Source organism: Magnolia sinica, chromosome 13 (genome assembly GCF_029962835.1).
Source record: "Magnolia sinica isolate HGM2019 chromosome 13, MsV1, whole genome shotgun sequence".
In the NCBI taxonomy this organism is placed as follows: Eukaryota; Viridiplantae; Streptophyta; class Magnoliopsida; order Magnoliales; family Magnoliaceae; genus Magnolia; species Magnolia sinica.
The window spans coordinates 44,450,196-44,573,887 of NC_080585.1; the positions used below are offsets into that span (position 1 = coordinate 44,450,196).

The window sequence follows — 123,692 nt, forward strand, 5'->3', positions numbered from 1 at the left end:
TTGGAGTTTGGGTGTGGTGTGATTCCATTCCCCATTCAATGGAGGTGTGAGGCTTCCATTTATCATCTTCATTCTTTTTTCATTTCTATCTGAAAGGGGTATTTTTTCAAAAACTTCATCTCTCTTCTTCCCTTCCTATCCAAAACCATCAAAATCATCTTTCTATTCAATTTTTCATCATCCAACTTCAACCTCAACTAAAATTAACCATTGAGAACCCCAAAACCCTAGCCAACCACCCACATGTGCAAGCCCTTGGGCTAATCGTATGGAAAATCGCTCAATCTTTTAATTTCCCATCGTCACGCCCCAAACCCGAAAATCGGATTCACAGGAATCCCGATCGCCGAATCCGATGTCGACAGCCTCCGTAGTACCCCATTCTCGGCTCCTAGTGTTCATATGCCAGATTCCAATCCCGGAATTCTACAAGGAGGATTTTTTTGTACAATTAACTCATAATAAGCATAACCACAAGATTAGCCAATTCACAAAGGCAACATCATCATCACATATCCACTAATATAATCATTTGAGTACAATGCTGAAAGGGAAATATATAAATTGAAAATCAAGTTCCAGAAGACTGTTATACACTCCAAGCTCAACACTGCTGCAACCTAACATCACCTGCATTCATCTATCGTGCATAAGCTTATAAAAAGCTTAGAAGGTGGTGTAAGTGTGTGTACAAGGTAAGTGTCAAGTATTCAATACAATGTCATAATCATATAATATCGAAAATACTGGTAACCCATAAATCGTATAATGTCGGAATAAGCAGAAATACTGACAAGATCATGAATTATCAGAGTAAATAGAAGTACTGAGAAGATCATAAATCATATGATAACAGAGTAAGTGAAAATACTGACAAGTCCATGAGTCATACAATATTAAAATACACAATACAAATCAACAATACAAATGAGGAATCATAGAGAGCCAAATATCAGATGCAGAGGATGCAACGCGATATACATTTCTGATGAGTAACACATAGCGTCAACCATACATAGACTATGTAAATGCAAAAACACAATAACCCAAATTGTAATATGCCGCGGATGTAATGTAACATGCTGTGCGAATGGAATGACCATGCTAGGGTGTGAAGTCGGGATGGTAGTATGTAGTATCGCAGGTTATGGGGTCCATCACAATGGACTTCTATCCAAACTAGTCTCATACCTAATTTGGATAGTCAGACTCAATGTGGTAAACTCCTGATCTCAGGTTAGTCGCGCGCCCCAACCGAAATCCTGGCCATTGTGAAGGTACACGTAACAAAGCGTTGCACACCACCAGCCCGAGTGGATAGTGAATGAATGAATGAATGAGTATGCAACTCCTGCTCAATAAGTCCACATATCAGTATAGTTCATCTCTGGGATCGTCACCGGGGTCTAGTACACTCTCCACCAGCTTGCCGCCCCATCAAGCGCACAACTGGGTAAGTGGAATAGACCTCACTATCCGCCTGGCTAGTAGTCAGCCAATATCTACTCGGCACGTCGATAGCGGACCCATTCACGAGCTGGTCAAACTCAACTTAGCTATGCCTACTCTCTCAGGTGGGTAAGGCCACACCCCCTCCCAACCGACTACGACACGGTGGGAAACACAGCCTCCTAGTATTCGGCACTCGGGCATTCATGTATCCACTCAGTCTCAACGTTGGGGCATCCTCTGGTACCAAGAGGGATTAAAAATTTTCACCCAGGGCCATCTATGGCAGCCCGATGCTAATAACATATTTCTGGTGTCCTATCTGGCCATCCACGATATGCCTGTGGAGGCTACGACCCTAATGTCGCTAGGGCGTATAGTAATTACAATGCAAGATGCATGAGTCATACAATCCAGTCATGCATCAATCCTACACATACTGTATGCTCATGTGAGATAACCTCCGTCTATCAGGGAGTCTCATAACAACCTGTTTAATGATATATGTAATGGTCAACCGCATCTCATATCAACCATGCAGATGATTCATATGGGCATGTATTATGATGCTATACTGTCACATACTCATAATCGGTATCGGTAACCAACATCGATAATCAACGTCAATAATCGGCCTCACAAAGGGCCTAAGGGAATGTCACAATGAGGACTTTCAACCATCATTGTCCATCAATGTGGATATTTAACCAACATTGCTCCCAATGAGTGGCCCATACAAGGGATTCATACACAACGTAACGGATCATACATACATCACATTGGACCTCAACCATGGGCCTTGAATACATCACAATAGGCCTCATCATATGGGTCAAAAATACATCACAATAGGCCTCGTCCATGGGCTTCAAATACACAATAGTTGGGCCCTACACATGGGTCTAATATACATAACAGGTGGGCCCTGCACACATGTCAAATGGGCCCCAATAGATGGACAGTGTGCCTGCTATACACTCATCAAGGTGGGCCACATAAGTGGACGGCATGAATGAAATACGTACAACATGGTGGGCCCCATCCGCTGCCAAAATAGACGGATGGTACGGATATAAACTACATGCATCATAATGTGGGGTCCACGTCCTAGCTGGACAGGAGGACATGGTTAAAACACATGCATCAAGGTGGGTCATACGTCCATCAGAATGGACAGACGATGTAGCTATAGAATACATGCAATCAAGGTGAGCCCGTCTTTAAATGATCTTGGAAAACTGGATGGACGGCATAGATGCAAAACAGGTGGGTGGCGTGGAATACACCACATAATTCAAGTGGGCCCCACGGAAATTGCTAACGTCAATACCTCAGCTATCAAGTTGGTGTGAGGTGCTCTAGCCAATCTGCATCTACCGTCCACAGATTGGACGGTGCGGATGCAATACATTAAATCAAGGTGGGCCTCAATGGACTGGCCACAAATACATCTAGATGGCTTCAATAATGGGCCTTTATATATCAAATGGGCCTGATCAAATGGGCCGATTCAATGGGTCGAATCAAATGAGCCCAAACCAGCCATATCATTCACCTATTGCTAGAGATCATTTAGAGCATTATTACAAAAAAGATGAATCGTAGTCAAAGGATCATCTGGACCATACTTCACTTAACAGTGGCGATATAATTCCCACTATTAGAAATTTAGAGGGCCCACCATGTCGTTCATTTCCCGTCCAGACTGTTCATGAGGTCATAAGGACCTGAACAGGGAGGAAAACAAATATTATATTGATTCAAAACTGCTACCCAAAGGGGTCCTCAATGGTAGATGTTCAAGTCCACTGTTTTATGTAGTGTGGTCCATTGATACTCGATTTGTCTCATTTTTCTTCTAACACAAGCTTAAGACGAGCTTGCAAAAAGGGTTGAACGGTTTGGATGCAACACATGCATCATGGTGGGTTCCATAAGGATGGACAGCATGGGTAAAGTACATATCCCATGGTGGGGCCACACTAAGGTATGGAGCACATACATCGGGTCCCACGTAGGGCCCACCATAACATTTATTTTCCACCCAATCTGTTGATAAGGGCACACGGAACCGAATAGAGGGGAAAAAAAAAATTTCGTATGGGTCCAAAACTCGGGTGAAATCCAAAGGATTTGAATGGCAGACGTTTAATTCTCACTATTTCTGATAGTGTGGGCCACCTGAGTACAACCTACAGCTGATTTTTGGAGGGGACTCACTGCCCTAAAGGGCCCATCAGATGCACGGTGTTAATGTTCAACTTACATCATGGTGGGGGCCTGAGATGGGGCCCACTTTCCAGCGTCATCCAAAGTAGCGGACGCTGCTTGCTGCAGCGTCCAGAGACGCTGATAGCAACAGCGTCAGTGTTGCATGTTTTTTTTTTTGAGGTTCTTCATAGGTGGGGCCCATATTAAGGGGATTCAGTCCGTCGGCTGGGTCCATGGGCTTAGGACGAGCCTAACAAGCCCAAAATTGGGTATGTTTTGGGCGTATAGAAACCTCAAGGTGAATTTTAACGGTCAAAACAACTATTTTCTGTGTTATGGCCCACCAGATAGTTGGATTGGCCTCATCTTTCGGCTCAACGCCTGAAATAAGTTAGGAAATAGGATGGACGGCTTGGATTATATTCACACCTCATGGTGGGGCCCGCATGAGCAGTCCACGATTCAATGTTAACCACCCACTGATGTCAGTTCACACCTCACTGTTACCCACACCCCTCGTCAGTTCACACATGGTGGAGCTACGTCCAGCGTCCTTGGACGCTGGACCCTTTAGATACCACACGGGCATCATGGTGGGTCCCACATGGTCGTGGTCCACCATGGGATTTATTATTTTAATATAATATAATATATTATATAATATTATATGTCATACATATATATGTATACGTGTGTATGTGTGTGTGAGGGTGAAGGGTTAGCTTGTTAGTATACACCCATGTCAGTACGCACACTCCATGTTAGCCACCCTTACTAGGGATCGTTACCAAGAACTCAAGTGTTGAAACGAGGTATCTCCACTCAGTCTGCAAGTTGAGCTATGTATCTGAGTGTCCAGTGGGTGAGATTACCATCGTCCCAACAGTGGACAATGTAGATCCTCACCAACAATATGGTGGGTCACACCTTCTGATGGATGGAGTAGGTATAACACATATTGGTGGGGTCCGCTCCAACATAATGAATATAGAGAAAAAGAGAGGGAGAGAGAAAGAGATCGGTGAGAAGGGGAGGGACCCTGCCACTATGGGCCCTCCCTAAATACAAAGCATACATCATGTGGGTCCCACAACAAGTGGGCCCTAAAAAAAATTTCAAGAACAACGGTAGATCACCCACCTCTAGGCCTTCTCCTTGGTCCCTCAGTCTTCTATGCACCTATGCTCAACATTTAATGGTGGATGATGGAGTCTTGATGGTGGGGATGAGAGATGAGGGGGTGGGCCACACTTGTTGATTTGGGAAAGCTTGGGAGGGCTTGGACGTTTGGAGCTTGAGAGAGTATTTTGAGAAATGAGAGAAAGAGAGAATATGATATTTTAAAAAGGGATGGGTGTTGTAAGGAAGGGAATGGGAATGTATGGTTGTGGTTGAAAATTGTAAAAAGAGGGATGGTTGGGGGAGAGAGAAAGTTGACTCATGAAAAAAAGAAGAGATGGGTTGTTGTACTTGGCGTAAGGCTTAATATTGATTGATGGGACATATCGTAGAGATTCTCTCGAAATTCACAATGCGCGGCGTTTCTTCAGAATGAACGCGGACCCACATTTCCTGGCCTGGGTATCTTTCTATTCAATTTTTCATCATCCAACTTCAACCTCAACTAAAATTAACCATTGAGAACCCCAAAACCCTAGCCAACCACCCACATGTGCAAGCCCTTGGGCTAATCGTATGGAAAATCGCTCAATCTTTTAATTTCCCATCAAAATCCCTTGATTTCCCATCCACAACCCTACCATAAACCCTAAATCCCCAATTTCCTATTTTTTTTTCTATTTCTAAATATACTAATTCCAAAATCCTCAATTCCTATGCACCCTAATTTTCCAATTTTCAAATTTTTCCCTTCCTAACCCTAATCATAAAACCTATAAATTTATCCCTTGAATGTGGAATGTTTCTATGCTAAATTGGAAGTTATATCCTTCCATCGAGACTAGTTTTAATTGACTTCTGCGATTTCTTAGCATACAGGTATGTGACTTAGGTTAAATCAGATTTTATTTCTCATTATTTACTCTTAATTACTTGGTGGGTTAATATCTTTTGTTAATTAAATTATATTATGAAAATTTTTATAATCTCCATGTTGCATGCTAGTATTAATCATGTATCCTGCATCAACCTTCCTATAAATGCTACTATAATGCTTCATTGAATTCACTAGACGTGGTCTTCCCACCACTCATCCCTATGGAAGAAGTATCTCCAAAGAAGCTGTAAGTTTTACCAAAAGAGCCCTTGTCTTTCTTGAACAACACAAGAATCTCATTCTAGCATGATACTTGACATCCGATTTGTATTAGAAACTAGTGACCGGCATTAGCTTTCTTTTTCTGGCACCAACTTTAGGTTGGAATCTCTTTCATCTCATACAAGTTTCTATTCCCACCTCAATTTTTTCACCAAATCTGGGTGAGAGTCCCTCCAATGTCACCATATTCGAGACTCATGCCCTTTCCTATCCCTAGGACCTCTAGATCTGTGCAAGAAAGGAAATGGATAGGCTACTCCTCCTGCCACCAGTAGAGGTGGGCACGAGACAACCCGATCCAGCTAACTCGACTCATCTGACTCGACCCGAACCGAATGGGTGAGTCAGTTCAAACCGAGTAAGCTTCGCTCAATCCGAACTCAAACCGAGTCGAGTTCAAATTACCCAGTAACTAGACCCGAAACTCGATCCGGTTAGATTCGACTCGATTCGAAACCCGACTCGACCCGACTCTCTAACCCTACCCTGACCCGATCCCAACCTCTCTCTCTCCCTCCCTCATCCTCCTTTTCCAAGCCCAGCAACCACCCACCACCATCACCCTCCTCCTCCTCCTCCTCTCTCTCCTCTCCACTCCCTCCCTCCCTCATCTCTCAATCCGACTCGGTGCCAACTCGACCCGACTAAGTACTTTTGACAGGGTCGAACTCGGTCCAGATTAGTCTACGCCAGACCGAACTCGGATCAAGTTAGGCATGTTGGACTCGGTATTGAGTCGGATCGAGTTCGATTCAGGCCCATTTCAAAATCGGATCGAGTCGAGTCAGCCCTAACTCGGTTCGACTCGAATCGTTGCCGGAGAAAATGATTTTTTTGTCTTTCTTAATAGAAAGGGGGAGAAAGCAATGTGAGTGAAAGCAACGACGGTGAAAATGAGGGGTAATTTCGTCCTCAAATTTGCTGTCAGTGCAAGGTCTAAGTTGGTAAGTTAAGTTTTTATGAAATCTACCCCGTCCATCCATTTTGAGAGCTCATTTTAGGACGTGTGACCAAAAATTAGGTGTATCAAACACTCAAGTACGCCACACTTGAGGAAATATTGGGTATTCAGTGTGAACCGTGGAAGCATTCTTATGACATAAAAGTTATGTATCAGGCTTTATTTTCAGTTTTTTCACTTCATCCCATTTGGAATGACCTTATAAACGGTTAGGATAGCATGTAAACATCGAGGTGGATTCCAGGAAGGTTTCAATGGTGAGAATTTTTTTCCCCAATTTTCCATCTCGTGTGACCCACTGGAGTTTTGTATCCACCTCGTTTTTGGTTGCATGTTCTAAATCAAGCTCTCAAAACAGATGGACGGGGTGGATTTCACACAAACATCTCTGTGGGCCCCACCCTGCATGTGCACCTTCTTAAAACATCTGTTGTTTTCAAAAGTTACCTTTGGCCCCCTATTACTACCCAATTTGGGGACGGGAATTTCCTGCCAAACCCTTTCGCTAGGTATTCAGTTTTTTACCATCGATCATTCCACATTTTACTGTAGACTGTGAAAACTAATAAAACAAACAACATTTTCATGATTAACTAATAAAATAAACAACATTTTCACGATTCTTTTCACGAATTTTCTTCTCCACGGTTTTATGATATGTGATGTTTTCCTTTCAAATTTTACTTTTTTAAATTCCACCAAATTAAATAGTCCCTTGTTAAGATGAAGCATCTCAACATGAGATTACAGAGGTAATTCCATTTTCTTTTCCCAACATCCAAACAAGCCTTTGGGAAGTGCATGGTTGCAAGTATACTTAAAGTTTATCTCAAAGAAAGAACAACTTTGGGCAAAATTTTGCACAATGCTACACAAATTAAATTAAAACATTCGTTCATGGGCCTCCTTAGATGAGTCATTAAGAAAAAAGATACAAATTGCGCCCTAACTATATGATTAGTAAATGGTACACATTCAATTTTTATTTGTTAAAATAATTAACTAGTTGAACCATTCAACCACTTTGGTTAGGGGGCTATAACCTATCTATATTGGTTAAATTTTACAGATTAGGATCTTAATTGGCTGATTGGTTCATATGTAATGGATCATTAAAATAAAAAATAATTAGTGGTTTCATAATGTCTCTTAAATTAGATGTGGCGATCACTCAATTTAATTTTGGGTTATGACGTATCCACAGTCTGTTCTACTATTTGGAGAGTTAAACTTGAGTTATATGAATATAAAGTGTAAAATTGCAGGTGCATGTGTGTGAATCATCGTAGTTCACACTCTCCAAAAGTCTTGGTACCCCGACAGACTACCACAACAAATGTGCATGCACATGAAAAATACACATGCGGCATTAATGTACCTCAGTAAATTAGCCAAATAATGGGACTCATCATAGATTGATTATATGACCCAAAGTCACATTAATTAGATCATCCTAACCTTTGATTAATGGACATTTATTTGATGGTTGACGAATTTTGTTTCAGCCACCCATTATATGTACACCAATTGTCCAGTGTATATTTTGGGAATGATCTATCTATAGGCCCATGATTTGGAGAGTTTTCTTTGGTCTACATGTATGCTACATGGATGGTTTATATATTAATGCATGTGGAGCATCGAAGCTTGTCACTTCACGTCTTCTCCCCATGAATCCTAAATATATAGTCTATTAAGGGATCTAAACCATTGCCAGGCACCAACATGGATTGGGATGCAGAAAGAATTATCCAATTTTGGAATTTTTTAATGCTTCCATTGAGGATGAACGGTTGCAATGATTTATTTAAGTTTTCTAATAACCATATCTTTGTAGAATATTATATCAAAGAGTAAAGATCTCCAATCTGTTAAAATTTTCATGCATTGCACAATCTACAGTGCAATCCACCAAATCAATGGTTAAAATAACCCAATAATGGACCTTGTAAAGTACAAAATCAATAGAGCGAGTAGCTGTTCTTATCAATTTATTTTGAGATGAAATAGAGTGCAATTTAAGGAATGCAAGCATTTTGCATCGATTAGACATTTTCATCTACTTGGAAGGAAAGAAAAAAAAGAAAAAGAAAAAAAGAGCACAACCTTTTCTTTTTTTTCCTCAAAAATTAAAATGAAGAGAAAATAATATACCTCCAAAGTCGTTATTTTAAATCACAAATTTGAAGGGAAAATGGTTTTCCTTTGTGGGATTGCAATCAAAGCAGTTGGTAGATACGCTCCCTTGCTTATAAAGCACCATAAGTAATGGAACTCGTAGTCACATTGGGATGCTTAGACCATCCTATCCATTAATCTAGACTATTCATTAGGTTCAAAGCAAATTTCGTGGACTACCATGAAAACATAATATTAACCATTTGATTAATTCCCACAAAAATGGATCGCTAAGGTCGTCTATACAAAAAAATATATATATCTAAGCAATAAGTGCATCTATTTATTCAATATAATCATGGATTGCATATCATTCAAAGGAATCACTTTTATGAGGTAATCATAGCCAGCCCGTCCGTGATTTGGAAAAAAGAATAGCTATATAGAAAATAAGTCATATCAAGGATGGATTGGATCATCCAATTAGTATGGTTTTTTCATGGTAGCCTATAAAATGTGTATTAAACTTAATGGATAGTTAACATCGATCAATTGAACCGTCTAAGTAAACTAATATAACTAGGAGTACTATAACTTATTATGCTCTAACTTATAATTCAAAGTACTCTAAGAGCCCGGAGCACTTTTATCAATTGGACAATTAAAATCAAACAACTAAGATTTTCATATTATCTCCATCCACTTTATGACACCCGTCTTGAACAGGGACATGGAGACTAAACTCTGCGGGGCACACCTTAATGTATGTGCCATTATTCACATCATCCACTTGTTTTTTTAGCTCAATTTAGGCATGGACCTGTGAATGCTTCAGAGCACGTGCTGAACTTTTTTCCTTTAATTAAGTAGATGGGGAGTGGTATTAAATCAGATGTGAAAATCACACAGTTTAGAGTTGCCAATGGCCAAATGAAGCTTAGAATATATGGCCTGTTAAAAATTGTAGAATCACTTAAATGTTGGAAGATCATGAGGTTTCCCAACTCAAGCAACTTTTGCAGCTAGTTTATGAGTGTAGATTTTGGCTAAGGGTCCCAATGATAGAAGAGTAAGAGATTAGGCACCCTCTTTTGTTCACATGATGAGCGATTTATACTTTATAATTTTATTTTTTAAAAATTTTTTATAGGAGTCAATAGAATTTTGGTGTTATTACATTTAACCATGCTTCACATAATTCATGAGGGCCAAATAAACAAAATAAATTTATCTAGAGTTTCACATAGCTAAGTAGCTCCAAGTAGGTAAATAAAATAAAATGCAGTAAATAAAATGAAATGCAATCCTTAACTTACTTTATTGAGTTTAAAATTCCGAGTAGCAAAATAAGATGCAAATGCAGTCCCAGCCTTACTTCACGGAGTTTAAACTCTAGACATGCAAATAAAGTAGAGAGAAATAAAAGGAAAAGAAAGTTGTAAAATAAAATAAAATAAGAGTTTGAGTTGGTATTGCAGATATATTGGAAATGTGTGCAATGAATGCAATTTGAGTTTAGTTGAGATGTGAGAAAGAAAATATGATACGAAACACTCTTATTCCACGCAAGGATAGTTTAATATCCCCAATCCAACCCTAATTCGAAGTTTAGTTATTTTTTTAGTGGGCTATCTCCTCTTTAATTAGTATTCTGAATAGGGCAACACCTCGGTGTATCAGGGATTTGCAAGGCACATTCAATCCTCATACTAACATTGGACCACTCTTTCTCTCTAATCCTCCTATTGTCCTTATGTGAATGACACCTATTGTGTGAGATTTATATACCTTCATTGTCAGTCCATGGTAGGTTGAGAGTAATGTCACATCCGCCCATTAATAAATTTTCCTTCCGCGCCGAGGCGATACCCAGACCAGGAGATGTGGGCCTGCGTTCAGTTCGAGAAAAACACCGCGCGTTGCAAAATCCAAGAGAACATCACATCAAATCCCTCTCATCAATCAATTACACATCACCTCACATGTCAAAGTACAACCCCATCCCCAAGCAACCCCAAAGTCAAACTCTCTCTTACACAAAGTACACCCACCACATCACTCACCCATCTCTCTCTTTCAATCTCTCTCTCTCCCTCATTTTCTCCAAGTAACGGTCCATGGCTTCCATGGGAGAGAAACTAGTGTGGCCCACCTTCCTACCTCCCATCTCCACCATCCAAGTCCGATCTCAACCATTGAAGTCCATCCATTTGAGCTATAGCCTACATTGGCGGCAGAATGAAGAAGAGATCTAACGGTGGGTGCCTCTCTCTCTCTCTAATTTTATGGCCCACCTCGATGTATGTTTCGCATCCACGCTGTCCACCCAACAGGGCCACCACCGTCCAGCAGCAGCAGTACTTGCTGCCCATCCTTGATCGCACCCTGGATGAAAAGAAAATACAAATATCAGCTTGGTCTTACAAGCTGGTGGGTCTCACAGGTTCGGACCCATCTTAACGTACGTGGTGTTCCCACACTGTCCATCCATATGTGAGTCCCAGCAGGTGTGCACCCCACCATGATGCATGGTTTCATCCAGCCGTCCATTGGCCAGGGACGGTGGAGCCCACGTGTTGGATGTAGGGTCCGTTAACCTCCCAGCAGCGCCTGCTGCTGGAGGGAAAACGGAAATATCAGCTTAATTCTAAAAGCGGGTGCGTCTCACTCGTGTGGGCCATACCTTGGTGTGTGCATCTGATCCGCACCGTCCACCCTTCTTCTCAGCTCATTTTAGGCGTTTAGCCGAAAAATGAAGCCAATCTGAATTTCTGACAGGCCATAATATAGAAAACAGTGGTTTTGGGTGATTTAAACTGATAAAGCCCACCGTGATGTTTCCATATACCGAAAATATTGCATAGTGGACTTGTTATACCTGTAACGAGCTGGGGAGACCAATAGCCGGTGTGGATCTTCTTGATGTGGGCCCCATCTAAGAAATAATACAAAAAAAAAATTGATAACTGACGCTGCTGCTGCCAGCGTCCAGAGGACGCTGCAGCCAGCAGCTTCCGCTGCTTAGTTTAGGCGCTGGGTCAGTGGCCCCCATCACAGGCCCCACCTTGAGGCGTGCTGAACATCAACACCGTTCATTTGATGGTTCCTTTTTAACTATGGGGATATCTCCAAAATCAGCCGTAAATGGAAACTCAGGTGGTCCACATGACCTAGCAGTAGGGGATTGAACGTCTACCATTGAAGCCCTTTTTGGGTCACATAAGTTTTGGATCTATATGGAATTTATTTATTTTTCTCTTAATTCAGGTCTTTATGACCTTATGAACTGATTGGATGGAAATTAAACCTCACGGTGGGCACCACGTGGGACCCACCTCTGTCTAGTGGATTGGCTGGTCCACCACGCACCAGCCAGATAGCTGTGTATTGACGTCAGTAGGTCTGTGGGACCCTGATTATGATGTGTATATCCCTCCGTCCATGGCAGATGGGACCCACCTTGATGTATGTTTTTTTTGTCCCCACACCGTTCATCTATTTTATATCCAGACCATCCGTCTGATGGTGGGTAGGCTAGCACACTTAGCTGGCTGAATGTGAAGACGTCAGCAAGTCCTGTAGGTCCCATGCATGATGTATGTGTTGTTAATATGCGCCGTCCAGTTGTTTCGACAGTGGTATCCTCACCGTCCATCTGGACACTGGACGATATCTAATATTATATATTGTATATAATATATACATGATATAATATAATATATATTAAATATTATAATTGGTGGGCTCTTCGTGGGACCCACCTTGATGTATGAAGTTTCCCACACTGTCCATCCACTCAGATGGGACGGGCAGGAGCTTTGAATACCCCCCTTATGTATGGGACCCACCTTGATGCAATTATTCTAAATATGCACCGTTCATCTGGACGGTGCCGTGCAGCACACACGAACCAGGTGTGTGGTTTTCATCCACGCCAACCATTCACATGGGACATCGTGATGTATTTGTCTTGTACCATCACTGTCCATCAGGGGCGATGGGCCAGCAGCAATGGCTGGTAGCTGCTATACACGTTAGCAGGGTCTGTGGGCCGCCACCATGAGGTACTGTTATATCCTAACCGTCCATTATCTGGACGTTGACGTCAGCAAGCTTCGTGGACCCCACTGTAATGTATGTTTCGTACCCCACCGTCCATCCTATTCCAACTCATGTGGGGCACACCCCACACGTACTGTACGTGTGGGATGGAATCCACCTTAATATATTTGTAGCCCCACTTGAGGCCCAATAGTGTAGCCCATTGATGCGGCCCATTTGATGTATATGAGGCCCATTGGTGCGGCCTGTTGATGCGGCCCATTTGATGTATAAGAGGCCCATTTGTCGCCATTGATGCGGCCCACTTGATGTATATAAGGCCCATTAGTGTGGCCCATTGATGAAGCCCACTTGATGCATGTAAGGCCCATGTGTAAGGCTCACCTATTATGGATTTGAGACCCATAGGCGGGGTCCATTGTGATGTATTCATGGCCCATGGGCAAGGCCCATTGTGATTTATTCGAGGCCCATGGTTGAGGCCCAATGCGAGGTATGTATGGCCGTTGCGTTGTGTGTGGATCCTTTGTATGGGCCACTCCTTGGGAACAATGTTGGTCGAGTGTCCACCTTGATAGGCAATGACGATTAGAGGTCCTCATTGTGACCTTCCCTTAGGCCTTGTTAGGTCATTCTCGTCGTGACCGATTGTCGATTTCGATTGACGTGACCGATTTACCGATTCTGATTGTCGTGGCCGATTGTCGATTTCGATTGACGTGACCGATTTATCGATTCCGATTGTCGATTTCGATTGACATGACCGATTTATCGATTCCGATTGTCATGGCTGATTGTCGATTTCGATTGACGTGACCGATTTACCGATTCCGATTGTCATGGCCGATTATCGATTTCGTTTGACGAGACCGATTTGCCGACACTGATTATCGATCGATCCCGATTATCGTGACCGATTTACCGATTCCGATTGTCATGGCTGATTGTCGATTTCGATTGAGGTGACTGATTTACCGATTCTGATTATCGTGGCCGATTGTCAATTTCGATTGACGTGACCGATTTACCGATTCCGATTGTCGTGACCGATTTATCGATTCCGATTGTCATAGCCGATTGTCGATTTTGAATGATGTGACTGATTTACCGATTCCGATTGTCGTGGCCGATTGTCGATTTCGATTGACGTGACCGATTTACCGATTCCGATTGTCGATTTCAATTGACGTGACTGATTTGCCGATTCTAATTATCGATCGATCCCGATTGTCGATTTCGATTGACGTGACCGATTTACCGATTCCGATTGTCGATTTCAATTGACGTGACTGATTTACCGATTCCGATTGTCATGGCTGATTGTCGATTTCGATTGACGGGACTGATTTGCCGACTCGGATTATCGATCGATCCCGATTGTCATGACCGACTTGCCGGTTCTGATTATCGATAGATCTCGACTGTCGTGACCGATTTACCAATTCCGATTGTCGTGGCCGATTGACGTGACCGATTTACCAATTCCGATTGTCGTGGCCGATTGTTGAGACCTATATGATTACATGCGACCCGCAGTTGAGGCCCATTGTGATGTATTCATGGCCCATGGGCAAGGCCCATTGTGATGTATTCATGGCCTATGGGCAAGGCCCATTGTGATATGTATTAGGCCCATAAGCTGGGTTCGCCTGTTGTGTATATGTGGCCCTCGAGTAAGGCCCATTGTGTTGTATATTAGGACTTTGTGCGAGGCCGTGGGCCCATTATATGTTTGGGTCTATGTGGCCATCCCTTGGGGGCTATGTTGGTTAAATGTCCACATTGTCGAGGCTGATTATTGATACCGATTATGAGTATGTGACAACATAGCATCATAATACATGCCCATACGCATCATCTGCATGCTTGTTATGAGATGTGATTGACCATTACATATGCCATAGGGCAGGTTGTTCATGGGGCTTCCTGATAGGCGGAGTTGCCCCACATGAGAGCACGGCATGCGTAGGATTGATGTATGATTGGACTGTGTGACTCATGCATCTCGCATTTATGTGACATGATAACCGTACGCCATAGCGACATCAGGGCTGTAGCCTCCACAGGTATTTTGTGGATGGCCAGACGGGACACCGGAAATTTGTTCTACATGGGGTGCTATAGATATCCCTGGGTGAAAGTCCCTAAACCCTCTTGGTTCCAGAGGTTGCTCCAACGTCTAGACCGAGTGGATGCATGAGCGCATGAGGGCCGTATACCGTTAGGCCGCGTCTCCCACTGTGTCGTGGTCGGTTGGAAGGGGGTGTGGCCTTACCTGCCCGAGAGGAGGGGGCAATGCTAGGCTGAGTCTGACCAGCTCGAGGAATGGGTCCGTTATCGACGAGTCGGGCCCGATATTGGCAGGCGGATAATGAGGTCTCTTCCACTCACCTTGTTGCGCGCGATGGGGCGGCAATCTGGTTTGGAGTGTAATAGACCCCGGTGATTTTTCACAGAGGAACTGTACTGATATGTGGACTTATTGAGTAGGAGTTGCATACTCATACATTCGTTTCATTCACTATCCACTCGGGCTGGTGGTGCGCAACTAATTGTTGTGTACCTTCGCATGGCCAGGATTTCGGTTAGGCGCGCGACTAACCTGAGATCAGGAGTTTACCACATTGAGTCTGACTATCCAAATTTAGGTATGGGACTGGTTTGGATAGAAGTTCTTTGTGATGGACCCCATAGCCTGCGATACTACGTACTATCATCCCGACTTCACACTCCAGCATGGTCATTCCATTCACACCGCATATTGCATTACATTCACGGCATATGGTATTTTGGGTTACCGTGTTCTGCATTTATATGGTTTAGATATGGCATCTGATATTTGACTCTATATTGTTCCTCATTTGTATAGTTGATCTGTATTGCGTATTTTGATATTGCTTGACTCATGGACTTGTCTGTATTTTTGCTTACTCTGATATCATATGATTCATGACCTTCTATCTATTTCGACATTGTATGATTATGACATTACGTCGAACACTTGGTACTTACCCTGTGTACACACTTACAGCACCCTCTAAGCTTTCTATAAGCCTATGCACGATAGATGCGTGCAGGTGATGTTAGGTTGCAGTAATGTTGAGCTTGGAGCGTGCAGCGGTCTTCTGGAGCTTAATTTTCAATTTATGTATTTTCCTTTCGACATTGTACTCAAATGATTATATTAGTGGATATGTGATGATGATGTTGCCTTTGTGAATTGGGTAATCTTGTAGTTATGCTTATTATGAGTTAAATGTACATTGAAAAATCCTCCTTATAGGATCCCAGGATCGGAATCTAGCGTATGGATGTTAGGAGCCGAGAATGGGGTACTACGGAGGCTGTCGGCACCGGATAGGGCAACACCTCGGTGTATCAGGGATTTGCAAGGCACATTCAATCCTCATACTAACATTGGACCACTCTTTCTCTCTAATCCTCCTATTGTCCTTATGTGAATGACACCTATTGTGTGAGATTTATATACCTTCATTGTCAGTCCATGGTAGGTTGAGAGTAATGTCACATCCGCCCATTAATAAATTTTCCTTCCATAATATTTAGATAGCAATTTTGTTAAGTAAAAGCAAGCCAACCAATCTGTCAACTTATCACAAGCCCCTTGGGGGGAATATACTCTGATACCACTGTTAGGAAGCGCGGAAGGTGAGCCCTCAAGATCTGACGGTCTACACGAAGTTTGGAACCCTCACAAAGCAGAAGAACGGTGCTTCAATGGCCCGCCTATCTACTACTGGAGCAGATGGAACTATTCACACCTCTGATCCTACGGTATATAGTGGCCCCGGATTGCGATCTATGGATCAGATCGTCCCAAGGACAAGCTAAGATGGACAGACTATAGCGCACACAGTATCTCTTATCATACTCTCGGTTTTTCATATATGATACCATTAACGAGAGAAGCTCATCCCTTTTATAGGAAAGGAAGAGAGTTTGGATGAGACCATATCATCCGGTCTTATCCCTATCTCCTATCATAAATCAAATTCAAAATTGAATTTGAAATATAACAGAAAAGGAGAAAGGCCGGAAGATGCATCACTAATGGGTGGGTCCCATAAGTTTAGGCATCTTCCGGCCTTTCTCCTTTTCTGTTATATTTCAAATTCAATTTTGAATTTGATTTATGATAGGAGATAGGGATAAGACCGGATGATATGGTCTCATCCAAACTCTCTTCCTTTCCTATAAAAGGGATGAGCTTCTCTCATTAATGGTATCATATACGAAAAACCGAGAGTATGATAAGAGATACTGTGTGCACTATAGTCTGTCCATCTTAGCTTGTCCTTGGGACGATCTGATCCATATATTCCAATCCGAGGCCACTATATACCGTAAGATCAGAGGTGTGAATAGATCCATCTGCTCCAGTAGTAGATAGGCGCGCCATTGAAGCATCAATCTTCTGCTTTGTAAAGGTTCCAAAAATCGTGTAGACCGCCAGATCTTGAGGGCTCACCTTCTGCGCTTCCCTACAGTGGTATCAGAGTCATGTGTACGGTAGATTAGATTTTAATTTTGTATACACGTATGCCATGTGCATGTAAGCCCGATTATGATGGACCAAGGTGATCACGTAGACCTTTATGATTCCATACACCTTATGTACACCAATAGTTGTTGTATTGAGCTACACCTCTTAAATAAAGCCATGCTCACCTACGCACCTACGCACGTGCGCACCTTTGCACACGTGTCATGGATGTCGAATCCGAACGATCCATAAGATGCGGAATCCCATGAAACCTCAGGGGGTGAATTTTCACCCTGATCTAAAATTATAGTGGGCCATAGCAAAAAGAAATTCAAATCAAGGGAAGAAACTGTTTGAATTTTTTGGCCCACCAAAGTTTTGGTTCGAAGTAAAAATTGGTACCAGGGGATTTCATGAGATTCTGCTTCATGTGGACCGTTCAAATTTTCTAGACTCTTAAGAAGTGATGAGTTCTCAAAAAGGTTCGTTTGTAGTATGTATGACCTGGTTCGCAGGTAAGCGTTCCGCCACTTAAATATAGCTGCAAGTGACGTCTCTCTCCATACTTATATTGAGATGTCACACACTCTATAGCTGCTATGCAGATGTACACGTCTGTACACATGTTGACTGCTGTGCAGATGTACACATTCTGCACACATCTTGGCTAATGTGCACATGTACATGTCAATACACATGTTGGCTGATGTGCGCATAAACGTCTGTATACATGTTGGCTGCTGTGCAGATGTACACATTCTGTACACATGTTGGCTAATGTGCACATGTACATGTCTATACACCTGTTGGATGATGCGCACATGTACACGTGTTGGTTATTCTGAAAGATAGCTTCTGATATATATATATAGATGCTATATATATATATATATATATATATATATATATATATATATATATATATATATATAACATGTGCACGTTGGCTGATGTCCTCATTCTGTACATGTGACAAGATAATGTACATAAGATGTTGTATTGTAATTCATGCATGTACATCTCACCACACTTACAGCTATTGTTGTTGTATTCATCTCACCACACATACAACTATTGTTGTTGTATTCAACTACATACGTCACCAGTATCAAATGTACGTTGAATTGCCTGATGTGCACTTGAATGGGCTGATGAGCACACGTGTTGGCTAATGTACACACGTGTGTTATATATAGCTAAAGTACACGTGTTGTACACGTGTTGGCTATCTGTACACATGTGTACATATCAATAGCAAATGTTGGTTAAACACATATTATTCTCTACAACATATCAGCAGCACATGTGCGTACCACTAATTGGCAATCCGTATTGTACTATAACACAGGTAGTAATATACATCAACCGTACATGTAGATCTGATCCGTGTATAACATAGATCTCTTCACTATATATGTGTTGAATCCAAACCATCCATCCATCTGATGAGCTTGGATTTATACTGGAGAAGTACAATAAACACTTAGTCAATGTGCTAGTGTATACGTGTTGGCGGATATGTGCTGATGTACAGGTGCAGCAACTATGTTTTAGTTTTGCCAATTCCACATGTGTAGATCTGTTGAAAAATGAGTGCACATATATGATGAATTCATGCTTAATCTACGAAACAATTGTGTGGCCCACATTCAGATATGTTGCAACCTGAATGTGATATCCGTTTTTTTCTAATTTGATCATATATATTTCTTATGAGATGATGGACACATATCAAGAATGTTGTTTCTTTTATTATATCTTCTTCATTGTTGATTTAAAGCTTATTAGTAATTGAAACGATCATCAACTATGATGATCAATGTTGATGAAAAGATCCATCATCAACAATGATCATTATCGGTAATGATCAGATCCATCACTAATGGTCATGATCTGAGGTGAAGATAGAACTCTCCTGATATCTTAGCACTTCATTATTTATTTATTTATTTATTTATTTTTCTGATGATGATGTTTATATATGAGAAAATTTTTGGCTTGATGTGTTTAGATCTAAGCTCCTTATATATTTTTTTCTCATTGGAAAATGCAAAACTTAGTGCTTAGTCACTCATTAAAACTATAGGTTGTGCATAACCTAAGTGGGAGTTTATTCTCCTTTACCAAATGATGCATGCAACCAATAATGGAAGGTTGCACGTTATACAAATTTATTATTATAAAAGTATTAAACCCATCTTAATTAGAGAACTTGATTATTCTACACCGCCCATTCGGGTATGTGGACTTTTAGATCATATTAAGATGCGTTTACTACTTTCATATATTGAAAATTTGTATAACATGTAGAAATGCTGATGATTAGTATCAATACCTTAGATCATAGCTAAGTAGTGATACTCATGCAATGTAGAGATGACTACCAAAGCGTTAATCGCTGAACAACTGAAAGGACAACATTTCGACGGCAACAACTACGAAGACTGGTCTCGCGTGATGCGATGCCTTCTGGACGAGGACGACATATCTCACACACTCGATGTAGTTCAAGAGGAACCCATCCTAGCTGAAAATGGGAATTTACAAGAACATAGGGTTGCGATAACCCACTATAATAAGTAGTGAAAATAAAATCGATCAGCTTGTAATGTCCTTCTTAGCACTATGCACAAAGAACTCATACCTACGTATGAAATGCATGAAACCGCTAAGGGAATCTGGGAAGCACTAGCAAATGCCTATGCGCAGAAGTCGGATGTGAGAGTTCGGGCAATGGAATTAGAATTTCAGGAGTATAGGATGCCAGTCGGCTGCCCTATCAAAGATCATATCCGTAAGATGAAGCATATGATAGGTGCCCTTAGGAATGTTGGGTGTAAATTGACTGAAAATTAAAAGATTATAGCCATGCACCGTTCCTTGCCTGAATCTTGGGCCCAAATCAAAAGAATTCTGAACCATACTGATTCTATCGCTACGTTCAGAGACTTTTGTGGCCACTTGGTACGTGAGGTTGAAATGAATGCAATTCAGCTAGGTTCGGCCAAGGCCTTTATAGCAAAGACCCATACGCGAAGAGCTAATAAGAAACGGTTCAAAGCTCGCAAGAAAGCAAAAAAGAATAACCAAGAACAGAAGTCCACAACACCTCTTCCAAATCTCAAGAAGGGGAATGGAAAGAAGAAGCAGAAAAAGACAAATATAGTCTGCTTTGTCAGTGAAAATTCTGGCCATTATGCTCGGTAGTGTGCCCATAAAAAGACAGCGCAACAAAGCACGTGACACAATCGTCGAGGACTCGAAAAATTTCGGCCTGTAGCCAAAGGAAGTTACAAGCTGTACATGGGCAATAACGCTGTTGAAGACGTACAAGGGATTGGTGTTCTCCATCTCCGTACGCGCATAGGCTAAACAATAATCCTTCGTGATACTCTTTTTGCACCGGGGATGCGTTGGAATTTAATTTCTGTTTCTAGGTTATTATTTGATGGTTTTGATATTCGATTTTCTGAGACAAGAGTTTCTTTGAGACTGAATAACCTCATCTTTGCATGGAAAAATTTAATTTCAGATTTATTTATTCTAGACGTAGATTGTGATAATGCCCCTCTTGCTTTATCTGCTATGTCGAATAAAAATGTAGTATCTGAATCTCAAAAATGGCACGCGAGGTTAGGTCACATCGGAAAGGATCGTATGACAAGACTAGTACGTTCTGGTCTGTTAGACTCCTTATCCAAAGTTGATTTGTCATTTTGTGAACATTGTGTGTCCGGGAAGACATCGAAGAAACCATTTCCCAAAGCGGCTAGGTCCAAGGGCACACTAGAGATAATCCATTCAGATATCTGTGGACCCTTTAATGTACATGCCAGAAACGGATGTCAATACTTTGTCACTTTCATTGACGATTACTCGCGCTATGGATATGTGTATCTCATCTCACACAAATCTGAGGCTTTTGATTGTTTTCTTAAATATAAAGTTGAGGTGGAAAATCAGCTTGAGAAAAAAATTAAAATCCTTCGATTTGATAGAGGTGGCGAGTATACATTTGAAACGTTTAAATCATATTGTGAAGACGTTGGAATTGTTCGGCAATACACAATGGCTTACACTCCACAACAAAACGGGGTTACAGAGAGAAGGAATAAGACACTATTGGACATGGTTAGATCGATGATGGCACAAGCCAATCTCTCTACTACATTCTGGGGAGACGCCAGTCGTCTACGTCCTTAATAGAGTCCCATCCAAAACCATTCCTAAGACTCTATATGAGATGTGGTCTGAGAGGACTCATTCTTTAGCCAACCTACGCCCTTGGGGATCTTTGGGATATGTTTTGCTACCTACTCAACATAGAGGTAAACTTGATAGTAAAACCATTGAATGCGTGTTCATTAGGTACCCTATGCATTCAAAGGGATACGTTCTAGTTTATGAGGACCATGGACGATGGATTGAGATAGAATCCCGAGACGTGACCTTCGTTGAAGATAGATACCCAAGCCGAATGAAGCAAAAGGTTCCAATAGAACTTTTTGAAATACCCGATGTATCTCAGGAGAGTGGGAGTTCTGCTCCTCAAGATGAAGATGCTCCTATAGTTCACCAGGACAGTGGGAGGACATCTCAGCAGGCTCCTGAGTTATGTCGAAGTGAAAGAGGATTGATTCCCCGAATACACTTCGATATTAAGGGGTAAACATTCTCTTGCATTGCGGTTGATGATGATGAACATGTTCGTATCAGGATGCATTATTATCTTCTAACTCGGCCGATTGGGTGAATGCTATGGACGAAGAAATTGCTTCCATGGAAAAGATTAAAGTCTGGGAACTCATTGATCTGCCTTCTAATCGCAAAGCGATAAGTAATAAATGAATACTAAAGATCAAAAGAATGGCAGATGGTACAGTGGACAAGTATAAAGCACGATTAGTTGCTAAAGGTTTTATACAAAAGAATGCATTGATTACGAGGAGACCTTTTCACCCGTTACAAAGTTCTCCTCAATCCGTATGATCTTGTCTATTATCGCAAATTTAAACTTAAGAGTTATATCAGATTGATGTAAAGACCGCATTCTTAAATGGTGACTTGGATGAAGAGATATACATGCAGCTCATGGGTTATGTGGACAAAAAATATCCAAAGAAAGTCTGCATGTTGTTTAAATCTATATATGGGCTGAAGCAATCTAAAAGACAGTGGTACATAAGGTTCTACTTAGCCATCTCTACTTTTGGATTCACGATGAGTGAAGAAGATCATTATGTATACATGAAACGGTTTGGAAGATCTTTTTTGATACTATCTCTATATGTAGACGATATTCTGTTAGCTGGTAATGACATGCAATTGTTGATATTGACTAAAGATTGACTATTCTCGAACTTTGAGATAAAGGAGCTCGGTGAAGCCAACTTTATTCTTGGGGTAAAAATCATCAGGGATCGCCCTAAGAAATTTTTAGGCTTGTCTCAAGCAACCTATGTACAAAAGATCTTAGAGCGGGTTCGGGATGAAAAATTCAAAAGTCATTGAAACCCCTATGGATAAAGCTACCAAGCTAGATAGGAAATTGTGTCCCCAGACTCGAAGCCGAGAAATTGGCTATGTCCTCGGTACCTTATGCAAGCGCAGTAGGAAGCTTAATGTATGCTATGCTTTGCACCAGACCGATATAGCTATGCAGTTGGCATAATCAGCCGTTATCAGAGTAACCTGGGACAGTCTCATTAGCAAGCCGTCAAACTTATATTCCGTTATCTTAGAAGAATAAAAGACCTAATGTTGTGTTATGAAGGCACGAGCCTCGAGTTCAAAGGATATTCTGATGCTGCTTGGGGTAATGACGCCGACAAGGGAAAGTCTACTTCGAGATATGTCTTCTTAATCGGAGGGGGAGCTATCTCATGGTCGAGTAAGAAACAGACATCTACAGTTCTTTCATCTATGGAGGCTGAATACATTGCATGTTGTGCTTCAGTTCAAGAGTGTGTATGGGTTCGCAGATTTCTATTTTCTATGCACAGTCTACCATGGATAGGGAATATTTGGTATCTTGGTGGGTTCGGGTGATCATATGATATTTGGCTAGCTTAGTTTGGGAATTAACCGATGTCATTGGTTGTTTTTAGAAGGTATTGAGAACCCTTTCGACTCATCCCGTATAGATTTTTTATTCTTCTTGTGCTAATAAAAATAACTTTTATCAAAGAGATGCATCGTAAAGGTTTCTAAAAAGTACAGATGATTGACCATGATTTGATTGTCGGGTCCTAGATCTACTGACCGGCCCATTGGTTGCTTTCCTAACATGCTGAGGCCCATACTCATTTAATCAATATGGATTTTCGACTATTCTCAAATTGCCCAAAAATGGTTTTATCAAAGTCTAGCTAAAGCTTGAAGAGTAGCTTATATTTGTTTTAGGTGGGGTGTTTATGGAATCCAAAATTGAAGCATATCTAAAGCTCACACCACTAAAAAATAGTGGGGATAATGACGTCTTTGATTGAAACCTTCCTAAGACCCACTATATTTTTTATTTGTCATACAACCTGCTCATAATGTTAGGCAAATATGGATGAAGGGAAAACACAAATATCAACTTAATGCAAAACTTTTGTGGCCCCCAAGAAGTTTTCAATGGTAGGCGTTTAATTACCACTATTTCATGTGGTGTGGTCCACTTGAGCTTTGTATATTGTTCAATTTGGTTAATGCCCTGAAATGAGCTAGAAAAACAAATGAATGGCATGGATAAAACACACATCACAATAGGCTCCACATAGTTAACTCATTATACAATCCATGCCCCTTGAGCAAACTTTGTTGTTCAAATTTGCCACACATACAAGATGACATATCACATTTGAAAATTCATCTAATTCTAAGCCATTTCCCCCCTATAATGGTAGCATAAGAGCCACCATGTCGGAACTTCTCACCACCATTTTGATGGCATGTACATTAGAGATATGGGCCACTCATCAAGTAGCCTACGTTGACAGCATGGATGCAGACTACCAAACAGATTAGTTGAGGCCATAGTAACATTTAAGTGTGTGAGTCCACAACAGCGAGGCCCACCTTGAGTATGTGTGGTATATCCAGCCAATCCATCGTTTGCTCTTGACTTGTTTTTAGTCACATGTGGTGTGTGCAGGCGTGCCAGAACCGATTGTGTGGCTCGATTCAAACCAAACAACTTTGACCCCAAACGCTGAAATAAGTAGAGATATGTCAAATGCGACCGTATATGACTGAGACATGATAAGATCGATTGCCTATTCAACAACTCGTACAAGATTGTTACAAGACGATCAAACGACTAGCGGAGGGTGGGGTTCTTAGTCCAAAGATGGGTTGCACTTTGCCTTCCGTACAGAAGAACTTTTGATATACTAAGCAATTGGAAACAATCACACAAAAAAAGGAATATGCACAATCGACTGCAGGGGAGACTGCAAGGAGCCTTGCTGAATGAAAACTGTTTGTATTGAAACGAAACTAGTCCAGCATGAGAGTGTGGACTTGGATTATAACTAAAGATGATCAATACTCCTAAAATAGAGCTAAAGCTATGATAAGGAAAGATAAATTATTTGGTTTGGTTGGTTGGCATGAGACAATTCATTATATTAATTTCCCCTTCTATTTATAAGCTTCCGTACTACACAAATACTCTGTATATTTTTCTGTTCACAATTGTTTAAGGCAACTTAATAGTTGTCACATCAGTCTTCCAAATCTTTTTGACTCTTTATATTTTTCTAACTGTTTATCTCGTCTTGACCGCTTTTTTGTCCCTTGAACTTTTTGATCGCGTCCCGTTATCAGATGACATGTACTATCTAGCTCAGCACCAACTGTACTTCAATAAAAAGTGCTTCAAATATCTTCTAAGTGTTGCCCAGCACACCAACAATGCAATGAGCCTAAATCCAATCTCAGGCCTCACCCACAAACAATAAACAGGAAGAAATATAAACTAGAAATAAATCATAACAAATTGTGGTGATTGACCTTTAAAACTTACCGTGGGCTGTAAAAGTTTTGATCAAGGTGATATTTCTCCTTCCGTTCATTCAAGTTTGTGTGACCTCATCAATAAGTTGGATGGCAAAAAAACATTAGGGTGGAACCTAAGAAGTTTCCAACTACGGGCCTTCAATGACCATTGTCTCTTGCGGTCCAATCCACTTGAGATTTGTGTCTACTTTATCCTTGGGATGATATCTTAAAATGAGGTGGTATTTGTAAGGTGCAGGTGTACAACACATACATCAAGGTGGGCCTAAGGGTTAAGGGCTCATCCATTGAGCGAAGCAGGCCCCAAGCTCACCCAAGTCGGTGCAGCCCCGGGCTACCTTTACATACATATTCTATATCCACTCCCGTGCATCTATTTTACTAGATCATTTTAGAACATTATTCTAAATATATGAAACAAATCTAAATCTCAAGTGAACCCATTCATAGGAAATAGTGGTGATTCACCATAAAAAATTTGTTGTGAGCTACAAATGTTTTGGATTAAGCTAATATTTGTTTTTTATTTTGTTTTTATTTTTTTACCCTTCATTCAAGTTTACATGAACTCATCATGAGTTGGAAGGCACATAAACATTGCCAAATATATTATGGTGGTCGTAGGAAGTTTCAAATGGTGGAATGTTCAATCACCACTACTTCCTAACATATGGTCCACATAAATTTGAATTGCTTTATTTTTGGGATAATGCATTAAAATGATCCATCAAAATGAGAGACTAATTGGATATAAAATGCATACATAATGATGGGTGGTAAGGGCCGCGCCATCTTAGGTTAGGCGGGGTCACATCTATGCTTATCTCAGCTACTACTGGCATGACTTAATTTATGAGATTTAATTGATGCCATGTGGTGCTGTGAGAGATGCTGGGGTCCACTATCAAACATGTTTTGCACGGCTCACTGTCTGCTCCCAGCCTGCTTGGATGAAAAGTTATTATTGGTATGTAGATCATCATCTACACTTGTAAAAGAAAAAATGGAACCGTACAAATTCAGTGTACGTGTGGCTCGCATGACGAGCGTACTATTATTTTTCCGTATATGGCTTCCTCACCGTACGCTCTACGTAATGAATGGCTAATATTAACCACACGTTATGCCATGTAATGGTGGGAACAGCGGAAACGGATTGCCTACTCCCCCTGCCACCAGCCAATGGCTGATGTTCGGTGGTCTGTGGGCTCCAGCGTGATGTATGTGTTTCATCCATGCCGTCCATCTATTTTTATAGATCATTTTATGTTCTTAGGCAAACAATGAGGTATATCCCAATCTCAAGTGGACCACATTACAGGAAACAGTGTTGAATGAACATCGACCGTTTAAAACTTCTTGGGGGTCATAAAAGTATTGGATTAAGCTGATCTTTGTTTTTTCCCTTCATCTGAGTCTTTATGACCCAATCAACAGATTGGATGTCAGACAAACAGTACAGTGGGCCTTAGGAGGATTTAAATGATGGATATCCAATCACTATTGTTTTCCTGTGGAGTGGTCCACCTAAGATTTATATCTCTCTTATTTTTATTATGAAGCGCTAAAATTATCTTTAAAAATGGATTAAACACATACAGAATGGTGGGGCCCACAGAACACCGAACACCAGCCACGGGGCTGGTGTCAGGGGGAGTAGCCAATCCGTTCCCGGGAACAGCCAACCGTGAGGCGGGTCCCTTATCCTATTCAGATTCAGAACCCTAACACCAATTACTTCAACAGCCCGAACCCTTCTCTTTTATATCGCGCGTGCACTTAACCTTATTTCTCTGTGGTCCATCAATCAAATGCGAGAATTTTCAAGAAAGCTTCCACCAACACTACATACGATGAGATAAACGGTCTGGATCACTGAAGCATGGCCCCACCAAATGTATGGAATCACGCGCGGCACTGAGATGTTCGTGTGACGAGGTGCAGGGGTATGACCCTATAATTCCTCTCTGTTCTTTGGTCGCTTCATGCGATCGTATTCTCCTTCTCATTCTCCGAAGTCTTTGCATTTTCTCTGCAACTGCAAGCATCGCCTGGAAAGAAGAATACGATGATTCGGCTCCTCTTTCTCGTAGCGCTTATACACCGAGTCTCGGTGTATGCCGTCTCTGGTTCCTGTGAACTCAGCGTCTTTCACGGCAGCTCGCTCTACAATTTCAGCTTGACTCGCCCTTCCCCAAAATACCCCCACGGCGTTCTCAGCGAAGACGGGTACCTTTTCCCCTTTTATTTCTCAGCATTTCTTTCATTTGGGGGTTTTTTTTTTTAATTTCCGATTTTCCCATTTTGGCGCGCAATGCTAAAATGCGCTTCCTTTTGTGGGCCCAAGAATGGTCGACCGTGTATGGTGATCCGAACCGTTCATTCATTAAGAACAGCCATGAAAAAGGAAGCGGTTTGGCTAGTGATAGTGCCTGTAGCCAGTGGCTACTGGCCGGTGCTCTGTGGGCCCCACCATGATGTATATGTTTTATCCACGCCGTCCATCCAATTTTCCAGATCATTTGATGGCATGAGCCCAAAAATGAGGTAAATCCAAATCTCAATGGACCACATCGCAGGAAACAGTGTTGATTGAACGCCCACCATTAAAAACTTCTTGGGGGCCACAAAAGTTTTGGATCAAGCTGAAATTTGTTTTTTCTCTTCATCCAGGTCTGTATGACCTAATCAATAGGTTGGATGTCAAATAAACATTACAGTGGGCCCTAGGAAGTTTTTAATGGTGGACATTCAATCGCTACTGTTTTCCTGTGGTGTGGATCTGCTTTACTTTTGGAATCAAGCCCTAAAATGATCTGGAAAAATGGATGGACGGCATGGATAAAACACATACATCATGGTGGGGCCCACAGAGCACCGACCAGTAGCCACCTGGCTACTGGCAGTGTCACCAGCCAAACCACATCCCATGAACAGGCCTCGAACTCGTAAATCATGATAATTGAACACTCGTAGCCATTTAAAGAATGGGGCACCAACCAAATCATTCAAATCTAGTCTTTGATTTCTCTGCAGCAATTTTTTGTTTGGTTGAGATTGTACAGTTGCTCAGATTTTCAGTCCATGGTTTGTTTATGGAGCTTTACAATGAATGAATGAATGATTCAGATTCTCATACAGATATGCTGCATTGTGGAATAGACTGATGGATTCACCAGCCAAATTTCAGCAAAAATAAATAAAATGAGGAGTCATCACCAGCTGACAAAGTTCGGATCTATGTAGGGTTAGAATCCATAGAGCCACATAATCCTAAGGTCATATTTGATGACTTTGATTGATGATTCCATCTAATGGTCAACTTCTGAAGATTCGAGTAAGGGCCTCAATTACAGAGAGGGAACGTTGAGGTACCCTCTCCAACCATAAGTGTCTATGATCTCTGCTTGGAAGAATTCTAAATTTTTAGGATTAGCACTTAAGCAAATATCCATAGAGATAAGTAAAATGATGCATGCAAGCAGGGAGGTGTACGAAGGGAGAAATGTACCAAGGAAATACATAAGAAAACCTCCATCTTGAAATGTTCTATAGTTTCCACAGATGGCCCTAATTAGAGATTTGGGGGAGGAAGGAAGAACCTCTACAATGTTCCTCACTGCATTGGCTAGTAGGCTATTCCTCATGGTTGATCCTTGCACCAATGCATATAAGAACATTCATGAAGCTCTTAAATCCTTGGGCCCTACTTTTTTCCTTTGAGGTTTTCCCTTCTCTCTCTCTCTCTAGAATGGGTTCCTATGAATGTTATCCTTTATAGAAATCTGAGGGAGAAAGGAAGAATATCACAATGTTCCCCACTGCATTGACTGATAGGCCATTCCTTGCGGTTGACCTTGCACCAGTGCATGAAAGGAGGATTCTTGGAGCTCTTAAATCCTCTTACCCTATTCTTCGAGGCTTCTAGGAGAGATTTCATAAGGGGATGGGTTCATTGACTCTTGCTTTGGTAGGTAACTTAGAATGGGTAGAGAGTCCCAATGTTTTAAATATCGACGATCTTGGCTGATATATCCCACTATATATCTTGTATTGCACTGTGCAATACGAAATGCACAGGTGGTGCCGATATATCCCGCATGTTCAATCCGGTGAGCATTTTTAATTTATGATCCTTTTTTTTTTTTTGGTTGAAATTATATTAAATCAGTGTCAAATGGTTACAAATCCATTTGTTCTTTATGTTTTGCATGAAAAATCGTGGAGTTGGATCTTTGATTTCGATATCCATTGGTTCTTCATGTTCTCCATTTTATTTTATTTTTTGAATTTTTCGTTCAACTAGCTATCAATTGAGACTAATTTCAAAGTATTTAAGAGTATTTCATGAAATGATCATCACATACACTCTAATTTCGAAATTTGAGTGTAGGTGCCCTGATTTGGGGTAAGTTGGGGAAATTTTAAAATTTCTCCAATTTCTCCAAATTTGCTTGCAATGTTGCACTCCAAACATGAAATCAAGCATGTATGAGGGTTGATCTACTTATTCGTTAAGTCCTTGCCTATTTTTGAAAAATAAAAATTATTTTTTAAATAAAAATTAATAAAAACTAGTGTATATATATATATTGAAATTTCTATTCAACCATCTGTCAATTGAGGCTAATTTCAAAGTATTTAGGAGTATTTGATGAAATGATTATCACGTACACTCTAAATTTTATGCATTCATTTTGAATATAGTTGCATTAGTTTAGTCAGACAACGCATATCTTAAGACCTTATAGAAAGAAAACCTATTATGTGCACTTCTTTTTTGAGATGTCATGATTTAAAAGTGTGTATTAGGGTCTTTTTTTTAAAAAAAATTATATATATATATATATATATATATATATATATATATATATATATATATATATATATTATAAAAACCTATCCTTGAAAGTTGCATTGAAAAATTCAACCATTTCCCCAACATTTCCCAATGTTTCCCAAAAAGTGCGATAAATTATCCGATACAAATAATATATCCCGTGCGATAACCGATATGTATATGTATACCAAGGATGCAATATGTAACGCGATGTCGATTTTTGAACACTGGAGAGTCCTAAGTGTGTGGGGAGACTAAAGATGTGGAGAAGCCAAGGGTGTGAGAAGTAGAGAGGCTATGGGTGCAGGGAGGAGGTCAAGGCCTAAGAGTGTATAGCGAGAAAGGGTGGATAGCCTAAGGTTGTAGAAGCTAAGGATGTAGAGAGAAGGGGTGGGGAACCTAGGGGGTAGAGAGTATTTGGTCAAGGGCCCTTTGGAATGAGATAGAGAACCTTATTTACAGATGCATGGGAGGGCTTTTTGGGGATAAAGTAGGGTTTTCTGGTTTTAAATGATTTATGGAAAAATGATGTTATAATGTCATTTTTAAGAAAAGAAATAGAGGAAAAGGGTGGTTGTCATCATCATCTAAGCCTTATACCAATTAATTGGGGTCAGCTATATGAATCTTGTTTCACCATTCCATTCTATGTCATATTGTGCGGATTCACGTTGGAAGTTATGACATAAGGGGTTGTTTGGCACCGTGGATTGGAGGGGATTGGAGGGGGTTTCAAATCCCCTAGTTGTATGGCAGCTTAAAGTAATCAGGGGTTCCAAATCCAGGGGGTTTCAAATCCCCTCTTTGAGGGGGTTTGCAATCCACAGTGAGAGCTTGGATTACACCTAAAATCATTTCAATAGTTGCAGGTGTAACATGTGCGTCACTATACTATCATTCTATTGGGCACATGGCCTACTAATGATGATCAGCACTGTCCAAACATTGTCCATGTAAATCAACAACATCCAAATATTGTCCATGTTAATCAACGATTAAAAATCGTTGGTTAGTCACTCAGACATGATCTTGTGCTTGCGGCCCATCCGAGACTTGGAATTTCATCATTTTCAGGCAAAGCATATATTTCAGCGGGCTTGTCACAACCATTGTGTCAAAAAATACATATCTCACTAATTAGAGATATTAAAGTTGATTTAGTAATTAAATTCAAACCCCTGTAAATATACCATGCATATGTACTTTTGGATTAAAGTTGATTCACACTCGAGTGTGCCAAACACATTGGGAGGATTGCAAATCCAGGGGGTTTCAAATCCTGGGGGTTTCGAATCCAGGGGGTTCCAAATCCACGCTCCCAAACAGGCCCTAAGTTGACGCCGCTTGTGACCTGATGCAACCTTCCTCCTTTATGGGTGTGGGACCGTCAATGAGATCACAAAGCTCCCATAGGTTGAATACAATCAGTAGCTATCTAATAGTTTATTACATAGTTTGATTATGATCAACGAGTGTGGTAGAAGATACCCTTTATAGGGTAGAAAATGTGTCATAATGATGTCATGAGTGGAGTGGGAACTGGATTCCTGTGCGCACTCAACACGGCTTATTGTTGACACATGGGGTGGCATGTGCAAGTCGACATGTGTGGGCGGGTGACATTGAATTCCTGCGTCTGCATTATTTTGGGAGAAATAGCATGAGGCTTTTTTTGTGGAAGAGTTTGGTATGTTGGTTAGGTTCTTGGGCTTGATTCTACTTTAAAAAATAAAAAAAATTCTGTGTATCGGCGAGATGACTTGTCCAAAACTGTACAATTCCTACTGCTTCTTGAGCTGGACGAGGTGCGCTCCAAAATCGGCTTTGAAAACCTTGCATGATGCACCTATTCAACAGTTTGGGTCTTTCATAGTTCGTTTTTTTTTTATTGGAGGTCTTGATTAGAGAGGTGTTTCTGACAGTCTATTGACAATCCTTATTCTATTTGAGGGAGCGTCTAGGGATATCTTTGTATGGGTTACCAACGAATTGGTTAAACCTAGGTAGTTTCTTTCCATTTTCAATGAGATTAGGGACAGTTTTGAGGTTAAAATTTTTGTTTCTTTGATATAAGCAGAAGCTACTATATTGTTAAATTCTATTGCTAGGGAGGGTGCAAGGCCCCTTAGGAGCCCTCTAGGATATGTGCTAGGGAATCTGCTTCCTTATTGCAATTTCTGTCTTATCCATCAAAAGAGGAGCACTTTGGCCTTGGTATACACCTTTAACCAGTGTGATGACCTAAACCACTGTATAAAGAAAATTATGCATTATCTGCCAATCTATCGTAACTTTGTACAAGGACTTAAGGGCAGAGATGTTGTAGTCATGATATCTATGATATTCTCTCTAAAAGATTAGTAGAGCATTTTAGAATTAGAAATGAATACAGTGGAGGGAACTTAGGAGTGGCACCAATAGTTGATAAGATGAGGGAAATTAGACCTAGATGGTTTGGTCATGTGTAACGGAGACCAAGAACCATGCCGGTTAGAAAGAGTGAGTTGGTCCAAGTTAAATGCTCCGAAAGGACAAGGGGAAGGTAAAGGACGTGGAAGAGGGTAGTAAGAAAAAGACATGATGACCTATGGTCTAACTGAAAGTCTGGCCCTTGATTGAGTGGAATGGCAGAATAGGATTCATGTGTGCCGATCCCAATTAATGGGTATAAGGCTTAGATGATGATGGTGGTGGTGGAGGTGCTGCTGCTGATGATTTTCTCTTGGTTCAATAAAACGTGGTTTGAAAATCTTAAAGTTAATAAAGTTCGTCTTTTCTTGGCTGTTGCAATGCATAATCTTTCTAAGACAGATTGCATACATATCTTCATTCAGTTTACAGACTTTGGAAAGATACAAGTCGTTTTGTAATGATTATATTAAAAATTTTAATGACTGCATGTGTATATCCTGAATTGCAGGTTTTACAAGGTATCAGTGAATGAGACTTTGCTCTGGTTTCAGGTTGGCTTCATCAGGTTGCTTTTTTCATCTTTGTTCTATTCAAGCACCGCATTTTTCTTTATCTCTGTCTGGATCAAATAATGGTTACTATCCCCACATGCATCCTCTCCACACAAACTTCACAAGCAACACAGTAATTGTGCGAACATCTAAACCTTATAAAATGTGGTTCCCGTCGTGGAGATGACCATATACAAATATAGGTTTGATCCCAATCATTAGCTAGGGTACCTCTATATGATTATGAAATGAAGTAAAGGTTTAGACGAGATTTTCATTGTTCACATTCAACACAAATGTGGCCTGGTTGATGTCTGGACCGACCTAATTTTTGTGTGATCTTCATCATCCTGGTGTGTTCACCTTTGGAGCTACTCATATTTTCCTCTTTCTTGCCAAGTTGGAACACATGCTGGATGTGGAGAGGGGTCTGTGGGAGGCTAACAATCATCCAAATAATGAATTGATGTTTAAAGCTTCGAAGTTTCGAAGATTGATTTATTGTTCTTTCGTATCAATGCAAGCAGCTTTGTGATCGGATGATATTCAACCATGATCCCCCTGGATGTTTTGATTGTCAGGTAGCTTCTTCTATCGATAATTCATAATATTATTGCCAATTTCCCATGTATTTTCCCATGAGCATTTGATTATTATTATTATTATTATTTTTTATTATAGTGTAATGCAGATAACTATATGTGAGGATTTTAGTTGGAGATATGGTAAGGATATTTGCATAAAGAGCATTTAGGATTTTCTTCAGGCCACATGTGCCAACGTGTCACATGGGTGTAAGATTTGGGCCATTCATCTTGTGGAGCCTGCATACCTTGGCTAAAAACTAGGCAATTCACTAATCAAGTGGGCCATATGTGTCTGAGAAAAACGAATGATTACATAGAATGACCAACTGTCCATATTCAATGCACCCTCACGGCTCACTTTGATGGTTGGACCAATTCAAATCTTGGGATAGGGCATGTCTACAATAGCCCACTCCTTGGTGATGTAGGAGAGGGCAGGCGCACAGCATATCTGAGGTTTGACCTTCTGTGACGAGGAATCTGAATCCAGCAAGTGGCTCTATAATGGACTGTTTGAAATCCTTTAAGATCGAGTGATCCAGGAGCTTCTAGGGCATCTATCAAACCCAATCTCAACAAGACAAAGAAAAGGGGAACCTTCTTCTTCTTTCTCTTTCTCTCTACTTAGAAGAGAAAATTAATTTTCATTTCAAAATTCCAAAAGCTCCTTGCAATCTCTCAAACATAGTATTTAGAGAACAATCCCAACTAACCTCTAACTAAAGGCTTCTTTCGTAGCTCGAGGGGTCTTCACCAGGGAGATCCATTGTCTCCTTTTCTATTTTTATTAGTAGGGGAGGCCTTTTCCAGAATGTTGAGCAAGGGCCAGGAGGTAGGAATTATTAACAGATTTAGAATAGAAGGGACTACGACTTCGATATCTCACATTCAGTTTGCGGATGACACGCTCTTGTTTTCTGAAGTAGATCATGAGAAAATTAGTAATTTGAGGACCATAATTAGATGCTTTGAAGCAGTCTCAGGCTTGAGAGTTAACATGGCTAAGACTAAAATGTTTGGGGTGAACATGGAGGTAGATCAGGTTCCAAAGTATGCCGATTTTTTTCAATGTGTGATGGGCCGTTTTCCAACTACTTTTGTGGGTCTTCCTTTGTGCATTGGTAAACCCCCAACAACTTTATGGGAGAAGGTGATTGAAAGAGTGGGTTCCTATCTAGCCAGATGGAAATGCAGATACTTATCCTTGGGGGGTAGGCTCACCCTTATCAAGGCAGTGCTTTCGAATCTTCCCCTATATTTTATGTCTTTATTCAAATGCCCAACGTCAATATTGGTAGCTCTTGAGAGACTTAGAAGGGATTTTTTATGGCACGGGAAAGAGGACAAGAAAAAGTTTCACTTGGTTAATTGGAAGGAAGTGTGCAAGCATACTAAAGAAGGAGGGGCTGGAGTAAGATCTCAAAAGCATGAATCGGGCTCTTTTAGGCAAGTGGACTTCAAGCTAGGGACCGAGAATTAGGGTGTCCCAAAACGGTCACGTATCGGCCGTAACGGCCGATACGTAACGGTAATGGTGGTACCCGTTACGCGATATGGGACCGTATCGGCCAAGTCCCTTTTTTGTACACGTAACGGCCGTTACGGGCGTAATGGCCGTTACTGAACCGTAACGGCTGTTACGGGCCTTGGAAAAAAAAAAAAGAAAAAAAATTAAAAAAACCTTACCTTTTTCCTTTCTTTTCCTCTTCTTCTTCTCTTTCTTCTTCTTCTTCTTCTTCTTCTTCTTCTTCTCGGCCTGCTACGGCCCTGCTGCGGCTGCGGCCTCCTCCTCCTCCTCCTTCTTCTCTCTCTCTCCCTCTCTCTCTCTCTCTCTCTCTCTCTCTCTCTCTCTCTGTTCTTTCCCTCTTTCCCTCTTTTTTCTTCTCTTCTTTCGCTCTTTTTTCTTTTCGGTTTCCCTCTCCCTCATTTTTTTTTTTTTTTTGCAAGTGTAAGCTGCTGTAGGTACGTGTCACGCTGAGACGAGCGCTGACACTCCTCGAGCTCCGAGTTGTACGAACGGTTCAGAGGAGATCAAAGTTTTATGGGCTCCACAGTGATGTATTTATTATATCTACACCGTTCATCTATTTTTAAATATTATTTTAGAGCATTACGTAAAAGATGAATGGTATCCAAATATCGTCTGGACCACACCAAAAATAGCAGCGGAGATGATGATTTTCACCGTTAAACAATTCGTAGGCCCACCGTAACATTTATTTTCCATCCAATCTATTCATAAGGTCAAAAAGACCTGAATGAAGAGGAAAAACAAATTTCACATTGATCTAAAAGTTCTGTGATCCCAAAAAAGTTTTCAATGGTAGACGTTCAATCCCCCACTGCTTTTTGCAGTGTGGTCTACTTGATAACTAGATCAATATTATTTTTCATGTCAAGCCTTAAGACGAAATCGTCAAATGAATGGACGGTTTAGATATAACACATTCATCATGGGTAGGGCCCAAAAAACTTTGACATGTGTGCTACACTTCACAATCCGAGTCCCGCCTAATTTGAGCCCTTAAAAAACTGTAAAAAAGACATATATTAACTTAAAATTTACCAATTAAATAATAAACTGCAATTGCTAACTCACAATGCCAAAATCAAATTATTTGAATAGTTTTAATTGTTATTTTGTGTACTCTTATTTTTTAAAATAGCGCCTTTTGATTTTTTTCATGATTCACTATCCAATAAATGTCCACTAATACATAAGTGGGATAATGACAATAAATTGCATGAATTTGAGGCTAATTTGGGGCATAGATTGGTCCTCTAAGTCAGCCCAAAATTGGCAACGCCATCTACCTGAATTTAATTTCATTTTTTTAAAGAACTACTGGGAGAAAGATATTAAATTGTTAAGTATATAAATTAGATATTTAGAAAATTAAATATATACATTTTGTAGTCAAATTCAGGTTACCTGGTTCAAAAATTAATCAGACAGTCCGATACAGCTTCTCACCAAAGAGTGGACCGTTACACCATCATAAACATGTTCCAATTTATAAATGAATGCATATTTGGAATGCTTAGAATATTCCAGATTTAATACATATTTTTTTATATTTTTTTGGCAATTTTTTTTTTTTTACGTCGTTACGGGCCGTTACGCCCCCGTATCGCCGTTACGACCCCGTATCCGTATCGGTTTTGGAGGTCACCGTTACGCCAACTGATACCAATACGGGACACCTTGCCGAGAATGGTACTCTTTGGAATAACATGATCAAAAGTAAATATGGTTGTTTAGAAGGGGGGTGGTGGACAAAAAATTCCTCCGCATACAAAGCCTCGAATCTTTGGAAAGGTATTCTAGAAAATAAGGTGAAGGTTCTTGAGGGAATGGGAATAGCAATTGGGAAAGGTGATTGCACTTTACTCTGGGAAGATATATGGGTAGGTAATGACACTCTTGTGGCAGCTTTCTCGCGAATTTACCCTCTAGCTCCAAATCAGTCTATTTCAGTGGATTCTTGTTATTCGATCCTTGGGGGAGCAGTCATTTGGAGTCCGGTGCGTAGAAGAAATCTCTGTGATCAAGAGGTCAAAGAATATGTCGCTTTGCTTAGTCGCATTCAGAACAACAATCCAGATCAGTCCATTGAAGACAGATTAGTGTGGCGTCTCGATAAAGAAGGGCAATTTTCAGTCAGGTCCATTGTTAAGAGTGCTCATCCGGTTGAAGAGGTCCCATCTCATTATGTTTGGAAATTTCAAGTGCCTCCAAAGATAGCTACCTTTGGGTGGTTGATTGCAAGGAATAAGGTTTTGACAGTGGACAATTTAAGAAAAAGAGGCATGTGTATCAATAATATCTGCTTATGTTGTATGGCGGATGAAGCATCTGTGGACCATTTGTTCGTGCTCTGTCCGTTCACATATCGTATTTGGTCCGAAATCCTGTCTCGTTTTCAAGTTCAATGGGTTTTCCCAGACTCGGTTTGTAGCTTGCTAAAAGCTTGGTAGGGAGTTACGTGTGGTAACCAAAAGACTAAACTCTGAAAAATTTCCATCTTAGCAGTTTGGTGGGCTGTGTGGGAAGAGGATACGGTTAAAAGGGATATTCGGTTTATAGTTGAATGGGCTTTTGCTATTGATAAGCTAAAGGGGTGTAATTTGCTTTTCTTAAGGTGCATTTGATCGGCTATCTCAGCTGATCAGGCCCTTGTCTTTGTAATCTCTTTTCTTCTATAAAATTTCTCATTATCTGTCAAAAAATAAAAAAAAACCTCCAACTAATTTTGGCGATTAGTGTGTTAATCACAACTACCCATTAACAAATTTTTTTTTTTTTTTTAAATATTTTAATTTTAATTGAAAGATAAACAACTAACTCTAACTACCTTATAACCTCCTAATTAACAACTAAGAAACACAAGGAAATGGCCAAAATAGCTCCACACAAGCTTAGAATTATAAAGAACCCTAAATCCCATCAAAATAGAGATGACTGGGTGGTCGTTCCTCCCTATCCCCGAGATAAGTGGGGCCCATGTGACTGCATCACTTGGCTGCCTATTAAAGGCTTTGTTATCTAATCTTGAGTATTTTTGTGCATGAGTCATCCATGGCGAGGCCCATAATTTTTTTATGAGAGAGAACCGAAATTTATTAAAAGCTCACCTAAAAGTGAGAAAAGAATATGACCCCGACCCTACATCTAAAATAGAGAGCAAAAATCAACATGATTAACTGCCTTCACATAAGAAGCCCAACCTAGGATGCTATATTTGACCTTACAAATAATTATCTCCACAGAGGATCCCCTATTTTGAAAGCAAAGGCTATTCAGGTCACCCTAAATAGCCCATAAAATAGCCATAATGGTCAATCTCCACAAAGCTCTCTAGGCTATTCTAACCCACCTCCATGCCAAGCCTAAACAAGATCAACAACATACCTTGGCATCACCCAAGTTACATGAAACATGGGGAAGAAAAGCTCCCACACCTGCTGTGAAAAAGCACAATGAATGAACAAATGATTAGTTGACTTCGCATCTCCCATACACATTAGACAAATGTTTGGAAGAACAAGGGATCTTCTTTGCAAATTATCAACAATTAGCACTCTCTTTTTGCCCACTAACCATGAAGGCCTCAACTCTAGGAGGGGTTCTTTAAGACCAAGGATGGAATGAAAAGTGAGAAGCAACATCCCGAGTTGGATCACATACCAAGCTAAAGAAAGATCGGACCGAAAAATGTCTTGACCTATGAATGTGCCACGCTATCGAATCCTTGGGCAAGGGCACAACATTCTTCAACCGGTCTAGCAAATTTGCCAACTCCTCTATTTCTTCATCCACCAAATTCCTGCGACATGGGGGAATCCACACCATGGATTCATCATGCACTGAATAACACTGATCCAGAAAAATGCTCCTATCCAGAGCAAGAGATCCTAGGGAAATCCTCTTGAAGTGAGATCCCTTAATATTGATGGTTTGAAGGAATTAATCATGGGCCTCACTTGCACAAACCAATAACTGGAATGGTGCTATGAAAACTATATACACGAAGAGATTAAGAAGAATGAAGAAGGAAAAAAAGGAGACAGGGCTGAACAACTTTTAGTAGTTTTCCTCTTCGTTTCCTCATTTCCCCATAATGGAAGAGGGAAAAAAGAATGATCCTCCAACATGTGCTATGTGTATGAATGATGCCGAGATGACAAACCATCTATTCATTCATTGTTTGTTTGTTGTAAGGTGTGGGAGGATCTCTTAGCGATCTTCAAATCAAATGGGTGATATCGAACTCCGTTGTAGACCTTCTGTGGGCTTGGCATGGTGGAGGCTTCGGGGAGGAAGGTGAGTGATATGGTGTGTCGAAGCCTGTGTTATGGAACATATGGGGGGAGCGGAATAGATAATGTTTTCAGAATAGGAGAGGATTAGTGGAGGTGGTGGAATGGGTAATTGGATTGCCGATAGTGGACGTTTGTAGTCTTAAGGCTTTGTTTGGGTTGTAAGTACTAGCATTGTATTCTTTGTACCATGGCTATTACTTTGGTGATTTCTTAATAAAAGTACAGTTAACCTTCAAAGAAAAAAGGAAGAGGAAGAAAAGACTTAGTGGACAACAACATTGCTTCCCTTTAGATTCCTTAACTTTTGACTTTGCTTCACCAGAAGGCATTCACCTTTGCAAATCCTTGTAAATAGGTGATGATTATTCATCGAGGTAATTCCAACAACATTCTCAATGCTGGTGTTGACAACATGCTTTTTGAACACTAAAATTGAGGAGTGTGAAAAAATGTGGGGACCATTGTGATGTTTGTGGCTTATCCACACCGTCCATCCATTATGGCAACTGATTTTAGGTTATGAGCCCAAAAATGAGGTAGATTCAAAGCTCAAGCAGACCACACCATAGGAGATAGTGGGAATTGAATGCCTACCGTTAAAAACGTTTCTGGGGCCCTAGAAGCTTTGGATCAAGCTGATATTTGTGTTTTCCCCTCATCCATGTCTATGTGACCTTTTTAACAGGTTAAATGACAAATAAACATCAATGTGGGCCCTAGGAAGTAGTCAACTTTCAATGGTGGATTAAGACCACTATTTCCTGTTGTGTGAGCCACTCGAGCTTTGTATCTGCCTCATTTTTGGGCTCATGTCCTAAAATTTTCTGATAAAATGGATGGACAACATGGATATGTCACATACATCATGGCGGGGCCCACAAATTTTAGTCAGCCCTTTTTGGACTGGTTTTCTAGGCAGAAATCCTCACCGACTTTTAAACATGCGTAAAGAGTAATAGTGAGCTATTTATTGGTATTTACAGAGGAAATGAAAAATCAAACAGCCCTAGAGGATAGGAGAAAACTTCCAACGTCAGCCTTCTGACTTAAACCGTGAATTAATGATTTATAGCTTGGATTATAATCAAGGAACTCTTTTGACTAAAGTAAAAGTCAACAAAGAATGCCATACTTTCACTTTCAAATTGAGTACCTCAACTGCCCAACCTATCCAACAACCAAAGGAGCTGAAATTAGGGGTGGAAATGGGCTGGGCTAGGGCCCAACTAGAGTTGGCCTTGGTCCAACCCTATCCCCTAAGCCCTGGCCTAGCTTAGCTCTACCCCTAATCGGACTAAAATTTCTTAACACTAGTCCTATCACTATACGTATGGGTTGGCCTTGTAAGGAAAAGAGTAACACAATAAAAAATTTGAAATTGTTTGAATCTAAGAAAGTTTTTGCAATATCCCCTTCATCAATGATGAATTTAATCGTTTCAATGGTTTTGATCAAAGATATGTGACCATGAATCAAAAAGTGCTTTTAAACTCTACTTGTGCGTTGAATGGGGCTCACAACTGTCTTCAAATCATCCATTCTTTTGTATAACAATGACCCACGTGATGATTGGATTGGCCTAATAGGCCAGGCCGTTCATCATTGGCCTTGGCCTAGCCTAGTGCAAACATTGGGCCTAGATTTCAAGCTTGGGCCAAGTTTATTTGTGGAGAGCGTAATTGATGCATGACACATGATTTAATGCTAGCATGCAACATGGAGATTATGAAAGAGTCCATAAAGTAATTCAATTAACAAAAGATGCTAACCCACCACATAATTAAGAGTAAACAATATGAACTAAAATATGATTTAACCCAAATTACATGCCCACATGTTAAGAAATCACATAAATCAATTAAAACTAGGCCCGATGGAAGGATAAAACTTCCAATTTAGCATAGTCACGTTCCACACTCGAGGGACTGACTTGTAGATTCTATGATTAGGGTTAGGAATGGGAAAATCTGAAATTTGGAAAATTATGGTTCATGGGAATTGGGGATTTTGGAATTAGGGTTTTTTAGAATTTGGGAAAAAGATGAAATTAGGGCTAATTTGGGTGAATTGGTTAAGGTGATTGATGGGTTTAGGTATTGGTAGAGGGGAATTAAGGTTTCAATGGTGATCCTAACTTCCTAATGTCAACACAAATATAAGCTATACAAGAAATAATGAAGCATGTAAATAATCTAAACAACTAAACTATTCCGTGGCCCATGGGGGTCCACGATCAAGATGTCCGATGATGATGATCCAACGGTCCAATCGTCGTGTCCATCAAACTCCTATATGTAGCCCACATGCATCTTCCCAGTGCGTGGTCTTCAAAGATGTACGAACATGCACGCGGGGTCTTCAATGTGGATATGAATGTGAATTGGGCTAAGTGGGCCCCATGTAATGGTCGTCTAGCCATAAGGAGATTGGCTCAGCCCTCCTCCTCTGGTATGATGCTCGGATGTCCTCATCAACAATTAATGGTGCTTCAGTAATAAGAGGCAGTTGGCGGCTAGTATTCTTGTGCGGCTTTGGGTGCTGTTTATGAATTAGGCTCCATAGTGTGCTCATGGGGGCCCAGGGGGTCTGGTTTTCTTGTTGTTTATGGGGTTTGGGGTTTTTCCAGCTGCTTTGTTTAGTTTCTTTTTGTAGTTTGTTTTGCTTTTGTATAGTTTGTTTCTTTTGGCTTTTACCTAATAAATTGCTTCATCTTTTAAAAAATAAAAATAAAAATATAAAAATGGTGGGAGACTGAATCAGATTGCTCCATTGGCATACGTGTGTTGGTACCTGGGTCCTCCAAGAGTGGGATTGTTTGGTTGGCTGGTTGCAAATTACTAGATTATGAGGATTGATAATAAAAAGAAACATGGCTATTATAAATTGATGCCTTTTATGTTGCAAAGATGCAACATCAACGAACCATCTATTCATCCATGCAAAGTGGTGTTTACCCTTTGGGGGTAGCGTTTTAAATATTGGTGATATTGGCCGATATATCCCACTATATATGTTGTATCCCACCTATGCGATACGATACGCGTAAGTAGTGGGATATATCCCACATGTTCGATCCGGTGAACATTTTTTATTTTCGATCCTTTTTTAAAATTTTTTTTTAAATTTCTTCTGTAAATCATGTTAAATCAGTGTCAAATTGTTACGAATCCATGATTTTTCATGTTTTGAATGAAAAATCGTGGATTGGGAGCTTCAATTCGAGATTTGGAGGACCGAGTAGCGAAAAATTGAAAAAATTCAAAATCAAACATGTATGTAACCTAATCTAGTGATTCTTCTTTTGCTTTTGAATGTATTGTTTGTGTTTCCACACGTTTTCTTACATTTAGAACTTACATGAATAGACTTTGAATATACTTGCATCAATTCAGTTAGACAACGCATAGATTAGGACCCCATACAAAGAAAACCTATTATGTGCACTTGTTTTTTGTAATGTTTTGATTTGTAAATGTGTATTGGTGTCTTTTTTAACAACCACTAAAATTTCATTGAAAAATTCGACCAATTTCCAATGTTTCCAACAACAACGATATATTACGTGATACAACCGATATATCCCATGCAATAACCGATACGTATCCGTATGCCAAGGGTGTGATATGTAACGCGATACCGATATTTCGAACACTGCCTACTAGCAATGTTCAAGTTGCAATGGGCCGAATCTTAATCGACCAATGATTTGTTCTTGGCATGGAAGGGGTCTTCCTTCAGAAAAAAAAGAAGATACTTTGGTGGTAGTCTCCTAGCTGGCCTTTGGACACTTTGGGAAGAGTGAAACAACAATGTTTAAGAACAAGATGGAATTCAAGAGCAATATTCCAAAGGGTAAAAGGATATACGGTATTTTGGCTATCGTGGGTTCCCTAGTTCAAGAGGTGTACCACGGAGGAAATAGTGGAATTGCCAATAGACACATCTTAGGATAAGTTACGTTCCTAAGGGCTAATTTCTCATCATCCCTTGGGTTTTTCTTTTGCTCTTGTACACTTTTACTAGCTATAATGTATCTTATCATTGCCGTTAAAAAAAAAAGGGAAAAAAGAAGAAGAAAACATCCTATCCGATTTTCACAAACAAGTGTCTAAGAATTAGAGGCTAGGAATGTTTGATGTTTAAAGATCTACATGGTGTATTACACCAGAATTAGTGCATTTGAAATTTGTCAAGCTCACACGTATGTACCAAAAATGAAATGGAAAGCATGTGTCTGAGGTCAGAAGGGAAAGTCGAATCATCCCGTAGAGGGAACCAACTGAAAATCTGCCGGAACTAAGCGTGTGCCACACCATAACATCTTTCTCCCCTTGAACTGGAAAGTAGAAGCGAAGCTTATCCAAAGCAGCTCAAACTCAGCGATCTCCTCTTCCAACATCTCTTCTACATGGGGGCAACCACACTTCCAAACTTCCAGATCTAGCAAAGCATTTGTCCACCGAAATATCCTTCTCAATCGCTAAGTTAGCTACCCTTGGAAAGGTGTCTCAAAGAATAAGACCCCCGTACCATGGGTCTTCCCAAAAATGGATCCGGGTGCCTTCACCTAGCACAAACGATATTCCTTGACCAACAATAGGAGCTACTGCCTCAACAGCCTTCCATAAGCTTCTGAATCCCAAGGGTGTGATGTTATACATGCATTGGTACCATTACGGCAAACACTGATCATATCTCAAAGATTGACATCTAAATTCCAAATCTAAAAAGGGAAATAACAATAACAAAAATGATTCTAAATCTTGAAAGGCCTTTCCAAACTAGATATTAATGACTTAACGACATATACGATCCTATTAAAGATGTCCCAAGACACAAATCTCCGAAAATAGAAAACTAGTAATGATTTACTGACACATGGTCCTATTGAATATCTCTCCCCAAAAACCTTTACCGAAGTCTCGGAAGAATCAAGCTATAACCACACATGGAATCTGTATCTCCTTAAAAAAATCTAAACACAACCCCATGTATGGTGCCCACTAAATGAGCCGTAGGACCTGGAAATTTTGGGTTTTTGTGACGCACATCTTCATGTCACGCTCTTTGTATTGTATCCCAAGGTATTCAAAATCGGTTACGTATTGGCCGTAACGGCCGATACATAATGGTAACGGTTGATACCATTACACGATAAATTTTTTGGGTTTGTAATGGCCATTACGGGGCCATAACAGCCGTTACGGTATCGTAACAACTGTTACAGGCCATAACCTTAAAGAAAATGGGAAAAATAAAAAAATATTGAAAAATCTATATACCTTTTTTTTTCTCTTTTCTTTTCTTTTTCTTCTTCTTTTTGGGCAGCTGCGATTGCGGCGGCAGTAGTTGCTGCTGCCCTTCTTATTCTTCTTTCTTCACGTTCCTCTCTCTCTCTCTCTCCCTCTTTTCAGTTCCCTCTCTTCTTTCTCTCTTTTCTTTTTAGTTTCCCCCTCTCTCGCTCTTCTTTTCATTTTCAGTCTTGGAAAAAACGAATGGACTGCATGGTTGTTTCACAACCACACACATAAATTGTTATTATTTTGATACTTTGCGGTGCATGCAGCGCAGTGCACTTGCATTGTTTTGTTACGTGGGGCCCACCTTGATTTATGTGTAGTATATCCATGTCATCCATTAATTTTTCAGTTTCATTTTAGGGCACGATGCTTGAAATGAAGGGATCCAAATCTCAATTGGACCACATAGTTCGGATTGAATGCCCACTGTTAAAAACTTCCTAGGGCCCACTATAATGTTTATTTTCCATCAAACTTGTTGATAAGGTCACATAGACCTTGACTTTGATGAAGGGAGAACACAAATAACAACTTGATCCAAAAAAAAAAAAATGTCTTAAGAAAATTTTAATGGTGGGAATTAAATCCTTATTTTGTGGTCCGCCTAAGATTTGGATCAGCCTCATTTTTTGGACCATGCCCTAAAATAAGTTGGCAAAAAGGATGGACCACATGGATATACAACAAATGCATTCAGGTGGGCCCCACTTTTAAAGGGATACTCACTAGTGGTCCACCGAAGATTTAGATCTACCTGAATTTTTGACCATGCCTTAAAATGAGTTGGCAAAACGGATTGACGGCATGGATATACAAATACATCGAGGTGCCCCGCCTGGCCCCCTAGTGGTCCACCTGATATATGGATTTACCTTATTTTTTTCCAATGCCCTTAAATGAGTTGCCAAAATGGATGGATGACATGGATATATAATACATAATTGAGTGGACCCCAGTACATGGCGCTAAAAATTTATACATGAGGTGTGCGCGCGTGTGTGTGTGTGTGTGTGTGTGTGTGTGTGTGTGTGTCAACTCAAAATTAACCAATTAAATTTTCAGACCATTGTTGCTAAGTCACAATCCCAAAATTAAATTGTTTGAACAAATTTCACCATTAGTTTGTAGACACTTGTTTTTTTTGAAATAGGACCATTTGATATTTTTCATTTTTCATTGTTCAATAAATGTCCACCAATCCATTAGTGGGATAAGTGCCAATAGATTGCATTAATTTGAGGCTAGTTTGGTGCATCAAATGGTCCCCAAATGAGCCCTGAATCGACAACACTATTTACCCCAATTTAATTTTAATTTTTTAAGAGATCTATGGGGGGAAATGATATCAAATTGTTAGGTATATGAATTACAAAACAGGATACAAAAGTCCCTAAACTCCATATATTGAAATGAAATGCATGTGAGTCATGAAGTATGCAATGCACTAGCACTATAAATAAAAGGAAAAGTTGAAAATATAAGATGTTTTGGCATTACATTCATTATAGTAAATTTATATAGATATTATATAGTTAGAAAACTAAATATAAAAGGTTTGCAGTTAATTCCAGGTTGTCAGGTTCATAAATCCATTAGACAGCCCGATATAGCATTCTCACCAAAGATTGGACCGTTACACCACCATAAACATGTTCAAATTATAAATGAATGCATATTTGGAATGTTTAGAATATTCTGGATGTAATAAATATTTTTCCTGATTTTTCTAACAAAAAAAATCGACCGTTACACACCTCGTATTGGCCGATATGGGTTGTATCCGTATCGGTAATGGTGGAGACCGTTACGGCCATCGTTACCGCAATGGAACACGTTGTTGTACCCACTTGCATTTACATTAGATAATTGTAAAGAACCCAAATGAAAGTAAACTGAATTCAAATATGAGCTATGTTTTTTAATACATTTCCTACATTCTCGTATAGGCCCTGATGATTGGTTTCTAGAGGATATAATATTGAGTAGGGGTATGGGATATGATCAAGGTGTCCCGTATCAGTATCGGTTGACGTAACAGTGACCTCCAAAACCGATACGGATACGGGGGCATAACGGTGATACGGGGGTGTAACGGCCCGTAACGGCGCAAAATTTTTTTTTTTTTCCAAAAAAATATGGATTAAATCCGGAATATTCTAAGCATTCCAAATATGCATTCATTTATAAATTGGAACATGTTTATGGTGGTGTAACGGTCCACTCTTTGGGAAGAAGTTGTATCGGACTGTCTGATGAATTTATGAACCAGATAACCTGAATTTGACTACAAAATTCATATATTTAATTTTCTAACTATCTACTATCAATGATAGATATATTAGAATGAATGTAATATGAAAATATCTTACATTTAGGTGTTTACAGTTATTTTTGAGGGCCAAATTCATGCGTAAATAGAAAAAAAATATAAAATGGCACCCCAAATATGTAAAATGCACATTAACATGTTCTACTATGATTAACACATCATATGGCATCATTAAAACAGCAAAAGAATCATTAAAAAATGATTTTTTGAATTTTCAAAAAAAGGGCCGAAATAAATGCGTAAATAGAAAAAAATAAAAAAAAATATAAAATGGCACCCCAAATATGTAAAATGCACATTAACATGTTCTACTATGATTAACACATCATATGGCATCATTAAAACAACAGAAGAATCATTAAAAAATGATTTTTCGAATTTTCAAATAAAGGGCCAAAATAAATGCGTAAATAGAAAAAAATATAAAAAAAATATAAAACGGCACCCCAAATCTGTAAAATGCATATTAACATGTTCTACTATGATTAACACATCTTATGGCATCATTAAAACAGCAAAAGAATCATTAAAAAATGATTTTTCGAATTTTCAAAAAAAGGGCCAAAATAAATGCGTAAATAGAAAAAAATATAAAAAATATATAAAATGGCACCCCAAATCTGTAAAATGCACATTAACATGTTCGACTATGATTAACACATCATATGACGTCATTAAAACAGCAAAAGAATCATTAAAAAATGATTTTTCGAATTTTCAAAAAAAGGGCCAAAAAAAATGCGTAAATAGAAAAAAATATTAAAAAAATATAAAATGGCACCCCAAATCTGTAAAATGCACATTAACATGTTCTACTATGATTAACACATCAAATGGCATGATTAAAACAGCAAAACAACCATTAAAAATTGATTTTTCGAATTTAAAAAAAAGGGGCCAAAATTCATGCGTAAATAGCAAAAAATATTAAAAAATTATTAAATGGCACCCTAAATCTGTAAAATGCACATTAACATGTTCCACCATGATTAACACATCATATGACATGATTAAAACAACAAAATATATTAAAAAAAGTATAAATACCTATTTTTGACGAATTTCTAAAAAATGGCCCACCGAGCTTTGATTCAAAAAAATGTGTAATATAATGTGTTTTTATCTCAAATACCTAGCCAAGGTTAGTCAAAATTAGTAGTAGAAGGAGTGAGAAACAGTTTGGAAGCAAGATGTTTAAAAAAACAGCAAAAACAGAGCTAAAAATGAAAAAAAAAAGTTACCGTTACGGGCCCGTAACGGCCCGTTACACCCCGTAACGGGCCCGTATCGGCCGATATGGGTACAAAATCGGGTATTGGCCGATACGACCCCGAAACGCGTAACGGTTCCCACCGTTACCGTTACGTATCGGCCGTTACGGCCGATACGTAACCGTTTTGGCATACCTTGGATATGATAGATTTGGCTGTAGAGAGGGTTTGAAGTATCAAAATCGCACTATGTATCACACCCTTGGGATATGGAAATATCATGGAAACATTGGGAAATATCGCCATGTATCACTGTCTGAGGGACTGGGGAAACTTAATGAAAGGGGTGGAATTTTTCAGTGAATCTTTAGGAGATGTTTAAAGACACTTGAATAGTCTCTTAGGACGCAAAACATTCCAAAAGAAAAACATTGCATGCTATGTGTTGTCCGCCACTAGTGATGCAATTTAACCAAAATGAGTTCCTATCATTGAAATGTCATAAGATAAAATCTAAAAAGCACAAACAATAAAACACGAGATCAATGCATAGTTTTTTTACACAAATTGTGATTTTAAAGGGTGATTATGGTAGAAACTCGGATTTCCCCAATTTCATCCACCTTCACCTTCACCTTCACCTTCAAAATTGGAATTTCTTGCTTGAAACCCATGTTGATGTAGGAAACTCATGCATAGATATGGATTTGTACCTGTTTTCTTTCTAATTTGTTGAAAGAAAAGAATTGAAGGAAACTTCTCTCACCTTTAGGGTTTTGGCCCAAATTCGCTCTCTGATTATGATTTTCTTTGTCAAATATTTTTTTGAAGGATAACGATTTTATTCAAAAATGCCAAGCAAGAAGCCAAGCACCAAAAAAATAAAATAAAAATAAAAATAAAAATGGAAGCAACAATTATAGTCTCAAGAAAGATTGAGCAAAATAGATACAACTACGTTGAGAAGAAGAAACCCAATCAATCACATCCGTTTTAGACTTCCAGAATCTTTTTCCCAAGGCCCTGATCTGTATTAGAAACACCGCGCATTACATTCCTCTCACATATGCCACAGGACCACCAAGAGGAACAAATGCCATAAAATCCAAAGGTCCTTGGCCATACTCACCTCATGCCAAACCCGGAACAGATACTCAACTGTAGAAGGCATCACCCAAACAACACCAAGGTCCTTTGTCAAATTTATGTTTTGATGAGAAACAACTCCAGCGGATTTGTTAAAACAAATTGAGAAACATAATTCCTTTTTTTTTTTTTTTTTTTTTGCAAAAAAAGCCTTTTTTAAAAAAATCTTTTGGATTTTTTTTTTTGGTTGAATATCGCAAATATCGCTCTCGTTGATTATTATTATTATTATTTTTTGGAAAGATAATGAGAACAATTTATTAGAGGAAAGAGGCATATTACAACAAAGACGCCCCATACATAGGGAGGAAGGTTACAACTACCAAAAGATTCAATACACGAAGCCAAAATACATAGGGGAATGACTCATGTTGATTGATACTTGTGAAGTATCACAAGCATCGTCAAAGTATGCATCTATAACACATACTTCTCGCCAAAATAACGCAATAGTATCAATATCACAATATATTGTATATGATGTAATTTTTGTGATATACCCTTGTTTTGTACTGTTGATTTGTGATCCAGGTAGCATCGGCTGATCCTATTGATACATTGAATTCTGGCTACACCTGTATTCTATTGTCTTTTGAACTGTTTATTATATATTTTTAAGTACAGTAATATCTACAATACATTATATATTATATTGTAAATATATTGTAATGACATTTCAAAATAATAAAGAGATGAGTATTATATTTTTTTCTACAATTGGAATTTTTTCGGTTCTTAAGAAATTTTCTAATGATCTCATCGTATAAATAATATTTGATAACAAGTGGATTGCCATATGTTGGAAAGACAGATGCACCCGTATTGTATCCCAAGTTTTTATGGAAACTACAAGTGTTTCTGTTTCTATATCCATGTCTGTATTAGTTTATTATATCCTATGGGCTTCTTTTAATGTCTTGAGAGTGTAGGTCCGTGGACTTGATTTCTGCATAAAACTGATAGTCACACTTGTTCAGGTGTTACTTTACAGTTGAAACAAGTGGACTATCAATTTTGAAGTAAAGAAGGTGGAAATTGAGCCTGCTTAATTTGGATTCTGCTTTTTGCTGCCCAAATATCGTGCTGGATTAGTTGAGGGTGGGGGTGGGCTGGGCAGCCCTGGCAACCCAAGTCCCAATCCTCTAGGGCCAGGGATTGGGCTTGAAATCTTGGCCCAGTGTTTGGACAAGGCTGGCCCAGGGCCAATGATGAATGGACCGGCTGGTCACCCAGTCCAATAATCAAATGGGTCACCGTTAGGCCAAATGATGGACGATTTGAAGACACTTGTGAGGGTCTGATTCAACTTTTATGTGTAGTTTAAGGGGGGGATACCACAAACGAATTCTTAGATTTAGACTATTTCAAACATTTGATTTTTTTTCTTTTTTCTTTTTGAAAGAAATCATTTCACTCTTTTCTGGGTCGGCCCTGTCCCTGCCGAGGCCTTCTTAGTCCAATTGGGGCCAGGGTTTAGCGGGCTAGTGCCAGGCTAGGACCAACCTCAACCCGGCCCTAGCCCGGCCCATTGCCACCCCTAATTGGGGGATTCCTCACCTTGATATCCACCCCAAATGTAATTTTTAGAAATGGATTTTATGGTTAAATTTCACCCTAAGGGAGGTTGCAATGAATATGTTGGCTTATTCTTGTCTTAACCATCATGCTTAGTAGTAGAAAGTTGCATTTTAGCAATGAAAAGATCTTCTTACTACAATATGCCTTTGCGTACTTCTGATTTGTTGTCCTTTACAGCTATTAAATTATGCTGTTCGAGGTTTCTTATAATCGTGATATAATATAGTCAGCTTGTAAATAATTATTTTTCAATGTGAGCTACCAATTTTTTTTTTTTGAAGTCTTGGTGAGCTTATAGATGAAAAAAATATTCTACATTCCCTGCCATTATGGCTTTCAGCTGATTTAACTGTTTTGCTTGATATCATAGGATTGTGGAGGTCCATTACATTGTGGGATGAAGTGTAGTGCACTTGTGGCAAACAACATAGGAGGTAGACACATTTTTATCAGTTTCATTATTCTGATGCAAAGCTTTTGCACTTATTTATCAAACCTGGAAAAATCAGTGATGGAATTCATTATTAAGAGTACATGGATGGTGGTGGTGCCCAGCATCATGCATTCATTTGTGGTGATCTAAAAACAATAATCCACACTAGGATTTGTTCCCTCTCATGTCATGAGAATTACAATGATCTTGATATAACATTAAAGCAACTTCAATTCATATACATGGATGACAACCTATGTAACAATCTGTATCAGAAAACATAAAAGAGTATATGGGCCAGAAAAGGTCATCAAAACACTAATTTCTTGTACTTAGAGGAGCACAATGGCATGCGCTGATGCCAATGGTATATGCAGGATATTATGTTTGTGCAGCTATTGGGAAAGCCTCAAACTCAGATATTACCCTCATCGGTAATTTTAGTTTTTTCTGCTCAATGTAACTTTTCTGCCTGCTTAAAAGTATCAAGTAGACAATGCTTATATCCATGGTGTTGGGTCAGATATGGTTGCTTGTGATGAATGGCCAATATGTATATTTTATCAACTTCGATGTTTTTGAATTAACTCTTGAAGTGCCTCTGGCTTGCAGCTTTTCAGAATGGTCCTGCTCATCAGTAACCGTACAGTTTGCTAACCTGTAGGAATCCACACGTGGGTCCATGGTTCGGTGATCTAAACTGTTGTATGATGAGATACACGGTTGATAGGAGCTTTGTCAAAAATCTTCAAGATTAATATCCAAACATTTTGATCGGTGGCCCAAAAAACGATGGTTGAGGGCGGTCCATATGCAAAGAAAATAGTTGAATGATCGAAGTGTTGAAATATTCCAGTGCGGGAGATTTTTTGGGTGTACCCAATCAGTGGCAAGGCTCATCATATAAACAGTTTGGATGAGTGAAACATGTCCCCACATGTATGGAATCCTACTTGTCAGCAAAAAATACTTTTGCCAGAGTGAGGACTGTTTATATAAGTCTCTCTGTTCTCTTCCTTTCTTTTTCTCATTTCTTTCTTATTGTATTGTGTATTTACCATTTGTGCTAAAGTGATTTAACGTAGAGGTTTCTCTTAAGGAATAACATCATTTACTCTCTACAACCCTTTTTCGCTTATAAGATGATGGGGACATCACGCGCATACGCACACCTCCCCTACGCACGTACGCAAGGAGGAGGAGGGCCCCATCATCAATTTGGATCGATGACGACATCCAGGGAGGGCCTCCTAATTAGAAGACTGCGTTTTGGTTCCTTGGAGTGGACCCGATCGTCATGTAAATTCTACCATGGGTTCTCATGATCGTGGCCCATTATTCTAAACGATCTAGTACTGAGTTTTGGTTATTATTGTTATTAGGAACACCATGGACGGTTTAGACTGCTTTGATTAGTTGTTATTTGTGGTTACTTTGTCTCTAAGTAATAGGTTGCGCACATGGCGCGAGTTTTGGGGTATAGGATTTTATTATAAATAGGCACCCCTTGTCGTCTTTTTTCTCATTGAAGATGATTAATAAAATTCTACATTTTCCTACTTCTCTAATTCTCCAAATTATGGAAACCTAATTGGGTGCGAAATCCTCCCTTCTTCGAAGGGCTAAGTACCGTGGTGCGAAACCACACCCATCCCAAATCGACCCATCTCCTACCCTCCATATTCCTCATTTCCTACAGCCATCCCCTCATCAAATCCACCCACGTTTGCAGCTAATCTTTCCCCTACAACAGATTTCCAGAATCTGGCCTTGCAGGAGGGTCGAAACTTCAGCGGAGTACCGTGTTCAAACCGATCATCCGTTTGACCTGAAATTTGGAGAGAAGGTGGCCCATCCTTGGCCGACCAGGACCTAGCTGGCCGATTCCAGATTCGTGGCCCCACACACGTGCGGGCCGCCATCCACGCAGGTGCAGGCTGATCATGGGTTCCCTCTCGTCTCTATTTCACTCCTCTTTCGCCTTGTTTCCATAACCCTAACCCTAGATCATCTCAAATCCCCAAGTTCTATTCCACTTTTGAAACCCTAGGTTTTCCCGAATTGAAACATGAGAATCCATTGGATTGGAAAATAATCCTTTACATGTGTGGATGAATCTACTATCTTTTGAGCATTGTTTGGTCTATAATTTTTAATTGATTCAGCCCTAGCATGTGTAGGGTTGGACCCTCGTAGATTTCCCTTGTTGAATGCTTGACTTTATGTCGGATTTGGAATTATTGTGATTGTTTCTAAATTATTATGATCTAAAGCCTGAAATCTTGTACATCATATCTAATTTTCATATCCTGCATCATAAGATGGTACTGAAGCGTGTTAAAGAGAATTAGGCATTCCCTTCTCCTTTCACCAATGTTTCCCACATCCCAATCTTTACGTGTGCTGATTGGTACTGGTTTTCCGATTTGGTATGATCTGATCATGGTGCAGTGAGAATGGAGAACTGGTACCCAGTGCATTCTGATCATGGTGCAGTGAGCATGGAGCACCAACTCATGAGATATGGTAAATGAAATCTAGTCCGTACAGCGCTAGGATTTTCAGATCTGCACCAAAACAGTCCTGGTAAATCAAATGTGTTGTTTAGCATGAGATACTGTCCTAATGAGCTCAAATCTACCATATAATTTCACAAGTGCCAAAAGATTGGGGTGCACGAGGAAGATTCTGCTTCAAAATGGTAGCAAGTATGAACAGTCAGAAAGCAGGAGATGGATCTGTTCAAATTTAATGTGTTCAGATCTTGTAGAATCTTACTCAGTGCTGTCTTATTTCGGTCTCTGATCGATTTTGGCACATGATTCATCTGCTTATTCTACTTTGTTCTGAAGTTGTTGGGGTGTTGTTCTTGCCAATTTGTGATGGCAGATTTGATCCAAATGCCTATATACAGGTCTATTTGTTGATCCGATTATCTTTTTCCATACATCTCAGATCATCCCAAAGAATTGTTTCTTGCCTTTTCTGAGAACATCAGTGAAGACATTTACTTTATTTCTTACCGAGATGGCTAAAGAATCTTCATCAGAAATCCTCACCAGTGATAATTGTTGCATAATTTCTCGTAATGTCATGATTGTTAAATTCTATGGAATGTGAGTTGCTGTATCTTGCCACATCTAAGAAGATTTTCTATACTGTCCATGAGCTTTACTTTGAACAGAATAACTTGCTCAGAGCTATCAGTTATATCATGAGATTGCATCTCATAAGGAAAAGCAAAAAGTCTCTCGCAGTTTCATACAAAGTTGAAGGGGCATTGATGAGAATTGGCATCTTTAGACGACATTTTGTTCCATTGATGGAGGATATTGGAGAGTAGAAGAAAAGGATTGTTGCCAAGCACGTGTTTGAGTTGTTGGCTGGTCACAACCCAGATTTGAGTCAGTTTGTGCTCAAATTCTTCAAAATCCAACTTTCTCAATCTGAATGGTGTTTACTTTCTCTTGCAGAATGATGAAAGACATCATTGGGTTGTAATATAAACCAACACAACCATTTTCAAAATATCTGCTCCTGATGCCAATTTCAAGGGAATAACTCGTGGTAGAGGTCAAATACTCGGGAAGTTTTACTAGCACCACCCAAAAGAGGGAGTCAAAACGGACGTTACATGGAAGGGATGGTGAAAGATCATCTTCCTACCCTTAGGATTAAGAAAAGACACCCCAAGAATCTGAAAAATCTTCCCTTTTACATCCCTTAATTGGGAGAAACCTCAAAGCCAAAAAGTACCCTACCTATTATCCTATGTGAAATCGTTTTGTAGGACACTTACCTATTATTGAAAGTCCTATACCACATTCTTTCCGTATGGACCAGACCACAGAAAGCAGAGAGAGATGCCAAAGAATTTTTTTTCCTTTTGCCTTGTGCCCCCAATTCTAGACTTGGAAGAAAGGCATCAATTGACCATGGCATGATCCACGCCAGGTCAAATTGGCACAAAATTTTCCTCCAAATTGCAAAGGCAAACTCAAAGTGGCTGGGTAGATGACTAACAGACTCGGTATCTTTAAGGAACATAAATCAACCTTTGGTCATGGTTATCTTTTTGTTGTGAAGGTGATCAATGTCTAGGATTTTGGATTTTATCTTTTGCTATACTAGCCAGTCGAAGGCTATCACCTCTGAAGGAGTAAGATAGTGCCAATAGGGTGCCAAATTCACTACATAACTTTCCTCGACCTGCTTCTTAGAAGTCAATTGAATGATTTGATTGTGAAACTTGCTAGAGGGGCTCAAAATTTTCTAATGCCAACTATTTAAGTTTTGAGGGTTTGGAACAACATGAAGAATGTGTTCTTGCAAACTGTCGAACACCTTAATCTCCTCTTCTTCTTCTTCTTCTTTTTTTTTTTCCTGAGAGAGAGAGTGAGGAGGAACCCAACTCTACAACTCAAAAAAGAAGAGAGCTTAGCAGACTTTGCTGCATTTACAAAGGATGCCTAACCCAAAACGAAGCTCTTAACTTTTCTAATGACTTGTTCAACGGAAGATCCCTTGTTGCGAAAACAACGACTATTTTGATCACCACAGATAGAGCAAAGAATTTCCATAATGAGAAGCCTCCAGATGGCTCTTCTAGATTTCCCTATCCTGTGCCAAGTGCCTGTGCCATGTTGTTTTGCTTCTTCCTTTGGGATTGTTGAAGAGGCTAGCTATGTTGGTAAGGAGATTGAGGTATTATAGTCTGATCCATTGTTTGATATGGCCGATGGTTCTACTCTGGAAGTCAATGGGCGAGAGAAGGCCCTAGAGGAACTAGAGCAGTTTGAATCTTTTTAAGGACCGCACGTGGGAGATTGAATTGAATCTTTCTTTCTTTCTTTCTTTCTCTCTCCTTTTTTTTTTCTTCTATACTAAAAGATGGTGGCACAAGCCCGAGTCAGGTGCTTGTGCCAGGTGGTTTTGCTTCTTCCTCTAGTATTGCTGAAGAGGCTAGCTTTGTCAGTAAGGAGATCGAGGTATTATAGTCTGATCCATTGTTTGATACGGCTGATGGTTCTACTCTAGAAGTCAGTGAGCGAGAGAAGGCCTTAGAGGAATTGGAGCATTTTATCTGGTGGATGAGGTGGCTAGTGTCAATCACTTTGACGCCTAGGATGTTACTTTGTTGCAGGTTTCGAGGGAGGATCTGGATGAGGCAAGAGAAGCCACATAGTTTATCTAGATTGTAGACTATTTTGGGCAAGCTGATGGTGTTCGCTCGATGTCAGGGGAAGAGCTGGATTGTTACCAAAATATGTTGGAGCATGTTGGTCAATCACTTTGATGCCTAGGATGTTATTTTGTTGCAGGTTTCGAGGGAGGATCTGGATGAGACGAGAAGCCACATAGTTTATCTAGATTGTAGACTATTTTGGGCAAGCTGATGGTGTTCGCTCGATGTCAGGGGAAGAGCTGGATTGGTATCGAAATATGTTGGAGCGTGCGGGCCGGTTAGTTGGCTTATCTTTTGGAGCAGGCGATGACGACGTACATGCTTTTATCTCATTTATTAAGGAAAGAGGTAATCAGAGGCTGAGGGAAACTTAGAACAGAGGCTGAAGAAGGTTCCAAAAGGCTGGAGAGTGTTGTTGAGTTTGGAGTGTGCAGTAAACTATGACTCAAATAGCAAATTTAGTAGTGGAGGGAATTTGGGTAGAGGGGTTCAAACAGTTTCTCAATGAAGGTACTTAGCTGGAATGTTAGGGGCTTGGGGAGCAAGGAAAAGAGAAGTCATGTAAGGGAGGTTTGGAAGAGGTACAAAGTTCATATTATATTTCTTTAGGAAATGAAGTTGGAATCTTTTGTCAATAGATTGCTAGACTCATTGTGGGGAGTTAACAGTAAGGGTTGGACCACACTGGATGAGTTGATTCAGCAGGAGGAATTGTGGCAGCTTGGAACAGGGACTCTTGGAAATTAGAAGAGAGCTCAATCGGTTCTTCTATCTCAGTATCTGTATCCTTCAAGGAAATAGCTTCAGGCTTCAATTGGCTATTCACAGCAGTTTATGGCCCGTGTCATCTAGATCGAAGCTACCTGTTCTAAGTTGAACTAAACTCGATCATAGCACGGTTCAACTTAACTTGGCGTGTAGGCGGCTTAACGTTATAAGATTTGCGTATGAGAAGTCGAGTGGTAGCCGAATTACTAAAAGCACGAGGGGTTTTGAGTAGTGGGTGAGCTGTAATGAGCTTGGGGGCTTTCGTGGTTGGATAGATTTTTGTTGTTTGCGGATTGGATTGAGAGGTACTCGTTGGTTTATCTCTAAGGTCTTTCTAAGCCTATCTTCGATCATCGATTGATGTTATTGGAAGTTAAGGAAGAAAATTGGATTCGGGGACAAGTTCAGTTGGTCCAATGAGAGGGCATAGCCAGTGTTGTCTTGGTTAGATAGATTCTGTTGTCTGCCGATTGGATTGAGAGGTACCCATTGGTTTATCTGTGAGGACTTCCTAGGCCTATCTTTGATCATCGACTGATATTATTGAAGGTTGAGGAAGAAAGCTGGGTCTTAAGTCATTTTGTTATGTACTAATGTGGTTAGAAGTGGAAGGCTTTGCTGATATTATCAAAGATTGGTGGCTATCCTTGAAGGTTGAAGGTACAACTAGTTTTAGATTGTCTCAAAAGCTCAAATCAATGTTTGTAGTATTGATAATATGGGCCGATGTTATCGGTATCGCAGCTGGGCGATACGATATAGGCCTGGAATGTAGAGAATTCCATGTATCTCACAATGTATTGCATGTTATCGGCAGTGTATCGCAATTTATCGATGGTATCACAATCACTCCCCAAGTGCAGGGTTGTGGTGTAGTAATAAACTCGGTAAGACCGAGGTCGAATCCACAGGGACTGATACCTGTACGTGTCCTGAAACTAGATAGAAATAGAACTAGGCTAAGATGAAATCTAAACCAAATAGAATTTAGGAAATAATTGTGAAATAATTATTTAAAACTTTAAGGAATTCAGAGGAAGGGAAACTAGGGATTCAGAGGATCCACTTGTAGAGATCAGGGAGATCTTATGCTCGCATATGGAATTCAAACTGAACTTACTTGATTTGATTTTCAAGAGATGAAAGGTATATGAATTAGAATGGATTCCATCATCTAACCATGCCCAGGAGACAAAGCAAACAACAGAATTAAACTAATTACCAACCAATCAACCATGTATGAGGATCAGGAAGGGTACTGTCATCCCACCATGCCCGTGGGACGATGGTGAACAACAGGGCTTCCTGACTTTACAAACATGAAAAGGGGAAAAAGTAATACTCAAAATCATCGCAGATCCATTGTAATTTTAGTCACAACAGACCATTAAAGACAAAAAGTACATTCCCAGAATAAAATTAAATCAACATCAATTCAGTCTAAGCAAAGGCGCAAGCAAAGACTTATCCCATCACGCTACAAGCTTCACCTCTTAGCCCTAGCTAAGAGGTTTTAGCCTGACATGGATGGATTAATCTCCATATGATTCATCAGAAGATAAAAACTCAAAAAGAAAAAGACCGGAGGGAAATAAAGAAATCCAGATTGAACATGCCGGCCTCCAGTCCAGCCAAACTGTCGACCTTCACGTTCCTTCTCCTCCCTTTCTCTCTCCAGCCGTGCACAGCAGCAGCAACGGCTGCAGTGTATTATTCCTTTCTTCCGTCCCAATCCTAACGTTTCAACCAGATCCAGTCTTCTGCTCCACTCTCTCCGTTTTTCTCCTCCTCTTCGAATCCTCTTCTTCCCTCATATAGAGCAGGAGGTTGTGCGGAAGGCCGGAGTCCGCGGACGACTTGGCTGCGGAGACGCCGTTTACGCACAACAGCTAGATCGGAGTCTTCCCCTATTCTTCTTCTTTGCTTTCCTTCCAAAAGGACAACGTCCTCTGGGAGCTTTCGAGCAGACCTTCATGATGGACGGTTCAGATCGTCCGTCCGATCAGCCCCACGAGCGCACAATCTGCCGCAAAAACCGGACGGCGTCCGGTCGCGAAACAGAGCCTGCGTATCATCATGCTGTGACGATGGTGAGGTCCACAATTAGCTTATCAAGGAAATCCACACCGTCCACTGGTTTCCCCTCGGAATTTCAGTCGGGAATTGCTGTTTTTGGGTCCAAATCGGTGTGGTCTATGGATGCTCTCATTCAGCCGTCAGTCGTCCGTTTTAACGCTCAAAAATCGATATCCGGTGTCTTTTGACATTCATCCACCTAGGCCATGGTAACATGGACCCTGGGAATATGATGAAAGGTCCAGATTAATCATTTGGAGAGCAAGTGGGGCCCACTGATGATCGCCCGGCGAAACAGCGTCTGACGCTGTTTCCTTTTAAAAACAGGATTCGGTCAGTCCTTCGTTTGACCGGATTCTCCGTCTGGTGTACTTCTCATGCGCATGTGCCCTGTGCACACTCGTCTCATATGTAGTCCACTTATGAAGTTTGCGAGAAATCTGCACCGTCCATCTAGTTCCTCACATGATTTAAGGCGTTGAGACCGCAGATGAGGTGTATCCAAAGATCAGGTGGGCCCCAAATCAGTAAATTGTGGGCTGATCTGTCCGTTGGGCCACTTCCATAGTGATCCGAGGGCTGAAATTTGATATGTACGGTTAATTTATGGCCCTCAGGCCATGTATGAAGTTTTGAGCCAATCAGATGGTGGGAACTATGTGATCTTGCATTCTTCACCAATTTCGGGCCTCTTTAACGTGAATGGCCTGATTTTCTCGGATCCCTGGTGTGTAAATTCGATGATCTTGGTCCCCTGGGGTCCGTCCCTTGCCTTGGTGTCATCAGAGCGTTAAATCCCAGCTTTAAACACCCTTTCTTAGTCTCAGTTCGTAATTACACCTTGCATCACATACACAGTTAAACCAAGCCGTTAAACAGAGTCATGCTCATAAATCCAGGTAATAAATGGGGTCTGATATGCAATATCGTGGGAGTCGATGGTATCACAATGTATCGCGATATTATCTCAATTTCTCTTTATAAAGTTGTTGCGTATCAACGATATATGTTGATATGAACAGATATCGTCGATACTTCATAGGAATCGACCGCATTTCACCCAAAAACCCATTCTCCCTCTGTTTTTATTTTTGCCATTTTCTTTCAACCTTTCCTCTTTTAAACATATTCTTGGTGGATTTTGGTTAGGCCTCTGCAATCTTTTTGTAGAAAAACGTAGATTTCAAAGCGGAATAAAGATTTGAAAGGATTTAGGGCTGGTTCTCATTCAGTGAGTTATGTTGCATTTTGGTCCATTTTTTTAAATCATACAAAATCAATGTGGAAAGGTTAAAAATCCTTCATTCTTCATGTTTTGCATGGAAAATCAAGGATTTGAACCTTCGATTTTGAGATTTGAGGGTAGGTGATCCGATTTGGGAGGAATTGGGAAAAATTCGAAATTACCACAATTTCTCCCAAATTGCTTGCAATCTTGCACTCCAAACCTGAAATCAAACATGTATGAGGCCTGATCTACTGATTCATGAACTTTTTGTGAATTTTTAGAATATATAAATATATATATATATATATATTTTAAAATTAATAATAATAATAAAAATAAATTATTTTTTTTTTTTCGAAATTCACGTCTATTAGCAGTCAATTAAGTCCAATTTCATAGTATTTAGGAGTGTTTGATGAAACGATCATCATATACACTCTAATTTCACAATTTGAGGATAGTTGGTTCAATTTAGGGGAAATTGGGGAAAATTCAGAATTTCCCCAATTTCTCCCAAATCGATTGCAATCTTACACTCCAAACATGAAATCAAACATGTATGAGGCATGATATACTAATTCATGTATTTTTTAAAAAATATTTTTCAGAAAAAATTACCTTTAGTTAAAAAATATTAAAATTTTATTTTATTTTATTTTATTGGTTGTGTTTCCATCTCATGTCTCCCTACATTTATAATTATAACGAATTCACTTTGAATATCGAAGCATTAGTTTAGTCAGACAATGCATAGCTTAGGACCTTATGCAAAGGAAACCTAATATGTGCATTTTTTTTGTGATGTTATGATTTAAAAGTTTGTATTAAGGTATTTTTTAACAATCCTTGAAGTTTCATTGAAAAATTTGACCAATTTCCCGATGTTCCCCAAAAAAGTGCGATGCATTACCCGATAGAACGATATATCCCTTGCAATAACCGATACATATCTGTATCCCAAGGGTGTGATACGTAACGCGAATGGCTCAAATTGCTCAAGTACTGTCACATTCTCATTGCAGGGCATGTTTTGCGTAGTGAGCGCTTAGCAGATCCTGCCATCTGCATTTTGTAGGTTGCATCAGGTGTCTACAGTTCCGCTTAATGTGTATGAGCTGGGAGGTATTTGTTTCCATTTTTATTCTGAGGCATGTCCAAACTGGTCTTAAAATTCAGTGTTGAGATTTCCATTGTATTGAATTTCCGCAAATATGCATATTTCAACTGTGTGCAAGTTGATTCATTTTTTGATAAAAAGCTTTCAACACCATAATTGAACAACTGTGACCTGTTATAAAACTGCACAAACAGGTCCTGAGTAGATCTATCATCTAATGTTGTGTGTGCATCTTTGGAATTAATTCCTGTCATGGATTTCCATCGAAAACAAGCAACACATATTTTTGAGAATTATATACTTTCTTTAGAAAATTGGATATAATGAATATTATTTATTTGGAAGCTATCCTGATGGTGGTACACAATAATGGAATATCACATAATTTCCCAAACCGGTGGTGTTCGGTTTGAGGAATGGAAAACCAGCATGGAAGGACTCCTTTATTGCTCCGTCTGGTAAATGCTAGTGAAATGAAAAAGAATTTTTAGCGGTTCACGGATTTCCCAGGTCCTAACCTAAAATATGAAAAGAAATGCTTGAAATATGTGAGGCTTCTAAAGATTCATGGAATTCCCAGGTCCTGGCTCAATGAAAGAATTTTTAGCAGTTCTAAAAGTATGGCTAGATGAATTGCAGGGGATGGAATTGAAAGGCAACATTCATTCAATTTTGCATATCTATTGGTGACATTATCAGAAGCAGTTACATCTTTATTTTCAACCAACCAGATCCTGCTATAACCAAAGGATTTCATCTTGCAAATATATAATATGAAGCTTAAGTGTAAAGGTTTAGGCAAAACTGGTGGTGTTGGATGTCCAAATGCATGTTATCCTTAATTGCAATGCAAATACTAAAATGTTTCATGAAATGAATGAATTAATGCAAAATTCTTATGCGCCAATAAATTTGTTGTACCTCAATTTTTAAAATTTTGCCTGCTTTGCTTCGGCCTCGAACAGCGGACTTTTTTTTTTTTTTGCTTCTTTCCTATTCTCTAGAAAACATGCAATGCAATGCACTTTGTAAGTTGTGATACGAGTTAAAAGGACTTATGTTCTTTCTAATAAATTAGCTTGGAATGCTTTCTCCTGTTACTGTTTGGTGCTTTATTCAAATAGGAAATATGTAATGCCCGATTGAGCATTTGCTTGGCTCAACAAGCTGTACTTTTGGCGCTGCTTTTTTAGATTTAAATTGTTCGCATGGCAGACCCATGTTGGATGGGAGATACTCTGGGTGTATCTCCAATTGGTTGATCCTAACAGCTCATTCTGAGCCGTTAATGAAGACCATTGGTTGTGGTTGGCAGTTTTCATATAGGATCATTTGATAGGGGCAGTGTTCGAAGTATCGGTATCGCTACAAGTTTAGCTGGCCGGGGATACGAAAACAATATCGATATCCCCAATTTCCAGAAATGTGGGGAAAACGATGGAATTTTTCAGTGAAACTTCTGGAAATGTTAAAATACACATATTTGCATATTTAGGAAAAAAAATTTGCAAAAAGAATGCATACACAATAAGTTTCAATTTAATTGGGCCTAAAAATATGTGTTGTCGTAAGAAATCAGTCCAATAGTAACACACTAATCACTTAAAATATTATTAAATCAATTAACATGCAAACAAACGTGCATAATGCATTCATACATTATATATCCATGCATAAATAAACATATAAACACAATACAAACATGCATGATGATCCAACCATCCAACCATTAATCCATCCATCCCATCCATTCATCCAATCCATCCAACCATCCAATCATCTAACCGTTCCCCCTCCCATCCAACCATCCAACCATCCCATTTATCCATCCAACGAACCATCCCATCTATCCATGAAACGAACCATCCCATCCATCCAAACATTTTTTTAATAAACAAATTTTTGGCGATATCGATACATTGGCGATGTTATTGAAATATCTTCGATACACTGGCGATACAAGCAACACCTAGAATTTACACGGTGAAAAATATTAGCAATACATTGGCGATACAAGCAACACCTGGAACTTTCACAGTCGAAAATATTGGCTATATGTTAGCGATATCATTACATTGGCAATACTTCGCGATATATTGCCGGTACGAAAATATTGGCTATATGTTAGCGATATCATTACATTGGCTATATTTCAAGATATATCACCGGTACCTGGAATTTCTGATACTACCAGTGTTATCGGTATCACCGAGCTGGAGATACGGACAATATTGGGATATTATCGTAATATTAGGGATACTCTAAACAATGGATAGGGGAAATATAGGGCATGGCCCATCAATTGATGGAGCCTGGATATGGCTCAGATTATACAAAGGTGGGCCCCCGTGCCATTGCTCAATTGTACAAACAAAACTGCCTCTTTGAATCATGCATCATTTAGTACCGATTTTGAAATCGTTTTGTTTTTGTTTTTGTTTTTGTTTTTGTTTTTTATTAAAGACCCACGTGCAAACAAGCGGAAAAAGAATACAGCGGAAGGAGAACAACTTGCAATTACAGCCCAACAAGCGACTTAAAACTTTGAAGATAGAAGCCCATTCAAGAACATTAACCTTTATAGATAGCAGAGTGGCGTCGAGAGAAACATAAGCCTGCAGTGTTGCTGGCTGCTTTTTCATTAGAATTTAGCACTATAAATTATCATAATTGCCAGCATGAACTATGTTGTTGTATTTCTTTATGTAAATACAGTTTGTAATAATATTTATACTTTGTTTTATGAATTCAACAGATAAAAATGATCCTCAAAAAGGCGTCACCGTTAAGATGTCAACTAGTGTCCTGGAGAGTAATTGCTCACTATCGGTATCTGTTTTCTGTGATTCAAAGGGGATTCTAGTGAGTGGCGCTTCCTCCCACTTTGAGGTGTTCTGCATGTATACATTTTTTTGTCCTCTAGTTATATGTTTATTGTTAAACATTTTTTGCAGGGACCATATTCACTGAATAGATCAGGGGACTGCAACTATGTGAGTGTATAAAAAAAACTGTTCTATTCGTTCAGTATTTATTTTACAAGATTGTAGATGTTGTCCATCCATGTGACTTTGTAGCTGGGACAAAGCTATGACAATAACGATGACGATGATTGTAGACCATCCATGTGATTCCATTTATTTTTTGTGAAAGAAGCCACTCTCTTTCTAATAGAATAAAGTAGGCGAGGGAGAAGGCTTGCATGTACGAGAAATGTCATTGTTGTGACTTTTGGTACAGGGTACTTTACTGAAATGGTTGCCATACCATTGCGTAGGGTTTTGGGGGTGCCTTGTATCCAAGTGTAGCAGAAAGTGTGTGCATGTGTGTGGGTCATGGTTATTATGTACTCCTGTGGTGTACATTAGTGACTTTGTGTAAGTGAATATAAATAAGAGTTTTATAGGTGTGAGCAAGATACAACACCTCTCTCTCCATCTCTTATTCCTTTCTTTCCCTTTTCTTCTCTTTTTCTCTACCATGGAAATAAACGTGGTACCGGAGTGGGAAATGAGTTAGATCAAGATTGCTGCAAGACAATTAACCACTTGCTCTAAGAGCTCGAACTGTTAGAGTATGGCGAATTAATGCCTTTATCTCATAGCCCAAGCCCCACATCTCATGAGTTAGGACCTCGGCCAAACCCCTCTCGTGGGCTCGTGGGCCCCAAATCATATGGGCCGCCCACCTCGAGTGTCCCTGCATCTCACGGGTTACCCTACTCGAGCCCAATGTGAAATGCTCCTGTATTAATCACCCTCAGTGAGGAGTCTCGAACACGGGACCTCCCCCGTGGGCCTCAAATCACATGGGTCACCCACCCCGAGTGTCCCCGTATCCTTGGGCCACCCCACTCGAGCCCGATGTGAAATGCCTTTGCATTAATCACTCCCGGTGAGAAGTCTCGAACACGAGACCTCCCCTGTGGGCCCCAAATCTCATGGGTCACCCACCTTGAGTGTCTCCTCGCATCCCACGGGCTACCTCACTCGAGCCCGGTGTGAAAATGTCCCTGCATTAATCACCCTCGGTGAGGAGTCTTGAACACGAGACCTCCCGATCTGATATCAATTTGATGCAGGACAATTAACCACTTGCTCTAAAAGCTCAAACTGTTAGAGTATGACGAATTAATCCCTTTATCTCATAACCCAGGCCCCAGATCTCATGGGTTAGGACCTCGGCTGAACCCCCCTCATGGGCTCGTGGGCCCCAAATCTCATGGGCCGCCCTCCCCGATTGTGTCCCCGCATCCCACTGGCTACCCCACTCGAGCCTGGTGTGAAGTACCCCTACATTAAAGATCCTCCTAGGTTGCTTGCAATACCTGACGACTCTGTCATGATCATCTATTGTCTCCTTTTTCCCATTTGGACCTCCGGTTGTTCTCCTTACAATATCTAGATTATCTAAAAGTCTTCGGTAAATTTCTACAATGTTCAGTGGTCTAAAATTCTCCAGATTTTGTGTTAAATGGGGCGAAGTATCACAATTGGTGATTAAAATAAAATTAAAAAAAGAAGAAAAAGAAAAGAAACGAAAAGAAAAGAAGTCCAGGTGTCAAGGAGAATCTTCGACAAGATCATCCTACACTAAAGGTCCAAGTTGATTGAAAAAATTACTTGGAGTGGTCTCAATCTGCAACGATGTTTATTGGAAGTAAAAAAGAAAATTGGGTTTTATAACTAGTAACAAGGAGCTTCCTGCATATGATCCATCACATCTAGATTGGTAAAGCGACAATTTGACAGTTATGTCATGGCTCCTTCATTCGGTGCAACCAAGAGTTGGTCATTGATTATAATTCCTATGGATTGCAAAGGAGACATGGAACACTGCAGCTCATATGTATTCTCAACGGGAGCATATGTCGCGTGTTTATCAGCTGAATAGTGAAATAATGAACATGCAAAAAGCTGAGATGTCAGCTGAAGAATAATTTGCATCTATGAGACAACTGGGAAGAATTAGACCATTGTAAGTCCATTGCTCGTGCCATGGAGAATCTTAAGAAGCATATAGAACAACAAAGAACTTTGAATTCCTTGTGGCACTGTAGAGAATCGAATGTCTGGTCATGTGGATTACCATTGTTTTTTACTCTGTTTTTAGTAGAGAGTTGTTTAGTCGTGCATTTTACCGTATTGGACTCCTATTGTTGATGTAGTGTTAGTGGGATGTCTAACGATTGCCTAATTTCTTTCCCTCCTCCCCCTCCCTCTCTCTTCCCCATCTTTTTCTTCCCTTGGAATCCTCAAGAGATGATTCTGCTATTAGGATTGCAAGAAACGGTGAGGAATTGTCTCTAGCATTTATTGAGGATTTCTCCTAGAAGAGAAATCATGTTTAGTTGTTCCACAAAATCACTGTTTTCTATCGTTTGGGAAGTGATGAGGAATCCTCAATACTGTTTCCACTCCATCTATTGTGGTTTTGGAAGTCATGATTACATTTTTCCATGTCCTCACCTTGGATTCCTCCTATGTAAACAGATCCTAAGGGAAATTTTTATAAGACAGCTATTCAATAGACTGTGCCCTATGGTGCAAAGTGTTAGGCTATTAGAAGACAAATAGAGGATGTGTTGCAGAGTTGAGGATGTTGAGATGGATGTCTGGAAATATACGGTGATGAAGATGTTGAGAAGGATGCATGGAATGAAGGATGAAATCAAGAATGGAGATACCTTAAACAGCCTAAGAGTGACCCAATAAGAGATAAAATGATGAAGAATCTTTTGAGATGGCTTTTGTCAGAGTAGTTTAGCATAATCTTGTGTATCTTTAAGATTGGTTAGATGTATCTTATAGATATGCATACAACTGTTTATGCAGCGATACATAGTTATCCTCTATTGTGTATAGATACAATTCCTTGTGTCAATGAAAATATATAATAATTCCCATGATGCAGTCCCTACATTTACAGTTTTGGCATGTGATTCTCCATGGAGATGACCCCGGGTATTGTTCATTTGTGAACCCATATGTAAATGAAAGGTAACTTGGAGGCATGAATATTTGGTGAATCATTCCCATAAATGCATAGGTTATATTCAACGAGAATAATGAAGAATCAAATAGGTTTCTTTGTCTTTTCTAAGGAAAAGATAGGAGCAATCATCTGTGACTGCGTTCAGTAAATAGTTCCATTTGTGGCTAATCATTTATTGGCTAAACATGGGCAAAGGAAAACAGATAATAACAGAATTCATTGGATTATGAACTTGCTATGTTTTTCAAAAGTTGGATCAACCCTTTCAGTTGAATGATTAGCTCCAGTCCTATATGCTTCTGAACGAAGAACATTGGAGGGTTTGAAAAATTTTTCTGGTTGAATAGTTTTGGTTCTTTATTGGCTTGTCCTCGCCCATTGTCAACGTGTACAATTTAAATAAACTAACAAACATCCATATGAAAACAAAAGACCAATTCATTAATTATGAGAAACCATAAACTTGTGGCACTACTAGTTGCATCGGGCATGTGGATTGCCCAAAAATGCTCTAGACTATCCATTCATTCCTATCCACTGTTTTTTAGGCAAGAAAAATGCACATTGGAGAAGGGCAACCATCCATTCTGTGCTCCCCACCTGGGAGTGCTTATGATTCTTTTAAAAAAGATCATTTTGGACAAATGATAACAACCATCTAATCTATGGCTTGGAACAGTGGTTATAACCATCCAATTCATCAGATCAATGTCATTTTTGCATTGTGGACCTGCAAATAGTGAGATGGAATGAACGGGCGGCTTGGATTGTTGATTGGAGAGTCCATGTGTTCAATACTACTAGTTGTACTCAGTGTTCGAAATATCGGTATTGCGTTATGTATTGCATTCTCGGGATATGGATACGTATTGGTTATCGCATGGGATATATTGGTTGTATCGTGTAATGTATCGCTGTTGTTGGAAACATGGGGAAACATTAGGAAATTGGTTGAATTTTTCAATGAAACTTTGGTGATTGTCAAAAAAGACATAAATACACTTATAAATCAAAACATTACAAAAAACAAGTACAGATAATAGGTTTTCTTTGTATGGGGTCCTAATCTATGTGGTGTCCAACTGAATTGATGCAAGTATATTCAATGTCTATTCATATAATTTATAAATGCAAGAAGACGTGTGGAAACACAAGCAATACATTCAAAAGCAAAAGAAGAATCACGAGATTAGGTTACTTGTTTTCTTGATGCTTAGACACAGATTGCAAACGATTTGTGAGAAATTTTGATTTTTTAAAAAATTTTCCACAACTCAGTCCATCTCCTCCAAATCTCGAAATCAAAGGTCCCAATCCATGATTTTCCATGCAAAATATGAACATAAATTTGACACTAATTTAATATGATTTAAAGAAAATAAAATGATCGAAATTCGAAAATGCTCACTAGATCGAACATGTGGGATATATTGCACTACTTGTGCGTTTTGTATCGCACCGGTGGGATACAACTACAAGATATATCGTGGGATATATCGGCTGATATCGTCAATATTTAAAACACTGGTTGTACTTGTATCTGATTATTCCTCATATATCTACATGCATAAATGCATACATACATTAACCTTGTCATCCTCATTCCTAGCCCCCATTCCCCAAACCAGTACCACAACTTGACAACTATTGTACTGATCTAAATGAGATAATCGTTATTCTTCAGTTAAAATTCTTTTACCTGACTTGGAATACTGTGATGGAACATTTAAGATCATGCCAAGAAAGAAATAAAAAAGTTCTCCCTTTCTACTAAAATGTGTACAATATGGTTCTACACTCCAGTCAATAACAAGTCTTCAAAGGACATGCTAGCAATACAAATTTCAGGGTTAAAATAAGGGAATCATATGTGAAGGCTCACATTTATGTGAACTAAGGGGTCATATTAGCAGGTGAATGTGAGGTATGAGAGGCACCACATTAATGATGTGAAAAGCATCCAAAGAACTTAATTAGAAGTAAGAAGCAATTTAATGGAAGACAAACGCATGTAATTCATGAATGTGAGACAAAGGGAGTGATGCAGAACCATTCATTGCGTTGTTTGTTTTCTGGAATGGGAGCACGTAGGTCATAGATACAGAAACTGTAATACCATGCTCCTTGGTTGAGCAAAGGGGATGGGTGTTAAAGCTTTTGGTGTGGTGAAATTACAAAAGTTGTCTATGACTATTTATCAGATGTTGGTAATTTTATGTTAATGTTTATGGTCCCAATTAATAGAAAGGAATTGCAGGGTTCATGATGCAAGATGAATGGTCTGGACTAATATGCAATAGCAAGATCATAAAACAATTCAACTCAAGCGATTAGAATATGAAAATCATGCTTTTCCATCACAAATTCAAAAAATCAGATTTATACTATGGCATGAATTCAGACCATAAACATCCCACAATGCACTTAATTATAAAATAAGATTAAGAAGGGCCCTATGGGAGGTAAAATCCAATCTAGCATGGGGTTCACTCACATTCACATAAAAGACATGCATCAAGTTAAGAAATTTAAAGGTATAGGGTTGTCTGGTTATTGTGGGTTGGGTTTGAATGGATTGGGATAGGATTGGAGGGAATTAGGGTTGGGATGGCTAGGTTTAGGAATGAAAGAATTGAGAAATTAAGCTTTTAGGGTTAGAGTTTGAAATTGGGAATGGGAAATTGAGGGGTTTTGATGTAGGATGAGGGAATTAAGATTTTGGATAGCTAAAGGTTATGAATTTGAGTGTTGGGAATTCATGGATTTTGGGAAATTTGGGGATTTGACGAATTGGGGCAAAATCGGAATCCTAGGGTTCAGGTTTTGAGAGGGGTACTAAGGGTTAACGTATCGGGTTTTAGAGAGGGAATGAGGGAAAGGATCAAAGGAATAGGGATCCACACGTGGTTGTCCGTACGGACGCATGTGCATGTGTATGGACTTGCATGTGTGCGTGGAAAGGGGGAGAGGGGGATGGATGGGTTGGGTTGGGTTGGTTGTTGTAGGAAGAAGGAAGAAGAAGAACGAAAGAAGAGGATGAGTGTGGAAGAAGAGATTGTTACCTTGACTCAAAGAGAACGAATGATCAATAGTTGTGGAATCTCTCCATATGGGTCTCACACCCTTTCTAATCCCCCCCGCCCACAATCTTCAAATTCAGAAATTACAAAATTGCCACTCTGGTTCAAATAAAGTGGTCCACCTAAAATTAAGTAATATAAAACACTAATATCCAATCGAAAACGTTCAATATGTTAAAAATAAATACTAAACTAGAAAATAAAATGGACTTATAGAGTCTGAAAGAACCAATGGTCCGATCATTATGATGTGACGGTCCAATGTGCCAGGGAATAAAATCCAATGGTAAAAAAACTCCAATTAAAGCAACCCGCATGCATCTTCCCAATATGGGGTCTTATGGATGCACAAACCATGCATATGAGGTCTTCAATGCAACCTGTTGGGCCCTGCATAGCAATCGTCTAGCCATAGCGAAATTGGGGCCCTAGTCGGGGTCTTCCTACACCTGTAGACATGATAGGATGATGCTCTGATATCCTCATCAATTCTCTCCAACTGAAAAGAATTCGCCAATGGCGGAATATGGCTATGGAAACGCTCGAGGAGATCCAGGTCCAAACGACAAAACTTTGATTATGTGATCCACGTACTATCCAACATTGGCCTGTTCTTCCACTTCACGAGATACTTCTGGTACCCTCCATGTTGGGTGGAAACCACGATGTGATCTAGAATATCCTCTATCTCTTCTCTTCGTTCAGGTATAAATGGTGGACAAGGTAAAGGGTGGTAAGAAGGATCAGACACGGGCCAAGGGCTTCGGGAAGGGTTAGGTTCATCACCATCTTGAACAAAGTGAGGGTTTGTAGGAGGGCTATTGGGTGAAGTTGTTGGTCCATCACAAGATACAAGGTCTTCCACATTGAATGTGGAGCTAATGCCCATGTTAGACGAAAGATCCACCACATACACATTAGAGCCCATTCTCCTTAATATTTTATATGGACATGCACTGCGGCCATGTAATTTTTTAACGGTTCCTTGCAGAAACCGCTTAGGCCTTATGTGAACCATGACATAGTCACTCACCTAAAATTCCTAAAATCTGTGGTGAGAGTCAACAATGATCTTATATTTCTCATAACTTGTGTTAATCTATTTTCTGATCTCGCGATGCAAATCATGTGTCGTGAAAATGCATCTGCAGACTCTGATGGCCTATGAGAGATAGACATGGGTATGAGATCTACCGACTTCTTAGGCTTGTAACCATGAACGACCTTAAATGGACTCATGCCTATGGACCTATTAATAGAACTATTATATGCAAACTCAACTACGGGTAGCACTACATCCTGTCCTGATATGGTCTCCCACAAGACAACATAACAGATTACCAAGACTTTCATTCACTACATCTGCTTGACCATCACTCTGAGGATGGTATGCCGACAAGAACTAAATCTTCGTTCCCATCATGTGCCGTAGTGCCCTCCAAAAATAGCTCATGAAACACACATCTCCATCAGACACAATGGACTTTGAACTCGGTTTGGGCATATAGGATACTTTCCTTTCAACTATTCAAACCCAGTCACTTTTACACATACTCTAGAGAAGCGCCACGCGATGACTAAGGGCATCAACAGGTTTGTTCTCGACCTCGGCCTTGTGTTTGAGAACGAAAGAATATTTCTATAGAAATCGAACCCATTTAGCATGCCTAGGTTTTAGTTTCTTCTGGGAATTGAGGTAACGTAAGGCCTTGTGATCAGAAAACAAGACAAATTCTTGTAGTAACACATAATAATGCCAATGGTGTAAAGATTAAATGACCGCATAGAACTCCTTGATATAGGTAGAATATTGTTGCTTTGCCTCATTCAACTTCTCACTAAAATAAGCTACGAGGTGCCCTTCCTGACTAAGCACTCCACCTCTACCTACACCAGATGCATCACATGCAACTTCAAAGACTTTAGAAAAGTCTGAAAGGCGCATGACGGAAGGTTTGCTCATCTTGCCATTAATCTCCGTGAAAGCTCTAGAGGTTGCTTTAGTCCCATATGAACTCCCCTTTATGCAATCGGTAATGGGAGCCATGATGGGACTAAACCAAGGTGTTCCGTATCCGTTATGATACGCCCATAAAGGCCGATATGTATGGGTAATGGCCATGACCATTCTGCGATACCGGGGTGAAACGGGGCAGTTGGCTTTTTGGGACCGTATCGGCCGTTACGGGGCATAATGACTGTTACCCCCGTAATGGTCGAAAAACAACCACTTTTTTTTTCTATTTAAATACATTTTTCACTTTTCTCATTCCAAAAACTTTCATAGATCATTTTACAACAGATTTTGACCACTCTTACTATAGTTTTTAAGATTAAAACCGTAGATTGAAGTGATTTTAGCGAATAGTAGCTCCAAGGGACTAATATTTATGCATTTTTTTATGATTTCTAGTTCTAATGCTTGATTGTGATGTGTAAACATTAAAGACATATAATCATGTTCACAAATTCACTAGATAGCCCGATATAACACTCTCACTAAAGAGTGGACTGTTACACTAAGCATAAGCATGTCCAAAACAACAAATGAACACATCTTTTGAATATTTACATTATTCAGGATTTTGTAGATATATATTTTTTTTTCAAAATTTTTCAGGCAAAAGAAAATTCTCAACCGTTACGAGGGTTGTAATGGTCATTACGCCCCTGTATCGTCCATTACAGTTGATACCTATATCGGTAATGGTGGTGATCGTTACGACCATCATTATCGATATGAAATTCCTTGAACTAAACCCTCTAATGAATCGTTTATAAAAAGTTAGTAAGCCATGAAAGCTCTACACCTCGTGAATATTGCGCCGTTCAGGCCACTCAACTATGGCTCTAACCTTTTTAGGGTTCACTCTCATGCCCTTAGGTGAAACTATAAACCCTAAGAAAATAACATTTTTTAACATGAATGTGCACTTCTTAAGGTCGACATAAAGTTTTTCAATTTTGGGGACCCTGCAAACTTGCCTCAGATAGTGGAGATGTTGTTTATTTGATGTGTTATAGATAAAAATATCGTAGAAGTACACAACAATGAACTTGCCCATAAAGGGTCTCAACACCTGGGTCATCACTTTCATAAATGTGCTTGGGGCATTAGTCAAGCCAAAAGGCATGATTAGCTATTTGTACAACCTGTCCTTCGTCTTGAAGACTGACTTTCATTCATCTCCTGGGCGTATACGTATCTGGTGATACCCACTCTTGAGGTCAATATTTGAAAAGATGGTGGCACCTGCCATCATGTCATTGTCAAGACGCGGTATGGGAAACTAGTACTTGACCATGATCTTATTGATGGCTTTACTATGCACACATGTGCCACGTGTTGTCTTTCTTATGCTTGAGAAGCGCTGACACGACACAGACTCAAACTTTACTGAATGAAACCCTTCCTAAGGAGCTCATCTACCTACTTCTTCAACTCCGCATGCTCCGTAGGGTTTCATTCGACAATGATGAAAGTTTGGTAGAGTCGCCTTAGGGACAAGATCAATGGCATGTTGTATGTCCCTCATGGGTGGAAGCTCATCCGGTAAGTCCTCTGGGAATACATCGTGAAACTCATCTAAAACCAGAATCACCTCAGGGGGCCCCTCTACACTAACCTCGAGTGTAACTTCTCTAGCCACCAAGGTGTATGCCATCAAATCCACCTTAGTCTCTCTCTTAAACTCCTTGGCGTTTATAACATGGTGAGACTTAGGTTGGGATTTTCTCGTATCCCTTGGGTTACTCGACTTCTCCCCTAGCTTTCTTCTCCACATTGCTTTTTGATGGAAGAGGAACTCAAAGTGATCTTCTTGCCCTGATGCATGAATGAACACATTCGAGCGGCCATATATCGTCACATCGCAGTCAAATAACCATGGCCGCCCCAAAATGATGTGGCCAACATCAATAGGTAGAATGTCACACCACAATGAGTCTAAATATGATCCAAAATGAACATGTACAAGACATCGCTGGGTGACGGGCATGGAAGATGCATCAACCCACTAAACTCTAAAGGGCTGAGGGTGAGGTTTGGGTTTCAAACCCAAACAAGATAAAGTGCCAGTGGAGACTACATTTGTACAACTACCACTATCGTCAATCTCCTTGCAATACCACATTTTGCACATGTAAAAAATTGTAGTTAGACATTAATCATCAGTTCCTTAGCATTGGTCAAGGCACATTTGACTACAACAAGTGGTGTGATCTCATCTTCCTCTACTTCCTCATCATTAGCACCAGTGACAGTGAGCTAATGAGCTTCTTCTTCATAGTCGCCCTATTCGTCTCCCTCATTCTCACCTTCTTCAATCACCAAGGTCTTGTTCCTCTCTTTCGAGGGGACACTGATGCGCAAAATGACCAATCCATGGCAATGGAAGCATCGCGTTGGCTCACTTCCCTTAGAACTAGCACTAGCTATCCCCTTTCCTTTAACATTTGTAGGGTTAGATTGGGAACCAACTTGGGGCTTGGATTGACTCCCCACGTTAGACTAGTCCCTTAAGGAATGGTCTTAACACTTGAATCCCGTGAGTCAAATCGTCTCCCAATTGGTGCTTTGAGATAGTACTCGATATCTTGCACCACTTGGTACATGTGCTCCAAGGTGCCAATGTCACAAGAAAAAATGTTCTCGTTGGATCTTGAATCGGAGGTTGTCCTGAATCTGGACAGTGTAATCATCGTGTCCTCCTCAACATCACATTGCATAATGTATTCCTCGAACTTCGCGATGTAATCTGACACATTCATGGATCCCTGGTGCAGGGCATGCCAGTGGTCTAAGAGCCTCTGGCAATAAGAGAGAGCGAGATATTATTCCCTAAGTACTTCTTTCATCTCAACCCAATGCACAATTGGGGGTTCTCCACTCCTTTCATTCTTACACTCCATGTTGGTCCAAAAAAGTTTGGCCTGGCCCACCAGCTTCGTCTTGGTACATCTCACTCGACGAGCATCAAACGTATCATACCACTCAAAGTAATGGTCTATGTCCGCCACCCAGTCAAGGAATGCTTTGGGATCCAAGCGACCATCAAAGCTAGTAGCATCGACCTTTCATCGCTTTCTCATCAGGATCATAGTGGTCCTAGAACTCCCTGCGGGGTGGCTAGGCTTGCATCCCTCTACGGTCGATTCCTTGACCTTGGTACCTCACATGTTCTCTAACGAACTCTTCCCCAACTTGCCCACACTGGTTCCTTAACTCGAGACTGACAATCTTCCCCAGTGTTGGGGTTAGCCTGTGGGGAGCCATCCAACCGGGCTAAGCGTTGGTTAGTTGTCGTCAATTGGGTGGTAGTGGTCCGATTGTGAGTCTCAATATTTGTGAGGTGAGGGTTGATGTTTTTAATTGCATCGGCAAGTTGTTCCATATTCATTGTGGGGAATAGACGACCTGTACGAGTGTTCATACACTAAAACTCTAATAGGGAATGAACCTAAGAGCTAACTATGCAATGGTGTGATGAAAATGTGATGACAAATGTGGACTGCTAACCTAGACTTGCAATATGATGAAACTAGATCCTATAGGTGATAAAACACTAAACTAAGTGTATGTGAAGTTAAACCTATACTAGACGCAAGCTCGTGGTGTGCCCTTTAGAGTGTACCAGAGAAGGAGGCGTCGTCGACAGAGTACCAAAGTGAAGGAGTTGATGTGGATGGACGACGGGTCCATCGGACCCACTTTCTAATGTGCTACGAGTGCAGGAGCGGCATGACCGCACCCCGACCATAGATCCATGGGTCGGATTTCACACCCTACCACATGGGTGTTCACCCCGACCATAGATCCATGAGTCAGATTTCACACCTTACCACATGGGTGTTTTAGTTTTGGACTTTCTTGTTATTTTTCTTGTTTCAGGGGCTTTATTGCAACTTTCTTTATTTTTCGTCTTTTTGTTATTTTACTTGTTTCCAGGGGCTTTAGTGCACATTTACTTTTTCCATAGCTTATATATACATTGTGAGAAACCCTATTTTTGTTATTATTGAATGAATGAGAATTCTTCTATTTTCTTCCTCTTTATTCAAGAGATTAGGGTTTCAGGATTAGCCCTGGGTATTGAGGATTCCACCCCGATTTCGGGTTTCCCTCTTTCTAAGATCTTCGAAGTGCAGGAAAGGGTTAGAATCATCCTCCTCCTTTTCTTTTGACGAAAAAAGGACTTATACCTTCTTCATCTCGAGTCTCTTATCCTTCACCCCTTTCGTTTCTCTCTGGATAACCCTTTCTAGTTCGAACGGAAAAGATGGATGGTTAGTTAGTAGAATCAGATCAAAGCTTACTCGTGGACTGACTTATGCTAGATCTGGGATATCCTCATATCCCGAAGTCCTCCCTTTTTACTGTTTACGTGATCTTATGCTAAGGGGCATGATCCTGACGGAATAACCTCATCTTTGTGTTGAGATTTACCTAATCCCTTTGATTGGAAACAATTAGTTAATTGGTGTATTTATTTGAATATTCTTTAACCTGATTATACATGCATCTAGGGTCAGGTTATCACATGTCCCTGCATTAGCTCCAATACCAAAATTGATGCATGACGAATGGTTTAGACTAATATGCAATAGAAAGATCATAAAACAATTCAACTCAAGCGATTAGAATATGAAAATCATGCTTTTCCATCACAAATTCAAAAATTCAGATTTATACTACGACATGAATTCATACCATAAACATCCCACAATACACTTAATTATAAAATAAGATTAAGAAGGGCCCTATGTGAGGTAAAACTCCCATCTAGTATAGGGTTCACTCACATTCACATAAAAGACATGCATCAAGTTACGAAATTTAAAGATACAGGGCTATTTGGTTATTGTGGGGTGGGTGTAAATGGATTGAGATAGGATTAGAGGGAATTAGGGTTGGGATGGTTAGGTTTAAGAATGATAGAATTGAGAAATTAAGCTTTTAGGGTAAGGGTTTGAAATTGGGAATGGCAAATTGAGGGATTTTGATGTAGGATGGGGGAAGTAAGATTTTGGATAGCCAAGGGTTGTGTTTTTGAGTGATGGGAATTTAGGGATTCGGGAAAAATTCGGAATGCTAGGGTTAGGGTTTCGAGAGAGGGGTATTAAGGGTTAATGTAGGGGGTTTTAGAGAGGGAATGAGGGAGAGGATCAAAGGAATGGGGGCCCACACATGGTTGACCGTATAAACAATGTTGTCAAATCACATATGCGATCGTGTGCGATCACATATGCCTGTGTGCATATGTGATTGCACAATCGCATATGCAGTCGCATATATATATAATTTTCAAAAAATTAAAAAAAAAATCAGAAAAATAAGGAGAAATTAAGAAAAAAAAATGAATAAAATATTATATGCCGTTGGCCCTTGCAATACATTTAATTTAAGTAAAATAAAACCAATTACATAAGGAATTAAATATTAAGTCATCATTTATCAACAATTCAACATTCTACAATATAGTTAACAAATATCAACATTCAACATTCAACAGTACAGTCAACAATCAACATCAACACAGTAAACAAAATGAAGTTCTTTATTTATTATTCATCTAGTCATATACTATATATATTGATCTATTTGCCATTGTGGCATTTGATCACAACCACTATCGTCATCATCCGAGTCATCTCCTTCTTCCACATACACTTCTTCCTCTTCCGTTTCTTCATCATTTGTATGTACTAATACTTCATCAACATCCAATGGTGGATCTTCAGCTTTATCATTATCATCATCTCCTTCTTCCATGTTCTCAATCTCTTTAACGGGTTGACGGCTGCTACTCGCCCCCCAGCTCCCCCCATCCTTCGCCTTCGAGTGGTACTTTCTCCAGCAAATACCGGGTCCTCCGTCTTTACGAGCCACTCGTTATCTGCATCCAACTCATCTAAGCAGATAGGGTCAAAGAAACCAGGCTTTTCTTTACTAGTTTGGAATCGTTCTCTCAATTTTTTATTGTATTGTACAAAAACCAAGTCATTGAGCTTCTTTTGCTCAAGGCGATTCCTTTTCTTGGTATGAATCTGTATGAAAGAAAGCGCATTTAGCATTATCTATTTAAGTAATTAATTTAGCTTAGGCCTTACACTAAAAAATTGAAGTTTACAATTACTAAACTTACTGCCTCGAACATGCTCCAATTGCGCTCGCAACCACTGGCAGAACACGTGAGTCTAAGAATCCTCATAGCCAACTTCTTTAGAACTGGATCCTTCCTGTTCAGGTCTACTTCATAGGTATCTCACCATTCAACTGAGAAAAACAGTTTAAGTAGGTTAGAGACACTTTGTAGAAAAATTATTTGTAAGACACTAAGACTGACATTCATAGTACTTACTGGGTAATTTCATTGTCTGGTGCCTAATAACGATATCCCTTGAGAATATCCCCTCACTCTTTGTATGGAAGTCCAACAAAGTTGAGATCTCGTCCTGTTCTTCTCTATCTGGAATCATTATTTTCAACACATTAATAAATCCTACCATATGCCTAGTAAGTGCTTCTGCTGGATCAGTGGAAGTGAATAAACAGGCTGGGTTAAGGATGTAAATAGCCGAATACAATGGAAATAACATTTGGCTGCCCCATCTTCTATCTATAATGTCTATAATTGACTTGTAATCACGGTCTCTATAGTTAAAATGGTCCATGATCTTATTTTTTGCCATCTTCATCACATCATATATGTAGCCCATTGCAGGCTTCTCATTCCCTTCCACCAATCGCAACACAGTGACTAAGGACTCGGATGCTTTTAGCACCTTTACCATTTGTGTTCAAAAACTTTGTGAAAGGATTGTTTGTTGAACCTGTTTCCCTTCAGCCTTCTTTGATCAAGGCCCACTTGTAAAATCGGTTGACACTACAAAGCTTTTAAGTTCTGATTTTTTTGCATATAATCTTTATAGTGTTAAAAAGGCTGTAACCAAACCGGTGACTGCTGGATATAGTAAGTTACCCCCAATGTGTTTTCTCATTCAACTGAGAAGAATGACGTGTTTTTACATAAAGACCGTGATTCTTCTAGCCCTTGCAATCACATTTATAAATAAGCTATATATATCTTCTAATATAAGATCAACACAATGGGCCACACAGGGGATCCAAAATAAAAGACTTCTCTTCTCCATAAGAAGATGACCGACCATTACATACAAGGTTACGTTGTCTGTAATTACTTATATAACATATTCCTCAACTACATTATCTATTAAGCTAAACAAGCATTCTCCTGTGTATGAATGACCCGATGTATCCACGAACTTCAAGAACATTGTCCCATTAGTTTGAAGCTTCTCGATTTAACAGCATTGAAAGCAATGCCGGTTTGGTAAAACCACTTAGCAATATATTGAATAGTGGTTTTCCTATTTGTTTGTTTATACCAGTTTTTTAAAGTTGTTTGAGCCGGCCATTTGCCTCAACTCCTTTGGTCGATCACATCCTCGGGGTGTGGTCTACACCATCTATCCATGGGCCCATGCCCTCGGACTCTTTTCGAGACCATTGGTTGTACTTGTGGTCTAGATCGACCTGTCAAAGTAGGGGGAGCAGGACTAGTTTCATTTACATTAACTACGTTTATATCTTCACATGCGTTTTGTTCCAAATATTCCTCCTGACGTAGGGCACTATCGCATCTCTTTCTTGACTGTTTTTCCATATACTCCATGATCTCCCTTCGGATATCTGGAGTAATTTTGTCGTTTGCCTTTGCATTTGACCCCGGCAAATGTGCAAGGTGTTACTTGTGCCTTGCAATGCCACTGGAACCCACATACCCACATAACTCATATACTATGTGAGTCTTATCTGAAACACTACAATAGTGCCCATACTTCCAACTCAGGTCATTCGACTTGGGTTTCAAAGAGGAAGATTGGGAAGAAGACATTACGTCGGTGGTGTGTGTGTATTGATTGCTAGTACTAAAAAGTAACTAAAAAGTAAACTAAAAACTAAAGTAAAGTAAGAGACTTAAGAGATGGGACTTGAGAGAGAGAGAGAGAGAGAGAGAGAGAGAGAGAGAGAGAGAGAGTTACACATACTTGCACACTTACACTAGTAGTAGTAGAAACTAGAAAGGGAGAGGGAAAAGAAAAGGAGAGAGAGAGAGTTACACACTTACACTAGTAGTAGAAAGGGAGAAGAGGGATAATGGGAATTTTCCCTCTAGCCCACTTGGATTAGAAAATATCAGAATAGATAAACCTTTCTTTCAGGCTTCCCAGTTAGGATAATGGGGTTTTTCCCTCAAGCTCACTTGGATTAGAAAATATGAGAATAGATAACACTCCACCGGAGCTTACAGTGGACCTCTCTCCCTATATGTCCTTGCACAGAGATGGAGGGCTTTCCCCAGTTGGGTGTGTGGATCTCCCTGAAGGCAGCAGAACCAGCAGTGATAGTGAGGACTCTCCTCCAGAATCGGACCTCCAAGAGAATCTGAAGAATCACCAGGAACATGACAGTCTCCTCCCAAATTCCCTACCTCCTCAGGACCCCAACAGGCTGGTGGAACAATTGAATCTAGAAACCTCCCTCAGTCCAGACTATCTTCTAAGATAGGAAAGAAGAGAGCAGGGGGTAGAAAATATGCTAAACCAGGGATAGGGAATCCAGAAAAATGGGGTGGAAGGCTGAGAAGGCTGAAGAGGAGGGCGATCAATTCTGGAAATGTTACCGATGGATAGCACGCTCATTTGGAATGCTCGAGGGGTAGCCAACGCTGCTACTCTTAGAACAGCTACCAGAATCGTTCGTAACCATAATCCCTGGTGTATTGCCATTCTGGAACCTATGTCTAGGAAGGAAAGAAGAGTGCAAGTGGGTCTAAAGCTGGGCTTCCACTCTTCTTTCTCCAATGTGGTCGATGGTGGAAAAATCTGGTTCTTCCACAACAGTAACTTAAACGTCTCTGCTGTGCAACGATCCAACCTGATGATTTCATTTTTTATTCCAGTGCAAAATTCCTATCAAACTTTCCACCTATCTCTTGTGCATGCTAAGTGTTCCAGAGTCCAAAGGAGAGCTCTTTGGGAAGATCTTGCCTCTTTGGCAAGAAGCACCACAGGTCCTTGGGCAGTGGGTGGAGACTTCAACACAGTTCTATCAACCTCAGAAAGATGGGGTAGCAGGAACCAAGATCCAGGCAGCTCCACAGAATTTGCCAAGGCGCTGGAACTTGCTGGTCTGATGGACGCGTGCTTCAGCGGTAACAGATTCACCTGGTGTAACAACCAAGCTGGCAACGCGTGGGTATGGGCGAGACTGGACAGAGTCTTATGCAATGGGGAACGGGTCAATTCATTTCCCCATTTCCATGTGAAGCATCTGCGTCATGTTAGCTCTGATCACTCTCCTGTCTTGCTTTCTTTCCCCATGGCCACCCAGTCGTCTGCGAAACCTTTTTGATTTCAGCATATGTGGCTCCTTCACCAAGGATATTCTCAAGTGATTAGAAATGCCTGGGATGAAGACTTGTCAGACCAGCCCATGATCAACCTCATGCTCAAAATCTGCAAAGTGAAAAATCATCTAAAGGAGGGGAACAAAAATGTGCTTGGCAATATTTTCCAGCAACTAAAAACAGCGGAGCAGAACCTCCTCCTTTTGGAAACACAGGCCCAGATCGGTCCACAAGAAATCAGCCAATCTGAGTTAACAAAGGCAAGAAAACGCTTGGAGGAATTGGAGCCGGCCAAGGAAATCTTTTGAAAACAGAGATCTCGCAACAATTGGCTCTAAGAAGGAGACCGAAACAAGAAATTCTTTCACATGTCAGCCACGGATAAAATCGGAAGGGCCGGTATTGAAGAAATTCAGCTGGAGTCAGGAGAGACGACTACTGATCCAAAGCTGATAAAGGAAGAAGCGGTGAAGTACTTTTCCAATCCATTTTAGTCAGAAAGCTGCTCTCAACCTGATAGTGTATTCAATGCCATTCCCAATCTCATATCTGATGCATATAACAGGCAGCTGTTGCGTATCCCCTCGACAAAAGAAGTTAGGCACGCAGTGATAGCCCTCCCATCAAACAGTGCTCTTGGGCCAGATGGCTTTTCTGGTGCATTTTTTGCCAGCAGTTGGAAGATTGTTGGGCCAGAAATCCACAGGGCAGTAGTTCAGTTTTTCCAAGGTGGCCCCATGCCCCAAAAATATTTTTAAATTTTCATCCCATAATGCCTTTGCAACTGCGTGTACAAAATCTTCTCGAAGATTATTGCGGATAGACTGGCTGCAGTGCTTACCAAGCTAATCTCGCTGGAACAAGGGGCTTTTGTTAGAGGCCGCTCGATTGCTGAAAGTATTGCTTTGGGACGAGATTTTTAGAGAAATTGAACGTAAAGTTCATGTCGGGAATCTTATACTAAAATTGGACATGGAAAAGGCCTACGATAGGTTGGAATGGGACTTCTTCAAAAAAGTGCTTGCGTATTTCAGCTTTTCTCAAGCCTGGATACACATGGTAGAAAAATGTTGGAACAACAATTGGTTTACGGTCCTCATCAACGGCGATGGAGCGGGTTTCTTTAAATCGTCTAGAGGGCTGCACCAAGGGGATCCTCTATCCCTTAGCCTTTTTATTATAGCTGCAGAGGTGTTGAGTAGAGGCTTCTCGGCTTTGATCGACAGCGGAAGATGTCAACCGTTCAAGCTAAAACAAAGCTGCAAACAACTCACCTTTTATATGCAGACGACACGGTCCTATTCCTAAACGGTGGTAGCACTTCCCTGAAAGCTGTCTAAAAATTTCTCTCCACTTACCAAGCCGCATCAGGTCAGAGGATAAACTATAAGAAAAGCTGTTTCCATCATTCTTCCAAGCTCCCTATCAACAGAACCTGAAATATCTAGCGAATCCTTGGGATCCCCAGCTCTTCAGCAGCCTTCATCTATCTTGGGATCCCCTTGGTTAAAGGCAGGGCCAGGATTTCAGCCTATCAGCCATTGCTGGACAAAATAGAGGGCAAAATCCAAGGTTGGAAGGCCAGAATTCTATCTCAGGCTGGTAGGTGCACCCTCATCAATCATGTTCTTTGCGGTATCCCCATTCATGCGATGTCTGCGGCCATTATCCCATCACAAATCCTAGCCAGGATGGAATCATGTTTTGCAAATTTCTTCGGGGGCTGGCATGAAGGTAAAGGGAAATGTCATTGGTTGAAATGGAACAAAATAACCATGCCAAAAGAAGAAGGTGGTCTCGGCATAAGAAAATTAAAAGAAGTTATGATAGCTCTCAGATTGAAAATGGCGTGGACGGCAAAATTTAGCACCAACAGCAGCCTTTGGGCAGAATTCGTCTCATCCAGATATGGTCCTCTCCAATCGTCTTCGGCATCCATCCCCTCAGCCAGCGCGTCGCCCCCTGGAAGAGTATCTTCAATCTATCCCCAATTCTGGACAGAAACTTGCACTGGCATGTGGGTAAAGGAGCTTTCAACGTCTAGCAGAACAACTGGACGGGCTAAGGCCCGCTAGCTGACTGGGCATCCCATCTGATTCCTGAAGATATGCTCTAGATGTCCATTAGTGACGTTCTCACCCCGGAAGGTATAAACCCTCACTCGTCTGCTATTGCGCTCCTCCCTTCAGGGGTGGTGGATCACATAAACCAGGTTGGTTTTTGCATCTCTGATCAACCTGACCACCTATTTTGGCCACATGATCGTTCAGGCATTTTCTCCGCCAAATCAGGGTGGGTCATTTGCAGGGCAAGTGGACAGGAAAAATCCCGGGCCAAGTGTATATGGGATTTGAAAATTCCCTTCAAAATTTCCATTTTTCTTTGGAGATTACTCCAAGGAGCCATTCCAGTCGAGGACAGGATCCAAATGAAAGGGATCTCTCTTGCGTCCAGATGCATCTGTTGTGATGAAGTGCAGGATTTCTCGCCCCAGACTGAATCGTTAGGCCACCTTTTTATCAGAGGGACTTTGGCAACCAAAGTGTGGAAGGTGTTCAGCGACATTTTCGATCTTCAGATCCATTCCCACTCCTCGATAGGGAACAAATTCTCTGTTTGGTGGCAATCCCTTCTTCCTGGTGGCTGCCCGTCCTACCTTCATCGAATTACCCCTTGTCTGATTGTATGGGAAATTTGGAAATCAAGGAATTCAGCCAAATTTGATGGCATCAGGCCGAACATTGGTACGGTCGTCAATCACATCAAATGGTTGCTAACTAATATTAGTACCAGGCTTCCTTGCCCCAACCCATCCAGAATCACTCAACGCCTAATATACCGAAATCTAGGGATCTCAGCCACTCCTCCCTTTCCTAAGAATTTCCAAATCGTTAAATGGTCCAGGCCAACCGCGGGCTGGGTTAAATTCAATGCGGACAATGCAACTTCAGGGAACCCAGGGCCGTCTGGGGGCGGTGGCCTCTGTAGGAACTCAACTAGAAATTTCCTCTTTGCCTTCTATTCAGGATATGGGGAAGGCACTAATAACAGGCAGAACTACGTGCTCTTCATGATGCTATGGTAATCAGTGTTTCCCTTGGTTTTCAACAAGTTGTTATTGAATCTGACTTGCGGTTCGTGGTGGAGGGCTTCAGGGGCAGCTCAAATCTCGCTTGGAAATGGAAATATTGGTTATCAAGAATTGAGGGCCTTAAGAAGAAGGGCCTTTTCTCTATTTCCCTCATTCCTAGAGAAGGGAACGGGCCGGCTAACGGCCTCGCTAGAGAAGGTGCAGCTAACCAAGGGAACATTTTGTTGGATAATGTGAAAGACCTTCCTCATTATATTAGGGGCTTGTATCTCCTTGATAAAGTGGGGCTGGGAGCTATTAGGGAAACATGATGTTCTCTCCAGTTGCCAGTCAATTTTGGAGATTGTATATTGATATGATAGGCGGCTAGGCTTTTCTTTTTGTTTGCCTTGGGGCCGCCTGAATCTCATTGTAATTTCTCTTTGGATATATATACATCCTTAAAAAATTAAAAAATAAATTTAAAAAAAAAAAGGAGAAGAGGGAAAAGAAAAGGGGAGAGAGAGAGAGAGAGAGAGAGAGAGAGAGAGAGAGAGAGAGAGAGAGAGAGAGAGAGAGAGAGTTGTTACACTTACAAGTTACACTTAAAGTAAAAGAGAGGGGAGAGAGAAAGATTTACACATAAACACAATTACAATTACAAATATACAAAAAAACAAATTCTTCACTTTTGCCTTGACCCTTGAGTCTTGACTCTTGATTCTAGAATATTGTAGACTTGTAAATTGTGTTGTTGTAACACTAACTTGTAACTTGTAAGTAATAAAGTAACAAACTGAAAAAAAATAAAAAAATTGTTAGAACTTAGAACTTGGATATAATTATGAAACTTTAAGAGAGAATGAGATAGGAACTAGAAAGAGAGAGTAGTGGGCGTGTTGTGTGAATATGATTATGAATTTATGATCTTTATAACTTGGAAAAATTAGAAACTAGAAAGAGAGTTAAATAGATGGAGCTTGGTTTTCTTGTCTCTTGAATCTTAAATCCTTGTAGTTGTAGTTGTCCCTTGATTGAAACTTCAAACTTGAAAAAAATATGGATAGAGTGGAGCTTGGGGCTTGGAATTATGTAAGAGAGAGTGTAAGAGAGCTAAATAGAGATAGAGAGAGTTTGAACTTTGAGTGCATGTAGGAGTGTTTAAAATCCCTTTTTATAGAGAAAAAAATCAAGATTTTTTTTTTTTTTTCCAATGGTCAGATTTCTAACCGTTGGCAAATATGCGATCGCATACATCACATATGCGATCGCATATTATCGCACATGTGGCATATGTGATCGCATATGTGTAGTAATCGCATATGCGATTTCTGCACATGTGTGCACATATGCGAATGTGCAATCGCACATGACAACACTGCGTATAGACACACATGCGTGCATCGAAAGGGAGAGAGGGGGGGATGGATGGGTTGGGTTGGTTGTTGCAGGAAGAAGAAGAACGAAAGAAGATGGGTGGGGAAGGAGATAAGGGAAAGAAGAGACTGTTACCTTGAATCGAAGACAACGAAAGATGGATAGTTGTGGAACTGCTCCACGTAGGTCTCACACCCTGTCCAATATCTGGAGATGCAAGAAGGCTTTCTCACAAAGCCATAGATGATTTTCTCGTATTTTTTTTATTTTCTCAAAAACTTGGGTTGAGCTTGGACGCCCCCCCTTCTACCTTTTATATATTCAAATTCAGAAATTACAAAATTGCCACTCTAGTTCAAATAAAGTGGTCCACATAATATTAAGCAATCTAAAACACTAATATCCAATCTAAAACGTTTAATATGTCCAAAATAAATACTAAACTAGAAAAAAAAAAATGGACTCAAAGTTCAGAATCTGGTGGTCCAAAAGAACCAACGGTCCGATCATCATGATCTGACGGTCTGATGGGCCCGTGGACGAAATTCAATGGTAAAAAACTCTAATGAAAGCAACCCACATGCATCTTCCTAGTATGGGGTCTTCCAAATGCATGAATCATGCATGTTGGGTCTTCAATGTAGCCCGATGGGTCCTGCTTAGCAATCGTCTAGCAATAGCGAAACTGGGGCTCCAATAAGGGTCTTCCCCCTTCGCTGGCAGACACGGTAGGATGATGCTTTGATATCCTCATCAGTGCAAAGCCTTGGAAACATAATAGTTTTGAGAGGTGCAAGATTCCATACATGTAGAGTTGTAGACCCCATGATTCACCGGTCTAGTCAGTTGAGCTGATGGGCCCAACTGTGAATGGGGGATGATGAAAAGGTCTCCCAGATTGGAACCCTTCTATTAGTGTCCTAAATGGACAAGTAAAAAAAATTACAGAAAGTGTCTGCACTTGATGGATAATTGGCAGAAAATCAGATGGCCAGGACCTTGCAATCCCCCTTCCAGGACAGGACCCATGAGATCAATGCTCTGGATCACTGAATCATGGAACTGACATGTACATGATCATGCACCACAGTTTGAGCTTCAGCACCATATAATTTCTGACAAGTTGATAGAGCACGTGATGTTTCTGCTCACTGCAGTCTCTCACAGGCTACCTTGCTGAGGCATCCTTCTGGTTGTTTCCCAGATAGGTAGATCCTAATCCTTTGATCAGGGCCCTGCAAATATATGGTTAAAGAAATTACACTGTGTGCATTCAATTAATAAATGAAGAAGGTTTGAATGGGTAGGATCTTCTCTTTCATGGCAGAACCCATTAGTTCAATGATCTGGATCACCAGGCGATGGGCTCAACATGTACAGAACCATGTGCTCCAGTAACCTATACATTTGCTGAGCCTCAGGCACCCTATAATTCCTAACTAGTAGATACAACACATGATGCTGTCTATACTGTTACATATTCATGATCTGGGGTCTCTTACAGGCTACAGAGCTAAGGCATCCTTCTGGCTGTGCTACGATTATTTCTATTCGTGGAAGAGGGTGGCGCTGGTTTGGTACTCTCATTACCATGTATGTGCTTTATTCATTTCCCTTGCTAAGAGTGAGTTGCGGATTTTATCAAATTACCTAAGCAAGACTTACATGGAATTAATTGACAGATTTTTCTCCTGTTTTCAGACTTTTATGCCTCTTAGGCGGGTATCTACTTGTTGGAACAGTTTATCGGTATTTTTTCCTCGGAGTTCGTGGTATAGAAGTATGTTTCTTCTTATTATTATGTTCCCTTTCTTAGTAATCTGTATTTGCTGTCTTGCTGTCTTTCTGACTTGGCCAGTTCACAATTGCAATTTTTTATTGGACTGCATCTCACTATTTACATCATCTCCATTTTTTGTTCATGTTTGGTCTTTTCATTGTTTTATTTCTCTGCTGATTTTGGAAATCCGTTATCTACTTCTACATTTCCTTTTTTGCGGTTTATATATTTTGATGCTATATACTGGTGCAAGATGGATTTCTAAGTCTGGTTACTACAAAGATGGGAAGAAATGGAAAAGCGATTTGTAACTAATGATTGCTGGCATTGCTCACCCTCCTTTCTTTTCCATGATTGGTTGGCCATTGTACCTGGAAATGGAAACGGATGGTTGGGAGCATTTCCATTTCCTTCTAAAATCTGATGTAATTGCATCAAATGATGATGCCATATCTGTTTGATGGAAATGGATCTAGAGCCGTTGATTTCAAAATTATAACCATTGGAAGAATTAGCCATTGAAAGAAAAAGAAGAAACAATTGTGTGTGGAGTAGAAGTGCTGGAAAAAAAAAGTGCAGCATTTTGATAATTTTAAAGACAAGTCATCAATTATATTTTCTTAGGGGCTATGTTTCTTTAAAATAAAAATAGAGAGAAATCTGGCTATTCTAAAAACCTGGGAAGTCTCTCACCCAGATTTCTGTCCTATAATGTTTTTTATTTTTATTTTTATTGTTGGTAACAAATGGAAAAATAAAAAATAAAAAATTAACCAGAGGATTGAAAATGGAGCTTACTTTGTTGCCTTTCTTAGGAGCTGGTGTTTTGAACCTTGGATGGTAATGGCCGTATCAACTGCCTGCTGCACTGTTTAAAGAGAGAAAGGGAAACGAACAAGATAAGGAGCAATTAAAGGGGCTGTTTGTCTTATAAGACAATCATTTTACCAGTTGCATTCCTGATATGGACATGGAAATTGATTTATTTAGGTTTTTGGTGGAATGTCAACATGTTTTTTTTGTGGAAATGGAAAGTGATGGAAATTCGTAATGCATTTTCATGGAAATGGGACATTTCCAAAGACTCGCAAACAGCTGAAACATGGCGTTTCCGTGGAAATTGATTTCCTATATTTTCCCAAAATGGGCCTTAAGTTGGCTTTCAGTTTTCTATATTTGCTTGAATTGTTTGGCAATTAGAAGAATAGTTTTGCCAGGAAACTTAAGAGTAGGGAGGGTTGGAATCCACTTGAACCAAGGGCTGAAATTTCACGGGGGTTTAGAGTCTATATTCAAGGGACTTCTATTGTTATATTTTTCAGTTTTCCTACAGATTTTCAGCTGGAGTCGTGATGATCACATTTTTTTGTTGATTTCATTGTTATTTTACTCATCGTTGTCATAGCCTTGTACCAGCTATTTGGGGTAGATTCACTCCCAGTCACATGTTTATGTATATTGTCTTTGTTTACTGTTTGGAGTAGTTTCAAATTTTATATTTATCTTCCCTTTTCTCCAGGTTGTTCCAAATTTGGAGTTTTGGCTCAGTTTACCACGAAAAGCTCAGGTACGTTTCAATCATGACCTTTCAAATGACCAACACTGAAGCACTTCTCTTTTCCCTTTTTCTCCTTACAATGTTGACAATGTTCTGATACAATCACATCTATTGCTGTGTTACCGCATCTTCCCTAGTTATTGCATGTACACCTTTTTAGAGAGAGACTATAGAAAGCACATTTTGTAAACATAATTGTTTCTAAATTGTGTGCTCTTGTGATTACCAGAACGCAGCCCCCAGCCAAAAAAAAAAAAACCTATTAATCCCCTATCTCTGGGGGAAATAATACTGACCAGGGTATATGTATAGTATGGTAAGGTTCTTAATTTGTAAAACTGGGGCATGGTTCAGTGATCCAATCTATCGATCTAAGGGGCATCATAGTGGATGGACAGCCCTGAAAATCTGCTTGATGGGGAAATCCTAACCCTTTAATTGGTTTGATTGAATGCAAATAAATGGTTTAAGATAAGAAATGCAATGGTCTTGATGCATCCATGTTTAGGATGTAAATTTAGTTGTATTCTTTGCTGCGTTGTTTTCTGAGCAGCTTTTAAAAAATAAAATAAAAAATAAAAAATCAGACCTATTACCCTCCAAAAAAAGGGGGTCTCCAACCTCTCGAAGCCAAAGATTGGATGGTTAGGATCTTCCTTTTAGAGAATAAAATAGCCATTTTATCACTCTTTTTTCTTATGTGGGTAAACTTTATGTTTAGGAAGGTTTTGGTCCATCAAGTGTGATACTATATGGTCTATGCTTAAGTAAAAACTACTAAATGTGCTCCTTTTGCCTTATTCTTCCTTTTATTTCTATCAATTCTTATAGTAATAGAACCCTAGGCCTATCTTTGGAGCTTTTCGACATTCATACCTCGTCTTTCCTTCCCTTCTCCTTTTCATCTTTGCTATTTTCGCATTGTGAGTCTAGATCTTTAATTGCATGATTTAGTGGTCTTCTGTATGTTTTTCGATTCTATGTCAAGGACATCTATGATTTTCTTAGTTGGATAATTTGTCCTGTATGTGGAGAGCCATCTCATGTGTAGTAAGTTTGATTTTATGTAATCTCAAATCTGCACTAGATTTTAGCAACCTGCTTTTGTTTGTATGTAATCTGTGTCGGCTAAGGAGAATGCCTCAACCCACCCAGTTTCGAGAAATGGCTCCAGTAACCGCTGCATGGGTGGGCTTAAGTGATCGTCCTTCTTTTATAATGCGCCAAATCTCAACTTCATGCGGAGAACTTTGTGAGTCAAAAGCCCTTAGTCTAATTGAGTGAAAACCACATTGAAGACGGAGTTCCCGACTCAATACTCACCACATTCATTTGTTTATTAGCAACTTCTAATTTTCTATTGCTTATTTTCTTTTGTTTATTTTCACATTACTGAAAATCTGATTCCAAGGATTTTATTTCCTGCTAAGTAGAGACCATGTGTGGACATGGATAAAGAAGGTCCCTCACCCACTCCTCCATCATCGAGACCCTTGTCTGAATTTTGGGAGAGACCATTTTAGAGTCAAAGTTATTCATTCTTTGTCTATTTCCACGTAGAACTAGCTTAGGCTCTGTTTTGGATTCACTAAAATATAAATTATGGAAACATCATTTCCATGAAACTAGCATTTCCATTGTTTGTTTTTGTAAATTTGTTGGAAATGTCGTTTCCATTTCCTGAAAAATGTTCCTTTTTTGTTTCCTTGCCTAGACTTAGGAACGCCATTTCCAAGAAATTGAGGGAAATATGAGAAAATGACCTCTTTCATAAAGTACCCCACATGGTGGTCACATGTGCCATTGCTCCTCCTAAGTACCCTGCATGTGCAACCGCCTAACATGTGCCATGTGTGCCACGTGGTCGTTGCTTATCTTTAAGAGCTTCGTATGCGTGACAAATGCTAGTGTGCAAAATATGCAACATGTGCCACCAACCACCTTCATGTGCCCCACGTACAAATGTCCATTCGAGTGCCCACATGTGTCATTATGCCACATGTGCTACAATCTATCTTAAAGCATCATACACATGCCAATGTGCCACATGTGCAACATGTAAAACCACCCATCGTCAAGTGAGCCGATGTGCCACATTGCAACATGTGCTACCCTCATCTTTAAGCATCCCACATGTGTAAATGTACCACATGTGCCGCCATGCATCTTTAATTTTTCCACATGTGCCGCAATTCCCTTTTGTCTTCGAGTAAAATTTTCATGAAAAAATTGGATTTTCCTTTTTACTTTTTTTTTTTTTAATAACAGATTTTGGAGCAATGATTTATTTTTTTTTCAACAAAATCATCTTGAAGAAAATAAAGGGGAACACATTTTGATTTCTCTTTATTTTCTAGAAATGGTGTTTCTTGATAAACACCATTTTCCTATTTTAAAAAATCTACAAATTCAAACAGACCCTTAATGATTCTCTAGCCATCCACGGGATTTTAAATCTAAAAAATCAGGCTAGTGGCGATTACTTTTGATTTTTTATTTTTTTTCTTCTTTTTATTACACCTGATATCTTCGAGTGGGCGGTGCCCATTTGTTTCATAAGTGTAATAGGGTTTTAAAGTCCTCATATGATGGTAAATTGAGTGAGTGTTTTAGGCTTAAAAAGTTGGGTCTACAGTTGTTTGTGGTTATAGAAATTTTGACATGAATATCATCAATGAAATAAAGCTTTAGTAGAAAGGGAGAAAGGAGAAAGGGGGAAGAAGAGAGTGGAAAATAAGTGAGAGGAATTAAGAGTGAGAAAGAGAGAGAAAAGAGGAGAGAGTTTAGGCAAAGAGACTATTGTGTTAGCGTAAATGACTAACATCACTTATATTATGAGGAACAAAACATATGATACTCCACATGATTAAAATTGCCTCACATTCACATATCTATATACTCCCCCTCAAGCTGGAGCATTATCAATCATGCCCAGTTTGTAACACGTGTAGCCGATGATGATGACTAGTCCCCTTGGTTAAAAAGTTAGCAAATATCATGCAATACCACTTTTTTCACAAATAAAATAGCAATTGACCTTGATATTCTTTGTGTGTTCATGATAAGCCGGATTAGAGAAGATGTGAATCATGGAAAAATTATCACAATGAAGTTCCATGGGTGAAGAAACTAGGAGACCTAAATCAACAAGGTCATCTACCAAAGAAGTCCATATACACCAAAAGCCGTAGCCCTATATTCAGCGTCCACACTAGAGCAGGCCCCAACAAATTGTTTTTTGATTTCCCATTTGACTAGATTCCCAGCAACTAAGGTGCAATAACAAGAAGTCGAGTGACAATTGGAAAGAAAGCCAGCCCAATCCGTATTCTTTTAGGCCTAAACATGAAGATAATGATGCTTGGGATAGAGAATCCCCTGAGTACGCGTTGAGTAGCATAAGTACTAGTGTGGGGCGCATGCATGAACTGACTTACTTCGTTAACTGCATAAGCATTATCAGGATGAGTAATGGTCAAATAGATGAGTTTTCTAACTAATCATTGATACAAGCCGACATCAACTAAAGGTAGGGCTGTCAACGGGCCGGGCCTGGCGCAGGTCTCGGCCTGGATTTTGAACTGTTTCACGCCAGGCCGTCGGGCTGGCCCTATTCAAAATTCTGATTTTTTAGGCCCGAGCCTGGCCCATTGACACCCGTAACTACAGGTTCACCACTATCATGTTGTAGGTGGTGATTCTGCTCAATGGGAGTGTTAACAGGTGAGCTCCAAGAAAAACTTCATCATCTACTCCATGGAGTGGCGAGAAAAGAATGGAGGCAATCGATCACGTATGACAAGATCTCAACACAGGGAAAAAGGGAAACAGATAGAAACCAACAATGGGAATGAAGAGGGAATTGGAGAGGAAGATGGGATGGGTAAAGGGCTACCGGAACAATAGAGTAAAGGATTGAAGGGAGGGGTTAAAGGGCTACTGGAACTTCCAAAACTGTACATGGAAGGTTTTCCAGGGGGGTGGCTGTTGGTGAACTTCGAGAGAGTTTTTGGACATGTGGGCAAGGTAATGGAGGTGGTCATTCCACGTGAATGGAATTTCCCTAACATTCGTGGCTTTGCATTTGATAGGGTGCACTTGGAGGAGAAGATCAAAACGGCAGCGTAGATGTGAAAAGATGAGAGTTTTGGAGGAAAGAAGCTTCTCGTCCGGAAAGCCCAATATGATCCAGAGAGGAGGAATAGAGAAGGGGCCGGATGGATAGAGGAGAGATAGAGAACGGGAAAACAATGATGGGAAAGTGGAGGGCAACTACATCGATCATGCAGGAGGCTCATTCAACGTTAAACGGGTTGAGTGTGGGCAGATCTTATAAACAGGCAGTGATCAATAGCCGAAGTCAGGAAACTACCAAAATCTCAGACAGAAGAATCCAAGATGACAGAGGAAAAGGGGGTTTGGAGGACGGACCAGAAGTATGTATCCATAAGAAGGTGCTTGAGGATTCAATGAAATCCTTTGCATTCACTTTCATATTTATGATCAGATTGGGAGCTTCTGAGCCAGAAATGGAGGAATGGTTGGAGCAGAATTGCAGTGCGGTCAATGAGGAGGACACAGTAATGGAGAGGCTGAAGGAGGACATCATGCTGGTCTCTTTAAGCTCTCAAGAGGATGCAGACATTGTGTTCTTAGGATATAATCCATATAGGGATGCCATGGTGAAGAAAATACAAAGATGGGAAGAATGGTCTATATTAGGATGAGAGGAGCACTGGTACCAGTTCTGGGGAATTCCAATGGAATCGTGGATGACTGAAGTTTTCAAGGAAATGGGGGCTTTCATCGGCACAGTTATGACGATAGATCCTCACATGGAAGATAGCCTGGAACTTCGGTTTGCTAGGATTCAAATCGGGAAGGAAAAGCAAGTATCAAGCTTGGAGAATATTAGAATCAGAGTCAGAGAGGCTTCCATATGGGTGAGAGTGCTACAGGAACCAGAAATATGGCCGGAGGAAACCAGAAAAAATGGGACCAGTTCGTCAATGGCAGAACAACAGAGAAAGGATGTATTGATTGCCGCTATCAGAACACAATATTTTTAGTTTTGCCTCGAATAGATTAGCAACCATCGTATGAAAAATCTGAAAAATGTAGAAGACCTCATCCTTAAATTTCATAAGATAAGACCCAAGTAGTGCGGGTTCAATTATCAATGAAGGAAAAAATAACATTGGTAACCAAAAGCAGAGGTACCTGGAGAGGGACCCCAAACATTAGAATAAATAATGGCAAAGGCGCATCTCATTTTCCATTAGTGCTAGTGGGGTAAAAACAACGAGAATGTTCAGCGCTAGAGTGGTGGGATAAAAAAGAACAAGAATGTTTAGCAAGCTGGCATGTTTCACAAAATAGTTCACTCATACTCCTAGACCTAAACAAAAGGGGAAGCAATAGCTTCTGACTATTAATCGGACTGTGTCCAAGCGATGCCAGTACACAATTCTATTAGTAGTTGACTTGACGAGGTTAGAAGCCTAGAAGGCTGATCAAAGATCATTCAAAGGTTGAAAGAGATAGAGCCACCCACTGCGTCCGATCAAAGATCATTCAAAGGTTGAAATACATAGAGCCACCCACTCCCTGCTGCACTCACTGCCACCCCCAATCCTCTATCCAATTGTGATGTTGTGAAAAAACACAGTAAGGAGAAGATACAACTGAGAGACCAACTAAGATGACTAACAAATAATAAATTTGAGGATAACTTTAGAATATGAAGAACTCATGACAAGGGTAAAGATGGAGAGAAATTAATGGTTTCCGATTCCTTTAGCATGAGTATAAGAACCATCATCAAATTTTACATTGTCGTCCGATGCAAGCAATGTGGAATGGGAACGAAATTGAGAAGTCATACAGGTCATATGATTTAAGGCGAGGGCGCCAGAACCAATGATCTGGGATAGACCAGCAGAGGAGGACGACACTGGATAAACGAATGTTGATATACCTGACGAAGTAGATGAGACCTCTTCTAGAAGAGCCAGTTGATGATGCAGGTTGAAAATCTCCTTGGTTGTTGTATTTGTGAATACGACTCGAAAATATTTAACTCTGAGACCAATGTTGTCAAAATTGTTATCATATCGCAAATCATAATAGGGGTTGAATCATATTGTAAATCATAAGATTTTTTATGATTTTCCTAAAAATATGGAAAAATATAAATAAATCAGAAAAGAAATAGAAAACTCAGCAATCATCCTTTTGCCATCAATATGCACTAAGTAACACCATGTCCTGATAGTGTTAAAGGATTCCTCTCTTTAATTCATTCAAGAATTTTTCCTTAAAACATACAAGGATCCTTTAATAATTTGTGTTCTTATTAACTTTCTTGTATGTAGAATCATGTTGAAAAAGTGACATTTCTTTCCGTAGACTGAAGAAAAAAGATATTTTGATTTCTAACCTTCATTTTACAATACATACAAGTCAACATGATCGTAACCATCCATAAAAACATTCTAGATAAGTTATACATGAATTTGCTATTTTGACCAGTTAAGAAGTAAGAAATCATTATATATATATATATATATATATATATATATATAAAATTAAAAAAATAATAATAATAAATAAATAAATACGATTTAACGTTGAAGAGAATATATCATTTAATTTCTTATAAAGAACAAAATAAAATAATTTACCTTTTCTAAACAATTCTTTTTTTCTTGTTCTTTTTTTCTTTTTTCTTTTTTGTTGAACAATTTTTTTTCTAAATGATTCTTAAAGCCCCCGCCAATTCAAAAACATAAAATGAAAGCCAAGCGAAACTAGAAGTAGAAGGGAACAAGTATAATTTGAATCATAAATCGTAGGGTTCAAATCATAAAATCGTAAGATTCATATAAAGAGGGATTCAATTCATTTTGCTTGAGATTCAACTCAAATCGTAAATATTTTGACAACGCTATCTGAGACTCATCACGGATGGCATCTGACGCGTCCATAATAGAAACATACGCTTTCTCAGAGGTTGACCAACCTGATCCAACAAGATCCGGAGTATGCTTGGGGTGGCCACAATGAGTAAAATTAATTTGTTACGCTCATTACTAGGCAGTACTCTGGCTTCGACCAAGATCAGGACAGTCCCACCCACATCACCACAACTATGACTACTTGTGGGACGACCCACATCATAGTTAGAACCATCACAGCCCATACTATTGCTACTAGCTCCAGGTTTCTTTCTGCGATTAAACCTACCTTTACCACCATTCCCTCAACTAGGTCTGCTACAACCAGCGATCAACGGGTCAAGTAGAGCAGATCCATTATGAGAACTAGAGACAATATCCAATATCTCTTTATGGTGACTTTCCTCTTGCTGAAGTGAAGAGAAAATAAACCAAGAGAAGGAAGTGGCTCTTGACTAAGAACATGGGGTGCAATTCTCTCATACCAGGAATCAAACCCGGATAGAAGATTTAAGGATTTCTTGCTCTTTAATCTCCACCTAACCTCCTGAGCACAACAAATGGATCACTCTATGGTAGCCTAACTCAAGCCACATCCCATGAAGAGCCGTATAGTAATCGTCCCAAACAAAAATTTACAATCTATTGAGTTAATTGAAACACATGAGCTACATTCTTTGCCTGAGAGTAAGCAGCTGCAGTGGAGTCCCATTTCATAATAAACACACATGCCACTAATTTCAGGCTCTATTGAGTGAAGTAAGCAATCCATAGTATCATATTTCAGCTTCCTAATCTGTATGAGTAGGGTTAGACTTCTTGGACTTTGAAATAGTCTCATCTATATATCCTAACTTCTCCTGGCCTCCAATGAACATACAGGCTAACTTTGACCATGCTAAATAGTTTCCATCTTCAAACTTGATGTTGGAAATATGCAAACTTGAACTATCATTCATTCTGAGAACATATTGCCATCGGAATCATTGAAGAACCTTGAAATATCACTTGCAAGTAGAAAAGTACCCTCCAACTTACTGTGATAACTGTCTGACTACTTTAAACTACAAAAACATAGGCTCAAGATTCTCACAGCTTCCTACACAATGGAACATACACAGCTCTAACATACCACAAGAACTCCGAATGAGAAAATTAGACAAAATGCACCAAAAAAAGCTCAACAAGGGCTCTATGGTAACATTGCTTCACCAATGTTATGATCTCTTAAATCTCAACAAAATGAAATGATTTTTTCTTCCAGAGGTGGCAACTGGTCAACCGCATCTAATCAATGTTAAAAAGTTTCAGTAAAAAAACCACAGAAAAACAGCATGGACACACACACACACACACGCACACACAAAACATGTATCAGACCCCTTTTTCAAGATTTTTGTGTTTCACGCAAAACACTGCCAAATAGTTACCAAATAGTCCTTAAAAAATTGCCATAATTTTTCTAAAATCATTCTCTTCCCAATCTCGTACTTCTCTTCTTTATGGGGTCATTTGCCTGACGTCACCTGTATGGCCTAATGGCCCCTCCAAAGAAACCTTCAATCTGTGTAAGAACATATCCTCTGATACCAAGTAAAAATGGTGGAGGGAGGGAGGGAGGGGCGGGTTAAGACAAAAGGACTATTGCTTAATTATGAGGAACAAAACATATGGTACTCCACAGGATTACAATTGCATATAAACTCACACACAGACAGGTTTTGTTTTGTTTCTAGTTGAGTTAGAAGTGTTTGGATACATGGATTCCATTTGGATATTGTGGATAATGCAATGATTGGCCAGTGATAATTTCTATGATCACTGTAGAGGATAGGATTCCAAAAATGGGGTGTTTGGATAACAAGTGGAATCTTTAAAGTCATTAGACAACTGTTACCTTGTTTCTCGTACTAGAGACCATAGATAAGAATAATGATTATGTGTGGAATCCACATTTCCAAACAGCCCAACTGTCTCACAGTGGAAAACAAATTCCATTTTTGCATGGTTCTATGTACACAAACATGCCCTTAGTTTCCTAGTGATTTACTGGTTGTTAAAGCTTCTTAATATTCCCCATTTATCTATTTGGAGAAATTTTGCATATTGTATTGGTATTTATTTGATTGGAATTCCAATCCTAGAAACTAGTACGTGTAAGCCATCTTTACCTATTTCAGTTTGGGCTTAAGTTCCACTGTGTACAACGTCTGTGCATGTGTGGGTGGTGGGGGGTGACAAGTGGTTCTTAGAAAACTGCTTCTATCAGCGTGGTATGAAGGTTCAAGGTTCTTGTAACCAGTGTTCGAAATATCGGTATCGCGTTACATATCGCATTATAGGGATATAGATACGTATCGGTTATCGTATGGGATATATCAGTTGTATCGTGTAATGTATTGCTGTTGTTGGAAACATCGGGAAACATTGAGAAATTGGTTGAATTTTTCGATGAAACTTCGGTGCTTGTTAAAAAAGACATCAATACACACTTATAAATCAAAACATTATAAAAAACAAGTACACATAATATGTTTTCTTTGTATGGGGTCCTAATCTATGCGTTGTCTAACTAAATTGATGCAAGTATATTCAATATCTATTCATATAATTTATAAACGTAAGAAGACGTGTGGAAACACAAGTGATACATTCAAAAGGAAAAGAAGAATCACTAGATTAGGTTACAGACATGTTTGATGTGGTGTTTGAACACAAAGATCGCAAACGATTTGTGAGAAATTGGGAAATTTTGATTTTTTTTCAATTTTTCGCAACTCGGCCTATCTCCTTCAAATCTCGAAATCGAAGCTCCCCCAATCCATGATTTTTCATGCAGAACATGAAAAATCATGAATTTGTAACAATTTCACACTAATTTAACATGATTTACAGAAAATAAGAGCATTGAAATTCAAAAATGCTCACTAGATCGAACATGTGGGATATATCGCACTACTTGTGCGTTTCGTATCGCACTGGTGGGATACAAGATATATCGTGGGATATATTGGCCGATATCGTTGATATTTAAAACAGTGCTTGTAACCATCCCATTTTATAGACAGACAAACCAGTTTAATGATCAATTTTCCCTTTTTATCTATCCCGTAAGAGTCAGATCCTTCTAAATCAGCATTATGGAGTATGGACATGAACTGATTCCATATAAAGGTTCATTACCCTCAAGTAATTAATATATAATGCTAGTGATGTCTTCTTCATTGTATCTTGTATTTCTTTCAAAGATTGATTATTCATCCATCTGAAAATTTATATGCATTTTCATGCTACAATAATGTACAAGTGTCTGATTTCATTTCATGTTATCCTTTCCAGAGTTTAGTCATGTCTTTGGTGAGAAGATTTAGAAGACAACCTCAAGGCAACAGAAGTACATATACCCAAGCAACCTTCTGAGCAGTACATTTTCATCACATACATGCAAAATTTCATTGGTGGTTTTAGTTTTGGACAACCCTGTGCTGGAAATTTCACATCTGTGGAAGAGAACGACTGTGGCAATAATCCTGTGCGCTGGCCTTCTTCCTCCATCAAAAGATCCGAACCCAAAGCGTCACATTGATGTAGCATTTTTATTTTTTATTTTTATTTAGACTTGTATCAATATAGTAGGAGAGTAGTTCTTTTGGAAATTTTGTAACAGGTTCGCATTCAATGAATGTTACAGTTTCAAAATGATACTACCATTTAGTAGTGTGACTAAGCTAGCACCCTTTGGCAGAATTTCTGCATGTGGGATATCCGAGCCGCACATTAGATGGGCCCCATCATGTGGATGATGTGGTTCAAAATTAGGGTGGCCAACTTTTCAGGTGTGCCACACCTACCAGATTGATGAAAAAAATCCAAAAAATGTTCCACATAAATGTGTGCCACTCATGAGTCGACTGGTACAATTTTGGGGCCAGGCCATCTAGATGGTGCACGGTTCGAATGCTCCACCCAGGTTAGCACATGGGGCCATATTTTAGAGGTGCATGTGGGCTTGGAAAAACTCCTACCTGTATAGAAGGTAAGGAAAAGAAGTTGAATATGACTGTAGTCTATTCCATTTTAAGCTACACTGGTGAAGGTTCTAGTCACATGGATTCAAACTCAGTGGCGAATGCATTATGGAATCCAGGGGAAATAGATTTTGGTTTCCCATTCTTCCTGAGATCTTTCAAGTTGTCTCCGAGACTAACCGTAGTCTTAAGGGCCTGTTTGGTAGATGCCTAAAAATAAGTTCATCTCATTTCAGTAATCATGAGGTTACTCAAGAATCCTCCAATACAAACATGGCCATTGAGACTGTTTGTGATGTAGGACACGTAGGACGGCCTTATCCAACCTTAAATGAGCATGATATTTGAAAGGGACGGATTTATGCAATATTAAAAAATAAATAAAATATCAACCTTATACATCATCGACGCTAGAAAGAAATAAGGTTAATATAGCATTGATTATGAGTATCCATCACAAACACGAAGTATTGAATTTTAAAATTTGAATTTAGTTATATCCGGCGAAAGATAGAACTTTCGTCTTGCAATAGGTTCGTCTAACGATACAAGTGAATTTTCTAATCCAGAAAAATAGGAATTTCCTGGATAGGGAAATTTGGAAAATTCAGAAAAGAATTAGTGGTTCTTCAAATTTAAATTTGGGTGATGGGTTTTATGTGGGGATGAAAATCTTTTGAAATCTAATGATTTAGATAAAAAAGAAACAAGATTTGGATTTTAAATCTAAAGATTCTATGAGAAAAGGAAGAAAATAGGGTTAAAGAAAAGAGTACCTTGAAAAAAGAGAGAAGGATAAAAAAAAAAAAAAAAGGTAGAAGATGAGAAATCGTTTACATGGTCCTCATGCCCTCTTCCAATCACTGGAAGTCGAAAACGAAATCGTCAGAATTAAAAAGTTCTCTCTTTTTCTTCTTTTTTTTTTTTTCATAAATATAACATAATATGCTATAGGTTCAGGCAACCCTTATAAATTCATAATTACATGAAATTACCAAAATATCTCTACTAAAAAAAAGTTTCAAAAAAAAGAAATTCGCACAAAATTGTGTGTAAACTATCTCAAAACTTAAATAAATCAAATATTCATAGACTAAATGCAAATTTAAGATACCCAATGGGCTCCGATGATAGCGTCGTGAAAGTGGCGTAATGAAGGTAGGTCGTGATGATCCAACGGTCCGATCACACCATCTTCGCGATCCAATGGTCTAAATGTTTCCTCTAAGCAACTTACACATGTCATGAACACGTGTAAGGTCTTCAACCTCTAGAGACCCGACCCGTATCCGTCATCTAACCACATTAACACGGGTAACGTATGCCTCCTATGTTGATATACTTTGAATGGCCTGATGTTCGCATCAACTCCCCTCGGCTAAGAAGATCTCGACTCCGGTGAGATAAAACTTTGGTGTTGTTCTAACAAATCTGGATCTAGTCGCTGCAGCTTTGTTGTCGTTGACCATGTACAGTCGGATGATGGTCTATTCTTCCACTTCACTAAGTACCTCTGAAATCCACCGTCTCTAGTGGAAACAATTTGCTCATCCACAATTCCTTCTCTTTTCTCAGGTATAGTAGGTATAGGTGGTGTGGGTTGGGAAGAAAATTCAGAAATTGGCTAATGGTTGGGAACAAAATTAGGGTCTATGGGATGGCTTGAACAAAGCATTAGTTCCTCCACATTAAATGTTGAACTAATCCCTATGCGAGGTGGAAGATCTATCACATATACATTGGAATCTTTTTCAGAATCTTAAATGGTCTAGCATTGCGTGCTTGTAACTTCTTAACGGTACCTTGTGGGAACCGTTTTGGCCTCATCCTAACCATTACATAATCACCCTCATTAAATTCTTGAAATCTACGATGTAAGTCAGTTGAAATTTTGTATTGTTCATTACTAGCATTTATCCGCCTCCTAATCTCTGCATGCAACTCATGAATGTGATGAGAAAATGCATCAGCTGACTCGGAGGTCCTCTGGGTGACTGACATAGGTAACGAATCTATGGGTAGTCTAGGTTTGTAACCACTAACAATCTCGAATGGACTTATACTCATAGACTTATTAACTGAATTGTTATATGCAAACTCGGCGACTGGCAGAACTAAGTCCCAAGTTTTAATGTGTTCACCCACCAAACATCGTAGTAGATTTTCGACACTTTGATTTACAACCTCAATTTGACCATCAATTTAAGGATGGTAGGCAGACGAGAACTGGAGTCTCATACCCATCATATGTCATAATGTCTTCCAAAAATAACTAGTAAACTGGACATCTCTATCAGACACTATAGTCTTAGGCAAACCATGTAATCGAACTACCCCCTCAAAGAAAATCTTGGATATGTTGGACGCATCTGAGGTTTTAGAACAAAGGAGAAAGTGAACCATTTTTTAGAAACGGTCCACGACCACAAAAATGGAATCGTACTTTTTAATTATCTTGGGAAATCTAAGCACGAAATCCATACTAATGTCTTGTCACGGTACATATGACACTGGCAAAGGCATGTACAATCCAGTATCTTGCTTCTTACGTTTTTCTAGTTGAAATGTTCGACATTACCCTAAAATTTTGGCTACGTCTCACTTAAGACTTGGCCAATAAAATCGATCCTCCACTAGGGCGATGGTCTTATCTCGACTAAAATCACGAACTCACCCGAACTATGCTAGGCACTTAAAAGTGACACGTATGTTCCCCCAAAATCTAGAGACATGGGATACTTGTCTTTTAATTGCTCAAACCCGACAACTTCTATACTCAAGGAGTTGAGTAATGTCACTCTCCTACTAAGGGCATCGGTCGGTTTGTTCTCGATCCTGGCGTTATGTTTTAGGACAAATGAATATTCTTGAAGAAATGCTACCCACTTGGCATGCTTTGGGTTAAGCTTCTTTTGGGGATTCAAATATTTCAAAGCCTCGTGATAAAAAAACAAGACAAACTCTTGCGGTAGAAGATAATGACGCCAATGACGTAGTGATTGCACTACTGCATAAAATTCTTTGTCATAGGTGAAATACTTTTGTTTTGCTTCATTCTGTTTCTCACTGAAATAGGCAACTGGATGACCCTCTTGGCTTAGTACTCCTCCTATACATATGCCTAAAGCATCACACGCTACTTCAAGGACTTTAGAAAAATTTAGAAGATGCATGACGGAAGCCTTTGTCATCTTGCCCTTAATATCATTGAATGCCTTAGCTGCGACCTTAGACCATATGAACTCCCCCTTTTAATGCAATCAGTAACAGGAGCCATAATAGTGTTAAATCCTCGAATGAACCAATGATAAAATGTAGCTAAGCCATGAAAGCTTCTCACATCATGTATGTTCCGCGGTTCAGGCCAATCAACTATGGCTTGACTTTTTCTGGATTTCCTCGTATCCCTACAGACGACATGATGAACCCTAAGAAGACAACCCTATCAGACAGGAATGAACATTTCTTAAGGTTCGCACATAACCTCTCCGCCCTCAGGACCCTACAGACTTGCCTCAACTGGTCAAAATGCAGTTCTTTAGTGGTACTATATATGAGTATGTCATCAAAATAAACCACTAAGAACTTCCCCATAAACGGTCTTAAAACCTGGGTCATCACACGCATAAAAGTACTGGGTGTATTAGTCAAGCCAAAGGGCATGACCAACTACTCGTACAACCCATCCTTCATCTTGAAGGCTGTCTTCCACTCATCTCCTGGGTGTATGCGTATCTGGTGATACCCGCTCTTGAGGTCTATCTTGGAAAAAATGGTGGATCTGGCCATCATGTCTAACATATCATCAAGCCTCGGTATCGAAAACCGATATTTGAACGTGATCTTATTAATGGCACTACTATCCACACACATCCACCACATACCATCTTGTTTAGGCGTTAATAGCGCTGGTACGGCACACGAACTCATGCTCTCACGGATGAAACCCTTTGCAGGAGATCATTTACTTGCCTATGCAACCCTGTATGCTCTGCAGGGTTCATCCTGTAATGAGGAAGGTTCGGTAAAATAGACTTCGAGATGAGATCAATGGCATGCTAGATGTCCCGCATAGGTAGAAGCTCATCCGGTAAATCCTTGGGGAATATATCGTTGTACTCCTCAAGAACCGAATTCACCATAGGGGGTAACTCTACATGAACCTCGGGTGTAACTTCCCTAGCCATTAGGGTGTACACCGTCGAATCATCCTGTCTCTTTCTCAAACTCTTTTGCATTTATGATATGTAGAGACTTCGGAATAGATTTCCTCATATCCTTCCTTGACTCACTTGTTTTCATATCCCTAGCCTTGTCTATGTGGGTCTTGGATGGCAACGGCTTAATCTTCATTTTCTTGCCCTCATGCGTGAATATACACACGTTTGAGCGACCAAAAATCGTGACATCTCTATCGTATAACCACGGCCTTCCTAGAATGATATAACCTACATCCATAGGTAAAACATCACACCACAACATGTCTTTATATGAACCGATTTGGATGGGGACTAAACACTGCTGGGACAGGCATAGAAGACATGTCAACCCAAGAAACCTTGTAGGGTTGAGGGTGAAGGATGGGCTTCAAACCCAAACGAGTGATTATACTAGCTGAGACCACGTTGGTGCAACTACCACTATCTACGATGACTTGACATTTTTTGTCACCGCTCTTGATAAACGTGTAAAAAATTGTGTTTCTGCGCCAATCATCACTCTCTTTGGCCTACGCTAAAGCACATCTAACTACAACTAGTGATGCAGTCTCTGGTTCTTCTTCTTCATAATCACTAACACCTATCTCTGGGTGATATTCCTCAGCTTCATAATCACACATGTCATCCACATTTTCATTTGACTCGTTTATGACTAAGGCTTTCCCGCGAGTCTTTGTCGTGCATTGGTATGCGAAATGACTTGTACCTCCGCACTCATAACATATCAAGTGACTACCACTGTCAGGATTGGCACCAAGGACACCTTTGCCCTTATCATCCTTAGGCTTAAGCGGTGCACTAGCCTGTGCCCTAGGCTGACTTCCAATGTTAGGTTTGGTTCCCTGAAAACCAGATTGAACAGTACAGTCTCGGGACTCAAAGCGCCTCGAGACAGGAGACTTTAGGTAAAGCTCTATGTAACGCCCTGAAATTCGGGGGTCGAGAACATGGAGAATGATGTTTAGATGTCGTCCATTAGCAATGCAGTAAACATGAGTTGGATTATACTAAAACAACATATCATACTCCAGAGTTAATGTAATTTAGCAAGTGGAAGACTGAAATATATGCATTTAATTATGAAAACGTTTCACAAATTTCGGAGTATGAGTATGAAACCGGGCTAAATATATGCATGTATTGTTTCTAACCATATAAATGCGATAAGTAAATGTGTTCAACTAAACAAGTATCCCTATAGTCTCTGCGCATTGGTATGAGATCTACACAGATCTGCCCGATAGTTGAACGTAGGAAAATTCCTCCTCGTCTATGAAATCTAAGTCAGTAGCGTAGACATCGTCGCCACCTGCCTCTACAACAGAGTCTGGTTGGTGTTTTAAAACACCATCCCAGGTGAGAATGAGTAGCTAATTCGGTGGAACTATAAAGCAAAGGTTAACATGTTATGAATTCAGTCAAGCAGTAATGATAAAACAGTACAACAATCATGTCCTAAGAACTCTTGTTAATGCAGGGATGATATGCTATAATGATGCATGCCCTCGCCTGCACTCCCTCAACGACATCATCTCACGATCGTGCATGCAAAACTCCCACTGTGCTCAACTTCATCTCCAAAGGTACATGCAATGCGGTGCATGTGCGTATTAGCCAAGTTCTTAATTAGACCTATTCATACAGCAAGTTTGGAAAGCTAAGGTACCTCCCTTTATATCATTTACCCAACAATAATTCATCTAGGGTCGTCAATTCTAGTTAATCACATACGATAGACAAGTTCGAGAGTTTATACTCTAGGTCGTTACGAGAGGCTCGTCACCATCAGCGTAGGCCTATTTTGCACTCGGGGTCACACCACTAACGCCTTACCAACTGGCAGTCTATTTTCGAAGGCTCGTCACCAACCCGATTAGAGACCACAGCTAGGCTGCGCTGGGGTAGGCCGACAGCTCGAATACAGTGTCTCATACCATTGTATTCGGCTCACGAGTTTGGGTTGCTCACTAGTCACTATGGGGAGGCTCGTCACCCCAGCGTAGGCCGATAGCTAGACCACGGTGTCCTATACCACCATGTCCAGCTTATGAGTCTTAGCGGATCATGGTACCAAGGTTAAACAAGCTTTGCACTTGTGAGTGGTACCTTAGATTTAAGCAATATCGTCCATACATGGTGAACATACATTAGACCAATCGAGTTGCTTGGATAAGCTCGACTGGTACGAGCATATGTTAACTTAATCGACATGGAGCGCATACGCACTCCGCGTGGCCTAACCATTGTCGACAAACAGCGTAGGACTTAGATTCATCGAACGTGTCTCATGTGGCGAAACGACCTCGGCCACTAATTCAAGAATCGTTACCAATTGCCTGGACTACACAGTAGTCCCAATTATATTCATACACAATAGGCATTTATATGTGATAGTCAAACAGCATGTGACAACCAATTTCAGTATAAATCTCATTTGAGCATTTTTAACAAATACATCGTACACATATTGTCATACATAGGTATTTCATCCATAAAGCACGTAGTAGTAAGATAGGTTACATGAAGGAAACTGTGACTATAAATAAGGTAATTGAGAATCCTATCTCAACACCCTCATTAAATACATTTCCACCAGCATTTTCTCATTCAAGCATTTTATCAAATACTTAGACTACACATATCAACATAAATGTAATAAATTAGTTATAACGTATATTAAAGCAAATCTTTTCACAAAGGAGTTGCCAAACGTACAACAATCTCATATTCTCAAACAACAATCATGACAAGCACAAATCATAACTTCATATTCATATAAACATTTCAACAAACGCATGGAATGCATTAGTTTCAACATAGTTCATATATATATGTAATACGCGGAAAACATTGCATCTAAGCATATGTGATAGCAATCAAGTCAGTCATAAATCATTAACTGACATTGAAAGCCTTAAAAACCATAACTTAAACATTTATATTCCGCACCTTTCGTCGGTATGCTTGTTACGAACTTGGTTCGTACACCACGACTCCCTCCACAGCACAACGGCTACCTAAATCACGAAGCAGGTTAGCTATTTTGTCGATTCTTTTATTTGGATTCCTAAAACAAGATTAGGGTTATGATTTCTTACCCAAATCGAAGTTGGAATCGGTCCTGTAGTTTTGTGATGTAATCTGCAACCGACATAGATCCTTGGCGTAATGCTTGCCATTGATCTAGGAGCGTTTGACGGTAAGAAAGAGGAGGATATTTTTCTTTTAAGAGCTCCTTCATCTCTACCCAATGTGTGACTGGGACACCTCCTGATCTCTCGATCCTATGCTCTGTATTTGTCCAAAACAATTTAGTTTGACCCACAAGCTTCATTTTCGCAAACCGCACTTATCGGTTCTCAGACATCTCATACCATTCGAAATAATGGTCCATATTCGCTAACCAATCAAGGAATGCTTCTGGGTCAAGATGCCCATCAAAACTAGGAGCATCTACTTTAACATTCTTTAAGACCCTCTCATCGACATCATAACGGTCTTGATACTCGACAGCGGACTGCGGATTTCGCGCCCCTCCATGTCCTACCCCTCAGCCACGTGCTTCATGACCTCTACCACGATTTCCTACCCATTCCTCAATTACGCCCCCCTACGTGAGACTGTTCATCCCCTCCAATGTCGGAGATTTCTCTTAGAGACGCTTCTATCTGATCTATACGGATATTCGTGTTCCTAGATTGTGCCTCAATGGTGGTCAAACTTGGGTGATCGTGTTCATCATCTCAGTCAACTGTTCCATATTGAAAATCGGGTGTAAACCAAATTCTCTACCAATCTGAGTGAGCAAACACAATAAGACTCAACTTAGGTTTCCTAAAACACGACTCTAGGAGATTGTTTGGACACAAGATTATGGACGCCGATGATCCTAACCTTTAGAATGATGTAAATGTGGAAAATTTCAGATCTAGACTTTTTTTTAAAAAAATGCTTTTTAATGCAAATCTGAAAATTTCAGATCTAGACTCTATATGCGATGCATGAAACCCTAGAAATAAAATAAAATAAAAATCTAGACTCTTGATAACTCGATCTAAGACGACCCAATGCAAGAACTTGGCTTTAATACTAAAAATTGATGTAGGACAACCTAATCCAACCTTAAGTGAGCATGATATTTGAAAGGGATAGATTTATGCAATATTAAAAAACAAATAAAATATCAGCCTTATACATCATCAACACAAGAAAGAAATAAGGTTAATATAGCATTGATTATTACCATCCATCACAAACACGAAGTATTGAATTTTAAAATTTGAATTTAGTTAGATCCGGCGAAAGATAGAACTTTTGTCTTGCAATAGGTCTGTCTAACGATCCAAATGGATTTTCTAATCCAAAAAAATAGGAATTTCCTGGATTAGGAAATTTAAAAAATTCAAAAAAGAATTGGTGGTTCTTCAAATTTAGATTTGGGTGATGGGTTTTATGTGGGGATGAAAATCTTTTGAGATCTGATGATTTAGATAAAAAAGAAACAAGATTTGGATTCTAGATCTAAAGATTCTAGGAGAAAAGGAAGAAAATGGGGTTAAAGAAAAGAGTACCTTGAGAAAAGAGAGAAGGAGAAAGAAGTAAAAGATGAGAAATCGTTTACCTGGGCCTCACGCCCTCTTCCAATCACTGTAAGTCTAAGACAAAATCGTTAGAAGAAAAAAGCTCTCTCTCTCTCTCTCTCTCTCTCTCTCTCTCTCTCTCTCTTTCTCTCTCTTTTCATAAACATAATCTAACATGCTATAGGTTTAGGGCAACCCTTATAAATTCATAATTACATGAAATTACCAAAATACACTTACTAAAAAAGTTTTTTTAAAAAAAGAAATTCGCACAAAATTGTGCGCAAACTGTCTCAAAACTTAAATAAATCAAATATTCATATATTAAATGTAAATTTAAGATGCTCGATGGGCACCGATGATAGTGCCGTGAAGGTGGTGTGATGAAGGTGGGCCGTGACGATCCAACGGTCCGATCACACCATCCTCGCGATCCAGGCGTCCAAATGTCTGCTCTAAACAACTTACACATGTCACGAACATATGTGTAAGGTCTTTAACCTCTAGAGACTCGACCCGTATCCGTCATCTAATCATATTGACACGGGTCACACACGCCTCCTGCGTTGATATACTTTGAATGGCCTGATGTCCACATCAGATTAGATTGGGAATAGCGGTCCATAATATAATATACAATCGTCATCATTATAATTTCACAATTTTGTTTAAACACTTAAATAGTCAAATTCGACAGTCAAACATAGATGTAATAAGAGAGAAGTAAAGGAATTTGTAATCCTTAAAATTTTATGTTGAATTGTAGTTGAAATCTCCTTATCAAAACCTGGACATCATTATTGTATTTTTCATGTTGATTTGACGTTTCATTAATGTAGAAATGTCATTATTACAATTTTACCATGTCTATACATACATGGGCATTGTGTGTACTTATTTTTCAAGAGACAGGTATTGTAATTTTTAACCATTGTGTTTTTAGCGTATGGAGTCGTGGGAGTGAATCCCAGCAACGATCTCCCTATCTCTCTTTCTTCTCCTCACTCTTTTCTCCTCTTTTCTCTTTTCTCTCTTCTAGGGTTAGAGAATTCGTATGGAATGAGAGAGGGGTGGGTTAAGACCCTTATATAGGCCCAGAACTGATGTCAATGGCCCCAAGGCCATGATATACTTTCGTTAAAGCTAAAGAGTGGCCCTTTCGGGCCAATGGAGCTCATCTGGAGGTCCATTTCCTGCATATGGTCCGGTGAAAGTTCTCTGACAATGAATCTATGTCAAGTTAAGTTTTTGGTCCGATCAGGTTTGTAGACCGATCGTGGAGGACCAGTTTCAGTTCAACAATCATCGTCTCTCGATCAGGGCCACAAGCGCACTGACATGTGTGAGAAATTTCCTTGATTCAAGGGTGTAGTTGGGTCAGAATTTAATAGTCTGAAACCTTAAATTTGGCCTGCAAGTGAACGGCCCAAATCACTTAAGTTTGAGTTCATTTTCTAAAGATATTCACGTTTCTCACACACTTCGCTCCGGGCTCAAGTTGTGCGTTTCTGGATACTATTAGGACTTGATTTCCGAGATGGTTGTCAAGCCCAGTAAGGCGGTCATAACTGTATAATTTCGCAGTAATCGGACTTTCGACACGCGGTCCAGGTCCGATACGGAGTTTCGGTGTGGTCCCGAGGGCAACTGGGTTTTGAGATTGATCATAGGTTTTTAGGTAATGTAGAGTTAGCTATTCTACTGGTTTTGGGTCTTGCAATTCATATAGAAACTGATTCAAGCTAATTCACCAATTAATTCTGTTTAGTACTTAATTAATTTTCATTTAATTTCTAAAGGATTTGGTCCTTAGTGATTTCTGCCTGAGGTGATACTTGGGTCTTTGTACAAATTTTTCTAAGACGTTATACTCTAACTCCTGTACAACTTGGTAAGCCTAATCCAAATCACTCACTGCATGGGTCATAAGCTCACGCTGCAGATCCATGCGAAAACTCACCTTGAAATGCGCCAACATCACTAAGGGATCCTCCTGAATATCACACCACATCATATATTCCTCAAATTTTGCGATGTAATCTGCAACCGACATAGATCCTTGGCGTAATGCTTGCCACTAATCTAGAAGCTTTTGACGATAAGAAAGAGGAAGATATTTTTCTTTTAAGAGCTCCATCATCTCTACCCAATATGCAACTGGGACACCTCCTGATCTCTCGATCCTACGCTCTGTATTTGTCCAAAACAATTTAGCTTGACCCACAAGCTTCATTTTCGCAAACCGCACTTGTCGGTTCTCAGACATCTCATACCATTCGAAATAATGGTCCATATCTACTAACTAATCAATGAATGCTTTTGGATCAAGACGCCTATCAAAACTAGGAGTATCTACTTTAACACTCTTTAAGACCCTCTCATCGACATCATAACGGTCTTGATACTCGACAGAGGGCTGCAGATTCACACCCCTCCACGTCTTACCCCTCGGCCAGGTGCTCCACGACTTCTACCACGATTTCCTACCCGTTCCTCAACTACTCCCCATACGTGAGACTGTTCATCCCCTCCAATGTCGGAGATTTCTCTTAGGGATGCTTCTATCTGATCCATACAGGTGTTCGTGTTCTTAGATTGCGCCTCAATGGCGGCCAAACGTTGGTTAATCGTGTTCATCATCTTAGTCAACCATATTGAAAATTGGGTATAGACCAAACCCTCTACTAGTCCGAGTGGCCATACACAATAAGACTCAACTTAGATTTCCTAAAACACGACTCTAGGAGATTGTTTTGACGCAAGCTTATGGACACCGACGATCCTAGCCTTTAAAATGATGCAAATGTGGAAAAATTCAGATCTAGACATTTTTTTTTAAAAATACGCAAATCTGAAAATTTCAGATCTAGACTCTATTTGCTATGCATGAAATCCTAGAAATAAAATAAAATAAAAATCTAGACTCTTGATAACTCGATTTTTTTTTTTTTTTTTTTTTTTTTTTTTTTTTTTTTTTTTTTTTTTTTTTTTTTTCCAAATCAAACAGATTACATAAAACCTAGAGATTTCCTGGATTAGGAAATTTAAAAAATTCAAAAAAGAATTGGTGGTTCTTCAAATTTAGATTTGGGTGATGGGTTTTATGTGGGGATGAAAATCTTTTGAGATCTAATGATTTAGATAAAAAGAAACAAGATTTGGATTCTAGATCTAAATATTATAGGAAAAAAGAAAGAGAATGGAGTCAAAGAAAATAGTACCTTGAGAAAAGAGAGAAGCAGAAAGAAGTAGAGGATGAGAAATCGTTTACCTGGGCCTCACGCCCTCTTTTAATCACTGGAAGTCGAAGACAAAATCGTCAGAAGCAAAAAGCTCTCTCTCTCTCTCTCTCTCTCTCTCTCTCTCTCTCTTTCTCTCTCTTTTCATAAACATAATCTAACATGCTATAGGTTTAGGGCAACCCTTATAAATTCATAATTACATGAAATTACCAAAATATCCCTACTAAAAAAAGTTTTTTAAAAAAAAAGAAATCCGCACAAAATTGTGCGCAAATTGTCTCAAAACTTAAATAAATCAAATATTCATAGACTAAATGCAAATTTAAGATGCTCGATGGGCCCCGATGATAGTGCCGTGAAGGTGGTGTGATGAAGGTGGGCCGTGACGATCCAACGGTCCGATCACACCATCCTCGCGATCCAGGCGTCCAAATGTCTGCTCTAAACAACTTACACATGTCACGAACATATGTGTAAGGTCTTTAACCTCTAGAGACTCGACCCGTATCCGTCATCTAATCATATTGACACGGGTCACACACGCCTCCTGCGTTGATATACTTTGAATGGCCTGATGTCCACATCAGATTAGATTGGGAATAGCGGTCCATAATATAATATACAATCGTCATCATTATAATTTCACAATTTTGTTTAAACACTTAAATAGTCAAATTCGACAGTCAAACATAGATGTAATAAGAGAGAAGTAAAGGAATTTGTAATCCTTAAAATTTTATGTTGAATTGTAGTTGAAATCTCCTTATCAAAACCTGGACATCATTATTGTATTTTTCATGTTGATTTGACGTTTCATTAATGTAGAAATGTCATTATTACAATTTTACCATGTCTATACATACATGGGCATTGTGTGTACTTATTTTTCAAGAGACAGGTATTGTAATTTTTAACCATTGTGTTTTTACAATATATTACGGTTGTAATTCACAATCTAAACAGGCCCTTAGCCATACACATACATCCCTTGGACATAAGTCCCCTCGTGAGAACCTAGATGGTTACCCATAAACACATATACAAATCATAAAACAAACAATTATTATGAAATAACAAGCTTGGCAACATATAATAGCATAGAACCGGAAATCTATCCATAATTGACATGCAAGTCTATGACATGACCAAGGCTCTAATGGGACTAAAAAGTCTATGTACCTGGTAGGTAGATGCCTAATAAGTTCATCTCATTTTTATTAGTAGCAATTTTATATTAGAGATCTTGATCTTTGATGCAGAGTCATCACTCATTCTTAAGGGGTGTTCAGATCGGAAGTTACTTAAGCTACTTATTCCACAAGTAGCTTAACGGGATAGGTATGTTTGGCAAACAACATACTTATTAACTTCTTCTCTTTCGTCTCTCCCCGTGCCTCTCTTCAGCAACTTATAAAAAGTAGAGAAGCTAAAAAAATTAACCGAAGTGATTATGTACTTTTAGTAAAAAAGTTATTTATAACTAATCATAAACCAAACTTATTTAAAATAAGTCACTTATCTACTGCTGTAAGTAGAAAAAGTAACTTATTTGGTGGTATCCAAACGGCCTTTTAGCGTTTACAAAACAAGGCTTAACACTTAGGTAAGAGTATGATTAAATCATCTGAACATCAGCGAGATCTTTACATGGAAACACTTTAAACTATGGGTTTGAATGGATAAAAATAGCATGAAATGTTTACAACTGGTAAAGAGTTTATACCAAAATTCTCCAATTTAAATAGGACGCAAGCTGAGGAATACAAACAGCAGACACATTGATAAGACATTTACACTTGTTTTGGAAATGCATAGTGTTTTTATTTGCTTTTTCCTCCTTAACATAGCACCATTTTTTTATTTTTGGAAATTAACAAATGCAAAGGTATAGTGTTTTCAGTTGCTTATCTTGCCCCAATAAAGGAGTACCACTTATTTTTTAAAAGTCAAATAGAGGAAAAAGATTTTGCCTACAATGCGACATTTTAAATGGTAGTTTTAGATAGCAAAAGGTGTCCTTTATAAGATTGCAATCCAAACAATTAAAGCTCTAACTCCTGTACAACTTGGTAAGCCTGATCCAAGTCACTCACTGCATGGGTCATAAGCTCACGCTGCAGATCCATGCGAAGACCCACCTTGAAACGCGCCAGCGTCACTAAGGGATCCTCCTGAATATCACACCGCATCATATACTCAAATTTTGCGATGTAATCTGCAACCGACATAGATCCTTGGCGTAATGCTTGCCACTAATCTAGAAGCTTTTGACGATAAGAAAGAGGAAGATATTTTTCTTTTAAGAGCTCCATCATCTCTACCCAATATGCAACTGGGACACCTCCTGATCTCTCGATCCTACGCTCTGTATTTGTCCAAAACAATTTAGCTTGACCCACAAGCTTCATTTTCGCAAACCGCACTTGTCGGTTCTCAGACATCTCATACCATTCGAAATAATGGTCCATATCTACTAACTAATCAATGAATGCTTTTGGATCAAGACGCCCATCAAAACTAGGAGTATCTACTTTAACACTCTTTAAGACCCTCTCATCGACATCATAACGGTCTTGATACTCGACAGCGGACTGCGGATTTCGCATCCCTCCATGTCCTACCCCTCGGTCATGTGCTCCACGACCTCTACCACGATTTCCTACCCGTTCCTCAACTATTCCCCTTACGTGAGACTGTTCATCCCCTTCAATGTCGGAGATTTCTCTTAGGGATGCTTCTATCTGATCCATATAGGTATTCGTGTTCCTATATTGTGCCTCAATGGCGGCCAAACGTTGGTTGATCGTGTTCATCATCTCAGTCAACTATTCCATATTGAAAATCGGGTGTAAACCAAATCCTCTACTAGTCTGAGTGGGCATACACAATAAGACTCAACTTAGGTTTCCTAAAACACGACTCTAAGAGATTGTTTTGACACAAGACTATGGACACCGATGATCTTAACCTTTAAAATGATGTAAATGTGGAAAAATTCAGATCTAGACTTTTTTTTTAATACTTTTTAATGTAAATCTAAAAATTTCAAATCTAGACTCCATATGCGATGCATGAAACCCTAGAAAGAAAATAAAATAAAAATCTAGACTCTTGATAACTCGATCTAAGACGACCCAATGCAAGAACTTGGCTTTGATACAAAAAATTGATGTAGGACGGCCTAATCCAACCTTAAATGAGCATGATATTTGAAAGGGACAGATTTATACAATATTAAAAAATAAATAAAATATCAAGCTTATACATCATCAACACAAGAAAGAAATAAGGTTAATATAGCATTGATTACTACCATCCATCACAAACACGAAGTATTGAATTTTAAAATCTGAATTTAGTTAGATCCGGCGAAAGATAGAACTTTCGTCTTACAATAGGTTCGTCTAACGATCCAAATGGATTTTCTAATACAGAAAAATAGTAATTTCTTGAATTGGAAAATCTGGAAAATTCGGAAAAGAATTGGTGGTTATTCAAATTTAGATTTGGGTGATGGATTTTATGTGAGGATGAAAATCTTTAGAGATCTGATGATTTAGATAAAAAAGAAACAAGATTTGGATTCTAGATTTAAAGATTCTATGATAAAAGGAAGAAAATGGGGTTAAAGAAAAAAGAGTACCTTGAGAAAAGAGAGAAGAAGAAAGAAGTAGAGGATGAGAAATCGTTTACCTGGGCCTCACACCCTCTTCCAGTCACTGGAAGTCGAAGACAAAATCGTCAAAAGAAAAAAGTTCTCTCTTTTTTCTTTTCTTTTTATCTTTTTTATAAACATAACCTAACATGCTATAGGTTTAGGGCAACCTTTATAAATTTGTAATTACATAAAATTACCAAAATACCCCTACTAAAAAAAAGTTTCAAAAAAAAGAAATTAGCACAAAATTGTGCGCAAACTGTCTCAAAACTTAATAAATCAAATGTTCATAGACTAAATGCAAATTTAAGATTCCCAATGGGCACCAATGATAGTGCCGTGAAGGTGGCATAATGAAGGTGGGCCGTGACGATCCAACGGTTCGATCACACCATTCTCGCGATCCAACGATCCAAATGTCTCCTCTAAGCAGCTTACACATGTCACGAACACATGTGTAAAGTCTTTAACCTCTAAAGACCCGACCTGTATCCGTCATCTAGTCACATTGACACGGGTAATGCACATCTCCTGCGTTGATATACTTTGAATGGCTTGATGTCCACATCAATTTGGATTGGGAATAACGGTTCATAATATAATGTACAATCGTCATCATTATAATTTCACAATTTTGTTTAAACACATAAATAGTCAAACTCGACAGTCAAACATAGATGTAATAAGAGAGAAGGAATTTGTAATCCTTACAATTTTACGTTGAATTGTAGTTGAAATCTCCTATCAAAACGTGGACATCATTATTGTATTTTTCATGTTGATTTGACATTTCAATAATGTAGAAATGTCATTATTACAATTTTACCATGTCTATACATACATGGGAATTGTGTGTACTTATTTTTCAAGAGACATGTATTGTAATTTTTAACCATTGTGTTTTTACAATATATTACGGTTGTAATTCACAATCTAAACAGGCCCTTAGCCATACACATACATCCCTTGGACATAAGTCCCCTCATGAGAACCTAGATGGTTACCCATAAACACATATACAAATCATAATACAAACAATTATTATGAAATAACAAGCTTGGCAACATATAATAGCATAGAACCGGAAATCTATCCATAATTGACATGCAAGTCTATGACATGACCAAGGCTCTAATGGGAGTAAAAAGTCTATGTACCTGGTAGGTAGATGCCTAATAAGTTCATCTCATTTTTATTACTAGCAATTTTATATTAGAGATCTTGATCTTTGATACAGAGTCACTCATTCTTAAGGGGTGTTCAGATCGTAAGTTAGTTAAGATAAGCTACTTATTCCACAAGTAGCTCAACAAGATAGGTATGTTTGGCAAACAACATACTTATTAACTTCTCCTCTATTTCGTCTCTCCCGGTGCCTCTCTTCAGCAACTTATGAAAAGTAGAGAAGTTAAAAAAATTAACCGAAGTGATTATGTACTTTTAGTAAAAAAAAAATTGTTTATAACTAATCATAAACCAAACTTATATAAAATAAGTCACTTATCTACTGCTGTAAGTAGAAAAAGTAACTTATTTGGTGGTATCCAAGCGGCCCTTGAGCATTTACAAAACAAGGCCTAACACTTAGGTAAGAGGATGGTTAACGAGATCTTTACATGGAAACACTTTACACCATGGGTTTGAATGGATAAAAATAGCATGAAATGTTTACTACTGGTAAAGAGTTTATACCAAAATTCTCCAATTTAAATAGGACGCAAGCTGAGGAATACAAACAGCAGACACATTGATAAGACATTTACACTTGTTTTGGAAATGCATAGTGTTTTTATTTGCTTTTTCCTCCTTAACATAGTACCATTTTTTTATTTTTGGAAATTAACAAATGCAAAGGTATAGTGTTTTCAGTTGCTTATCTTGCCCCAATAAAGGAGTACCACTTATTTTTTAAAAGTCAAATAGAGGAAAAAGATTTTGCCTACAATGCGACATTTTAAATGGCAGTTTTGGATAGCAAAAGGTTGTCCTTTATAAGACTGCAATCCAAACAATTTCAAGTGAAAAGGAAAAGCATTTTCCATAACCTTTCTTTAGCAAACAAACAATACAAATAGTTTATTTGGCTTTGCTTTCCCTTGCATTTTCCCAGTTTACCTTCCAATCTAAACAGACCCTAAATGTTTACATCCAGAATGGTGTTTTAGTTTACACGATCTCTTAACATCCGATCCATCATGTTTTTCAGATCTTTACCAATACTTTATAATTCATAAGAGAATTTCACTAATACCCAAAAAATAAAAAATTGTTTACCTTTTCCAGTTAGCCAAACATGACAGAATGAAACAATTTACTTGCGTAGGAGCTTAAATAAGTAGGTTTTTTTTTTTAACCAGTACCCAAATGGGCTAATGGATCATGCTAATTAGACGGTCTAGGTGTAGGTTTGCATGCCATTTATGTGTTGGTATGTCACTAAAGTTCCCTTGGGTACGGTAGACTCACATCTTAGCTCTGGTCCTGACTTTAGAATCGACATTGTTTGGAATGAGTGGTCATGTCACTTGAAAGGAATGAAAGAATATTTGAGGATGTAAAGAAAGATGCCTAAGACTTCGAAGCAATCCACACGCCTCATTCTCCTCTTCAAGGAAAATCCAAACCAAAACAAACCAAAAACAAGTGAAAGAAAGAGATCTTTATGAGCTTTTTAACGTGTGGTGGATAATGCCTACAACTTGCACGGACCTCACTTAAGAGTACATTATCCAGTGGCTTTGGCACTTTTTTAGATCACTCTTGTAATGCCACGTGTATAAGTGGACACTGAAATGGTGGGAATCAACATCAGAGACGCGTGCATTACACACGACAGTGAAATGCAAGTGTGACATGTCTTTGAGCGTGTGGGAGTGGAGTGCACTTGTGTGAGTATTCTTTTTTTTTTTTTTTTTTACACTTGCATGATCACATGTTGAGATGTGACACACGTGTGAAGATCCATGCTGCTCATCTGGTGGGACCCAGTGAGTAGGTGTCCTGCATGATCAACGTCTTGGATCTCAGATACGTGTGCCACGTTGAAAGTTTGAAGTGGGAGTTGTATGAGGAGTGCACTCCCTCGAGCAGTGATCATACTCAATGTCAAATGTAATGTTTGCTGACTCACAGGTACACGTGGCGGACATATTTCAGCAATCCAAACCCTTTATATGATAGGCCTCACATTTGATTGGGAATAGCCAAAAAATCTCGTGCATTGGAATATTTCAAATCTTTGATCGTTGAGCTATTTTTATTCGAATATGGCCCCGTTTCCTCAACCATCTTTCATGGCACACTGATCGAAAGATCAGTATCTTTCTATCCTGAAGACTGTCAAGGAAGCCCCCATCAGCTTTGGATGTCATCACATCAACGGTTTGGATAGCCTAACCATGACCTCACATGTACGGAATCATGCATGTTCGTTTGCTGGTGAGTAGGAGTTTTCATGATCCCTTTTCTCCGATAATAGTGAGAGGCGATTCCACACGTGACTGTGACGGAAATGGTATAAGTCTGTTGGAAGTTAGCAGCAGGCGACATTAGAGGTGTATCAATGGGCCCGGCTCGGGCCTTAAAATCAGAAATTTCAGTACGATCGGCCCGAGAGCCGGCCCGAAGCAGTTCAAAATCCGGATTGAGACCAACTCCAGGCCCGGCCCATTGACACCCTGGTGTGAGATGATTTATTTTATTTTATTTTTATTATTTTATTTTTTGTAAAACACGCACACACACCCACGCTATAGTGAGATTTCAACACCTATGAGTAGTCGAACCCTTGACCAGGTGTTAAAACTCTGAGAGTCTACCATTGGAATAATAGGAGGGAACCTGGTGCGAGATGAAATTGAAATTGAATAGCATACTGAGTAAACTCTGTTGGACGTTTTTGGTTTATCCACGCCGTCCATCCATTTTTCCAGATCAGTTTAGGGGTTGAGCCCAAAATTGAAGTATACCAAAAGTTCAAGTGGACCATACCACAAGAAATAGTGCAAATAGAAATTCCACCCTTGAAACCTTCCTAGGTCCCACAGTGATGTTTATTTGTCATCCAAAGTGTTCATAAGATCCCACAGACATGGTTGAAGGGAATAAAAAATGTCAGCTTGATCCAAAACTTCCGTGACCTCCAATAAATTTTCAAGGTAGACGTTCAATTCACACTGTTTCTGTGGCATGGTCCACTTGAGCTTTGGATATTTTTTATTTTTGGGCTCAATCGCTAATATTAATATCTGGTAAAATGGATGAAAGGAGCGGATAAAATATATAAATTACAGTGGGCCCCACAGAGTTTACTCAGTTACTCAGTAAGCAATCGGCTTCCTATAAAATTTTAAATTGGCAATAAAAGGGAAAGCAGTGTGGAAATTAGTAGACCTTGGCGTATATATGGCACATGTTTCAATGGTCACCAGGTGTAGCATAAGAGGACCACTTGTAGATAAGATAATACAAGTAGGGCCCATGGTCCATCATCTAGACAATTTATCTGATGGGGAGCAATGGCGCCATCTTCCAATCGATATTCTGCCTTTTCTTCCACTGAATTTGGACCGTTGGTGTATCTTTTTTTAAACCATTTATTTGAAATCAAACAATTGGAAGGATAGGATTATTCCATTGACTAGGTTTCTGGGTCATGATCCGTTCAAGATGGGGGACATCAGATCAATGAAGTCAATTAGACTTTTGTAAAGGTTTGAAAAGTGCTTAACCTTAAGAATTATATATTTAGCTCAAAATTAAATATTTTCTTCCACAAATATTCCACCGAATTATTCAGTGACAATTTTTCTCATTGTATTTTGATGAGAGTTCTTTTAATGTTTAGGTCGGCCCACCTATGATTTTTGGACATTATTTGGATAGGAGGGGCACACAGTGGATTTTTATTTTTTATTTTTTTTAAAACACACACACTCACGCCGTAGCGGGATTTCACCACCTATGGATGCTCGAACCCTTGACTGGGTGTTGAAACTCCCACGAGCCTACCACCCGTGCAAGAGCAAGGATCCCACAGTGGATTTCGTATAGGTAATCAAAATCCATAGTCATTAATTTGAAATTTCATTCATTGCCAAAGATTAGCAATTGCTCACTAATTCTATGATTGTTGACCTCTGAGGCTTTTCTTTTCTGCCCTTACCCCTATCTAGGTTGGCTCGCTCCGTGACACACTACGGCTGGAGCCTACGCTTGCTCTTTGGCTTGATCACCGTGGATTCCTAGAATTGGCTGGCCCAATTCAACCTAGTCACCGGGTCATGAGAAATGGGACCAAAAGAACTCGCGCCTGGTTTCTTGACTCTAGTGTGACTCAGTTGATCTATACAAGTCAAGACGAGTTGGGTCCGTCTTTAAAGGCAGATTTATAACTGTTGATAGATTAATTAAATAATTTTATAATAAGAATAATAAAAACTGATTTGATTTGTATCTATGCACTATATTATAGTCAATCACATTGTGCTTGTGGACACCCAGATCCATTGCTCAAGTAGTAGACTGAGTGAAAGATACCTCGTTTCAACACTAAGGTCTTGGCATCGTTCCCTAGTGGGGCGGCTAACAGTGAAGTGTGAACTGACAGTAGGGTGTGCTAACATGCTAACAGAAAAAAAAAAAAAAAACATTGTGCTTGTGAGAGTTTTCTACTTTCATTGTTGGGCCCAAACTCAAATAAACGAGTTTTGTATCAGGTTGGCAGTCGGCATTGAACTTCTACTGTTATATTCATTGTGAATCCAAATGGAGCAGGAGTCATGTAACCAACCCTAATTATGTTAGATAAGGATTAGATGATGGTGGTGTTAATAAGAACAATAAAGAAAAATCTTTCTTCAAGCCGCCTAGTTAACCCACCAGGTCCCGGGTTGACCAGGAAGGAGTCCCAAGCTGAGTGTTAGTTGTATATTAAAAATAAAAATAAAAATGAGTCTTTGTTGGAAAAGTTTTTGTGAATCTTTACTAGGAATTTTCAGTTGGCTGTCATATTGCAAAAAGATTGTTTAATGGCAGGTGTTGTTGAGTCAATCAAATAAGGCCACACGTGTGAACAAGAGCCTAGATTGGTTTTTTGTGAGTGAATAAGATACACCGGCATGCTAGAGTGACTCGAAGGTTTAATTGAATCACTAGTGTTCCCCCCACATCAAGATGGAGAAATTGAAAACGGGACACAAGTCCACTTATATATCCTCTCAACCACTTTTTCTTTTTTAGCTTGTAGGTACACCCCTACTGTCATTTCACACTTCACCGTTAGCCACCCCACAAAGGATTCGATACTATGACCTCAGTGTTGAAACCAGGTATCTTCACTCAGTCTGCCACTTGAGCTATGGACTAAGGTGTCCTCTCAACCACTGGTTTGCACTTCGTTAAGGCTTAATTTAGACCATTGTCTACCCTAAATATAGTCCATTTTGGGGTCATGATCCGAGGTCAATTTTTAGCTTGAAAACTAGTTAGCATTGGGCCATCATTCAGGACCAAATCTGACCAGATTTAACAGTAGATGTGAGCCGT

General features: G+C 39.5%; 1 protein-coding gene across 5 annotated transcripts; it reads left to right on the forward strand.

The window, feature by feature from the left end:
• Nucleotides 1–27,571: 27,571 nt before the first annotated feature.
• On the forward strand, nucleotides 27,572–101,006 carry LOC131223691 (uncharacterized). Of its 5 annotated transcripts, none has more exons than XM_058219157.1 (11): nucleotides 27,572–27,816; nucleotides 33,348–33,390; nucleotides 33,918–33,971; nucleotides 51,735–51,798; nucleotides 52,175–52,231; nucleotides 64,927–65,033; nucleotides 65,126–65,164; nucleotides 88,629–88,748; nucleotides 88,826–88,904; nucleotides 90,424–90,471; nucleotides 100,758–101,006. In XM_058219157.1, the coding sequence occupies exons 1-11, from the start codon at nucleotides 27,656–27,658 to the stop codon at nucleotides 100,787–100,789; spliced, it is 804 nt and encodes a 267-aa protein (XP_058075140.1). In that variant the 5' UTR covers nucleotides 27,572–27,655; the 3' UTR covers nucleotides 100,790–101,006. The 5 variants fall into 5 exon arrangements, with proteins under 5 accessions (XP_058075140.1, XP_058075143.1, XP_058075142.1 ...); XM_058219156.1 differs by having other exon boundaries at nucleotides 27,574–27,816; nucleotides 88,629–88,717; XM_058219159.1 differs by lacking the exon at nucleotides 88,629–88,748 and having other exon boundaries at nucleotides 27,573–27,816.
• The last annotated feature ends 22,686 nt before the right edge of the window (nucleotides 101,007–123,692 follow it).

Excerpts from the sequence above, each read along its gene's own strand:
- LOC131223691 (XM_058219156.1), top strand. The coding sequence starts at position 27,656 with ATGATTCGGCTCCTCTTTCTCGTAGCGCTTATACACCGAGTCTCGGTG. Across the intron at positions 27,817-33,347 it reads GGCGTTCTCAGCGAAGACGG|GTTTTACAAGGTATCAGTGA; the intron begins GTACCTTTTCCC and ends CCTGAATTGCAG. Across the intron at positions 33,972-51,734 it reads CTGGATGTTTTGATTGTCAG|GATTGTGGAGGTCCATTACA; the intron begins GTAGCTTCTTCT and ends TTGATATCATAG.